Here is a 109,380-nt window from a genome sequence, read left to right on the forward strand (position 1 = left end):
GTGATGCAAAACAACATCATTTGTTATTTTTCTAATTGACCTCGCAGAAGTGATGTAGGAGATAATGAATTCTTGAAGATGGGTGTGTTGCCAGTGAAACTCTGGGTGAAGCAGCTAAACCTCAGCCACATATAACATCAACAGTGGTGAGGTTCCAGACTATCTGGGCTGACAGATAGTCACGGTCCATCCCGGGTTCCTTTCCCTGCAGGGGCAGGACGTTTCTTTGGAGAATTTGCATGTTCATGTTACCTGTGCTTGTCCTCCAGGTGCTCTGGTTTCCCCCACCATCAAAACACGTATTGATTTGGATCTGGATTTTGTCTGCTGCTCACTGCTTTTCTGGGACGGGTTGAGTGCCGTGCTCAACCATGGGGGTAGATGCTGACAGCCAGGTCATGAGCGCATATTGTGCTTTTTCGTCATGCATTTATATCTGATTGCTTTCATGATGTAATCATCGTGACTGAAGTTTCATGCCTGTTTATTCAGCTTAAGAGATCTTTTAATTATTGTTGCTTATTTTAGTATATTCACTGAATGTTATGTGTATGTAAGTGTTCTCACCATGTTATCACTTGGGTTCACAGTCATCTATTTCCATAAACGAAATCAATCAATCATGGGCCGCTGATGATTCATCTGTAATGTGGAGGAATGTGATTTCAAAACTCTCTCTGCAGTTTATGGATTTCTCCCCTTGAGGGATTTTATTTATCTAAAGTTTGGTATAATTGCAGGTTTTTTGCAGCCTGATTTGCGTTTTCATTTAAGTTAATCATTATAAAACTGTATTTCATCATACTTCTGCGATATTAGTTCAGGCTGTGTGAAAGTGGTCTACCTGATGCTCTTTAGCCTGTTGAAGCTGTGAGAGGCGCATACTTCAATTAAAGGTGCATTACATAAGAACTGGCCACCTGTTGGATTCATACTCAAAACAAACAGGGACCAGCTAACTGTCGCTGCAGTTAGGTAGTTAGCTCAGTTAGCCGCCTGGCAAGCGGTTTAGAGTTGGGAGCTCAGGCACCAACGGGATTGTTATCATTTGCAACACCAGCACAAGTGTTTTGGAGTTAGCTGGTTAGCATGCTAACTTAAACAGATATCTCTGCAGGACCATACACGTACATCATAATGTCAACACCAATATTTCCACATATTTCTGTTGATTATTAAAGTTCATTTTTGAACGCTTTCAACTAAAATAATTACATACCGCCTCTTTAAGTGACACCATGTCCTCTCCATGCCTAATACTACAATCACGTTTGCACAGCATTCAGAAAAGGTGTAGGAAAATGCAGCAAGTCCAAGCTCGGACTAAACCATCTGGACCCGCTCACCTAAATTGTCACGTCAGGTGCTGTGTGACGTCAGCTGTCACGTGCCTCTCACCACACCTGCATTTAAAGATAATCACCGTCCAGCAGGTGGGACCGCCTCTTCGCCCTGTTCAGCAGCGCAGCATTAAATATTATTATGTCACATAATTAAGTCATGTGCGAAGACAGTATGACACCGGCAGCACCCGTGCCGTCGGTCCAACGTGCAGCTGCTGCGCCACCAGTGAGTTTCTGCCTCCGTCTCTGCGTTTTGTCGCATTGGATTTAAAGGCGAAGCGGAGTTGGATTTCACTGAGAATTGGATCCAAGTTAAGAGATGGTGGCCGCCCTCTCTACAGCTGTGTGGTGAAAATGAGATGTCGGGAAAGCATGCGTGTCAGTGACTCCAGCTGTGTCCTCTGGTGAATTCGGGACGCGGGAGGCAGAAAAAGCCCCTCCGACGGGAAGGTCGAGACACCCGGAGGAGAAACCCCCACCGGACGGACAGCAGGGGACCGGACCGGCTGGAGGGCGTCCAGCTGGAGGCTGAGCAGGTAGGATGAATGAAGCTGGAGGGTGGTGTGATGATGATGTGTGCAGCGTCGTCGGCTGGATGTGGAATGAATGAAAAAGAAAAAAAAACTGCTTTCCTACATTTTTCACATAATAAAACCACCCGACACGGACTGTTTTCGGTTTTCTGCAAAAACGCGACTCCAAACTTCATTCACCAACTGGGCAATTTAATATAACCTGGCTGCTTGAAGTAGGACTGTGGAGAGCAGCAAATTATCCAGAGACATTTAAAATGTATGGGAAGGACTCGTTAATTCGGCATATAGTTCACTGAGAAATACGTTCATATAAGTTTTGGTTTTGGTGTTAGTTTTCCTGGTAGGCTGATTTTGCATTACTGCCCAAAATGGTCAAAAACATAAAATCATGTGTAAATGTAGCTCTTCAAATGCAACCATGCACGTGCCGAACTTACTTGTAGGTGCCACTAACTTTTGAATAAGGTTAGTTTTTATATTTAATGTATGTGTCTTCTCATAACAAGCATGACAATCTTAAATCGATAGTTTATTAAATGGAGTTTGGTTCATTCAGAGAATGTAACTCCACAGCACTGCAGAGAAGCCTGTGTTTACACTGATTCTAAGACATCTGCAGCTCCTTGTTTTGCAGCCTGTATTCTTTTTGCTGTATGTCAATTGTGTGTGAAAGCTGTATTACTGTCAGCTCATGATAGAAGATCTTGTAAAATCAGACATGGTCAACAAAACCTGCAGGTAGGTGACACACCTGACTCAGTGACTGCTGCACTGCCCAAAAGCTTTGGTATCAGTGTGTTCAATAAGAAATCATCATTTTAGATTACTACTTTGTGATTTTGGGACTGATCAAAGATCGTGTTACATGTTGCACGGATTTTGTCACACAGATCAAGAGTTCACACTCATGAGAGATTTATACTTTTTATTCTCTCCTGTCCAGACAGCAGTCGGCCTCACAAAACAGAGGACGCAGTGAAGGACATCAGAGACATCCACCCCTGCTGCATCATGGGTAACCATACTGGCAAAGACAGCCATGGCACAACAGGTACAAAGACAATCCACAGAAACTATGTTTTTGTTTTTGGGGAAAAAAATCATTTATTAGTTTGCTTTATTTGCTACACTGCACATGGACAATTTTCTCACACACACTTTGTCTGACAGTTCTGGTCATTATACTGTGAGACTATTTTTAGACTGTAATTGTCTGTTTCCAAGACAGAAATTGCCACATGTTCTTTACTTCAATGCCTGTCCCATCCCCAGCTCCCAAGTGAGAACAAGATGATTTGGTTCTCTCAGAACAAAATGTGTCTTGAAGTTTTATATTCTTTGGTGCTGCAGAGGAGGAGGAGGAAGGCACCGTCTTTGTGGCTGTTAATCTTCTGCATTACAAAAGACTAACGAAGCAGAATTTTGTGAACAGAATAATCACAATAAATGAAAACTGCAGAACACTATGCATTACATATTTTTATGTACCCAAAGCATGTAAGAAAGCCAAAACGTGTCTTTTTACAAGACTAGAAGTCACAATGCGGTGCTGCTTTAGAGGCGAGCATCACCTTTCAACTGACTCTATTATATTGAGGACTGTTTTCTGTCCTGTCTGTCTTTTGATATATCCAAAACCCTGATCATATCCATTTGAGGGATGCAAATGTTATGCTATTCCTTTAATTGATAGTCCACTGCCTTTACAATCGATTATCGGTCAATCATCGATAATATATGTGATATGTTTCTTCATTTTCCATTAGAAAACCCAGTTTTACTGACTGGCATAATCTATGTTCAATGCAAAATCCATAATGGAGTCCATTAATGGTTGAATGATTAAATACCACAATTATGTAATATATATATTACAAAATAGTGTAATCTTTAATTAATGAGGTAATCATTTTAACTCAGAAATATACATTTTTTCCATAAATGTTTATTTGGTTTGTTTAGGCATAAAAATAAGTCAGTCAATGAAGGTCTTTCTCTTCTTATTAATGTGAATGTCCTCACCATAACTAACTTTACTTTTAATTTGCATAACATTGTCTTTTTTAACAACTAGCCCAATTATACCAACAAATACCCATATTTTATTTTATATTCTTTATGCCAACTAATCATTGAATGACCAATCATTCAAATCCCTAATCCACATGATAATTTTTAAAAGTAGGTGTGTGTCTGCTTCCTACCAGGAATGTTGGCACACATCTCGTCCCCAGCCTCGCAAACTGTTGGGGTGGGAATGCACAGAGCAGTAAACAAGAAGCTGAAGTTGTACCACAAAGTGCACTGATACTGAAGTTTGTCCAAAAATGCTCCAAAAACCTGAAAAATATCGACAAATGGTTTGAATTGGAAAATGCCACATTCAGAGTAACAATAATGTAATATTCTGAATACAAGTGGAAAACCAGTCACAGTTCTGTTGTCAGCTTCTGTATGATCACAGAACTATCTCTTTGCACGCAGGAAGTGTTGAATCAGAAGTTTGCATTGAACACAAACTGTATCCCAGAGGATTTGATGAAAGTTGGTTTAAGGCAGCGTCATATCTCCGAGCCTCTCTCAGCCTTCAGTATCCTCGAGTTCCAAACCGGCTGCCATTCGGACCGGCTAATGTGTGAAATTGCCCGCTGTCACCTCACACATAGTGTTTTCCTTTCAGTCTAATTCTCTCCTACAGCTGTTTAAAATGCAGCTCCTTGTTTCCCTCCCTCGGCTGTCAGCATGCAGGAAGTAGTCTGAGAATAGCTCCCCCGCTGTAGCCGAGCAGACTACATCATGCTGCTGCCGGAGAAATGATGAGTCTGCAGAATCCGGCGCTACAACACAAGGGCAAGGAGGATGAAAGCATATGAAGAGAAGCAGCCTGAGCTTATAGCCAGTGCAACACATCAGAAGTGCCAGAAATCACACAGCTCTTTACTAAATAATCAGTGAAATGACTCCTAATTTCCTTTTGATGGCAGCATTAATGATGGATGTAATCGCCTCGTGGTTGCAGTGAGAGCAGCTGTTAGATAGCAGATCCGGTTAAAATCGCCTCTCTTCCTGGATCTTGCCACATGGGGGAACAGTGTGAGAGTGTTTGCCTGCCAAGACATTGGCAGGAGAGGATTTTTTTTTTTTTGCTGCATCAGTCGGCCCAGGACAGTAAATAAGGGAGCGGACACCGAGTGCTTACATCTGCATTGAGGACAAGAAGAGGGGGGCTTTGCTTTCAGCGCACTTTTCAACTTATGTCGGATGATTTTAAGGTTCAGGAGAGTTTTCTTTTTTCCCTATTATTTCCATCTCTCAGGCTCTCCTTTAGATTTCTTCCACACGCCTCCTACCACGCCCTCAGAGGAAGAGCTGGCTGCCATGGCCTTATCTTCCGCAGCCCCCCCTAATAAGGCACAGACGCCATCACCAGCCGGCAGCACCACCCCCTCCGCCACCTCTCCAATCGCAGAGTGGGCACAGAAACTGTCTGCTCCCACAGAATGGGCTGTGATAAGCGTAGACGGCGTTAACTGCTCAGAGACGAGCGATGCAGCGGCCAGGCAGGGGAAGGCAGCGAGCAGCCCGGCATCCCTGGCTCCTTCCAGAGGATCGCCCTCAGAGCAGAGCTGGCAGGAGAGGGACAGTGGACTGGAGCCGCAGGCTGCAGAGGAGAGAGCCGGAGAGGAGATGACGCTGGTGTTGCTCAGCCTGATGGAGCACTACAGGGCCTCACTGGGCCTGACCCCCAACACTGATCTTACCACAGGAGCAGTAGGTACGTCCTGTGTCCTCACTTGTTGATTTCTTTCAGACACTTTGAGTAATCTGTTGCTAAGATCAGAGGAAACACTACTCAACTCTTTGACAACTTTCTTAAAACTATAGTTGTTTTGATTTAAATAAATCTGATTGTGATTTAGTTTTGTGACAGGGATGCTCTTCCACTGGATCCAGCCTATGGATACAGTAAATGAACAAGCTGGGAGCAGAAAAGTTAAAGTGGAAATTGACTACTTTACAACTTTTCCCCTTTCCTAGTGTTTGTGCCACTGTGGCAAAGACAGCGTTTGCAGCAAAGTGGTTACTGCTAACAGTCTTGCTACTGATTTTACATCAATTTAGAATCAAGATACTCCTAACTAATACAACTAATAATGACCTTATACAATATAGATATACCAGTGTCAGGTCCCCGGGATGTGGCTTACTGGCTAAATGCAACAAAGCTGCCATTAATGTAATGAGTCCTGTTGTGTTTTTGTTCTGTTAAACATTTTATGAAATGATGAATAAATGAGCCCTTGTGGTTGCAGTTGTCAGACTTGGGAATCTATTTTCACTCAGTCTTGTGTACTTTCTTTGTTTGACATGTTTTTCAGAGCTGCTGAGACGCTTGATAACACAGAAGGACGAGCTGGTTGAGGAGGTGGACACGCTGAGGGAGACACTCAGGGTGGGTTGGAAAAAGAGCTCCTGACCCTGACAAACATAAATTTACTTTGCAACAGAGACTTGATTTTGACAACTCTGAAGACAAAAGACTTTAGAAAATTAGCAATATCTAAATATATTTTAATTTAATTCACCTCTTTTATTTTTGGCATTTTAGTCTTGTAACTTTATAATGTCATGTCACTGTAGCATACATGTACAAATAGTTCAAATCAGGCTGAAAAAGACAGCCAGGGTGGCAGGAGATCCAAGTCACCACTAGTACCCCAGACTCACAAGGACACAAAGATCCATACTGACAGCAAATTAACACTGTGTGTTTCTCCTCCGTGACAGATGGAGAGGTTGGAGTGGCACCAGTTCCAGTGTGACCTGCAGGTGGCGGTGTCTGTGGCCGACCGGCTGCGGGTCGAGTCGGAGCAGGCGCTGGGTTTGCTCCAGGAGAGCCACAGGGCCGTGGAGGAGCAGCTGGCTCAGGCCCTCAGCAGACAGCAGGAGAAGGACCGAGAGCTGGAGAGCCTGAGAGCCGAGCACAGAGAGGTCTGCCTCAAACTAAGTGAAGTCACCCTGCAGCGGCAGCAGGAGCGGGCCGAGCTGGATTCTCTGAGGAGCCAGGTGAAAGACGGGACAGGCTGTGATCAGCAGGCAGAGAGACAACACTCTGAGGAGGAGCTACAGGAAGTCCTGGAGAACAAACCCAAGAAAGCTGAAATTGAGGCTGAGGGTAAAAATGTTGAAGAGCAAAAGGACGAGAATGAAACAAGTCAAGAGGCGGTTGCTCACAATCCTGAGGAGGCGAACGGGTCAGAGAGCTCGCAGCTGACGGGGAAAGGGGTGGCGGAGGGATACCTTCGCAGTTTGGCCGCTCTGGAGAAGAAAAAGGAAAAGCCGAAAGATCCACGGAGGATCGTGATGCTGTCTGAAAGATCATGGTGAGTCCATATAATGACTCTGAACACAGTCAACCTTACTGATAGAGAACAGTATTATCAAACTTGAAAAAAATGTCTTTTAGGAGTCTCTCTCGTCTTCCGCTCCCAGTTGATCCCTCCACTGAGGTTGGGGCCTCAAAAAACACAAGCACAACATTGCCGCTATGCAAGGTATAACTCCTGCTGAACTAATATCAAGATGTTCATTAAACTTTCATGATTATATGGATGAATGTCACTAAACTTTTTCAGAAAGAAGAGCCACCAAAACACAGAAGGATGGACCGCGTGTTACAGCGGCAGGACAGCTGGTCCAGCTTTTACACAGGTGAGCTTAAAGAGGTGATATGTAACGTTTCTACATTAAAGTGTCTGAAAACGACAAAACCTTATCTGTTTTTGAGCCGTGTACTTGCATCATCCCAAATGTTTTCAACAATCCAGACAAATCCATACTTTTAGTCAAGGTAAAGGTGCATTTTTCCAAAGTGAGGAGGGAAACCAGCAAACATGATGAACCATAAAACCTTAAAATATGACTCGTGCTTTTTAGCCAGAGTCTCATAGATTTTCATCAGCATGCCAGTTGTTTAACAATGAAGACAACAACTCCCATGAGCCCGCACTACTTGCATCTTTTGTTTTGTGTTGATTGAGCTGCACAAATTACATACTTTGCATTTAATCCTACGGAACTAACACACATCTATGTTCGTTTAAACATTTTTGTATTAAATATACAGTTGTATTGAATTTGGTACTATTTTTGTCTCACAGGAAAACAGGATGACGACCAGAGCTCAGATTACATCAAGTAAGTAACTGCTGAACCATTTGTCTTTGTTAATGCTGATAGATGCCGAGGTCTAAACAGGCTTCAAAGTCTGTGTGCAAAAGAGACGGAGAGGCTGATTCATGTTTACCCTGAATGAGTCAGAGCAGCATCTTCAAATACACTATGAAGACAAATTTAAATATAGCCCACGATCTCCAACTGAACTCTTCTTGCAGAAAGACACAAACTAGCAGCGCCACCGCTGTATTTTCTTTCAAACATCAGCTTAAAAACACAACTGGTTAAATTGGCTTTAAATCGACAATATTATGCTCCTTTAAAACATTTTTCTGTGTATAACTTAAATCTAGGTAAGGCAAGCATATTTGTATAGCACAGTTCAAACCCAAGGCAACTCAGAGTGCTTTGCAGGGAACTAAAATTACATTAAGATACATTAGAAATTGTATCCAAAACAACTCAAAAACAAGTAGGAAGACATCAAAAAATATAGAATAGAAAACTACTTTTTTTCCAGATGGGTTGCATAATAGCTGAACTTTGCTGTGTAGAATGTCTCTCATTCTAATTATTCTTAAACAGATAAATCAATAACTTTCCTCTTACACTTGTGCAGATTCTTCATGGAAATTGCTTTAGTGTGTGTTTCTCAGATGTAATCAAGCCGTTGTTACACATAGATGACAGTGTACAATGTAAACAGTAATGCCATCCTGTCTAGCTGAGCTCCAGCATAGCATTAACAACTCAGGGATGATATGGTTGGAAGGTAAAGTTCATAATGTAAGAAAACAGGTTCTCAGTGAATCTGGGCATGAAAAGGTGTTTGGATTATCTTGAGTAACAGGGTCAAGATCTAATGATGAAAGCAGACAATGCTGTTGTGTGCTGCAAGCTGTACAAGCTGCACCACAAGAGTGCCTTGTAGTTTCATTGTATTCAAAAGATGTCCCAAAACCTGCTCCTAAATAATCTTTACGGAGATGGATAAATATGTTTTGGGGTGAACTGCCCTTTTTTAAAATTGCCCTGAGACGTTTGCCTGCCTCCCCAGACCTCAGGATGGTTTCAGTGCTCTGCTGAGGCGTCATGGCGGCTCCAGAAGAAACTCCCTGCTGCGCTGGTGCCAGAGTCGTACCCAGGGTTACAAGGTTAGAGAGGACGAATTCTGGGTGGGGAAACAAAAATACCCGTCTACCAGTTACATCCTGTCTTCATCTAGTCTGTTTTGTGGCAGAATATTGAGATAACAAACTTCAGCAGCAGCTGGGAGGACGGCTTGGCGTTCTGCGCCGTTTATCACACGTATCTACCAACTCACATCCAGTACGACAGCCTCAGCCCAGCAGACAAGGTACAACTGATGATTCTCACAACACAAGATTAAACAATGATGCAACACAATGCACAATGGATTATAATATTTTCATTCATTTCATTATTTTTGACACAAGCACAAATATTGATAAGTCATGAAATAAGTTTAGCAATCCAGTCCAATTCAAGATTCTTGTTGTTAACATTAACATTTTGGCCCTCCGACTGAATTTTACCTGATGAATTTCTGAAAACACTGCTGATGAGTACAAGCTATCAACTGTAAGACTGAATCTGATGATGGAAAAGCTACTTCTGACCTGTTTGTTTTTACAGACGGAAAATCTGGACCTTGCTTTTAAGACCGGAGCAAGTGTGGGGATCTCAGCCTCACTGGTGAGATGTTTTACACAACTTTAACTCCACGCTCATTTGGAAAATGTCTTAAAACTTGTATGTTCTTGTAATCTTTACGTTAACTGTGTAACAGACGGTGGAGGAGATGCTGAAGGCTGACGGGCCCGACTGGCAGAAGGTCCTGGGTTACGTCGAAAGTATTTTCCGTCACTTTGAGATGTGAAGTCGTTTCCTCTCGTCTTCTGCCTGGTTGTTTTTCATTCCTGTGACCGGAGCGGAAGGACTGAAACACTTTTCAACACAAGAGGGAGCTCAACTCACAATGAACTGGTCAGCTAGGAAGTATTTAGATTTTATGGTTTTAATCCCCTCACACAGGACATTGTTTGCCGACACACAGGTGGAGTATTATAAATTCTTCTACATCTACATCGGATCTGAGTCGCTGAACCAGGTGATGATGCACAAGACACCGTTATATTTGATCCCACAATAGAAACACTTGCTAAAGCGTTATTTTCACAGTTGTTGCCATTTCCACTGGTTTTGCACAGTTTTTTTTAAAGAGCACTTCATGATTTTGTATTTTAAAAGTGTCTTATTTCAGAATGTGGGGCACTTTAAACTTTTTTTATCATGAACCTCTCCTGCCATGAAACAGTCATCATGTTTGCATGCACCCAAATCTAAAAACTACAAAACAAAGGAGTGAGGCCGCAACACTCCATACTCTGTATAAGGGACGATGCCTTTGAGCTGAATGTAAATATGTAAATATATGTAATCGCTTCAGTATTTTTTAAAAAACATGGTAAACATATGAAGATGTTGTTGCCAAAGCCTTAATGCAATAATAAAGTTATGTATATGGAAGGTTTTTTCTCACATTTTCTCCAGTAAAACCACAGAGATCCACAGAAAACCTTTTTCATTTTAATATATAACAAGAGAATGACATTTGATACATCTGACAGCATATAAAAATCATTTAAAATGATTAAAAAAAAGATGGCATAAAATGAAACATTTAAGGTTCAGTGATATAAGAAAGTGGTCATAGTGAAACAAATAAATACTGAAACATTGAAAAAGCAATAATTTAACATGTTTTTTTTTTTTTGCAAGGATGCTTTAAATGCCGCGTGAACAAAGGTAAGGTAGGAATTTAATCTTTGTTGGAACGTATTAGTGTATTGAGTTTTAAACTATAATCAAATAAAATGATAGACACGATGGAATAACAGGAGGTTCATGTTGACCAAAAGCATTAAATGAAAGTAACCTTGCAGCTGAATGATGACTGTAAACAGTTCCTATGAAGCTGGGATGGCGCCTCCTATAGGTGGTGTTGAGAGTGGTGGCAGGAGGAGAGACTTCAGTTTGACTGACATGGCAGCAATTTCAGGGTCCTGGGTTTCATACATCTTCACCAATCTGGCAAATTTTAGGACACCTGACAGTGAAGCAGAACCAGGATCAGTGTGATAAAATGTGTCAGAGTGCATCAACTTCATTCATATCTGCCAACATTAAGCTGTGAAAACCAGGGAGAATTTCTGGGGTACCAACAAATATGAATACAGGGAAAGGTCTCACACCAAGTTCAGTGAAATAAGGAAGCGTCTTTTGTCTTCTTGGACCTGTTTTGACTATTTTCGGGGACAAACTGTGTGGAGTGGACGACCAGCACCAGAGCAGGGATGAGTGACCTGTCTGGCAGGGTCATTTTCACAAAAGCTGGGTTGCCAGGTATCACAAAATGTATCCCACACAGAACCCGAGACACATTAATCTCATTTGATTTGTATCACAATGACATCGTGAGATAAACAGGAAAAATTACGAATTGGGAGCACAGCAGATGACCAGGTTAGAGTTGGGAGACTGTTGGCAAGTCTGGACTTTTGGTGGGTAAGAACAATATTGTGTGGAGATATAGCTGCAATGATTAGTTGATCAATAGAAAACTGTTTTTAAAGATGCTTTCAGCTTCTCAAATGTGAGGACTTGCTGCTTTTTTTTGATAATTCATGTCAGTAAATAAGAGTCTTTGGGTTTTAGACTGTTGTTTGGACAAAAGAAGCAACTGAAGACTTCAGTTTGGACTCTGGGAAAGTGTGCATTTTCTTTACATTTTATAATTAATTGGTTAATTCTCATGAGATTAAACAATTAACAGTAATAATAATAAAATAACTGTTACTTGCAGCCCACCAATATTTCATACTAAAATAACCAAATCCCAGATATTCAGTCTCAAGTCATGACACTGATGTTATTTTAATATTTTCCACAAAAACTTGATTTTGGAGTCTGAGGAGTTTATAGGTCAATTGTGTGGTTTTCCTTTCTAGCATGGTTCTTTGGCTCAGAATTTATACATTATCTACTTAATTTTTGTTATTTTCTACTGTATGTTGCACACATCTGTATGTAGAAATGCGCTCAAAAGTCCTTTTCTGTATGACACATCAACATCCAGTCAAAGAGCTTCGGGCGGTCCTGAAGTAAGTCTATACTTGATCATAATGCAGCCTCATTCTCACCTTCTCCCTCGTTGTTGAAGCCGTAGGCTTTGATAACCTCCTGTTGAATCTGGGTGGCCACAGGGAGCACGAGCTGCAGCATCTTGCCCATGTCATTGCAGGCACTTTCTCGAGCTTCCTCCATCCTCGCAGCGTTTTCTGGCACTGAGAAGGCCTGGATCACCTCACTCAGCACCACTGAGAGAGAAAGAGACAATACATGAGTAGCTGCTCTGCTTTCTCAGCATGTAATTCAATTCTTTATTTAGCACATACAGGCATGATCTTGGAAATAAAGTGAACTCAATGCACACTTCATTACAGTACATGTGACACAGAAAGATCTCAGTTCCTCGGGCAATTTGACTTGCTCAAAGCATTTTTCCAATATTTACTCAGCAAAAATGACGTGAGACACCTAAAACAAGTTTGACAAACTGGAAAGCGTACACTGCTTCTCACCTCTGGTCTGCTCAACAGTGAGGGTGGGCTGCTGTGCTGGAGCTGAGGCCATGTCTGAAGAGAAAACAGAGAACAACATGGACTCAGTTATTGGCAGTGAACAAAACGAACAGGTAAGGCTGCAAGTAACGGTTTCTGTTCAAGTAAAATGAATAGAAATTTGAAAAATTTAAACTGGGCTCGTAACGTTATGCTGGTGCACATATACATGCATACAGGTTACCCATATGTCATCTGCACATACCTAGACACAAACGCCCACAAAAAAAACCATCTGCAAGTATTTTAATAATTGATCAATATTTTTGGTCATTTTTCAGGCAGAACTGCCAAAACATCACTTCATCAGCTGGACTGTTGATCAGACAAAACAAGCCATTTAAACGGGTCATTTTAACTGTAAAATTCATGACGTTTATTCAGATGTATCCTTAAGTTTGACGATATACCTATAAATGTATATTACCAACAATACATCTATTAAAAAAAGAGGACATGTTGGTCTTGAGGCAGGTTGAAGTGTTAGCTGGACGTTGATTCAATCAGCCATCGACCGTTAACTTTCTCTTTATCCTTAACTAGAAGGTGACGTAAGCTAACATTAGTTTAGGGGAAGGTTGCCAACAGCAACAACGGGTAAAAACATATAGATTCGTGAAAGCATTGATCACTGAATATTAAAATGTAGAGTTTTGAAAACTCACCACTGATGAAAACGACCTGCTAGCTTGCTATGCTTGTAGCAGCCCTATAGAAAAAAATGCCACAAATCGACCCCTTTTACGACAGTTCAAACCCGTTTGCGACATGACTTCCGGCTTTCAGGTAGACGCGGATGTAAACGGTAAACAAATGGCCTGATAAGCTAACAACGAGGAGAACTCTTTCCAAAATGAAGATAATGTTAGACTTATAGTGAATGTCATTTACTATAATAGCATTGAGATATCCTGCGAAGCGTTACTGAAGCAAAACTGCTGTCATGAAGTTTTAAATGAGTTGTACCGGTCGCCGTTTTGCCACGTTGCTACACCTGGTAACTTCATTTTAACGTAACTTGTGTTTATCGATGGAGCAGAAGCTGGCAGAGTTCAGAGCCAGGCGACGTGCTGAGAATATGGCTAAAAAGGATAAATGTGCCGGTCCACCGTGTAGAACAGAGACAGTAGACGACGGGGTTAAAGCTCCTCGGACTGATAGAACAACAACAATAACAGCAACGACACCTGACAGTCAACAGACACAACAGGAGAGAGAAAACAGCAGAGGTTCATCTCAGAGTTCTCCAAGGAAGGTGAGACATGATTCACCGTACTTCATAATACACCTGACCAGACCTCCAAAAGTTTGTCTTGGTTTTAGTAACTTGATATCTAGTTGAAGGCTTACTGTTCCACAGTAAAGCACCAGTATGCAAATGAGGCATCTGGCTCTATTGCTTACACAACTGGCTGTAATATTAAACGATCAAACAGTACTTTAGCAGGTAACGCAATTCTCTACATCCAACTAAAAACACCAAATCACAGGGACATACTATCAGTAGGCAGTACACAGGAGATGTTGAAACATATTAAAGTCACTGAAACTTCTTTTGTTTTCTCTGCAGGACCATAGTGACTGGCTCCTGGACAGCTCTGTGGGAAGATGGCTTGCTTCAAGACAACTTGCCATCACAAACCTCACTCTGCTCAAAGTGCTGCTGTGGCTGGTGCTGCTCGGTCTGTTTGTTGAGCTGGAGTTTGGCCTGCCTTTCTTCGTCATCTCCCTCTTCTACTGGCTCTATGAAGGACTCCGTAGCCCAGCTGCCCGCGAGCCCGGAGAGCTGAGCGCTTACTCCGTCTTCAACCCAGACTGTCAGCCTCTGCTGGGCACTCTCACTGCAGAGCAGCTGGAGGGAGAGATGGGTTACAGACCCCTGGCTAATAGATGAAGTGCCTGTGATCTGCAGATTTATATCAAATACAGACATTTGTGTCCTTTCACTCTGCAGGTGCTTAAAACAACAATCCAATTTACTATTTGTACTGGGCTCCCTTGTGGATTCTGTTTCTGTTTCTACTTTGAAGCAGTTTAAAGGGTCAAAGATACTGACCATCACCGTGGTTTTGGAATTTGCTCCATCAAATCATCACCGTCACCGAATGCAAAAATAAAATCTGTCTTTGATATTGAACTTTATCGCCATTTCCTGTACTAATCAACGTATGGTTTGTGGAAAATGTGGGAATTGTATTTTGGATTGAAATGGGGGGGGGACAAAAGGAACAAGCTGCTTCTAATTTATATGAAAATGTTTACTTGAAATAAATGACTTCCCAAGTTTAATAAATAATTCTGAAGTGTCAAACAGCATTGCGTCTTGTCTTGACGCCTTGATATCACAAATGTGAGTACAGATATTTTTTTGAAATATTACTTCGGTATTGAGTGAAAGTCAAGTATCTGATATTACATGTACTAATAATCAAAAGTAATTTAAAGGAAACAAGTGTAGTTAAGTATTGAAAGTACAAGTTAAAGTAAATGACGCATACATTCACACAGTATCTATATGCTGCATACAATGAGTCAACTGATTACCCTCCTGGCTGATTATCAGATCTTATATTCAATATTTTTCTGATTATTGGAATCAGTGTTTTTGTGTTTTGATCCTAAATCTGATTACCAATAAAATAAATTGACTTTAATAATGTGCTGCTTTGCCTCCAATGAAGTATATAATCTTCAAAGTAACTAGTAACCTACATTACTATATTGATGTAGTCAGTAAAAAAAGTACAATATCTGCTTCTGAAATGAAGATGATTGTATGAACACCTCAGAATGGTTGTTCGTTGATTGAGTAAACGTACTCAGTCACATCACTGTAAATGTGTAATGCGATTTTAGCCCCAGAGGAACGTTTTGTGGTTAGTATGTGAATCGTCACCTTGTTTTCCCCTTCAAATAAAACATGGCGGGCACTAGGACCCATTCAATGCCTTTTCGCACAGAGAACGCCAGAGGGAAGATGCTTCATTCCCATGTTTTTCCGGATTTGTTTAAAAGCCGTTAAACCGCTGCATTTATCGTTTAGTTATTTAGCTAGGACCGGAAATACTGGTATTTCTACTATGACATATTGAAGCCGGTGTAAACGTCCACTTTATGTGTACTCTTTACTAGATAACTCGTCATGCTAGCGTTCTGGTTCAAGGTGCGATAGCTCGCTGTTTGGCATCTACCAGGTGACTATCTTGACAACTCTTTGGGTCAAAGTTCTTGACTCACTTCCTACATCTCCCAAATTCAACTTGACGAGCCTGTAAACACTGTTTGCTGGCTACTTCTCCCTGTTCACATAAGTAAGTATTCACCCAACATCACAACTGTTATATTGACTTGATATTGTTGGAGTAATAGCTCTGATTTAGCTAACCATCAACAGTAGCATTTTAGCTAACTAGCCGGAGTTGTATAGATATGTCTGCTTATTCTGTGTTTACGAGCTGTTTGTAGTTATCAGATGTGTGTATGGGAGCAGACAGTACTGGCTAATGATTACGCTCATTGTGTGAAGTTGATCGGCTGATTCAGTCATCGCCACTTGTCATTCATTTGCTGTCAAATATTCACAGAAGATGACTCAAACCTGGGAAAGGATGTTTAAGTTGTCAGTCAAACTGCAAAAAGGAGCTGCAGATGGATTTTTGGAAGATGCCCTCATTTCAGCTTCGTCATGCTTTAAATTTCAATTAAGGTTGTGGTTTGTTTGTCACCATTTAATAAACATGCTTGTCTCTGTTTAGTAGAGATGTCTGGGAGTCCTGCTGTGGTCATGAGGCTGGTGGCCTCAGCCTACACTGTGGCTGAAAAGGCTGGAGCCATTGTGAGGAAGGTCCTTCACAGTGGAGAGCTTGGCATTGTGGAAAAGGTAAGGTACGTTTATTACTGGCATTTGAATCACAGAACAAGCACAGTTGCTTATAGCTTGTCCCATATGGACACGTTAAACAGCGTATTAACACTGGGACGAATTGTTTGAACCCTGCACAGACTGGAGCTAATGATCTGCAGACACTGGCGGACAGACTGGCACAGCAGAGCATTTGCGCGTCACTGTCCAGACGTTTCCCTAAAATCACCATCATTGGAGAGGAGGTGAGTGGTGAACTGTTAACATGACGCCCGCTGACACTTGCCTATACAGGTGATTCAAGTTTATAGAGGGAGAGTGACAGGCTGCTGTTCATGTGGGTCGACTGTTTGTTAGGATCTTCCAGCTGAGGAAGTAAAGGAAGAGCTCATCGAGAACGGCCACTCAGAGGAGATCCTCCAGAAGACGTGCCCAGCAGAATACAGCGGGCTGAAAGAGGAGGAGGTAAGACCCAGAAATACAACGAATGAATAATTTCAGTCACGCATAGAAAAAGGGTTTAGAGAGCAGCTGTGTCTACATGAACATATTGCAATGTTGGCTGATCCCACACCGTTAACTCTTACTGTGTGCACGTTTCTGAATCTCAGCTGGTCGTGTGGGTCGATCCACTCGATGGCACAAAGGAATATACTGAAGGTAGGTTCATTTGAATGTCCTTCTTCCTCCTGGTTTTCTGCACGTTTGTGTCAATCAAATCAAATCCCTTTCCTTTGAAAGCACTGCGGGCTGAGACATTATCACAAGTTACACAGCTCTTGATCAAGAAACTCCTTGAACAAATACATTTTTCACTAATGTGACTCCACCCGCTTGTATCGAAGGAATTAAAGAACACATTCATCAGCTACACTGCACCTTGAACCCTGCTCAGTAATATTTTATTTCTTAACACAACAGCAGTTCATAGTGTAAATACCTCAAAGTCATGTTAGTCTGTCTAGTGAGTTAGCTTTTATAGTCCTGTGGGGAGTTAGGGTTCTAGATTTGCTCGGGTTTGTCTGTACTGACCTAATTAAGCAGCTATCAGGCAGACATGACGGATCCACATTAAATACAGTTTGCTCAGCAATGTCAAGATAAGAGTCAGTGTTTTTCTACTATCATTCACGTTGGACTGCCCCACTTTTTTATGCCTCTCAGCTCATGGTACCTTATATAAAACGATTGCTGTGAGCTCCACATACTGTGTTACAGGTTGAAAAACGAACATAAGTATTAGCTGATTTCAAGTGTTGTGTGAATTCAAACAAAGTGCTTCAACCTGTCTGCAACTCTGCACTGTGTGTGTAGCTGAGCCCCGCCCTCAGTCAAACAGACAGAGAGAGACAGTGATGTAACCTGGTCACCATGTTTTTATGGAGTCCCGAACTCACAACAGCAAAATACTACAAAGATAAGAAAATACAGGCTGAAGACAGGATTATCTTTCCATAGGTCTACATATTGTTTGCTTTCTTTTCTCAGAAAATCCTGCATTTAACTAAAACCCTCGTTTTTAATTACATCACATCTCCTTACCCTGTTGGCTGTAAAATGCATTCTTCAGACCACCTCTTGGGGTTTGCTTCCTGGCTCTCAGAGCTTCGTTATCACTTTTGCCTTTCTCTTTTCCTTCCTTATGTATGCCTGCTTCTGCTGTCTACCTGTGTCTGTCGCTCTATCTCTGCTGACCCAGCGTCAAGGTTACTCCATCACCCAACAGAAGCCCTGACACCACGCAAGGGGTCGGACGCCTCTCAGCTTCACAGCACAGCTCTCTGTATGGGAAGGCAACTGCAGGAAACTGATTATAAAGGATTACATTCTTAACTGTCCTTTTATTTCTGTCCACTTGCATGTGGCCACATCAGAAATATTTCCTCAGGAGTTGAACTGCAGTAAAACCACTAACTACAGCTAACATCCTGCCGATTTCTCATTGCAGGGCTCCTGGATAATGTGACGGTGCTGATTGGTATCGCATACGCAGGCAAAGCTATCGCAGGTGTCATCAACCAGCCTTTCTACAACTACCAGGTAGGGACCAAAGTGAATAATCCTGTGTCTGAAACATCTGTCACCGTGGGTAAAATCAAACATTCTCTTCATCAGCTTGGCACAGGAGCAGAACTAGGAAGAACGATGTGGGGTATGCCAGGGTTGGGCGCCTTTGGATTTACACTGAAGGAAGCTCCGGGCAATCGACGCATCATCACCACCACACGTTCCCACAGCAACAAGGTGGTGACGGAGTGTGTAGACGCCATGGAGCCGCACGAAGTTATAAAAGTTGGTGGAGCTGGAAACAAGGTGAGATGCATTAAGAGAAGTAGAACACTTTGAGTTTGTTTGTTTCAAATGTGAACTCTAAACTGAACCAGGTGTAGAGGCTAAGCCAATGCTTTAAGCCACTGAGGCTTTTCAACAGGAAATATTCTTGACGCGCTTACGTTTCCACGACTGATGAATAAAGTCCACTTGCTTTTCTTTTGCGATGCACAAAATCCATTTATTTCGTATCTTAAACTTGAAGATCACACTTCTAATCAAGCAAAACATGCATCGAGCACAATAGCTGAATAGCGGTCAAAAACTGTTTTTCCTCTTCCGATTGGAAACACCTGCCTAGACACAAAGGTTCCTAGGTTATATAGGCAAAACCGCCAATTAACATCAGACTCACTACAAAACAGTCGACATCACCATAATCTGCTCTTACACACCGGCCCCTAATTGTCATGGCCGCCAGACATGACAATTCAATACAAAACAATAAGAGCAAGATAAATGTATGAAAATGCAGATTCAGTGACACAATTTTACACTTCTTGTACCAGGCAAAGTTTAGTCACAGGTCTCTCAATAACATTGTTTTTAGTCTGTAGCTTCACAGAACGCACCATGCCTTTTGCATCGGGGAAAATCTCCAACACCTTGCCAAGAAGCCAGGAACCACGGGGAGCTGATGAATCCATGATGACAACTACATCCCCAACAGCCAAACTCTGTTTTCTTTGATTCCACTTCTGTCTTTCTTGCAATAGTGGCAGGTATTCCCGAATCCATCGCTTCCAAAACAAGTCTGAAATGTACTGAACTTGTCTCCAGCGACGCTTCACGTACATGTCAGATGGTTTGAAAAGTCCAGGTGGTAAGGCTGGCTTTCCTTTTAAGAGAAGGAGATGGTTGGGAGTGAGTGCTTCCAAATCATTTGGGTCATCAGACAGCTTAGTAATTGGACGGTCATTAAGAATAGCTTCTACCTCACACATGACAGTGTGGAGTCCATCGTCATCAAGTGTCTGCTGGTGCAAAACTGAGTTCAGAACACGCCTCACTATGCGTATTATACGCTCCCAAACTCCACCATGATGGGACCCAGCTGGAGGATTGAAGCTCCATTCAACTCCAGCCGAAATTAAAGCTCCTTGAATTCGCTCATGATTCAGCTCACCCACAGCTTCACGTAGTTCTCGCTTAGCTCCAATGAAATTTGTTCCGTTATCTGACCTGAGACTGACCACTTGACCTCTCCTGCTGATAAACCGCCGTATAGCATTTATGCAAGCATCTGTTTCCAGTGAATGTGCTACTTCCAGATGAACTGCTCGGCTGGCCATGCAGGTAAATAACACTCCATAACGTTTGCAAGTTGCTCTGCCTCTTTTTATCTCCACAGGCCCAAAATAATCCACTCCAACATTTGTGAATGGGGGCAAATCGGGAACAATTCTCTCCTTAGGTAGATCTGCCATCTTTTGTTCCATGGCCCTGCCATTAAGGCGTCGGCAATAGCTGCACTGAGAAATGATCTTCCTCACAGCCCCATTAGCATTAGTTATCCAATATTTCCTCCGGAGTGTAGATAGTATATGATTTCGCCCACTGTGTCCCAGCCGTTGGTGGATATTCCTGAGAATAAGTCTGGAGATATGCTGCTCCTTGGAAAGGATAAGGGGATGTTTTTCCTCTGACGGCATTGCTCCTTTGCTTAATCTCCCACCTACTCTTAAGAGTCCGTTTTCCAAGATAGGATCAAGCTTGTAAATACAACTTTGTTTGCTTACTATACCCTTCTCAGACAACAGTGAGGAAATTTCAGTTGCAAACCTTTGCTGCTGACAGTAGCCAATGATAGCCAGTTCAGCTTTTTCCAAATCCTTTGGTGTCAAAGAACTGCTCCTCAGTTTTACAGTGGCCTTTTCTCCTCCCACTGGACCAGTTCGTGGTCTAGAGGCCTTTCTCTGATGACAGCGCTCCCTCAGATAATTTTTTAGTCTCAGAAACCACGCCACTGACACCATAAGCTTTCTCCAGTCTGAAAAGTAACTGATGAGGTAATCAGTGGCATTCAGTGACTCATGAACAGTGGCATTCACACAGGCCTCCTTCCTGACCTCTGGATCATCCGACTCTACCTTGACATCGTAATTACTTACTGGCCAATCTGCCTCAGACTTCCTGAGAAAACTGGGTCCCTCAAGCCAGCTTTGATTTTTCAGAAAATCGGATACTTTCATCCCCCTGGATGCAGCGTCAGCAGGATTATCTTTGGATCCAATGTGCCTCCATTGAGAGGGGTTAGAGATTTCTCTTATGGCTGAGATCCTGTTTGCAACGAATGTGTGAAACCGCTTGTCTTCATTACTGATATATCTCAAAACTGACGTACTATCCGTCCAAAACACAGACTTATCCAACTGAATTTGAAGCTCTGCCCTTAGCATAGCATCCACTCTGGCAGCTAGGACGGCAGCAGTCAATTCCAATCTTGGAATTGTTACAGCCTTTAAGGGTGTGACTCTGGCTTTGCCCAAAAGAAATGCAACATGAACATTACCTCTGGAGTTCCTCAATCTAATGTAACTTACTGTCCCATAGCCATCTTTGCTGGCATCTGCAAAGTGATGCAGTTGGCTGCCTAGGGGTTCACCAAAGCCTATCGGTTTTAAACAGCGTTCAGCCTTAAATGATGAGAGCAGCTTCACCTCCTGCAACCACATTTCCCACCGCTGCAAGATGTCTGTTGGTATGGTCTCATCCCAGCCACTTTTTCTCCTGCAGAGCTCTTGTTGCAACATCTTAGCAGACAGCGTTACTGGTGCCAAAAATCCCAGAGGATCATACACCGAGCTGGTTATAGACAACATCCCCCGTCGAGTTAAAGATTGCTGTTTCACTTCCATCTTGAACTTGAATGAGTCTGACTCGACGCACCAGAGCAGACCTAAAGCTCTCTCGATGGGAAGTTTGTCTCTATCCAGATCAAGCTCTTTTATGTCCTTTGCCCACTGATCCTCAGCAATGGTCTGCAGTACTGAACGACTGTTGCTCACCCATTTCTCTAAAACAAATCCACCTCTCTTACAGAGAGCGCTGAGCTCTTGGACTCGTTGCATTGCTGCCTCTTCTGAGCTCAGACTCAGCAAACAGTCGTCCACATAAAAGTTCTGTTTAACAGCTAGAACAGTTTCTGCAGAAAAGTCAGCGCTATTGTCATCAGCAGTTTTCCTTAACGCGTAACTAGCGCAGCTAGGTGAGGACACTGCCCCAAACATGTGCACTGCCATTCTGTATTCTGCTAGTTCTTTGCTGAGGTCTCCATCCGGCCACCAGAGAAAGCGCAGAAAGTCTCGGTCTTGTTCTGCAACCTTCACCTGATAAAACATGGCCTGGATATCACCCATACACGCCACAGGCTCCTGCCTGAAACGAGTGAGGACTCCAAGCAGTGAACTGGTAAGATTTGGCCCTTGCAACAGTTCATTATTCAATGACGTGCCTTGATATGTTGCTCCACCATCGAACACCACTCGAAGGGAGCCTTTTCTGGGATGATAGACACCGTGGTGAGGTATATACCACACCTTTCCTGGTCTGCCTTGTGACTGTTCCAGAGGAACCTTTTCTGCATATCCTTTTTCGATGACATCATTTAGAGAATTTGAATACTCCTTGTGAAACTCCGGGTTGCTCATAAACCTTTTCTTCAATCCAAGTATCCTTTGCTTTGCCACTTTGAAGCTGTTGGGCAGGTGAACATCAGGCCTCTTAAAGGGCAACTTAAGGCAATATCTCTCTTCCTGTAGAGTTGCAGAGGATTCCATAATATCCAAAAACCTCATGTCTTCTCGAGACATCTCTTTGTCCTCTGAGGGCCGTTCATTAAAGTCATTCTTATACTGATTGTTCAGCATGACTTCCAAGTTTGACACCGAAATTCTATTTACTGCCACAGAGGAAGGCTTACTTTTATCAATGCCGCAATTTCCATTTAAAGGCCCATTGATGACCCAGACCAACACTGTTCTTATAGCGTATGGACCAAATCCATGACTGTTCACAACTTCCCATGGTTCCAATAACCTGGGAGCATTGGATCCTATTAATAGATCGACATTGGCCTCTATGGTAGGGACGTGAACCTTGGACAAATAAGGCCACCTTTCCAAATCAGCAGCAGTGACAATGTTGTCTGGAGTGACTGGTATCTCCTTCTGTGTGAGAATTTCAGGCAAGGGGTAAAAACTCTTTCCTGCAAGACCTGCAACCTCCATTCCAGACACAGCAAAGGTGGGAACAACCTTTTTTTGTCCCATTGTTTTCAAGAGAAACTGAGTTCTTTTTCCTGTGATGTTCAGTCGCTGCATAAGGTATTCAGAGCAAAATGTAGCTGTGCTACCAGGATCCAAAAACGCATATGTCTCAATAATTTCATTTCCTCCTGTGGACTTAACCTGCACTGGGACAATGGAGAGAATGCAGCGGTCATTTCCGGCCCCTGTACATCCACATATCTGGGAAGAAGTTGATGAATCTACTTCAGGTGGCTCACTTCTTTGCTGTGATTCAGTATTGGCTTTTGGGATATGAAGTGCAGTGGGATGCTGTTTATCACAAACCTCACAGACCAAGCGCTTATTACAGTCACGGCTGATGTGTCCAACTCTTAAACATCCAAAACATATTCCTTTTTCTTTTAGGAATCTGATCTTTTCTCTGTGTTTTTTACGTAGGAACTGTTGACATTTCTCCAAGAGGTGAGCACATGAACAGCAAGAACAACACACAAGATCCTGTTTAGTTATGTTATTTGTGTGAGCATTTTCTTCACAGGAGTTGCCAGGCATTACTGTAGTTGCAAAACTGCTTCCTCTCCCTTTGAATGTCCTTGTTTGCATTTTTAATTTGTTTAAGGGTTTTAAAGCCGTTACATTCTGATGTACATGTGCTTCAATATTTCCAAAAATTGGATCAGAAAGAATCCTCACTTGCTTCTCCAAAAATGCAACAACATCAACAAAATGAGCCCTTTGATTGTATTTTTCCATTATATCATGCGCAACAGCTCTCCACCTTTCACGAAGTTTGTACGGCAGCTTATAAACAACTTTTCTCATGTTGCTTGCCATGTCCATTTCCTGCATATGAGGACACTCCTCCATCACATTGAGGCATCCACGTAGAAACAAAGCATAGGCTTGCAAAGATTTAACATCCTCTGACTTTATTGCTGGCCAGGCTAAAGCCTTTTCTATATATGCATTGGCGATCTTATAGTCATTGCCAAAATGTTCCTGAAGCAGAGCTTTAGCCACAATAAAGCCACGTTCCGGGTCCATATGTTGACAACTTTGCACTAGTTCCCGTGGTTGCCCTCTGGTGAACTGTTCCAGGTAGTACAAGCAGTCAGCCTTACCTGCTTTATCCTCCACCCCTTGCTCAAATGATTTTATGAAAGCTTGATATTGAAATGGATCTCCCTCAAAGACAGGAATGTCTCGTGGTGGCAAAGATATCAGGCGTTGTTGGTTCACCAAAGAGGCTGTGATTTCGTTTTGTTTGCACATTATACCTACAATATCATCAAGTGAAGTCTGAGCACTTTGTCCATGATTCATGTGTTGCCTCCTGGTTTGTGTTATCCAAGCAGTTGTTTCATCATGCTGCAAACCTTGTGATGTTTCCACAGACTTTGGATTGTGTGGTTTATTATGGTTTGTTTGCATGTCCATTGCGTGTTTATTTTGTTGTATTGAGCAATCCATTTGCTGTTGTGGTTTACCAGCTGTAGGCTTATATTCCTTTGCCATTGGGTTGAGTGTTTGTTGTGCCAGCTTCCTTTTTTCCTTTTCAAAATAAGAGTTCATACCATCTGTTGGTGCCTGAGAGCGCCTTTGTCCATCCATAGCCTCCACAACTGCCAACACCGCATCAGATGCAGCAAGTTCAGTCTCCAACTCGAGCTGTTCCTTTTTCCTTTTTATTTTTTGCTCCTGTTCTTCCAGTGCGTGTCTTTCCTTTAAGGCGGCCATTCGAGCCATCACTGCAGCCTTTTCTGCTGCTGCTTTTATTTTTACAGAGGAAGTGGTGCTTGACCTGTGACTTGTGACACTTTTATTTGAATGTTTACCCACATTAGAAATACTGTCATTTGGATTTATATCATCATTTTTAGCACCCATATCACAATTATTTTCAGTTTCAGACACCTGGTTTTCATTACGTTTCACCCATGTTTCAACATCATCAATGAATTCATTATTGAACATCATTTTAGCCTTGAACCATGTTTCATGCCTTTCTTTTTCTTCCTGTGGCAACAAAATCATTAAAGAATCATGCAAACACCTTATTTCGTCACACAATTCAATAAACCCAAGAAGAGAATTTTGTACCTCAGACATCTTAAAACTTTGCATAGAACCCTGTATCATTTTCTTTAAAGCACTTGCTTTATTTAATTTAGCCTTTCTACCACTTTGCAGCCGGTCGATCTTATCCGCGAGCCCTTTAACAGACAACTTGACCACTCGCTGACTTGTCCGCGTGTCGCTACCGCCGGCCACAGTGTCCGCATTACCAGTAGCATCAGGCACATCAACACCTGACGACGTGTCAACGTTAAGCACTAAATCCTCCATTTAAAGTCCGACCGTCAACAATAGTCAATCAAAACCCAGTCAAGTTGTTCCACTTCAGCAACCAATGCATTGGAATTACGCCCTTATGTGTGCACTTTTTAGATTTAGATGGCCATCTATACTAGTGGTAGCGCTACCATACCTATTTCTGAAGATCTTTATCAAAGCTGCGGCCGGTGAAGTCTTCTCGGCGCCCTCACCAGCGTCTCCTCTCCCGGCGTCTTCTCGCCTGGCTTCCCCTCACCGGCGTCTCCTCTCACCGCTGTCTCCTCGCCTGGCTTCCCCTCACCGGCGTCTCCTCTCACCGCTGTCTCCAATCGACAGGTGAGCATTCAGCTGATGCGCCGATTACCGCACAAAGCCTCCACCATATGGCTCTGTCTTCCTCGTGTCCACCATTTACCGCGACAAAAATCCAGTATATTGTTGTCAACCATTCAGACAGTTTTTGACTTGATTTGTAGAGGCTAAGCCAATGCTTTAAGCCACTGAGGCTTTTCAACAGGAAATATTCTTGACGCGCTTACGTTTCCACGACTGATGAATAAAGTCCACTTGCTTTTCTTTTGCGATGCACAAAATCCATTTATTTCGTATCTTAAACTTGAAGATCACACTTCTAATCAAGCAAAACATGCATCGAGCACAATAGCTGAATAGCGGTCAAAAACTGTTTTTCCTCTTCCGATTGGAAACACCTGCCTAGACACAAAGGTTCCTAGGTTATATAGGCAAAACCGCCAATTAACATCAGACTCACTACAAAACAGTCGACATCACCATAATCTGCTCTTACACCAGGATTCAGCTGAAGTGGGCTGGAATCTGATTTGGACAACTTTTATTAACTTTATTCTAGAACTGGTTCCAAAACAAAAAGCGGTTGAACAGTGCACGCTTGAGTAGTGCAAGAAGGTCACTTCTGTTGATGAATCTTTTGATTGGTCTATAAAATGTCCAAATTGTGAAAAATTTCGATCAGTGTTTCTCAAGACGAAGATTTTTGTGAGCACACCCCAAAGACATTCAGTTTACTATCATGAAGGCTCTCTTAAAAAGTACTTGAACTCATTCATTCTAAAGTTGCAAATTAATTGAATGGCTTGTTTGATCAAATCGTCTCTCTGCAGATAATCCAGCTTGTTGAAGGAAGAGCTTCTGCCTATGTGTTCGCCAGTCTAGGGTGCAAGAAGTGGGACACCTGCGCTCCTGAGGCCATTCTCACTGCTGTTGGAGGTGAAAAATCATTAGTTGTAGCAGCAGATACAAAAAAAAGATGTTTCTCTACTATGAAGAATTAATCAGTAATTTAAAATATAAGCTGTTTACCGATTGTTTACAAAAACATTCTTTGTACTTCATCAGTTTTTCTCTTTCTGCAGGTAAACTGACTGACATGCATGGCAATGCATACCGCTATGATGCTAATGTGAAGCACATGAACTCTGCTGGTGTTCTTGCTACACTACGTAACCATGAGTACTACGTCAGCAGAGTACCGCAGTCGGTGAGGCAAGCCCTAAAAACAGACTGAGGTTCGTCTTCGATGTAGACAAAACACTAATGTCTGTCTGTGGTTCGGACATTAAAATCCATACAGAGGAGAGTTCCTAGACACCAATGCAGAAACCTTCACAGTATAAAGAAAAAGTCATCAAATCTATTTTGTATTTTTTGAAATGTTATGATTTCTATGGTGCGTTCCATTTGAACTGCGAAGTCAGAATTTACTAATTCCCATTCAGCAATTTCTAAGGTCAGATTTTCAACTCTTAAGTTGACAGTCAGACGCACCTCACCAACCCTGATCTCAAAATCCAAGATGGCAGCTCCAATCAAGTCAAACTGCATTGTTGTCCACTGGAATTCCTAGCACTGTCTAATCTGGCTTGTGCTGGCTTTGTGACTTGTACAGAGACTCTGTCCACTCTGATGACATCAGGGAAATGGAACGCACCAATAACCACATATAAAGGTTAATTTGCAAAACCACATATAAATAAATGATTTTGAATACATGTCTGTACCACTGAGTTTTTCAGTCATTTGGCATCACTCAACACTTCATTAACCACAGAGCAGGCTCAACAGCACTTCCATTTATTTCACTTGTTTGAAACAAACTCTTACAAATCTCAAAATGTCTCAACATACTGTTTCCAACTTGAAGACCAACAGATTTACAAGGCAAAAGGCAAGATTTAAATAAATAAAAACACATCGGTTAAATGTTCGTTAGTGAGCTGGTAATGATTTACTTCATTCAAGGACCAGGAAGTGGGAACAACAAACAGAATGCCATCGTCTTGACTTGATGGTTTGACCTTTACAATGTCATGCAATGACTGGAAGTGCAACGATGTTCAGTGTGTAAGAGCTCGACATCTACTGAAAAAAAAAACGAGTCTACTGACAACTACTTCTTAACCCTGTACTGTACGCCACTTTCTTCACCATCTTCTCTTGCACTGGCACATCCGTCTCCACTTTTCTACACACCTACTGTACTCAACAGACTTAAGGACACAAACTCGAAGTGGGTACTCATGTTTTGTTTCCACAGACACAGACTGACATCAAAACTGAAAATGCTATTGCATTACTCAACCGCAAACAGTCCTTCAGTGATATGAGGGTTACAAAATTTCAGAGCTTGGTGTTGCTTATGAAAAAGGCTGGAAACACTGATCTAATGTAGAGCATCTACAATGTATGAATGCCCTGATAAAAGGTACAGCATTAGCTGGCTGTGTCCTTTTTTTAAAGCAGGCTTTACAAATGTTTATACTTGCATATTGCAAGAGTTTTAGCAATATTTATTGCACTTATATCGTCAAAATCTCAGGATTTTTTTGATACCTCCGCTGGGAGAAAAACATTCTTGAGTCGAAGGGAAAGTCATGGCAATGTCGAAGTTATAAAAAGGAAAAATCTGTTTGTGTTGCAAAGATTTCAAGAGTTAGCTGAGAAGATTTTATTATGTTATATCGTGTCCATCCACATACTTGCCAACCCTACTGATTTTCATTGCCCTCTCCAGGTTTCCTCCCACGGTCACAAATCTCTCAACCTGTTTCTACAGTGTGAGGGGGGCCAGAGACATGGAGAGGAGAAAGAATATTTAGAGAAATGTATCCCTGACTCCCTGGGGGAAGAATTTCCCATTTCTTATGTAAAGTTTTAAAGGAAAGCAGCTGTAAAATCTGCCACATGGATTTTTGCTGTCAGTCATGGAGGTCAAGTGATACATTTAACTTTATGCCTCAGATTTGCACAAGAGGGCGATTTATTCTGCATTGGTTTCACAGAATTTAAATTGTTTGACATGAAAATGCTTTTTCATTTTACTTATTATTTGGTTATTTTCATTCTTTACACCATGAACGCCACTATGGTTATGAAATTCTCCCTATTTTTGAGGTCTCAAGGTTGGCAAGTATGTCTGTCCATTGAATATGAAGCTACAGCCAGCTTAGCACCAATTCTGATCATCTAAAGCTCGTCAGTGAACACTTTTCTGTTGTGTTTCCATACAAAGACAGTCAAAAAACTAGTTTTTTTAAGGTTACTTGCCTGACTGTAATAGTGAAACATACTGATTTCTTTTTACACTTCAATTAACATGTATATCGTTTGTTTAAAGAGCTGGTAGGTGGATTTTGCTGCAGTTGCACAGAGCCAGGTGAACTGTTCCCACCGGTTTCCAGTCTGTGCTAAGATAAGTTTAAGATAAATCTATTGCTGGTATTTCTTTCATATTTGACAGACATGGGAGTGGTATTGAACTTCTCTCTTGTCAAGAAAGCAAATAAGACTATTTCACAAAATGTCAAACTATACTTTTAAGCAGTAAAGTAGCTAATAGTATATAAGGGGGTAATGGCAGTAATTAGGCTAATTATTGGAAGTTTAGGCAAATCAGGGTGAGACAGGTCTGGGAGAGTTCATGGATCTTAGGTTGTCGAAGACAAGGAACCCATCTGAGTCTCACGCATACATGCATTCACAAAATCACAATGGAAATCTGAAGGCGCAGAGAAGCATCTTTTCCTAACATCTTGCCAACTCCACAAGAGTCTGGTTTTAATATTGCTGAATGGACTGAGTAGTAGAAGTGAGGGCTGAGTTAATACATACTGATGGCATCGAAATAAATGGAGAAAATACCACTCACATATTCATAAAAATACCCACAGAACAAGCAAAAAACACTCCTGGAGTTTCTGTTTACACATGAACAAGCTGACTGAGAGAGGGCTGGAGTGTTTGAGGCTGCCTGCAGGAACGAGGGCCAGAGACCAGCCGGGGGGGAGGAGTAGGAGAGTCAGGGCCAGCCGCTCACCTCTTCTTCGGTGCCTGAGTGGTGCGTGGCGGGGTGACCGGGCGCCCTGAGTTCACCCCTCCGTACTGGTACTTAGCTTTTTTTTCTGACGGCTTCAGGATCTGAGAGGAAGGAAGATGGGGTGAGGAGTACAATAAAAGAATATACATCAGGATTCGTGCTAGAGTGCAACAAACACTGAGTTCTCTACCTGAAAGGAGCACATAAGGGACTCATCCACACTCATCATGCCGCCCGCGTTGTCAAACTCCCCGCAGTAGTTGGGGGCTGAGAACAGCGTCACCAGCTGTCGTTTGGCAAAGAACTCGTAGCCGTCTTCAACAACCTGGAAGGAGGCAGGATTAGTGCTGATTATTTGGCAGTATATTTGATAGTCTATTAATCATTCTTCACATTTAACTACCATAAATTAACTGCTCCTAGCTGTGCAAATGTGATTTTTTTTTTCATTTGTTTTTGGATTGTTGGTCTTTCAAATTAAGTAATTACAACACGTCTATTGGCCCCTTGGAATCTTTGATGGACTTTTTCCGACATTAAACTGATCAAACAGACAAGAAAATAACGTGTACTTGCAGCCCTAACCAGGACCAAAAATAATCTTTAACATGGCCCTTATTCACACAACAGCTGTTACCTGATGTGCTCGGCAGATGAGGTCCAGGTCGTGACGGTTTAGAAACTTGCTGACGACGTCGGCCCCAAAGGTGAAAGAAACTCCTCGATCGTTCTCTCCCCAGCCCTGAACGTCTTTGTCTGGGTCGGACCACAGCAGGTCACAAAGCAAGCCTGTCACACAAAAGACGAAAGAACAGTCACAAAAACAAACAGTAAAGTGAAACAGAAAAAAATACATAGAAATTAGTCTGAATTACCAGCTGTATCAGTTTCGGTCTAGAGAAATTATTGATTTTGTTTTGGGCCATTATTTCTATAAGCCTCCAAGCTCGGGTCTCTTTTTAGTTCAGTGACACAAACACATACTGTAGGACAACAGACCTGTGTCTGGGACATCAGTGGGTCTCATAATGCGTCGGATCTGTTCCATGGACTGCAGATCAGGTGAGAGCCCTGAGGAGGACACATGATTGTGTAAAAAGAGACAAACAATACAGGAAATCCTATGCGAATGGACATAAAAATAAATACATTTGACTCCACTGGACAGGGCTCTTTGAAGTTGTATCGCAGACATTGTTTAGTTCTGTTCTTAGCCTGGTATCATACCTGGGAGCATTTAAGAAGTGGAGTGTTTTGCTTCCCTGAATTGTTAATTTTGTCATATTTTCTTGAATTCTGTGCTTCTACAACAGGTAAGGTCAGCGTTTCTTTTTTAGCTTATTCTTACGACGAGTGCACAGAGGCTTTTCATTTGGAAAACTGCACTCTATGACGTTTCTGTGTCTGACTTCCTACCTGGAGCAGAGTTGGAGTTTCAGGCACAACTTCACCTACTTCAAAAGGTGATTGGAGAAGGGAAACATCTTAGGGTCAAAAGCTCCAGCAACAATTATAGTATATAGGACAACTTTATTATTAGGGTCATGATGAAGGCCACAAGCCGAAACGCGTTGTGTGAATAAAGTTGTTCTATATACACTGCAGACTTCCTACCCAGCTCAACCTGCTCAATGCAGGCGGATGCCGCATTGGTCAAAAATATCTTAGGCACGTATTTCAAGTGGAGCAAAGCGAGGGTCCACTTCTGATACACTCTGTGGTTCTTCCAGTGAAATCACAAGCACTGACTAGAACTGCTGCTATCAGCTCCAGCGGCCGCATCACAGCCTGTGGAATGATATGTATGTGAGGGACCAAAACATCCTGATTAAAAAGTACATTTTCATTAGTATAATAATGTAAGGAATGACCTCATACACTACATCACATAACATGATGTAGTTACTTTCTTATGTGATAGTAATATAGAAAAATGATAAAAGATGACATTCTAGTTGTTCCATTCATTTACACGAAGATGAATGCATCATCCTCATTATTCAGTGGTAGGTTACTGGCTGCTACATAACAGAGATGCTTAACAAACCTCCATGGCAGCAGAAAATCTTCTCATCAATAATTGCAGCGATAGGCAGACAATTAAAACAGTCGGTGAAGGTCTTCCAGAGCTTTATGTTGAACCTGCGCTTGCCTGAGGAAAAGGAAAAAAAAAGGATAATTTTAAAATTAGACTTTTCACTTCAGAATTGATATTCCTAGGGGAAATTTATTTCCTCTTTGGTGAAGAGGAAGTAGAACAAAATTCCTTTTTTTTGGATTCCCAATGTTATAACTTTGGAGGAATTCATGATTGTTTCTTTGGACAAATACAAAACAAACAATAGGCCATCTCACTTTCAGGATAACTGCAGCCAGTGTACAAGAACTTACACTCATCATAGAAGCCATAGATGCGGTTGATGGAGGCACACTCATGGTTCCCCCTGAGCAAGAAGAAGTTTTCTGGGTATTTGATCTTGTAGGCGAGCAGCAGGCAAATGGTCTCCAGCGACTGCTTCCCTCTATCCACATAATCCCCCAGGAAAAGATAGTTCGCCTCCGGAGGGAAGCCACCATACTCGAATAGCCTCAACAAATCTGTGTACTGACCGTGGATGTCACCTGGAGGGACAACATTATGTGTTTTCTCATCACCTTCTACAGTAAACAACAACTAAGTCACAGGGATTATATATATGGCTGTTAACAGATGCTGTTCTCACCACAGATTTTGAGTGGCGCCTCTAGTTCTAGCAGGATCGGTTGACTGAGGAAAATCTCTCTGGACTTGATGCAGAGCCCCCGCACCTCAGCCTCTGTCATCTGTACGACCTTCCCTGGACGGCATCCTCGCACTGCAAGACAAAAGTACAAAGAGGTCAACAGTTGGCATGGGCTGATCCTTAAACAGCAGTCAGAAAGGGCATCAGAAATGATGACAATTAAGGCATTGAGTTACTTGTCACAGTGATTATGTGATTCAAATTTTATATTATGAGAACAGGCAAGGTAGCTACGCTTTTAAACCATAGGCTATATCACTGCTATTATGACCACTGAAAAAAAATCTAATGATAACCAATGTAATAAAAAATAGCAAAATCTTACGAACATTCAGATTTAGATTTAAAATGTTGGTATTAAAATCTGTAGCAGTTATCTGAGAGTAATAGTGTTTTAATATGTTTTCTTTCAAGGGTGGAGTTGGCTCCGTCGTTGTTTACATTTGCAACACAGTGTGCCGTTAAAGAGAGCTGACTAATGCATATGCTTTGCTTCTGGCCTGGCTAGACATGCCATTTACTCCAGTCAACACTGGTTGTTATGAACTGGCATGTACAGGAATGAACAGCTTGCCGGCTCAGCTGGAAGTGTGAGAGTGAGAGAAGGCAGAGTAGTGCAAGCAAGAAAAACAGTCTAGAGGTCAGCTTCTTGTATACAGAACATGCTTATGTTAGTTATTTTACAGTATTTGTAATCATTATTAATTAATTATTATGTACACTATTTTATAACTGCATTTCTGTAGCCGAAGCAACTTAGTTTTTCTTTGGACACAGCAATGTATCTGGTATGTGTATGAGAAGCAAAAAAGTAACATGGCTTTTTCGGGTATGATTCGATTATCAGAAATAAATGTGACTGAAAACCAGTATTTGTGGCCGATATTCATTTGTGGTAAAAATGTAACTCTTTATTTCAAAACATAGAACAATCAGAGATAAAAAATAACCTAAATACAATTTACTTCAGTAATGTTCTTAAGCACAATTTTGAGGTACTTTACTTGAGTACTTCCTTGTTCTGTTACTTGATACTTCCTCTCCACTGTATTCATCTGATGAATTTAGTTAAGTTCAATGTTTATAGGACTTTATGTGAGAGGATGCTGCATCATGGCCAAAGAAGCACATTTTTAAATTAGTTTATTTTATCAAAAATCTGACAGAAAAATCACTGATATCAATAATCAGAAAATCTGTGACAGTAACAATTATAATTTAATATAATTTATATATCTGGTTTTAAGAGTAATAGGATTTAGCGGTTACTCCACTGCAGTAGACATCTATATAACCCCTTCAAAATAACATATGTAGAGAGCTGAAGTCACGCCTCTTCTGGTGGACCCCATTGGACTTTATTTTGGAAAAAACTTTGTGGTAGTTCAACAAGACTATGTCACAAACGTGACTGTTAGTTCTGTAGTCTTTATAATTACATATTTTTACGGTATAATTTTTCATTCATTTCATGACAAACTGCAACTTTGTAAAGTTGAAACAATTCATTGGCGCAATTCAAGTTAGATCAAAAAATATCTGTCTACATCCACTACCATACATTTTTTTTCTGACGTAGGGGCCCGTGGAGCAAACCGGAAATGGGCGTGACTTCGGCGTTCTATCGGAAAAAAGAAGTTGTAAGCATGATTACTCACTTGTTTAGGAGTTAAAACGAATATTGGGGACAATTATAACTTTGTGGTTTAATAACGTATGCATGAAAGCGTTCAAATTAATCTGATAAACTAAAAATGAATCAGGAGAAACAGCTTAGCTGTGCGGGCTCCTACGTAAAGGGGGTGTGTCCCAGGGAGGTAACGTTAGCCGACTTGCTAACTAGCTTCCTTGCCAACGAGAATAGTTGACGTTACTTAGCAACCGCGGCATTTCGCGGTTCTTTCTCGTTATGGCGTCTTTAATGTGAAAACATGAACCAGTGCGTATTCTGCTCTTCTTCTACATTACCATCATAACATGAAGTTACACCACCAACTTGTTAACACAGTTAGCTCCCTACGTGGCGGCAGCAGGCTGAATTGTTCCGCTTCCCTCCCTTTTTGAGCACACTGACCGTTAACTACAACCTGAAACGTTAACTACAATCCAACATTAGAGGGTAGGTAGCTGCTCCGTGTTTTGACATCATGACAACGTTCACGGAGAGCCTTTATCGCAGCGGCTAGCTTACGGGATGAGCACCACAGATAACGAAGGATGCGGGCTGTTAAAATGATTTAAAACATAGCGTGAAGTTGGCTGATTGAAGCCACGAACGAACGGATATAGTCGTTTCCTTGATAAATGACGCAGAGAGAGAAAATATCACCATGGTACGCTACCTTCCAGTAGTCGAGAGATGATGCTGTCAACGTTTAACTCGCTCTCCGCCATGTTTCAGATACTCGCACAGGCAAGATCTGGGCAACATTGTCCCGGAGTGTAGGCTTGTAGGCTCTTCAGGAGGCTAAGCCTTCCAAGTCATGCACAAGGGCAGCGATCACCCTCACGATTTAAGTCCAATATGGAGGTACTTTTTATTGGAATCAATTTTACATGTATATTTTTAGTCTCCTCAGAAGAGGAATAACTTTATACTCAACTGCATTTATCTGATAGTTACTCAGTGTTCAATTAAGATTTTAGATACAAAACAATTATAATACCATAAATAAAATAAATACATTTAATTTATATAGCGCTTTCAGGGTACTGAAGGACACTTCACAATAACTAAGAGACTCAACAACAACTAAACAAAGAATGAATGGTTAAACAAGGAATGAAATAGGATAAAGAGATTGGGGGTGATGTGTTGCCAGGGCTTGGTGTGGGTGAGGACCCTGGCAGCAGAATTCTGCACGTAGTGGAGCCTGTCCAGGGTCTTGGAAGGGAGCCCGGACAGGACTCCATTACAGTAGTCCAGGCGGTGATGGAGGCATGGATGAGGGTCTCAGCCACAGGTTGGGCGAGGGAGGGCCGGTGTCTGGAGATGTTTTTCAGATGATATAAAGCTGATTTTGTGATGGATTTTATGTGTGATTGAAAGGATAGCGTGGAATCAAGGATGACACCCGTGGATGGGGAGATAGAGCAGCCGTCCACGTCCAGGAGAAGATCTCCAACCTTCTGGAGCAGCGCCTTGGATGCCGCAACCCTGAGCTCTGTTTTATTAGAGTTAAGTAGATAGCACTTACTATAGCACTACTGTAAATAGTTTATTCATTTTGGAGGTGATTTTGAGGTGAGATTTCTCCACATATTTGCAATGAAATGTAACCAAATGTGTATGTGATAGTGTATAGCATCAGAAAGAAAATGGAATGATAACTATGAACTAAAACTTCCCCAAGAGGTGTTCAGAAGCATGGTTCAGGCCGTTTGGAGTCCGCTGGTACCCACTTTTGGTAACACCTTTTCGAAGGTTTTACATAATTGGACTTCAGTCAAAGTCTAACTGAGGGTTAGACCTAAGATAGTTGTGAAAAACAGAAATTCCACCAAAATCCAATACAAACAGGTGTGTCTCATTCATCTAGTAACTAAAGACATTGTGGCATTGATTTTGAGTCAATGAATCAAATGACCGAGAAGCTACTGTAAAGAATAGTAATTCAATCAAAAGTGCACATGTGAATAAATTGTGTATTTAACAATACGATTGTTTCAGTGGCTACAATACTGTTGTTGACAAAGTACATCAGCCACAACTTAAATATTGTACCCATTTCATTTTATTAATAAATAAAAATGAGGATAGAGAAATGTACAGGACATCTGGATTCAACAGAGTCAGTCAAGGACATTTGGAAATCATTTCTGTACAGTATAAAAATCACAAATATTTTACATACATCTAGCAGCATCAAGCATTATTTCTGATACAAATTAATCATATTTGCCCTATAGCCTGAACATGCTACTAGTACTGCCAATCCAACAGTGAATCAACATTCCAGTTCTATGCAGCTTTCAGCGTATTGTTTCAAGAGCCACATGATCATGAATAGTTTCATTTCAATAGCTCCCACAATACAACTTCAGATGAGCTGCATCGAGTGACACAGCAGAGAGCTAAAAAAACAACAACTAGCAAACAAACAAAGTCACATATTTCCCAAAACAAAGCGAGTGTCATGACTTTCTCAGGAATCGTGGACCCAATTGAATAACTGACTCAATGTAAACAGGTGGCAAGAAAAAAAGCTGTAATGTTGCTGCTTGAGTGTTCTTCCTGCCTGCTAGTGTTCAAAATGGCTTTACACAGCTTTAAGGACTTAAATATTATGTTGACAATAAATACAGCTTGAGAAGAACAAACACATTAAAAACCACTTTGTCTCATTTCTACAGCTCTCTCTGCTTCCTTTTTCCGACACTGACAGCAGGAGAGAATCATCCAGGCAAAAGTAACCCCAGCCAGTAAACAGACTATTCCCACAATCACTGGCACCCACACAGGCATGGAGGAGGGACAGGTTGGCACAGGGAGAGTTGTTGCAGTGTTGATGGGAGGACTAGCTGTTGAAGTGGGGATGCTAGTTGTGGTGGGGGTCACTGGAGGACTTGGAAGGCTGTTGATCTTAGTGTAGATGAAGGGATTCACCTGTAGGAAACATGAAATATCTCAGAGCAGAACTGCAAGAAACTGAGAACTTAAAAAAAATGGGAATGAATCAGTGTGCCCTGAAGAAAATTCACATTTCAATTAAAATATTATGGGTTGATGAGTCAAATTATATGGAGAGCAAAAATACTGAACATTGAATAAAACACTATGAAATAAATAACTAATTGAATTGGTGACATAACAATAACTGGAGCTGTGATTTCAGAAATATCCACACATACCTCGGAGGGACAGTGAATCTTGGATCGATCATATGTGAAGTTGTTGTAGGCCTGCTTTCTGCCTACGGGCTCCAACTGTTAAGATAGAAAGAGAAATCCTGTAAAACCAAAAACACTTGGACACATTGTGCTTCAGTTCAGCCTGTTGCTTCTCCGTTCTCACCATGTTATTCCACAGGGCAATGGCCATCTCAGCATGAGCTCGCTCACTTATGTGGAAACAGTCCACAGAGAAGAAACTGGAATCAGCCTCACCGACCTGTGAAACATTTATAATGAGGGTAACTTCTCCTTACTTATGTTTGGATGCTCGTTTTGATGTATTTGTATGTCTCTGTAACTTACGCCAGTGTAAGGGATGAAGGAATTATGTAAAAAGGGTTGAAGGACAACAGCAAAGTCTTCTTTTCCATCATAGCGATCTCCAGAAATAAGTTGCAGGAGCTCAGCCTAGGGGACAAGAAAGAAAATTTGAGAAATGACAGACATAAAACCCTCTTTCGCCAAAAATATTTAAAATGGTTAGAGCTCTTTGCTTCTACCTGATACTCGTGATTGATCCGTTTGATCTCTTCCAGCTCTGGGGAGGTAACATCTGGGTTGATAACACAGGGACAGCTGGTCCTTTAGAATAAAGGAGAAAGGAAATTATTTCAAATTACAGAATGAATTTTTTTTTCATACCAAAATCCTCAAATTCAAAATGATATACTTGACTGATTAAGTGAAAATAGACTGTTGTAAAGGTTTACAGTAGTAGGGAGTTGTGCTTGAGTTAGAGAACATAGCAACCAGTCAAAACAAATGTCACTGACTAATCTAATTGGAAGTGCTTTACTACCGATTTGGAAAGCCTGTCTCTTTTAACCCTTACCTGCTTTAGACAATCTTAATCTTTCTAAGATTTTAATAGTTGGAGTTTTAAAGCTGCATCTACTGTTTTTTTAACCACTTGGGGGCAGCAGAAATCAGCTGTAACAAAGTGCTGATGAAACTAAGTCAGAGATTCACTCTCTGCTCTTTTTTGGTCTTTACCGACTTCTTGATATAAATATCTGTATCTTTAGCCACTAAATATTCCACTGTGTTCACACGCTCGTGCTTAACTCTCTCTGTCAGCTGTTCAGTGCTGAATTGATAGTTTAGTGGGGGTTTAAGAGTTTTTTTTTTTTATTTTATTTTAAAATTAAAACAAAGCCATACGATACCATACGATACGATACAATACACAGAACTGAGGGGAACTGCAGAGTCCTTTCACATTATACATCGTTGTGTCGATAATATCATATATATATATAAAATCTAAAAATAAAATATCTATATAATACAAAAATATTGATCACAGACAATTATGTGACTTCTAATGTTCTACATGATGTATAGATTGTAAAACACAGAAAAAGAGACACTACAAACCTCTGCAGGAGGGAACAACTAATCGTGTTCCTCTTAACTGTCTTTAACAGCTCTATCTGCAAGATCTCCACAACATTAACCAGCACCCTCGGCACCTAAAGATACAGACAAAGAGAGGAGGGTGAAAAGGCAGTAAAGGCACGACCACTTGTTCTCAAAAGTACAGCAGGTATTGATAACTTATAGCTTTTAATATCTCACCTCTCTGTACAGCATGTCCAAGCTGAGCATCAGATTGTGGCTGTAGTTCATCGGTGACAAGTTATTCTGCAGAGTAATGCAAAGTGTGTTTTTTACTGCAGTTCCATCACATGTGGTTCTCCATATGCACTGTGATTTTAAAGAACACTTACTTGGTCTATGCAGTAATGGCAAAGATCATTGCCTCCGACAAATATTGTCAAAAGTTTCCAGTCCGTTTCAAAATTCACTGCCTGTGGAGCATGTATACAAAATATGAGCATGACAGAGGTAGACTATCTGTTTTATAAATTACTTATAGTTTTAGGGGTGTCTGACCTTATTCTCCTTCATGGCCTTGATGAGAGCTTGGACTTGTGCTGGGATTGCTCTGTATAAGAACAAATACAGGCAGCAGACATTAGAGAGATGACAACACTGAGTTCGGTAAAGGTTATACTAAAAAGAAAAGGCACATACGAGGTCTTTGCTCCAGATGCAGCCATGTTGAATCCCTTTTGTAAAGAGCCCACACCTTTGGAGAAGCCTTTTAAGGAGGGGTTGAACATCTTTAAGATGTCTGAGGCGAGAAAGATCAAAAAGGATCAGGTAAAACAAAGTGAGTAAAAAGGGTCTTCTCTTGCCACATTACAGCTCTAAAACTGAAAATCAATAATTCATGCCACTTAAAGGAGAATTCTGTTCTTGTGCCTAAGTAACAAATTGGGACAGTTATTGAAACTGGTCCAGTCCAGAGTGAGATCGCTTGTTTTGGGGCTTTTTAGTTATTAACTTAGAAGTTATATTTGTTTTACTTTGTAAGGTCACTTTTTTGTGTCATGTTTTGCTTTAAGCTTTCTGTCTTTGTCTTTTTCCTTCTTTTTTTCAGTCTGTGTTCTTTTTATTAATTAGTCCCAGTATATCTAAGTCTATGTTTTTCCCATACTCTTCGTTGGTTCGTCTGCATTTCCTGTGTTTGGCCTTTTGGGGTTTTTCTTATGTGCCTGCCTTGGTGTCTTGCAATAGGTTACTGGCCTTGATTATTATTTGGAGTGTCCAACAACATAATGGAAAGGACCCTTACAGAGTCTGGCCATTTTTCAAATTAGAGAATAAGATGATTTTTGTTTAACTAGAAACAGCTTTGCTAATGCCACTGGACTCCATTTGCAGAAACCACATGGTTTGTGTTCTGTTCATCTTTGAAAATAACTGGAAGAGTGAGACGGAGTATGTTGTGGAGTATAGGGGTGCAAATTTGGCTTATTTTAACATCTAGTGCGGTGGATTAAGGGTTTATTTTGACCAAACCAGAGCTAGTGGTTTTGGGATCAGTGACAAGACAAACCAAGATTGTGTTTCTGCCAGCTGGAGTTCCCCTTTGAGAACTGATCCCTGTTTGAGCCTTGCATTAGGCTTATTGTTTAAAAACAGCCCCAATGTAAGGCTGAACATGTGTGATAGATTTCCAATATGGTATTATGAAAAGAATTCTCCTCTGCTGCATTATATTAGATAATAGAGATATTGTTATTCCTGTCTGATATTAACTCAAAGAAACTAAACTCACTTGGTAGTGTTGTGACAGTGTCTAGAGCCTTATCTCCTCCAATGCTGCAAGAAGAAGCAAGAAACATTAGTGCAGCTCATAAATGTGATGTTTAATGTAAACCTCATTAAGACTGCTAGCATGTTGTACCTCCATGAAACCCCTTTGTACTCTTTACTGAGGTCAAACATGTTCTTTGCCTTAGCCCCAGTGCCGGCCTGCGAACAGAGAACAAACGTATCTTACATCAAAGATTGAACATGAGAACATAAAACAGATCATCATTAACAATGCAAGCTATCTGGCTGATAACAAATTGATTAGATAGTTCATAGTTCAAGCTGATAACAACAGGTTGCAACTAAATTGCAAATGAATGTAATGAATGATTAATGTTATGTAAAGAAACATAATAATTCACAATAAGTCATTGTTTATTGCTGCTTGATGTTTGATCTCTTCTCTTGATCTCATCTCTTTCATTTTTCTGAATTTAATAAACTGGATATCTGTGTGTTACAACACTAACCGTTGTAGAGTCTCCCAGTGCTGCTACCACCTTGATGTCTGCTGGTCTCAGCTCATGGACTACAGATGAAACACATAAAGGAGATTCAACCCACTGACATCAAGATAAAGCACAATTATCACCCAAACACAATGTAATATATCAGCCCTTTCCCGTCTGTGTTTCAACTTCAGTGAACTGCCGATAAAAGAGGACATCACATCTCATATCGACCGTCTGCTGATGCTGCAGAGACGACTGTAAGTCTCACCTGAAGTTGGCACAGTGTCAGATGGAGCAAGGTCCACACAGGAGAAGTCACTTCCCCAGTCCTAGAGGACAAGAATCATCAAATGATCAGCAGGAATAGAAAATAGGTGGGAAAATGTATGGACGTGAGGAGTCATTCAAACTATTCTTAGTTGCATTTTTCTGATGGTGAATTAGCTGCATTGATTTATCAACCAACTATTTCAACAGTATTGGAGTTACTGTGAGAGTCTTGAGATCATTTCAGGTCTTTGTTTATTAGACATTGCATATTTTATTTATACTAGAAGTCACTTAAAACAAGCTTACTGTGATAGGTCCAGGTGTTGGAGAGGGACCAGCATATATGTAATCACTATTGTTATAGGTCCGGATGTATGGTGAAGTCTATAAACAAAGCAAAAATCTTCATATTATTATATTACATGATCAGTGAATTTGAACCCTCAAAATATGGAATAATAACAATAATAAAATGATAAATTATTTAAACACAATTTCCTACCTGGGTTGGACATGTCAGGTTCAAGTCTTCGGTAAAGTCCTGTGTGAAGGTCTTATTGCCCAGAGGTTCAAGCTGAGGAAACAAGGGTCAAGGGACAGCTGAGTATCATTCAGAACTTTTGATATGAAATACACTGTAACATTAAACACAATGATGTTATAAAAAACAAACTTTATCAGGCTTTTATTTACTAACATTCTAGTTAGCTGTTAAGTGTTAATTGGACAAAATTTTGTAAAAGCATCTTCTCCTCTGATACTTACCATGTTGTTCCAGAGGGAGCGAGCCATCAGTGTCTGGGCCTTCTGGCTGAGATGGAAGCAGTCAGCGCTGAAGAAGGAGCGATCAAGGCGGCCATCCTGTGCAAAAAGTAGGTAGACGTATGAACCTACAGGACTACTCACCATTTGGTGCAGGCTACAGAAAAAAAAAAAAACAACTGAAAAACTAGATGAATTGAGCCTTGAAGTCCACTTCGCAACCACAGTGCGACTTTTGAAACTTTCACTTATTCTGTTAACATTAATTAATGTTGCCAATTAATGTTAAAGAAATAGTTAGCTTAGCATAAATACTGGAAACAAGAAGAAACAGTTAGCCTGGTGCTTTCCACAGGCAACAAAATCTGTTCACCATCACCTTTAATGCTCGCTAAGAAATGTTTTTTACCTTGTACAGAGCCAGGCTAGCTGTTTCGGCCTATTTCTAGCTTTGTGCTGAGCAAGGCTAAGCTAAGATAACTGGTGGCTGGCTGTAGCAAATAAGTATTGTTCCCAAACTTTATGCCAGACAATTCCTTACTGACTAAATCATGCTAATACTGGCCCACCATAAGGTTCAAGAAGGACCGAGAAGTGAAAAGGTCTAGGCACCCATGATTATGCTTATACATTGGATGCCTGATGGACCAAATGCTAGTAAAGTGTGTGTGTAGTCTACATGTGAAAGACAGAGATTTGTCACTGACCGGCAGTTTAGGGACGACGATTTCTCTGAAGAAAGGCTGGATGACCACAGTGAAGTCTGAGCGAGTGTCATACTGGCCAGACTCCACAAGCTCATGCAGTGATTTCTTAAAGAAAGACAGAAAAAGAAGGTGTCAATGCCTGAAGATAAACTGGACTGTTTAACAATCACAATCACAATCGCATGGTTTATCGTCCTACCTGATAGTGTCTGTTAAGGTCCTCCACCATTTGAAGAGCTTTGGAGTTGGGTTTAGGCAAGATAACACAAGGACACAGAATACTGGAAAAGGAGACATGATAAGGGGCAATATCACTGTTTATGTTTTTATCATGCTTCTCTATAGGTACTCTTTTATTATAGCTGTTTTGTGATAAGTGAATTTAGTTTTGCTGTGATCAATTAGCTGCTAAACAAGCTAGCCATTATGTTAGCTCTCTAGAGTTAATGAACTTCTCATACAACATTCTAGCTAGTTGTCTTGGCTCGGCTGCACCAACAAGGATTAATTTAATCAGTTTAAAATTAGTAAATTCAAAATTAATATTATGCAGAGCTCTACTGCATTATTAAAAAATAACCTCTGTTAAGTAAAGCAGAGTTAATTGATGTAAGCCACAGTTAAATAGACTTTAGTGTGGAGATGCTGAACAAATTATAATGAATATATAACTTTTGGCTGCTGTGAAAACCCAACATTTACGTATTTTGCTGCTTCATAATAAAAGCTTTTAAATGACAAAATGACATAGGGCTTTTATCTTGAAGAATTTATCTAAAATTAAATTTGCGCTTAATTCATTTTACAGTTGTGCTGCTCTGTATTTTACTCTGTATTGTTAGTCTACTCGTGCAGTGGTGGAAGAAGTACTCACAAAGTATATTTTAATCAAGTATTATTTTCTATGTATTGAAAACTGTCAAATATTTTAATCAAGTATTATTTTCTACGTATTGAAAATTGTCAAATAAGAAAAATGATACTCACTTCACCAGCCAGGTTGGACATTTAAGTGAAGGGTCAGTGTGCATGTCTCTCAGTGGGAGAATGTGGAGAGGTTCTACTAAGTTCACCAGAGCCCGAGGCACCTGACAGAGAAAGGCTCGATTAACGCAAGCAAGACCAACATTCACTATACAAAATAGGTTTGTGGAATACTTAGTCTCTGTCTAAGGTATTTTTCGATAAAAATACACTATGCCACATCATTTTGGACCAATATTATTACCCTAGACTAACTGTGTAGAAAAAGCTGGAACAGCAGGAACAGATAATAAATAAACACCCTAAAAACTTGTTCAAGACATCCAATGGGGAGCACAGCCATTTAATCCAGGACATACAATTTGGTAAGTTTTGATGCTCACCACACTGATTTTACATACATTTTACATTGTTCGTCAAAGCATTGCATAGTTATCACTGTTGATTTTACCTCTTTGTGAAGATAATCCAGGGTATCCTGAACATTACGAATATAATTTTCTACAGAGTAAAGCAGCTGTAAAGTAAAAGAAAAACATTTTTAGGTTGTGTCTTTAAAGTGTGCCTTTTGACTTGTGAGTTATCACTTCTCCATCAGTACTCACAGAGTTGTAGCAGTGGTCACACAAGTCATTTCCTCCAATAAAAACGGTGATCAGCTTCCAGTCTGATTCAAAATTTATTCTCTATACCAGAAAGAAGAATGTGAAAGAATATGTAAGTAAGTAGCATATAATGTTGTTAATAGGAACATAGAAGACACATACTATATGTCATGGTTTGGGGGTTTAGTTAATTTATTTCATGTGTCTTGTTTATATTCTTTCTTGTCTTCTTTAGTTAAAGTACATTTGTTCCATGTGTAAATGAACAAAGGCAGGAAGTAAAGACAACCAAGAGAGATGAGGAGGGACTCTTTCAAAATAAAAAAAGGAAATAACTAAATTAAAACCCCAAACCATTATATCCATGTCCCTTTTGATATCCATCTCATTTGGCTTTAAAAAAAAAAAAAAAAGAAAGAAAAAAAGAATGTTTATTTCATTGTTATTGTCCAAACAAAACATAGAAGCTACAAATGCAAGAGAATTTTATAGTAGTGTTGTCAAATATATATTACAAAACAAGGTAGAGAATAAATAACTTATTGCAACTTACAGAGTCGCTCTTCATCCTTGCCACCAGGGCTTGCACCTGTGGTAGAATGTTCCTTAAAACACAAAATGAAATATGAAAATTAACTGGCAACAGTTTACTCGGGGAGTTAAAACTACATTTATTTTTATTCCACCAAATTCTGCTTTCTTATTATTTAGTTGCATTATTATAAGAACTGATTATTGAACAGCAGTTTAATTGCAGAATTTTCTTTCTGGTCTTAAATCAGCTCAACTCTTACAACACAGATATAAACAGGTAGGAGGCTGCTGAAGATGACTCTGAGAGGACTCACTTGCTCTTCGCTCCGGCCACAGCCTGGTTGAGGAAGGCCTGAGGTGTGTCCTGCTTGCCCATGCCAACAGAGTAGCCCGTCAGGTTTTGATTAAAATGCTTTAAAATGTCTGTTATAAGAAAGAAAAAATGACACAAAATGAAATATTTTAGTTTGAACAGCAGCAATAAGCAAACAAAAGCTGACTTCAGCATGTTATTGGAATCATATACAAGTCATTAGAAGACTCACTGGGCAGTGTGGTGACAGTTGTGAGGTTGTCATCTCCACCAATACTGCAGAAAACACATAATATGGTGTCATGATGGGAGAAAATAAGGGTCATAGGGTCATACTTTAACACCAACACTTGAGAATAATTGCAAACAAAGTGTGAGAAAAGTGCTGACATACCTCCAGGATAGACCTCTGTACTGACTCAGGACATCCAGGATGTTATTAGGACTGGAAGCTATACCGTTCCCCGCCTGACAGATGGAAGAGGAAAGAAGGCATAAGTTGTGCTTATTTTAGAGTGTGAACAGTATATCAGGCTCGTCCTTAAGTGTAGCTTTTAAATATTTTCCACCGTACTTTGTTCATCTTTTCATTTCTCTAATATAATTATCTTGATGGTCTTAATGTCCACTGATTCCTTGAGACCTTTGGACCATTCACAGTGGAGGCAAAGATTTCAGCCAACTGTTAAAAAGTTCAATCTGACCATGACACTATTAGAGATTAATTATTATCTTTTCGATTAATAAAATCATGTTCTGTCTCCTGTTACCTTGCACTATTGATTTCCGCTTATTGCAGATATAAATGTAACGTACAGGAACGTAACTTCACTACTTTACTAGGAAATGTTTAGGAAATGTCTAACTCTTTTACACTGCATATTTAGACACCTATGTTTTAGAGTTTAAAATTATGGTCCTACTTTTTACATATTTATCTAACTAACCAACTTAGACGATGAGAAAATGACTCACTGTCAGAGAGTCTCCCACAGCAGCCACCACTTTGATATCACCAGGCCTGAGTTCATGGACTGGGAAAATACAGAGAACACAAAACTTTTACTAAAACAGACAACAAATTACTTAAACAGCACAGAACCTAATCCTTCTAATTAACAAATAGACAATACATTGTCAGTGTGACATGAATCATAAAAGGTAAAACAGACGAAAAACAAGCAAAAGTGATAAAATGCCAAATAAAAGGAAAATCCAGTAAAAGGTCCGATAGCAAATACATTGTTTTGTGTGTTGATATTAGACCTTACTTTTATATTTTCATGTGTCCACGTGAAAATCTTACCTGAGGTGGGTGTGGAGGGTGAAGGGCTGAGGTCCTCACAGGGCATCTCTGTGCCTGTGAACTGAGCGCACACACAGAGCACGTTCACAGTCAGAATCAACCAGGAGGCGTACAACACTGTGACACTCTCCATTTGACAGTACTCACTGGGTGAAGGAGAGGAGAGGCATCCCTGTGGTGATATGAAGGAGAGTTTCCCTCCGTCCTCAGGAAGGGTCGGTCCTTAGGGAGGGCAGATGTGATTATGGAGAAAGAGGCGGGTTGGGAGAGAAGAAAGGAAGAATATAAAAGAGTACATGTAATAATGCACGTTAACATGCTGATCTAGTAACTGCATGCGTGTGAGTCTTCAGCGCAGTTTCTCACCTCGGTTGGACACGGCAACGCGATGATATTTCCATTGTCGTCTGTGTTGCGTTGGACACGTGTGGGCTGCAGCTGCAAGACAGACAACTCATTGTCTTTACGTGTGAGAGGACAATGACTCTGTATGTTTGTCTATATGCATGTGTGTCTGTAGGAGAGAGAAGGAGAGATAGGCCTCACCAGGTTTGTCCACATCTGCACCATCAGGTTGTCAGTTTGCTGTAGGGCCCGTGACTCTGAGAGAGGTTTTCCGCTCTGTTCAAAACACAGAACATCAACATCATCAAACTGTGTGTTGAATACAGAGAGAACAGTTTGTCCTGCAGAGAGATCACCAGGACTCCTTATCTGTTACTCTCACAGACTGACTGATCTTATTTAATCTTTCACTTCATTATCTTTATTTATTTTGAGGAATGAATTGGGTATGTTAAAAGAAACCTGTCCCCCCTTTATAGGCACACACGGAAATGGATAGAGACAGTGTCTTTTTGTAGACACTTTTTCATCTCTTTCAGATGGTTTTGTGTCCCTTTGTAGTTGTTTTATGCCTTTTTGTAGTCTTTGTAGTAGTTTTATGTCTCTTTGTGGTACTTTCATACCTCTTTGTGTTACTTTTGTATCTCTTTGGGGTAATTTCGTCTCTCTTTATAGGATTTTTGTCTCTCTGTAGTTATTTTCAGTCACTTTGTAGTAATTTTGTCTCTCTTTGTAGTAGTTATGTGTCATGTGTTATGTGTCTTTGTGATGATTTTGTCTTTGTTGTGATTTTATGTCTTTTTGTTGTACTTTTGTGTCTCTTTATGGTAGTTTTTTGTCTCTTTGTGGTACTTTTGTGACTGTTCGTGGTAGTTCTGCATCTCTTTGTGGTACTTTTTGTGACTCTTTGTGGTATTTTTGTTTTCTCATCATACTCATATCTCCATGTGATTTTGTTCACCTCAGAAATAGTAGAGAAACTGTAACACTAGGAGTTGAAAGACTCACAGAAATGGATGAAAGGTCTGCGATGAACGGCGATTCCTGCAAAATGACAGTGAAGTCATCCCTGTCGCCATACCAACGTTTCTTTACCATGAGCTCATCCAAGGACTCCTGGGTTGAAAAAAAAAGTTCAACATAAAGATATATATCATTTGCACTACAGCGGACTCGACCACCGCACATCAGCTAGAGCAACCAAAGGACTGACTTGAGCTAACAGATCATTCTGGATGTGAATAATAGACTAACCTGCAGAGCCAGACTCAGCAGGGCTCTCTGAAGTCTGACTTCTCCCTCACTGTATGTCTCCATGCATTGGCAAATCCTGTCATTAAAAAACAGACTCACCCATTAAAACGTTATACTCATATAACTTCACGATTATGCAGACATTCTGCACTCATCAGGACTTCAGAAACTCAGTTTATCACAGTGAGATAAGCTTTATCGTTAAAGCTGGGTGGAAATAGACTCTAAAAGATTTGTGTTTGCCACAAAGTCCCTCTACAGAGATAGATCGTTTTTTTTAAAGCCCCGAATCCTTTTGTCACTCTTGTGTCACTCTTGTGTCACTCTTGCCAAATTCACCAAACTGTATTTACAGACACAGTAATTCTATCAGTGTAAAACAAACTTAATTCAAACAAGTAAAGACTCACAGACTCTGTCTTTGTAAGTCTTAAGGAACAGCTGGTAAAGGTGTAGTTTTACTCATGAACTCACTTGTTGTGATATCCGTTGCGCTCTCCATCCCACAATGCAACACTGACGATGGTTCGCTTCAGCTACAGCACAGTGAAGTGAAACAAAGAATGCGTAAAATGTGTGAATATTGACATTAACTGTGACTGAATGTTACTACTGAATGCTGTATATAGAAGTAATGTTGAAATCTACCTGAGAGTGCAGCAGCTGCAGAGCACCGTCCACCTCTTCAACTGTTGCTTTGATGACAGACTGAACCTGAAAGTACAAGGGATTTGACGTCTTGGCTTTATGTCTGCAAACACACCACACGTGCATGCTTTCATTTCCAGCAGTTGCATCAATTTCAATATATGTTGTTGTTTTTGTACCTGTTGTGGTTCACAGGCACAGAGCTGATCCACCTGCACAAAGAGAAGGAGCAGCTTCCAGTCGCTCTCCACATCAGAGGCCTGCAGGAGAAAAATCAGTGATACCCAGATAATTAAAGAGGTACTTTTGGAGGGCTCCAACTTACTGGAGCTAATGCCTCTATTGGCTAATTATTAAACATTATAGTAGTATTAGCATTTAGTAACAGCCTAATAATGCCGTATGTAATAATATCAGTGACAGCTGAAATCCCTACGTATATTTTGGTGATAGCACTTTTACTTGAATACAATAAGAAATGCAGGACTTTAACCCACAGGGAAGTATTTTCATATTGTTTAGTCTTGTACTATTGCATCTGATGTATTTTGAAATATAGATGTAGATGTAAAAGTGTCCAATATGATAAAATCATACCTGATTGTTTTGGAGGTATCGGGACACTTCCTCCGCCTGCTCCACCAGTGTGCTACAGACCAGACCAAACAAGAAGAAATCAGCTTTAAACCATCTGAAGCAGACATAGTTATCTGTTGAACTTATCTCATGTGTCAGGAAGGGCTGTTTTTACCTGTGTTGAACAAAATGAGGGGCGTAAAGGTTTATCTCATCTGACAGAGGGCTCATCAGTGCAGGATTGAAGAATGTCATCAGCTCTGATGGAGGAAAATTAACACAAGTTTACCAACAAAACCCAGAGCATAAAACATGGATCAAATAGTTGGATTTGGCCATGTCACAAAAGAATTCTGTATAGACTAAACCTCACAAACATGACAGTGTAATACAGAAATGATCTTTATTAAGAGCTTCAGCGACTGATATTTTTTAATGTCTTACCAAATTAAATAAACAAACTCTCTTTGTTTTCATGACTGAATAAACAAAATAAACAAACTGACATTAAAGGACAGAGCAATTTCATACTGTTTTACTTTGTTTATATGTGGCAGACCCTGCCACCTTTCTTGCTTCAAACAGTGTTCTGGTGCCTTATTTTCCTTTTGAGAACAGCTTGTTCAGTCAGTTATGGAAAAAAGATATTTCTGAGTTTGTATTATCACCTTGTTAATATTGTGATTAATAATATTCTGAATTTGAATGTCTTCTTTAAAACTACATAGTATGCCTTTAAAGTGTTTCAAAATAGCTTCAAATCCTGGACTGGCACTTTAATTCAGAGAAATTAACTTAACTGTGGCCTTCCTGCTTTGTGTCAGTCAGTATTTTAACCCTATGAAGTACCGGCTATGCTTTGTATTTCATGAACGGCTTTCAAATAAGATAACAGACCACAGGCCCAGTGTATTTAAAGCGTATTGGGGTTCACTGTTTCAAAGTATCGCGGCAAGCGTAGATATCGGTGTAGTAAAGATAGTGTACAGTAGTGTGGAAGAGGCTCATATCAACCTCTTCAGATTAATTACACCATGTGCTCAGGTTGTAATCAAGTTCTAGTGAAAGTGACCAGAACATACTGAAGCTTTCCAAGCAATCCTGAACATGCAGTACGAGGGATAAGTAAAGCTTGCAAGATTGTAATTAGATTAAGTAAATTATTTCAGAATTATTGTTTGGTTTAGGTTTTAGTGTTTTGTAAAACACCATGAGCAACAAAGTAATACTAACCTCTGAGTCGTGATACCACTGTAGATAGCTCAGTGCTGCTGGAAAAGAAAAAATCGGGGTGTGAGTGTGTCTCTGCATTGTTGAACTGAAGTCCTTATGGCACAATTATCACATCAAGGGGGAAGCTGACTGGTGACCTGTTCTTACCTGTGCATGTGAAGTCCAATGGAGGAGAGCGCCGCCACATCTGAAGGTCTAACACTGTTTACTTAATGGAGAAAAAAAGAGAATTTAATTGTTATATCTGCATTGAGATGCAGGAGAATTTGCTTTGTGTGAAACAGAAATAAAATATTTTTGTAGTCGTTCTATGAGGGTTGATACAAAGGGCAAATCTGAGGGTAAATGTGATATTTACTGTATCAATCAATCAATCAATCAATCAATCAATCAGTGGTAAAAAAGAAAGTATTTAGATCCTTCAGAAAAAGGGAAAGTTTAATCTAGTATCATCATGCATCTAGTGTCATGCATCATATTTCACAAAGCTGAATTATAATGCAGTTAAAATATGAAGTAGCTGAAACAAACCTAAAGTACAAGTAGCTTTTTTAAAAAAAAAAAAAAGAAAAAAGAAATTCATAAATTAATAAATAGATTCATGTTCAACCACTAGTACTTGTTTAGAATAATGAAGGTTGTATAAATCAAATAATGTCCACTCACAGTAGCAGTTAGAGAAATCAATTGAAGTCCACAGTTTAGCCGTTAATATAAGTGGTGCTCTAATAAACTTGGTCTCTGACTGACTTACCATTTGAAGGGGGCGGCTGAGAGGGAAACATCTGAGTGCAGGGCAGTCCGGTTACTGAAACCAGGCATAGATAACAAAGACTATTAAAAACATTTGTGTATTAAATATAGTGAATAAAGTATTAAAACACACTCATGACTATCATATATTTTTTTTCTTATAGCCTGAATGTTACACTTTGTCACAAACATGTAAAACACATCACCTCATGCATCTCCACTAGAATTAGTGTGTTTGTAGAGATCCAATGAACAATTTTCATACAGTTTGTAAAAAAAAAATAAACCTAAGTGGAAATAATGGGAAAACAGTGCAAACTCAGCTCAAACGCTCTTCACTTTAGAGGCATAACAACATATTACACTAGGAAATTAGTGTGCTAAATTAACTTCAATGACTGTGGAGCTGTGCAGGAACTTTGAATGCTAAACTTTGACATTTAAAAATATTGTTTAAAAGGCATAAAGCAGAAAGAATAATTGTTCTGATGTCAAATCAAAAGGGGATTCCAAGAAACAAATTATGAATTTGAATTACAAGGCTGTCTTACAAAATAATCCTTTTTTAAAATAAAACAGTTTTTTTTTCAAGTATTTAGATATACTCTTCTCCACTGATGGGTGTCACTTAAGTTCCAAACCATCCAATCCACCTCCATCCCCCTAAAATAATGCTCCTTTACATTTAAGTTCACAACATAATCTATAATGTAAAAACCCTCTACAGCAGTTTAAGATTGTGAAAACAAGAGTGATGTAAAGGGAGCATAAAACACAGCAAGCAGAGGAACCTGTTGTCCATGTGAGCCCCAGGACTGTGATCAGCAGCAGCTGTGGAAACTTCATCTCTCTCATATTCTGTGATTTGGTCCTCATGGATGTTTTTCCTGCAGCCGTGTTTCCTCTCTGTTCTCTCTGTCAGGTGATCAGCTGTCTGACTAAGTGATAATCAGTTCTACCTGTCCAGTAAACTATACATATCATGAATATGCACAGAGGGGAGGGACTAGCCTGAGTTGTCCAAAGGACACAGCTGTAAGGTTTTATAATGAAACAATAACCCTGATAATGAAACACTTACGTGATGATGACTGAAAGTGAACTTTGGGATGTTATTTGATTCTGTTTCTGATCGGATTGATTTAGTTTCAATAAGTAAGTATTAATATGAGAATCTACAATACAATAAAACATGACTTGTTCACCTGGTCACATTGTTTTTGGTAAGCTAATGGAAAAGGTTCTAACATTTTTCAGATAAAAGAGCAATATATTATCTATTCTGTAGTGTGATAAGAGAAGAGGCTCAAGCCTAAACAAGCTGCATACAACACAGACACATTATCATTTTGCTTTTTAGTTGTGAAAAAAATCTGCAGATCAGCATTTACACTTCAGGATTTGTGTAACACAAGCTTTGGTTTTCTTCTGTAATTACCACGATCATTTAAATCTCCAGGGTTTTAAGTCAACAGACTGTGCTGGATGCTTTTGATATTTTGAGTTTTGAAGCTAAACGTCTCACCACTGATGCAGTCAAACAACGTGACTACTGATTTCTTTAAAACTTAATGCAACTCTCAATCTGAGTATTTCTGTTAGGCTTGATGCACATTTGTAAAGTAAGTATGTCACTGGAGCCAGCAGCTGGTTAAATTAGCTTAGCAAATAGTTTAGAAACAGGGGGGAAACAGTTAGCCTGGCCTGAAAACAAAATCCGCCTACCAGTGTGTTCTGGATACTACCAAACAATAATTACCGTGGCATTCCTAATATCAAATAAACAACCGCTCTTTGTCACTCTGCATGATAGATACTTTTGGTACTTTTAAAGGGGCAATAGGGGGAGAAGAAATTCGACCTCAAAATCTTGATATTAACAATATTAATGAGGTGATAATACAAACTCAGAAATATTTTTTTTTCCATAACTGACTAAACAAGCTGTTCTCAAAAGAATAAATAAATGAATAAACAATAATAATAAATAAGGCACCAGAACACTGTTTGAAGCTAGAAAGGTGTCAGGGTCCGCCACATATAAACAAAGTAAAACTTTATGCAATCGTGTTGTCCTTTAAGGTAAAAAAAAAACAGTCAATGAAGCATTTTTTCTTCTGATTAAAATGTCTTTCTAATGCACATAGAAAGTTTATTTTTTACATTTGACTTTTCACTCCACGACACCAACTGAAATACATTATGTTGTAGTATCAAAGATTAAGGTTAAACTTTATTGATCCCTGACAGGAAATTCTTCTACCCAGCAGATAAGATAGTAGTTAAACTATAGTAGCTTAACAAGCTTTAAATGTATTTTAATGCTAAAACCTTTGTAATTTTAAGTAAAAATTTTAAATGCATGCTTTTACTTTTGTGTTTTTTTTTTATTAGTGTGTTGCTTCTGTTTAAGTGCAAAAAACATGCATGAAGTTGTTAGATGTTGGGATATGAACTATTTCATCCCACTGGTCACCTGTGAACCTCACAGTGACGAGGAGACAACTGGGAGTCACTTCAGTTAAAGCTGCTGATAGCCTGTAAATGAAAAAGAGCATTTCCCTCAAAATATCAGACTATTCCTTAAATATCAAATAAACAAGTCCCTGACATGTTGACTTGACCGGCGACAACACAAGGTCAGGAATCACACCACTTTGCAGGCTGAATTATTAACTGTGTGGACGGCTATTTCAAAACCCCACCAGTGAAAGGAGGAAAGATTATCTTGCTTATTAGCAGAAATAGTTGCCGCTATCTCTTTTTATCTACAGGTTTTATGAGCACAATGAGGAAAAATGAGTTTCCCAACCAACATGCCTCTTTATGTCACATGAGTTACATAAATCTAAAATGAATGGACAAATGTTTCGACACATACTTTGATTTTTGACTCCCTCCTGAACAGTTTCTCCCATAATTTGATATGTTTGTTTTTATGTCTTAATTATTTGGAGACAGTGATTGCATTTCTTTTAAAGCTAACTGCGTGTGATGTGCAGATGTAATATATGTATATTCTCATCATAGCTATGGAAATATGTTAATTTTTACCTAACAATGATTCTTCAGTGTGTTAAGGTTCGAACATCTCGTATCTCCGCCCTGATTAGAGAGGTGATGGTCGGCCAGAGGGGCATAAATGTTAAGAAAACAACAACCGGGTGTTTTATACAACTGTCATGTTATGTCATCAAATACACAGAATACCACCTTGCCTGTCACCTGTCAATCACCTGGACAGCTGCACACACCCCCAGTCTGTATGTATTTAAATGACTCAGCTGTTCAGTCATGACTTCACATTTCTCTCTACTGTGTCCTTCCAGCAGATCCAGAATATAGCACAACTATGATCGCTGATTACCATAATCCAGATATGAGGCCAAACTGCCTTTACAGTCTGTTATCATCCTTCAAGGACATTACCTCTGCATGAACCCCTGTCTGAAGCAAGGCTTTTATCTCCTGATCGGTAATAATCTTTGAGCAGGCTTAGTTGGGCCGAACAGTTTGTCCTGTAGCTTAGTTACACTGCTGCATGTGCGAAGATGCAGTCTTCCTCTGCGTCTGTACAAACAATTAAAAACTGACTGACCTGAACTTGACACGGAATGGAATCACCACGTTCTTAGTTTGTGTTAGGAAAAGATGACAGACAGACAGGATTTTGTAGTTTTTCTCTGACAAAGTTGTACCTCCTGTTACAGAGGACGAGACAAAATGCTATGATATTTATTAAACAGCTTGAAGTAAAATTCTGGACTCTGGAGAAAAATAAAATCCTTTACTTTCATACCTTTTCTGAAATTTAAGATTGAGCTTAAATACGCTCTTAAAGTTAACAGCAAAAACATGAAATAATGAGGGTGTGTATACTTTACATAGGAAGCGTTTTGTTCAATCAACTTCTTACAAACATCTTTCTTAATATTTACATTTTAAGGTTATAGCAACAGGTTAATTCTCTTTTAATGTTACTTGATTGTAGGATCTTTGCCGTTGTTGTTGTTGTTGTTGTTGTTGTTGTTGTCCTTGGGGCATGTGGTAGCCTTGATCAACGCTCAGTTGGTCTGTCATAATTGATAAGCACACAAGCACACCAAGCTGTTAAATCTGGAGGCGCCACCATGTCTATAATGTATGAACCTGTCTGCAGTATAAAAAGGTGAAGTTCACAGAGTGATGAAAATCCAGTCATTATTGACTAACCACCATGCCAGTGGAAATTTGGGACAAGTCTTGCAGTCCATGAAACCTCTGTGGAGCTTTAAAGCAAAATAAGGTAGCAGCATCTAGTCACACCCCCTCAGGTGGACCCCATGGGACCTTAATTTGGAAAAACTTTGCAGGGTAGAGAATAGAGAAAGACAATTATTTAAAATCACAACAAATCTGTCCGTTTTGACAACTGCAGTTATGTGTGTGGAGAGTTTGTTATTTCTGAGATCTGCTGATATACAGGAGCAGCTCTACAATGTTTCAGTTACAGGTTTTGGTGAGCATTAAACGAGACAATGTCACCAGCAGTTGTTGGTTTTTATAATGACGCATTTCACAGTCTTATATTTCATTAGGTTTATGACAAACTGCAACTTTACTGACATGGAAAATTATATTCTGAATTGGCAAAAATTATATGTGTGATTGATGACACAATTGAAAAAGGATCAAAAAAGATTTGTCTGTCTCCAGTCACCACAACTTTTTCTAAAATAAGGTTTTTAAAACATGAACCAAGTATTCAGAAGCTATGAGATCCCAAACTGATTTAAGGACATTATTTACACTCTCCTCATAAGGGGTGCATGCCAATGCTATTAACCTAGCGACCACAGTGAAGATTTTGGCTCTAATATCGTCTTTCAATAAAAATCTGGAATCTCAGGGCTTCTTGACCTTGACAAACTATAGGGAGCCATTTGATGTTTCTTAACAGTTAGTTTTCCTATATTTTCCTAATTATTGGCAACGAATCCCATAAAAAAGCCAAAACCAACAATTTGATTGTCCACTGACATCCCTTATCTGTCTATGGCACTCAAAACTACTGGTTCCAGCAAAGATGTAAATGTTCAAATAATACTCATTACGATATAGTTTTACTGAAAAGAGAGCTAAATAATTTCCTTTAACAGCTGGGGAGTGTAGTCTTTGCTTCCTCTGCTGCCTCCCAGTGGCGATCACTTACAGCTACGTTAAGCTGCCGTCAAAACACGGAAAACACCAAGGCAACTCACCATTCAAAATAAAAGCACAGCGTTTGTAGTTGAAAACACAAGCTGATTCCAGGCATACAAATGATGACTTTGAGTTTCACTGCGAGCTCTGTTACACATTTAAGATGTCAGGCATTCTGACTGCAGTCATTATTGTTAAGACGTTACCATCTTCAAACGTCCCGGTCAAAAGAAATATTTTACTTTGAAAGTTGAATGCGGAAGATCGCGGTCTCGCTGCTGCCAGTTTGGCCGAAACAAACGCCATTGTAAGAGATCGTTTCATCAACTGTTCTCCTCTGTTATTGTTGTTGTCAAACTCAACTCAGAGGAAACCGAAACAGGAACCTACTATTAAATCACTCGAGGGTGAGGAAATACAGGTGGAGAAGACACCTCGACAAGAAAACACCTCTCTTTTCCTCCAACTAGCTAACATTACGAGGTGAGACATCAGGCTGAACCGTTGTTAACGTTAGCTGTTATGTGGATGCTGTTGACATGGTTTCCTCTCTCTGACAGGCTGGAAAACACACTGTAGCGTTGTTCGTTATTTCATAAACTTACAGCTTTTGCTAGTTTATAAGAAAAAACTAAACCACAGGGAAACGTTGTGATTTTTCCCGTGTTTTGCTTAACCTTGTTAGTGACATACTGGCCTAGTGATGCCTTCAAGTGCATCCTAGAAAATCCCACCATTCTGGAGTTAAAGTCGTAAATACTACTGTTTTGTTCACACCGAGTGAGCACCAAATTAATCTTAGATAAGACCAGAAAGTGGTTGTAAACACCTGACAATAGCCAAACAAGGAATGCAAATGAAAAAGTACCTTTTAATAATTATTGTTTACGCCAAGTCATAATAAAACATAATGTATATTTTACAGGACTCGCACCCTCAGTGCAATACTTTTTAGAAATAGGGAGTCATTAATAAAAGAAGTGAGCAATACGGATAAAATAACCTGTTACAGTATATATTGTATTTGAATTCAGTGTCACTATGTATTGGAATGTAAACTTGATGGAAAACTGATTTAATTAGCCTAATGGGGGAAAGAAAAAAAAAAGATCAGTAATGTATTTAGAAAACCCAGCAAATTGTGTTACTGCTAAATACATTATCTCATTGGTCTGCAACAGTCCTGTTAGTTAATATACAACACGGCTCAAAATGGGTATAAACAGAAGGAAAAATCTCTGAAATCTTACAGCATCTATTGTTATATTTCTCACCCTATGAAAAGAAAATACTATTGTCTGTTATTCTCTGTACTTTGATATTATTGCAGTTGCAAAAGAGATGTGTGTTGCATCATCTAACGAGGCTCGTTTCTTTGTTTTTGTTTTAACCTGCTGGAGGTAGACACGATGGGACGGATCTTCTTGGACCACATCGGTGGGACTCGCCTGTTCTCCTGCGCCAACTGTGACACCATTCTGACCAACCGAGCAGAACTCATCTCCACGCGCTTCACTGGAGCCACCGGCCGAGCTTTCCTGTTCAACAAGGTACCAGCACGTCACTTCTTTCACCTGGATCATGCAGGACAATAGAGTTGTAGTTATGGACCATTAAAGATTAAGATTAAGATTAAATGTGTCAGCATACATTTCAGTGTATGTTTCAGATGTTCAAAGATTGCCATGGGTCAGACAGCCATTTCCATTGCAGCTCTATATAGTTACCACGGTGATATACTGAATGTGTAGCTGACTTGATATTGTCCACATCATCAGTTCCTCAATACAGATTGCAAAACCCTTTTCTCATTTGCTAGTAAGCATGAAATTATCCAGGAGGTGGCAGTGTCATGTCAACATAAACAAGCCCCAGCCTGGAGTAGTGGTGGGGCTGTAAGCATTGGTATACAGAAGAAATAGTTTTAAACAAGAAAGAGATAAATGTATCCTAATGTCAATAAAATAACTACCATTCCTAGATGTCTGAAGACATTGTTAGAGCTGATGCAATTAGTTAATTATTCAGTTAAATCAACAAGTAAAACATTTGATGGCTCCAGCCTCTCAAATTTGAAGCTTTACCAGTTTAAAGGAAAAGTTGACCCAAAAATGAAACTCCAGTCATTATCTACTTAGTGTCCCTCCATGTTGAGAGAAACTGGGTGAGGTTATGTCATTCTTGTTTGATTTGGGATGCTATTTACACCCTTTACATGTGGTCAAGCTTGTGCACCAACTATAGACAGGGTGCATGCTAACGTTTTTAGCTTAGCAGCTACAATGAAGATTTCTGCTCTAAAAAGGGTGTTTTTTCAAATCAATTTGGGATTTCAAGGCTTCAGGAAACAGTGGCAGGTATGCCATAGCCTTATGGAGCCATATTGTTTGCTTTTCTGTTGTTGTGTCTGCTTTTTTATGTTTTAAAACAAGTCTCCATCTGCTTCAGCTGTTTAGGAAAATACCGCAACACTGTTTTGCTGTAAGGCTGCAGAAATGTTTTGTAAATCATGCACTTTGATTCAACTTTCCATCTGAGAGGTAGTAGCAGCTGAGTAGTTAATGGCTGATTGTTATTTTTTGGGTGAACTTTTTCCTTTAATACCTCTGCGTATTGAATGTATTTGTGTTCTTCTCTCACTATTGTAGTAAACTATGAGACTATTAGACTTACAGTGACACGTGTCTGACTGCTGCCCTCCAGGTTGTGAACCTGCAGCACAGCGAGGTGCAAGACAGAGTCATGCTGACCGGCAGACACATGGTGCGGGACGTCAGCTGCAAGAACTGCAACAGCAAGCTGGGCTGGATGTACGAGTTCGCCACTGAGGAAAGCCAGCGCTACAAGGAGGGCCGTGTCATCCTGGAGAGGGCGCTGGTGAGGGAGAGCGAAGGGTTCGAGCATGTTCCCTCTGACAACTCCTGAATTCACTCGTGTTGCCGCTACAAAGCTCAACCCGTGCTTACAGCGCATGGACTTGCATGGACAGTGTGCCATTTGTGAGTAGAGCTACGCCAAAATAATATCACAAGCTGGGTGTTTTTGGGAAGTCGAAACAAGACGTGGTGGACATTTTCCCATAACTTTAAACATCAGAATTTCTTCTATGATGGGTATTAAAACCATTGCTTCTCTACCCATTTAGAGCTTCGGTATGTTCCCGACAGGCTGTGATGTTGGTGAAATGTGTTGGAGTGGTGGGAGTTGGGCTGCTGTTAGAGGGAGAGGGTACACTCCCTTCAAAGAGGCTCAGACAGACAGATTGTTATGTAGGAGTTCAAATAGACATGAACAACACTGGTGAGTTCTGACTCTTAACAGAAGATTCAGTCACCAAGCAGTGTGTTTAATACATTCCTTTCCTGACAAGAGTTAATTGTCACACTATGCCAGAAGTTCTTTATTTCATATAATCAGTGAAGTAGTTCTTTAACATTAGCCTTTACCAGAGAATAAGAACATTATAATAGCAAACAGATTTGTGTCCCTTTAATTAAATTCATTATATCCTTGGTGTTATTATTACTAAACCTAAAAAGAGTCCAGATATCCCCACTTTTCTTTATGTTTTCAGACATGATGATAAAGTTGATCAGCACAGGTTTTAAAATGATGGAAAAAAGCCAACATTTGTCTTTTGCATTTCATTACATTCCTGCTCCAAACAAACAAATGAAACTTAGTATGTGTTTGTTGTTTTTTTTTGTCATAAATAAACACATTCAAACAACACATTCATTGAGTCTATTATGTCTTATGTCTGTCAATTTTCAATATTGTACCTTGCCTGAGCTATCACAAAATAGTTTTTGAACATCTACATGTATTATTAGTTGATTTTGCAGTCCAGGACAGTTGCCACCCAGCTCTGCAGTTTTTGTGTTTTCAGCCTAAGTATTTGTTGGTACCACTAGCCTTCATATAGACTCAACCTGTGGATGGAGGTGTAGGGTATAAAAATTGATGGTTTTCAAACCATGTTACTATGTGAATTTGCTTGTAAATAATGTTGAATTCTATCCTATTAGTTTTTGTTTAAAAATAAAAGTTCACATCAGTTTTCGTCTGTCAGGGCATAATATTTTGTGAAATTTGAAACAAAAAAAAATGCAAGTCAAAAGTTTGAGGTAAAAAGTAAATATCAGACACATTTTGACTTTTTATCTTATAATGATGATTTTTTAAAATCTTAATCTCATCTTTTAATTCATTTTATGATTTATAATCTAATAATTTTAAGATGTTCGCCTGTTATTATGACTTGTCATTTTAGAATTTCTAATTCTTTTCTACTTTCTTCTCATTATTTTGACTTTTTTATGTCATAATTTTGACTTTTTATCTTATAACAGAGACTTACCAAGGGAGCGTTGTTTCATAAAAAAGAAGTTTTCTTTGTTTCTTTCGTTTATCTGTGTGAAATGGGCTTCCACAGCGCGATGAAAGTCATGTAACAAACCGACACGCGGTACGCAAAACAAATGCACCCTTCGTAAAGTCATGTCGCGCTGCATTCTGGGAAATGCAGGTAGTCACTCATCACTCTGCCAGACAGGAAAATCTGAAACACACTCATTTGGCAAATGATGTGTTGGTGGGGCAGCGTTCTCCATTTCACACTGACCATATCGACTAGTATTATAGGCATGTAACCTGAGCAGGACTGTTTACACCGCTGCCACTGGGACGGACACAAACCGGAGCAACGATGGCCGTCGGTAAGTTTAACCAGTGAACACAAGATAGCATCACGGGCTAATGTTAGCTAGCATTTGGAGACACCGTTAGAAGACCGTTGGGAACGTTATGTTACCGAGCAGAAGTCATAAAAGAGCGACATTTAAGAGATGTCATTTTCAACTAGCAGAGTGACTTGTTGTGTCTGTTAAATAACTAATAAAGTGTCTCATTTATAGTCGAACGTTGTAGTGAACATGTAGGTCAGGGACCGTTATCTCCATTTCGTTAGTATTGTCACTACATGTTGTCTCCTCAGAAAATGTGAGCGTGGTCTTCAAACTGTACTGCCTGACTGTGATGACCCTGGTGGCGGCTACATACACAGTGGCACTACGGTACACAAGGACCATCTCATCAGGAGACCTGTACTTCTCCACGACTGCAGTGTGCATCACTGAGGTCATTAAGTTAATACTCAGTCTGGGGATGCTCACAAAGTAAGTGTCAATCACTGTTGTATGCTGTTCTTTTTGTTTGTTTTTTACCCTAACCCTGACTTCACATGACAAGTCCAATGATTAAGCGCATTCTCATTACAATTTTTTCCTGACTGTCCCAAAAATACACCCAAAGACATTCATTTTGCTATTGCATAAAACACAGAAAAGCGCCAAATATTATTAGCCTCTCATAGATATGTGCTGATACGAAACCTTATTGTAATACAGGGGGAAAAAAAAAAAAAAAACATACTTGGGGACGTTTATAATGACTAAATTATCAGTGAGTTGTACTGTTTCAGTGCACTGATGTTATTTTGGATAGCGACTTGCCACAAAGGTGATTTTTGAGTATTAGTACAAAAAATGTGTGTGTATTGGCTGACATGTATTCATATTTTTACTTCCTAATATCGGTATCAGCATCTGCCCCAGAACTAAAGTATTGGTACAGCTCAAGTACACTTAAAAGTGCTTAACAGGGCACTAAAGCTAAGAGTAAGGCAGAACATTATTGTAGTGTGATTAAAAACTACAAAAAGTATTATACAATGGCAGTTATATAAAATTTAAATTGACAGAACGATGAAAATGCTAATAATGATAAGATGCATATAAGACAACCAAAAGACAGAAAAGGAAGTTAAATCTTGTCTTCAAAAAACAAGAAACATCCAGTCAAAATCCAGGCCAAAGTGGTAAGTTTAATATACGACCATTTTCAGCTTCTTTACATTATTTGGAGACATTGTGCCCACACGTAGAGAGGAAGGCATATCGGTGTCCTGAGTCATCTAAAATACCTGCTCTTCTTCTTCTGTTGTCTGTATTTATGTCTCCTCTCCCAGAGAAACAGGAAGTCTCTCCAGACTGAAGAATGCCTTAGTGGAACATGTATTCTGTAGCCCGAAAGAGCTGTTGAAGCTGAGCGTGCCCTCGTTGGTGTACGCTGTTCAGAATAACATGGCCTTTCTTGCCTTGAGTAACCTCGATGCAGCGGTCTATCAGGTATAAACACATGATTTTCTTGATTTTCTTGACAGTCAATTGTTTCTAAAGCTAAGGATTATTCCAAGAAGACCCAAAATCCCTTTGCATTCTCCTCATTTGAGGAGTTGGAACCAGAAAACCTTAGGCTTTTTTCCTTGTTATATCACTCCAATAATTGATAAATTATATGTTTTGTTAAGTATTAATTTTCAGTACATGCTAATTTTTGGACACAAACTTGTAGCTCACTTTGGCCTTTGGTTTAGCAGTAGAATGCTTATTATAGCACATGTTCTCCCCTAAGTTTTAAATGGAGGAATGTTGACTCCACACGTGTCCAGTGTTAGTCAACAGTGGTTATTCTCATCAGTTTCCATAATATCTGCAGTGTGTGTGTCAAGCAGAAAGGAACTCTCAGTTCACCTCCTGTCTATAAATAGGTACAACAACAGTCAATAGATATTAGACCTGTCTTGTGTTTTTCTTTCTGTGCAGGTGACCTATCAGCTGAAGATCCCGTGCACAGCCCTGTGCACGGTCCTCATGCTGAACCGCTCTCTCAGCCGGCTGCAGTGGTTTTCCGTCTTTATGCTCTGTGGGGGCGTGACGCTCGTCCAATGGAAGCCTGCAGAGGCCACTAAAGTTCAGGTGGGGGTGGCACAAGTTAAAATGTAAATGATGGCTCAGTGTGTGTTAATCCACCTACTGTGACTCACTCTATCATGGATTCTGCTGTTTATTACCTGTATCTCCTCAAGGTGCAGGTGCTGTTAAACATCTTATCTCGTTATTTCTTTTTTTAGATTGAGCAAAATCCTTTCGTTGGATTCATGGCCATCGCTATTGCAGTTATTTGCTCAGGATTTGCAGGTAAAAAAAACAGGTTGCTTAAGGAAAAGACACAAAGACACAACACAAAATACAAATGCTTTCAGTATCTAAACACTGTGCAAAAGCATTTACCAGCCAATTAAACTAATTGATGTCTTTTCATATCACAAGTTGCTTAAAGGATATTATTGTATTTGTGTTTGTATTCTTGTGGAATCAGATCTGTCATCTTGTTCTATGTCATTTGAAATGACATCCATACAGTATTTACAAGTATTTATTTGCACCTTACCATGCTTGTAATTTTTTTTTTCAGGCTGTTATCTTGAGATCACACGTTTATCCTGTTTACACAAGATAACGTAATAATAATCAATCCGCTATCACGAGAACACAAAAGGTTGTTTCCTCCTATTACTTCAGTGACGTACGTGTAACTGTAGTGTTCAGTCATGACGGTGATCTCAAAGACTAAGATCAGATGTGATCAAATTATCCTTTCATCTCGAGAAAACAAGAAAAGCCCACTTCTTGCGCTGAATTATCTTGTGGATCTGGATAAATCTGCCTTTTGTTTTGTCGAGTTAACAAGCTTTTGTTGCATCAACTTGTGATCGCAGTTGCAAGCATGGCCCTACTTGGCTCCCATTCCTAACATGTTTGTGTCTGCTCTCTGATTAAGGTGTGTACTTTGAGAAGGTTTTGAAGAGTTCAGACACGTCTCTCTGGGTGAGAAACATCCAGATGTACCTTTCCGGTATCGTGGTCACCCTCATCGGGGTTTATGTGAACGATGGCGGCAAGGTTCTGGAGAAGGGCTTTTTCTTCGGTTACACACCCTGGGTGTGCTTTGTAGTATGTAAGTACATCTAAACACAAAATGTAAAATCAACTCTCACTGTATATTAGCTGACTTTCCTCTTTGCGCTCCCAGTCTTGGCCAGTGTGGGCGGTCTGTACACGTCAGTGGTGGTGAAGTACACAGACAACATCATGAAGGGATTCTCCGCCGCAGCCGCCATCGTGCTCTCGACTGTGGCGTCTGTCCTCTTGTTTGGACTGCAGATAAGTATGTTAGCATGTCATACCTTCACTGAATTATGAATGATGTGTGCCTGTGTTTGTCGCATTGGGGTTCATGAATTGTATGTTTACACATTTTTAGAGTAGAGTATATACCTCTGCCAAGGCCCAACAGTCCTCTTCAATCTAGTCAATTATGATCAAATATCAAAGTCGGAGCCCTATTAAAGCTCACCAGATCTGGGATGTGCATCGGATTGTACTCACTCATAAATACCAGCCACCTAAATACATCATATTGAACCTCACAGAACACAGTATGGGACACACTATTCAACAAATGAGGAGGATAGAGTTTAAAGTAATAAAACAGATTGAACTATAACTTAATTGTCCAGCCACGGTCAAAAAAATCACCTTTGGTCTCACTGGATACAATAAAAACATTGCGTCACGTCATACACACTTGTACAACTATTAACACAGCATACGCACAGTGTACAGCACACATTCAACACGCATGTGAGATTTTTTGCATTTGGAACAAAAGATAAGATGTTTTGCTTTTTACTGGCACTCTGCATTGTCTTCTTGAGGGGAGCAACTCAGACTCTGAATAGATGGAATGCTTTGTGTCAAAAGCAAACATACCAAAGATGACAGTTCCCTATTAACGGCTGCACAGTAAAGGTCATCCAGTGACATTTGTTGGCAGACTACTTTATTTCCTGCTGTTTTGACAATCCTGATATTTTGCATATCATTTTGTTTATCCTGGAGAACTTCCAAGGAAATGATGAGGACATTTCCAGACCTGTATAGTAATTTGTTCTCACATACATGTCCTGCTTTTGAATTCAACAAGAAAAATGACCTCCTCCCAGTTGAATGCCTTTGGGCACCAGTAACATAATGGTTATAATTTATTTTTGCTGAATATTATGATGTCGCCTTGAAGTTGACCTTTGATCTATTGGATATGAAATGTCATAACTTACTCATTTTATCCTGTGAAACATTTGTGTATAATTTTGTCAGAATTATCAGATGAATTGTTGAGCAATGGCTTAAAATGTGTTGATGCAGTTGACAGTGACCCTTGATCACCACAATATAATCAGTTTTCACCTTTGTGCCAGATTCGAGGAAATTCCCTCAAAGCTTTCATGAAACATTGCGTTCACAAATTTGGGATGGACAGACAACCCGAAAACGCCTGCATGGAGGCAAAAAAAAAAAGAATGGAGCAATATTTTAATTCTGTAAGTGTCTCATTTTGATCTTCTTTCCCTCTTGTGCAGCGATCTCCTTTGCATCTGGAGCTCTCCTTGTGTGCATTTCCATCTACCTATACGGACTTCCAAAACAGGACACATCCAAGCTGAGCCGGCAGGACACGGACAAGGAGTCCAAACAGAAACTAATCACTGTGTGAGTCGCTGACCTGCAGCAGAGGAGTCTCTCTCTTTCACTGGTGGACCAGGTCACCTTTAACAAGGACCTTAGAGAGCTCCTGAACCAGGGAGATCACGGAGCCAAACGACAGTCTTGTTTCCAGTTTAAAGTAGGTCTGCTCCCTCGATCCAACCCACTTCAGAACACATGGGACTGGTGACAGTACTATGAATTTCCAGATAATCTGAAAAATAGCCTAATGTTGGCAGGTTTGAGCAATCTTTCAGTTGATATTAAAAAAAAAATCACATGTCACCCTTAATGATAGCTGCTTTTTACTTTTGTAAATAATATGAAGCAATCAGTGAAATTTTAATTTCATCTTCAGCCATGCTGGAGAGATGAGCAGTGACAAGACAGTGTTACTTTTATTTTGAAGCCTCCAGGGGATGAATTAATATCACAGCTCCTTATCACGGAGTATTTTCTTTCAATCAGTAATTAGTCTGTTGTACACTGTGCAATGTTAGTGTCTTATGTCCATATCACATAGGTCTGATTCTGAATGTGTTCGACTCGCAGGAGAACATACTTGAAAGCAGAACGACGACAGATTGCATGTACGATCATACGCTTATAAATATCATCTCTTCAGTGTCTTGTAATCTTTTGTATCACCTGTCGCCTTCTGTTTTGAAGCGTTCATTAAAATTAGATGGAAACGTGATAAAAGTGACTGTTGCTATTTCAACTCTGAGCATACGCATTCTTACCAATATCCCCTCAATTTATCGTTGGCTCAGTATGTGGAGTCCTTACACATTTTAAGTTTGTGGGGTGGTTTCTTTTACGTTCAGCCTACAAGGTCCTAGAACATTTCCATGCAGAGCAAAGTTCAACAGCTAATCCACTGACATTCAACACAACCCCATTTCTACCAGTGACACCACTTTTTTTTTTTTTTTTTTAAATTGTATTATCTATGAGCTTATATACAAAATACTGTGTTTTCTTCCCACTGAAAAATACTCACAGTAGCAGAGTAGCAAACGTTCAATTGAGGAAGAGGATTTTATTCTGAAAATATAAATTATAATTTATTTACAGTACAATTTAACAACTGCAATGAAATAACACAGATGAAGTAATGACAAACTTTGGTGAGTTTCACATTCTGTAGACCGGTGTGATGCCCAGGATCCTCATCCCGTTGGCCAGGACTGAGCAAGCTCCGCTGAACAGTCGTAACCTGGCCTGTTGGTAAATGAGAAAACATTTTTAAAACATATATACATATTTTTTAGCATTTTGTAAACAGTTCATGAGCTGGATTTTATTGTGTTCTCTGCATTAAGACTCTGATTTTTATGTGCTATGATGCAGACATTTGGACAGTTAGTTAGTTAGTTAGGACAATAATTCTTCACTTTATATTGATATGAGGATATGAGGTAGTTCAGTTTTCTCATTGCAAGAGTAGTAATTTTAATAATATTAATAAAAATGTCCTAAACGGTTCTTGTATAAATAAGTTTGTTGTAAGCGTACAAACTACTGTGTATTCCTGTATATTTAATGCAAGAGTCTAAACTTTTAAGACAAGAAATAATAATTTCAGGTGTTTTTTTGTTTTTTTTACATTGCACTGCTGAACGGAACCCACAGCATGATGTATTTTAGCCATCTAAGAAAAATGTATCTGTTGCCATATACACTATAATTTGAACTTTTTTGGTGCTTTGCATTGCCATCAAACAGCCCTTTTCTTTTTGCACTACATTCCCTCAACCATTCAGAGTCCACACTCCCAACAAGCGCAAGACAAATATGTAAATATGTCTTGCTTGTGGTGCTGTTTAGCGGTGTGGTGGTGTTCTGCTTCCTGACGGTGCTACATGCTGCATCTCCACACAGGGAGAGCTGATAGTCATCTACTGCAGGTAATATACTGACTAGAGATAAGTACCTCAGATGTACTGTTTCCAAGGCAGTTTAGGAACCACTGTACACAGGAATATTCAAATAAACTATCTTGAGAACAGGTGAAATAACATATTTGTACTTTTTCCCAAAAATGCACTGGATTAATATCAAAGGAAGACCAATATCTTGAGGTTAGAGATCAAGAAACTTTTTAGCCCCTTTTGTGTTATGGTACTAATAAATGTCTTAGGTTGTCTAGTTTTACATGATGGGACTCCGTCTCCGAGGCATTGAAGAAGAAACCACAGATATGTGCTTCAGTGTTTTTCTCTGTACCTGCGCAACATCCCGAGAGCTTCCTTTCACCGGCAGCTCTCTGTGTGCTGAGGCAATCAGGTGGCTGGAAGAGAAAGAACATGAACAGTACACCGTTTTATTTTCCCACGTCAAACAAACTTTATAGCTACAACGATTGTAATAAACTCCGAGCAGCAAAAGTTACCAACCCCTCGGGACTAACATCCTGCTCCTCACCTCAGCTTCAATAAAAAGTTGACCAGGTGTTTGGGTTGCAGATCCTGAGCCGACTGGTACAGCACCTCGTCATAGCTGCGAACAAACACGGAGCAGATAGAGCAAATATTGTACTGGCACCTTCTTTTATTGAGTCATATTTGACAACATGCAGAGGAATTACGGGATTGCAGGTTTAAAGAAAACAGTTTGTTTACCGAAGGAGGTGCTGCAGGATGGAGACACTCGTCTGTTCGAGGACGAGGGATGGATCAAATACAGCTGCTTCTGCACCTTCATTCCTGCGGATTAAACTGCAGAGTCGAGCGTGAGTGTACTGGAGGAAGACTCCCGTGTCTCCCTGAGCCTGCAGCATCCTGTCCCAGTCGAACGTATAGTCTGACAGCAGGGGACCTTTGAAGTCCTGAAACAAAGTCTCTAATCAAATAAAGGAATCAAAACAGGTAGTTGTGTTTGACTGAACATTTGAGCCTACAGGTGAAGATTGAATGTAAAGTTTCACCTGAACTATCAGTGCACTGATTCCCACTTTCTCTGCTGTGTCCTCTGGGTCGTCCATTTCCTTTGTTGCTGTGGAAACCAAGGGATTTGTCGATCAATATCCTGGCTAAAATATCCCAAATTATCTTGACATACGGGCGCACAGGCAAGTTTTTCTGTGAGTTTTGTCCGTTTGAACACAAACTGCGTTTTTAGGTCGGTGCAAACAAACCTTGTGTATGGAAATTTAAATACTGGGACGCATGAAAATATACTTCATGAATAACCATCTGATGTGTGACGGGATTTACTTTTTGACTGGCTCATGTTGTGCAGCATCCTGGCCTGAGCTTCGTCCAGGATGTCCTCCAGAAACACCACCTCACCGCTCCGTGTCTTCATGCCCCGTACCAAGCCGAAGGGCACGTGCTGACACCTGGTGGAAAACACGTTTACTGATGTATCTTTTACCGCAAGAAACGGCAACACCACACAATAAAAATACTCCGTTACAAGCACTGATGGACACTATCTTTCTGCTTTACACTTCTACTCAACAACATGCATTTTTATGCTACCTGTCAGCCCAAGAGTGTCCCATAAGGAGCAGGATCTGGAACAACTGCTGGAAGTGAGCCGCTTGACCTTTATCTGTCTTCAAAACAAACAAACTGATGAATATAAAACAATAAAAGGCGAGAATATAGTGTGTAAAGGAAATGAAGCAGGGTGGGACAAACATATGGATGAACAGACTCTGCATTCACACAGCCGCAGCCTCATCACCACAGATATTCAAATCCATGAGTTTCAAACTTTGGCTAAACAAAACATCCACACATCCATTTAGCATTTTTGTGTTCGGTATCATGATGTTAGTCATGATGTTTTGCATACTTGTTGTAATGACTCGAGTTCATTGAGTAACAGTTGTCCATCTTTGACTCTGCTGAATATTCAGGTGGGTGCAATCATAGTGTTCAATGGATTCAGGAAAAATATGATGAAGTTGATCATTTTGGTCAATTTTATTTGCAATTGATATTTATTATTATTTATTATTTAGATGTGAAGCCTTTATCAAAACATATTGACAATACATAAAAATAATAAAATATTAATAATAAATTATGTTCTCAATCATTTGATATGTTTTTTTGTCTATTAAATGATGAGAAAATGGTGAAAACTGGCCATCACATCTTCATATGTTCAAAGATATTAGGTCACGTAGGTTACATTTTTAATCTGACCTGCTGAATATCAGGCACACTGGTGCAACCAAAAAAATGTTTAGTTGCACTTAACTAATTTTTGGGCCCATGTGTGACCAAAATAGTCGTACCCTGGAGCCCCGAAGTGCAATTGTGGTCACACAGGTTCTCCTGAGAATAGCCTATTAGAAACATTATCTGCACTTTTATCCTTGTTTACAATCATTTACATAATGTGTTGAGAAAATTAATTAAATTTTATTTTTGTGTGCACCAAAATGAAGAAGTTAGTTGTGAGGCAATGTGAAAAGTTAGTCTGGAACTCTAATCTAGTTCACTGCAACATGAGATCATTTAGAACCTGGACACAAATATACAGGACCAGTAATCAGTGGTCAAGCTAATTAGCCTGACTCAATTCTAATACGTGTTCATCAGCTATGACTGCAGTGTTTTCCTGTCTCACTCCTTCAGCTCCTGCTGTAGATAAATGTGTCTCATGTTTGTGAAGTTAACTAGACTGCTCCGTTTTAGGACAGATATGTGTGCACTAGTTTACCTACCACATAAATCATCTCGTCAAACTGGTATTTTTCTGTGCGGTCGATAGCTGCAGCAAGATCTCTGAAATGCAGAAAATTGAAAATAGAGATAGAATTGCCAAAAAACACTTTGTTCGGATAGCTCAGCTTCAGTATTTTCCCGAGGCCGGGACAGTACAAGTGTATAATCCTACATTTGAAGTGGTTTTGTATTTTGAGATTGGATTTTGGATTTTGAGCATTTATAATCGTACTGACCTGGTGATGTAGAGAGTTGTGCCATCATTGCGGAGCACCGTATAGACTTTGCTCATGTCAGCAGCAGGAGAGAGATCAACTACACCTGTTCCTGTCCTGTTAATAAAACCATTTACCTTAAATCAAGCCCATGTAAGTCAAAATCAGAAAGCAGCAGTGACACTGTCCTTTGAATAATCTTTGTATTCTAAAACTCTTTTTCACAATAAAGAAATAATGAATCAAAACATGTTCTGCCAATACTTTCAAGGTCCTAATGCAGGAAATAAACCAGCTGTTAGCAGCTGACCTGCTGGCCTCTAAAGATGCGTTTACTTGTCATGTCTGTCTCACCGGTCGCTGATTAAAGAACATACTCAGAGGTTTTCAACAGGCCTCGGCTCTGCAGCTGCCGCACCACCTCCTGGGCTTGATCCTGGTGAAAGGACTCCCCCGAGTAAATATCAAAGTGGACTCCTAACCGCTGCAAAGATCATACATTGACAATCAACACTCTATGTTTTTCTTTTACTTTATGTTTCAGATTTGACAGCTAGTGAGGCTGTTGCTCAGTCCAGCTGGTCTCACCTTGTAAACACGTTGATACTCGTCCACTGTGATCTCCCTGAACTGTTGCCATAGCGACACAGCCCCGCTCTCACGCTGCTCCAGCTGTTTAAAGAAGTCTCTGGCAGCCTGGTTTATGTCCTCGTTGTGCTCGGCCTCCTTGTTCACTTGAACATAAACCTGCAGGGCAAAAATACCAAACACAGACGAACCGTCATGGTGCTGATTAACACGGGGTGTGTACAGCTATTCAAGAGGGAAATTCAAGCACTTTCAAGGCAGCCACAACAAAAATGCTGAGACTTTTAAATCACATCGTTTGATCATAATTATTTTAATGCTCGCCATTACGACCGGAGCTGATTGGTTCCTGCCCCGAAGCCAGAAGTTTAAAATGGTGTGCTGCTGGTGGTGCTTGGGGAATGGGGAGAGGGGAGTCTCAATTTCATGTTGACGCAGTTTTACACATTTATAACACATTTATTATCAGAACCAATGATTCTTTATCCAAACATCTCACCTCAAACAAATGCTGTAAAGGATTCTGTTTCAGTTTCTCTTGAGATCCAAACTGTCTGAACCCAGCTCCCAGCAAACCTGAAATCCAGGAAGGAAAAAATGGTTTCACTCACAGAGCAACATTTGGGTCTTAATGAGCCTGGAGGACGCTTTTTGAATACGATGCGCATTATTTACTCACCAAACTGCATACCCCAGTCCCCGAGGTAGTTCATTCGTATGACATTGTTTCCCAATGACTGCTTTAGGTTAGCGATGAAGTTACCTGCAGATGGAGATTATGTTTTTAAATCCAGCTGGCTGATTTCACCGTCAGTTAAAATGTCAGTTCACCGTACAACCGACTGGCAAGGGATTTTTTGAGGCTGGTACCAGTTTTGGTAAAAATTTGATGGTGATTCATCTCCTGATATCAATTATATTTCAATAAACCATAACACAAATGAGCTTTGGTGATGTTATTTTTAAACAAATAAGAAAATCTACAGCTTGGCCTTGGAGACAAATTATTTAACACAGAATGTAACAGCGCCATCTATTATTTTATTGTTGACATATTTTATTGTTCTTATGCCTTCCTTTGTTTTATTTCTCTTACACATCTTATTGTCCTTGGTGTATCTGTTCTGCATATTTTGTTTTCTATTTATTGACTTGGTTTTATTGCAAAGTATTTGTATTTATTTTAATTTGCCTGTTTTCATTTTATTTGTATTCTCTTGTTGCTTCACTTAACTGTAAAGGACTTCGAGCTACACCGCCTGTATGTAAGGGGTCAGTAAAAATAAATCATGTTCAATATTAAATTAGTTTATTCAACAATTACAACCAAGAAACCTAGCAGGCTGAACATTTTATATTTGAAAAGTAAACATACTGTAATTGGTCTGGTGGAAAAAATACAGAATGAATTAGTTTTTGTACTTCAGTCGGTCATTTATCAGCTCAAATACATGCAAATAACTAAGCAGTAAGCAAATATAGCCAAGATCCAAGATTATACAACACAGACCACGCAATACAAGACTGTATAACCAGTTGTAGTTCTGTAACACTGCTCACAAAAAAAAGCAAACGGATGTATCACCTGGCAGATGGCTGCAGGGTGAAAAAAATATATTGGCCTCGCTGTAGTTTGAAGTGAAAACTCAAATGTATATGAATAAATAAACACATTTTGTCTTGAATTTAGAATTAGATTTAGATTTATTTTGCACAATTACAAATATATATATACACATGCAAAATAAGTGCAGGAAGAGGCAGAAAACCCAGAGGGCTAATTTGAAAACCTCCAACTAGATAACACAAACTTCCTTGAAAACACAACATTAACATGCAGAAAATAACAAATACATAAAATAGTAGTGAACTAATAATCACAAAATATATGCGGTAACAATAACAGTGATATTATCTGACAAAAAACTGAAAATGTAAGTGTGAGTTACTGAATAAATCAACAACAATAAGTCAACAGCCAAAACTCACCAATAATTGTAGATCTCAAGTGCCCAGCATGGAATTTTTTGGCAATATTTGGAGAGCTGCAACATAAAAAAAACAAAACTCTATTTTAAAAAAGAAAGAAAAAGAAGACAGTTATAGTTAAAGAAGATATATCAACATCAGTTCAAAATACCTATATTCAACTAATGCTGTCCCTCTCTTCAGAGTATTGAAAAGTTCACTATTCAAACCAAATTGCTCATCCTCCTTTCCAAATGGCTCCAAGATTTTCTAAAACGGATATAACAGAGCAGCAGATTATAATCACAGTACAAGCAGTGGAGACTTCATCTCACCACAATGGAACAGAAAACCGACAAACCTGGGCAAGAAGTTTGCGATTAACTTTAAAGTGGATCGTTCCACGTCCAGCTGATATGTCCTCAAGCACACTGTCCTGTTTCAACTAGAAAACACACAGTAGATTTCAAGGAAAGTAAAAGTACAACTCTTTACTACTCTCTGCAGATGTATGGCAGAGCATGATGTGAATGTGATGTAACAAAATGTCAACATATTAGGTCTGTTGTCATCCATCCTCCAAGGTGAATCTTACCTGAGAGGCCAAGTTTTCTGTCTGCTGCTGAACGTCACCACTGGGTGGTAAAATCCCACTGGCTCGTAATGCGTTGATTGACAGTCTAAAGTCAGCAGTCTGCCTGAGGAGAACAAGGTTCGGGGAGCTTTGACAAACTGGGAGGACCAACACAAAAAGAGCATCTGACTCAAACTAACACAAGTAGTAGTTTAAAACAGAAAACACTCAACTGTTTCTTAAAAACTGGAACTGCAAACAGAGCTGGTATGAAGACATCTTCAGGCTGCTGCAGCGTCCTGCCCAGCTACACATTAAAATAAAGACACAAACGGGGACAAGATTTCATTTAAACGATAGTATGAGGAAAGTTCACAGAGCATCCAAGCGAACCGTTATGTCCCTCACAGTCATACTATTTGCTCCCACTTGCTCCAGGGTCAAGGCATGCTGCTAAGTTAGCATTAGCATACAGTGTCATTTTCAAGGCCTCTGGCTTCGTTACCTTTGCTGCGATGCTTCTTCTGAAGAAACAAGCCATGTTTCTCGCTAAACGTGCAAACAGAATAGAATAACAGACCTATTTTTACCAACGAGCTCCATTTAAATGCATGTTTAATCTGTTCTCATTGACAGCTGGTCTACTTCCTCATCGCCGCACCACTTCCTCTCAGCTCGTCCAGTCACAGCCGTCGTTCTCCGACGTCACCAACAACGAAAGGTTTGTTCGATTCTAACACCGTTACCAGTCCGTACTGCACATGGACATAAAAGCATTTTTTTGTTTGCGTTAACATAAAATGTTCATGATTCAATTAGGTTTAAGTTTGAAAAAACATCCTGATTTATTGTTTTAATGAGTAAACAACCCAGGAAAACCGCTTCTTTACGATCGTTAATGCAATTTGATCTAAGATATGGCGTTTCCTTGACAACAGTCATACTCTGCAAGGTTCTGATTGGTGTAAAAAAAAAAAAAAAAGACAAAAAAAAAAAAAAAACACGTACACCGTTTTACATTTTATTACTAGTCAGAGGCCTCCAAACAACAAACTAATATGTTCTCGTAATTATCATGAGGCAGGCTGAGAGAATACCAATAGGATGCAAGCAAAAGGTGGCTATGCTTAAATATAGGCTATAGTAGCTGGTTTCTTAAGTGTTCTTTTATAGATTTAATGTCTTCCGTATTAAAGGTGCAATATGTAAGAAGTGCCACCCCGTTGGGTTAACACTCAAAACAAAACGGGGGAAGCATATCACCAGAAAAAAGTAAATGCTGCTAGCAGTAGTTAATTAGCTCAGTTAGTCATGCAGCCAGCAGTCAAGTATGGGAGCTCAGGGAGTGTTGGCATTTGCACTGCTAGCACAGGAGCTTGGGACCAGGATGGTCCAGGGCTAAAACTGTTATTCTTCACATTTTGTTGATCATTTTGGTTAAATGTTTAATAAATTAAAAATCTTACAGATTGCACATTTAATAAAAGAAAAAAACTTCAAAAATGCAGGTGTGTCCAAACTTCTGTCTGGTAGGGTGTATCATTGAGAGAAAAAAAGTGATATTTTCCATTTGACCAATAGAGTGACTATAATTAGAGTGGCATAATTTGAAATCTTGGTGTAAAAAAAAATGTCCTTGTGAGTCTATGTGGTGTGTTTCACAAGTGATGAAAATCTGTATTTTTCACCACTCGCATGGACATCAAGTCAAAAAGGACACTATAGGGATTACAAAACTATAATACTTGTGTGACCCCCTCTAAAGATGCCGTTAACCATGGAAACTCAAACCCAAACAAACATTTGTGTAAACACTTTATTAATTTTCTTGAATCAAAGCCCCTTTATACGTACAGCAAATAAAACCATGAAATTTTGATACAATGAAAAAAGTCAAGCAGAAAAATAAAAAAATACAGTGTATACAAATGTTATAGCAATAATTGCCACGACACTTTAAAATAATGCTGAGAAAAGCCAAGATGCCCGTCTTTGGACGTGGCCTTGGTTTGTCCTCTCGTCATCCCTTTTTCAAAATGTACACAAAGAGAAGCTGCATGACTAACATCCTCTCCATGAAAAAACAAAATTTGACAAAATAAAATCAAAAGGCAGAGTGTATGGTGGCGGTCAGCCTTTTCACGAAGGCATCAGAACAAAGCCAAATAAATATTGACACGGCAGTTAAGAGGCCACTGGTACAGTCACGGAGAGTCCTTCAACAGGTTGGCAGCAGGAAGCCCTCCTAACTCTGGCAGACACAGCAAACGTGGATGCCACTAACTGATGCCTGAGGCAGTGAGTCCACATAGAGGCGATATGGCACAGCTAGGAGAAAAGTCCAACTAGACCCACTGAGTCCCTGGAATAGTTTGCAGCAAAATGGTATTCCGGTATTCCTGGATATTGGACGCTGACACTCAGGAAACATCTGTGGAGAACAAACACAACAGAAAGAGCATGAGGACACTTTTATTCCAAACACATTTCAGTTATCATCAGTAGATGGCATTAGAGCTCAGAACTCATTTGTACATTGGGTGGCCCTTTCTCAGTCAGGAAAGAAAACCTGACCACATATCTTTCCTCTCTTCTACAGAATCAGAAAGCTCACTTCTTTACCGAGTATCATTCTGAAGGTTCCCAATTTAACATGGAATAGACAGAATCAGTAAAATTGGATCACCTGTTTTATTTGGCCCACAGTGACCATTCGTGTCCCTGTGATTATTACATCCATCCATCCATACACCTTTGCTTTGTGTACATTTATTTCTTTTCCATTTTAACCCCGCCCCTAACCCAAAGTTACCACAGCTTAACTTTGTCCTTTATTGGACATCTTGGTCAGTAAAGAGGGACAAATACTGGTTTTATAACTGATTATAAATTAATTGAAATGCTCACCCTGGAGTAAGATTTTCATCAACATCGACCCAACTCAGAGGCTTGACTTGAGTCGGACATGCTATGAAAAGCCAGTTTTGAGGCATTGTGACAATAACTGGGGACAGTGAAAACTGCATTCTTACAGTTTACTGCCGAGAGAATGTGTCGCATTTGTCAACACTCCTCCTTCATACTACAATACTGCTATTTGTGCAGCTTAACCCCACCCTTATACAGCAAAAGCTATAGTCTACTGTGTTCATACAAAACACACGAATTGATCCATGTGCACCAGGACCAAAATTTCATTTCAGAATAAATGCCACAAATCCCAAGTCCTTCACCAAAGAAGCCAACAGTCCAGCAGCATTGAACAACTTAAATAGATTGTCCACAGGGTTATAAAGACAACCAAGAGATGGAGATGGTCTCATTTCTCAAGTCACATCACATATGGCCAATAAAATATTAATACATGTAAAATGACATAATGTTCCATAGAGCTCATTTAAATGTCTCTTTTGTAAGCAAATACCGTCTCATTTACAATTTGACAACCCACAGAGGCAAGTCTGAAAGGCACCACAAACTACAAGAGTGTGGTGAAAAGAAATATACTTACAGCTCGCAGGCTGCTCGCCGAACCTTCGCATCAGTTGATCGTGTGTGAACTTGACAAAGGCGTCATATTGCTCTGCAGAAAGAACAAACACTCATTATGGATTGCTCACTACAACTTGTTCTCTGTACCACTCAAATGTATTTATTTATTTTTAAATTCACACCTGCCAGCTTTGTGGTCAGTATCTCATCATACTCCTCGCGAATCTTGTCCTCTCGCTCTTTCAGTAGTCTTTCACAAATCATCCCGACCTGCCTGAGGGAGAATAAAGGCTGCTCTTTCCTGGTGGGAGATGAGGCACCTGAGGACGTACCTGTTGGGAGAATAACATCACAATCAATACAGGATATACAATATACTGCCATAATGCCAAGCAGGTACGGCAGCGTATTTATGGACGACAAATGTGTATTGTGCAGTAACGCAATCATCGTTCTTCATCCATCTGATGGACACTCCCTGAAGGACCTGAAGTCCACTTTACTTTTACACAGAGTGAGTTTGTGGTAACATGCCACCATGACAAAAGAAAGGGAAAGGATAAGGGGGCTTTCCAGCTCTACTGTTTCATCTCTGGGAGTTAACCGTTGGGTCTGATGAGATTGTATGCAGTTTAGATTATCCTTTAAATCCTGATCTGGAATGGGTTATGGGATTTATGAAAATGACCCAATATTTTCAGTGAGGAAGTGCCACTGGTACCTGGAAGAGCTGATCCACTGTGAATGTTCTGCAGGTCAACAGGACAGGAGCCGTCTGCCTGCTGGAAAGCACTGTCCAGGTGTCGTCGCTTCTGCAGCCGCTTGTACTCCTGTTTGATGTTGTGTAGAATTTGCTCTGAAACAAAGTACATCGTTGTTTGAGATCACATTTGTATATGTGCACAATTTACATCTTGGCAAACGGTACAAGTAACTGTACTGCTTGCAGCACAACGTCCATCTGTTTGATACACAACAAGAACACAAACCTCAGAGAACTCTTTCCTGTTATTCACACACTTTGCATCCTCAAAACCACTGCTTAACATTTTACATTTTGACATAAAATCTTCCACACGGTCAAGGCCGAATGTACCACTGGGCAATAAAGATTCATACTACATAATATACAATATATGTTAACAGACAAGCCACATAAATAACATTAACACGTATTAAATTTGGCAAACTGCCTGTGGAGTTTTGTCCGATTCACACGACAGACACCGGTATGCTAATGGCGTACATGCTATCACTATCAAGTTCGCAATTAGGCCTGTGTAACGACTCTAACCTTGACCATTACATGGAACTGTGAAATCTGGATTTAGGTTCGTACCTGCTGTGAGTCTGGACGACACTTCCCCGAAAGGTGAAGGCTCCATACGCAAATATTTCTGTGGTGAAGAGACTGGAGACATGATCGGGGCGCACCTCCTTCTTTTAGGAGAAGCCGGGTTCATTAGCGGATCGAAGTCCAGGCTCCTTTTCAGAGTAGCCCCACAAGCCATCACACTGAACTGTGTCTAAAAATCTAAACTAGAAAACCTAAAATCCCCTGTTGTCTTGGTAAATTGCGGACCTGGGCCCCGGTCTGTGCTACCAATGCTAACTCACGTTAGCTAGGTCAAACGGCAGCAGCGGTTCCGGTCTTCAGACAAATACGCACTTCTTTTCTTTCTCGTCGCCTTCTGCTGATAAATCTCTTAGAGTTCAGGTGACCGAGTATATCTCCAATAAGTCTGGATGAAAGAAGTGAGGGCAAATGTTGTATATAATCAGATGATTATAGATTTTCCAGCAGCAGTCGTGAGTATTTCCAACAACGGCTCAGACTAGCTTACTTTATGTTACGATCTACTGGGTCGGTTGCGAGCATGCGCAACAGAGTGGCCTCATGCTGGTACTTGTAGTTTTATTTCAGACCGCTGCCATTGTTTTTAGTAGCTTGGAAAACTACATTTCCCGAATACCTTGAGACGGTGCTTTTTTTCAAATTTGATTTGTTTGTTAACAAAACCCCCTAAACCACGGAAAAGTTTCATTTTCATCTAAAATGTTAACAAAAAGGCAATAAAAAGGGCTTTATAAAAAAGGAAAGGTAATTTCAGATATATGATTATTAAACATTGAGAGAACACTTGAAAGGGAACATTTAAATTGATGTTTTCAAGTTTGAATAAAAAATAAATAAATAAAGTTGACTGGACTCAGGCCAGTTTGTCTAAAATGCAACCACAAAAAAGATTTATCTTCTATTCGAGGCATTTCATTATTTCACCACAGAATCAAATACCAAATATGAATCCATCTTTCATTTTGTGTTGAAAATAATGATAATTAAATCAGTCTGAAAATAAGTGGTCAACTAATTGCCTGTGGTTCATGTTAAGTATTGATCTAAATAAATTACTTAACAGACATGTGTTTGAACTTACAAAAGCCTGTGGTTGTAAAACATCCTATCTGGTTTGCAGTGTTTGACCCATGCCTTGCACACACACACACCCAAAAAAGTCCCTTCCACCACGATACAACTTTCTCAATGATCCCTGTACACACACACACACACACACACACACACACACACACACATTGAACTGTACAAAAGAGGAAGGGGAGTTTTGAGCCACTGGTATTTCAACATTTGTTCTCAGGAGAAATAGCACTATCCATTTTGATACTGAATTACACAAGATTGTAATTTTGTCATCACCCTCCAGCGTCAAGCTGGGAAGTCTTGAAAAGAAAACTCAGTAACATGCTTATGTATGAGTAAACAAGCTGTTGTGAGAGGAAAACAGGGTCCCCCAGAACACTGTTTGGAGCTAGAAAGGCAGCAGGGTCCGCCACATATAAACATATGTTATAATGTGTTTAGGTATGAAATTCAATCAATGAAGATCTTTCTCCTCTGATCAGAATTTCTTCACCAGAACCATATAGTGCATCTTTACGTTATGGTGTCATACTTTTAGGTGTGAGTCCAAAAGGTCATATGCAACTCATCCCACATCTTGGTCCAGCCAGAGCTGCAGCAGGAGATCATTTTCATTATCTGACAAATGTTTTCTTTTGTTTGGCACATACATTCTGTCGTGGCTTCCCAAAGCCCGAGTTCATGTGTTCAAACTGTTTTAGTCTGACCATCAAAAATCCAAAAGTGCTTGGTTTACCATCATGTCAGACAAAGAAAAGAAGTAAACACTCACAATTAAGAACTTTAACTGGGCGATTTTTAGCTTTTGATCTTCTGTCAAAAAACTCTATAATCTCTATTGGCTCTGGACTCAGCAAATGTTTATTTTTCAAATTCAACTCTAAATGTAGTTTTCCACACATGGCTGAATAAACCCGCCTCGTGGCTCGTCGTAGATTGGAGTGTTTGGCAGATAAATCCAGTTGATATCTGTGTGAACAGATGTTGTCATTTTCCTATCCCTTTAAGCCGAGTGATGAAAAGGACAGAGCAGATGTCGCCGTCAGACGATGCTGCGGAGGCCATTTTCTTGCGATTTGTCACTTTCATGGTTGCAAGATGTAACCTGTGCAATACTAACAGAGCTAAAATCAATGCAGACAGCATGTCTTCTTCCTTCAATGTCAGAAGTTCCATGAGGGGGCAGTAAAACCTCACAGACAGCTCTGGGTTTCGATCAGCTCAGGGCTGGGCTTCCTCTCACTTCAATCTGTTGGATGAATTAATCAGAGAATCTGCTGTGACCTCCTGTTTCCCCCGTCATCAAATAATCAATCAAATAACTGCAGGCGACATGACAACCATCTGCGACTTTATTCAAAAGTTGTAATTTTTTTTTTTAAACAGCAATATTAAAAACACTTGACTGATTGTGATTCCTCATTATGCCACCACTGTACAGAAGCCACTTGACAGTTGACATTTTGATCTTCAATACTCAATAATACAAGAGGCAGCAAAAGCATACTGATAAAACAGCTCGTCTGGATAACTTTACACCAAGATAAATGTCTACAGAACAATTGTGCCGTGAGATTTTCTAGATTAAAAAAGGTACTACATCATCTTTTCTCCGGTTTCTTTTTGTAAGGCCAGTCGTCGATTCTCCTCACGGCGCACACGCACAGACTTCCATTCAAGTCACCAGCTAATGAACACACCTTTGTTTTCTTTGCTCGCATAAGTAAAATCAACAGCAGACACATTTTTATTTAGAGTCACGCCAGAAGTACTTCACTAGGCCTGTGCATGGGTTGCTTTATTATTTTTACCGAGATGATGCCCCCGCTGCGACAGTAGCACTAAAACAACTCACTGCAATGATCAAAAAGTCTTGGGGCTGGAAATATATCACCAAGTCACAACGTATCACACACGTACAGTTCAGCAAAATCATACATTTGATGGAAAGCATCTATAAGTCAGGTACCACTTCAGTTTGTTGCAGTAGTGACCAGCACACTGCAGCCAAAATATTTTCTTCAAGCTCTTGCCAAAAAGCTTGTTGTTGTCGTTGTTGTTGTTGCTGTTTTCTTGGCTGTGTCGCTGGATGAGTCGATTTGAACACTTTATTTTGCAAGAAAAAACACTGTACAGTTATTAGGTATACATCTGAACAAAGACACGCTTCTCTAAAGGTCTAACAGCTAGTGAGTAAGGAAATGGACAAGAGGGACGAATCGTCACCCCGCCGCAGAGAATGCCATTTCCGATCAGATGTGAATCTGTTTTAACTCCATCTCGTTGGAGTTTGTTTGCGATGGTGATAAATAAGTTGTGTTTTTTTTCTCTCTCTCTCTCTCTCTCTCGAGCATGAATCACCTCTCATTTCTCCAAACCTCCTCACACATTTGCCACTCACTGAGTGTTGTCAGATGAAGTACAAAAATGAATAAACAATCAGAGTCATTTGAGCTTTTTTCACCATTTCCTCATAGAAATGTTAATATGCAACGTGTACATGAAGCCTGTAGAAAGTCAAGGCGCAACGTTTTTCTTATATTTATGGTGCAAGACACATGTTAAGAGTCTAGATGACACAGTAACACATCTTGAATTAAGAATGTCAGTAGCCCCTTATCCCATAAATGAAGATATATTGTTTTCAAAACCTGAATTCACGGTACAAAAATATAATATGCCTTCGCTAACTGGATATCATGAAGTCTATGGTAAACAGCAGACTTATGACAGTCTTTGATAATCCTTTCAAATTGTGAGTCCCTTACCGTTTGGCACTTTGGCACACCATGTGCTCACACGCTAACATAAATTAATGCAACCACTAAAGCATCTATGTGAGAATGTAATACTTTCAAGAGAGGATTTGATTTTCTTTCTTCTTTTTTTTTTTTTTTTAATCTTAACTTCTGCTTTATTGTGTTGAATGGCATTGTTTGGGGAAGATGACATTTACACAGTTCCCCCAGTGACGGCCAATTAGACGGCCTCCGCAGAAGTTTCAGTTGACACAGACATTGTTACTTTGGCTATTTTCACAGTGGTCTTCACGCAACTCTCCGCAGCCCGGTGGGCAGAAATGTTGGCATTTCTGTTCTGGCAGTCTGACTCGAGGCTATTGTCCAGCTGCTGGGCACTGCCCCTGCAGGCATGGCAGGAGCTGAGGAAGGCATGCCGCAGGTCCTTGCTCCTCAGCGCGTAGATGATTGGGTTGACGGTGGAGTTGAGCAGGCAGAGCATGCTGCAGAAAGCAAACACTGTCTTGATGTCATCATCCATCCTCCAGAAGAGGTCATAGACCATGATGGCGAGCACTGGGCCCCAGCAGATGACCAGCACCACCAGGATGAGCACCAGGGTCTTGGCCAGGCGGATGTCCATGCGTGCCTGTTCGGGGCGTGTCGTCTGCACTTTAGTCCCATCTGCTGAGTAAACAACGAGGCTCTTCTGGGAGGTGCGGCTCAGCATTCGCACAGCGTGGTGGTGTGCTTTCCACAGGATGTATATGTAGGCGTAGATAATGAAAAGAACCAGCACGCTGGTGACACCGATCCAGAACAACAGGTAGTTCTCATCAATCAGAGGGAATATGTCTGAGCAAACAGAGTTGAGACGTTTACAGTTCCAGCCCAGCAGAGGTAGCACTGCGATGATGATAGAGATGCTCCACATCAAACAAAAGGCAATGACGGCCTTGGTCCGTGTCACAATGCGCCTGTAGGCGAGAGGCCGGTGTATGGAGATGTAGCGGTCGATAGCGGTGAGGAAAAGGCTCCCCACAGACGCGGTGAACGACGCCGTGACTCCACCCAGCTTGAAGAGGAAAACGTTGGGGCTGTCCTTCCTGTGGAAAACATGGAAGTCCAGAAAGCTGTACACAAATATGACACTTCCAAGCAGGTCAGCCACAGCCAGGCTGCCGATGAAGTGGTAGGACGGCCGGCAGCGGAGGGTGCGCGACTGAAAGATGACGCAGAGCACCACCAGGTTCTCCAGCACCGTGAAGGTGCCCAGAGTCAGAGACAGCACGGCCACAGCCAGCTGCTGGCTGGGGGTCAGAATCATGAAACACTCCATGTCCATAAAGTTCTCCCCGCATTGTATAGTGTTAGTCTCATCTCTGAACGTGCTCCGGTTGCCAAACAAGTCTGTGGCATTGGTGGGGAAGAAGGGGATGCCTTTGAGGATGAGCTCCTCGTCCGAAGGTACCTTGTCTGGGAAGGAGTTGCTGCGGAAGGCAGATAAGGGCTTCTGCAGAGAGAAACCCGCCTTGAAGTCTACATCATTGAGGGGGTCGTCATAGTTAGCGTCGTTGGAGCCCAGATACTGTAAACCAGATGTGATAGTCCGGAAGGTTGTATCCGCCACACCGTCCAGCACAGATTTCATGGCTGTGTCTGAGGGTAATACGGCAGTCTAAGACACCTGGGTAACCTACAAATTGATGAAAATACATTTTAGACGTGCTTGAAAAACCTAAAAAAAGGAATCCTGTGCACATTGTGAAAGGAAAGGAACATCTGCAGCAGTGCTCACACCTTCAACATGAAAAACACATTATCCACATTATGCAAACACTTCTTATTGCAGACACTTTGAATGTCGCATTTCAATACATTTAAAGAGTTTCTAGCACATCTGTCCCTTGAGATTTGATTTTTTTTTTATGAATACTTCATCCCGTACCCTCCACCATCAACACATAAAATTATTTATTACTCATTCCTTACTTTCCAAAAGCAAAAAAACCTACTCATGAAAACAACATGAGCCTGAACGCCTCTTTTTTTCTATTAGATGCAGACGCAAATCCAATCCACAGCCGACTGTTATAATATGTAAAACGATTAACAGCATATGCACGCTCATATTGCAGTAATCTGATCAACTGCAGCACCAAAGATGTACACAGTATCTGGATAATTGCCATTATATCATTTCAAAACTAGATTTGTGATGTAGATTTATCGTTAACATGGTGCAAAAAGCACAAATGCGTCCAGGAATCCGCCAAAAAAAGAAGGAAACACTGACCCTTTTAAACAACGCAAAGCCTTTAAATGACTTATAAACGCCGGGAAACAATATTGGAAACAGTAATCAAACATTTAAAAGAAGAGAAGTGCTTTTTCTTGTTTTTTACCTTACATAATTTTTCCAAGCGCGCAGAATCGCCCTTTATCGCCGCGCGTTAAATCCAAGTCAGAAGCGCATCATCCAACAAACAGATCTTACATAAAAGCAGAGACAGCCAAGCGTGTACGTGTTAGAAAGAAACCACAACCTGAATCATAATGATAAGCTTTCTTTTTTTTCTTTTTTTCCCCTAATTCTACATGTAACATAAGTTTTTTCTCTTTTTCTAAAATGGCAGTAGAAGTGGTCTTGGAGTGCGCTCCAGCTTGGATACAGGTTGCTGCTGCTGCTGCTGCTGCTGCTGACGGCTCCAGCGGCTCTCCACTCCTTCTCTCCGAGTCTTCATACTTATGAAGCGTCGCTCCTACAAGCCCTGTCACGTGTTTCCATATAGCTTTATCTGCCCAACCCATGAGGCTGTCAAGTGCGCTGCACAGGAACAAGGGAGACGACAGAGGAGGTGGAGGCTTATACAAAAAAAAAAAAAAAAAAAGGATCTGATTTGAATCCCCCCCACCACCCCAAAGCTCCTCTGAGCAGACTCGGACAAAGAAAGCAGCACCACCACAGCACAAAGCCGCCAAAGAGATTGGATTAAGAACAGTTTAGAATAGACGCCTTATCTCCTTAATTCACGAGGTAATTGGGAGCATAATTCTGACTTTCTCTGGGAACCGAAAACCTGCATTTCAACCATGAACATCCCAACTTTCTTGTCTTTCCCACGCATTTAACAGGCAGACCGAAGCTGCAGACTGAACTGTCAGTCAGTGAGTGCGTGTTTATTGTGTGCATAATTAAGTCAAAGAACAAAAAGCTTCATCATGTGGATGTTGGCTGAGCTGGAAGCACTCATCCTCACACCTGTCTCCCCTTTAATGACTGTTTTTTTTTTTTTCTATCTGTACCTTTCAAGGTGTTTACCTCTCAGAGATTTTCTGATCCAAACACAATTATCCTGACTGCTTAAAAAGTGGCACAGCGATTGTATTTGGCTTAAAAAATTGAATAAATAAAACATATCCAAGGGCCAAAAACTTCATTAAGATGCTTAAAAGTAAAATCAAGAGGATAGCCCAGCTCAGCACATCCAATCAGATTACACACGACCAAATTAACAAGTGAGATCCTGCCATGACTCACAACAACAAATATGGCCTTTCGCTGCATGGCCCTAATAAAAACAGATTCAACACGCTGATTACAAATGATCTAATTTCCATTTATTCATTTGGCCATATCCATTCAGACATGCAGTGATGTTTTTGTCCTTCTTCCTCTTCAAACCCTCTTACACAATCGCAGGATCAGCGGTCCTTGACGAGGAGGCAGGAGTTGAGTGGCTGCACTGTCGCAGATAAAACCAGAATAGATAACGGGACATTTTGCTGCCACAGATCATAAAACCTTGAGCCGCTTCAGGACAGAAATGAGGGCCATGGCTCTATAATCAGAGGTGTAATTATGGCTGCTGTCTCTGTCTGAAATCAGCAAAGTGGTCGTGGTCAATGTTCAGACATAGCCTTTATAAAGCATTAACTGTAAGTAAAGATGTGCATCATTCAATTGAAACAGGGTGTGTGACAACAAACTGCCTGTTATGCGGCCAGGTATAAGCTAAATAAAAAAAGATATTAACGTTAGCTTTTTATAGTTCTTCTAGAGTCACATTGTTATTTAGCAAACTGCCAGATGTAACTGTTACGTAGCTAACTGAGCTAGAAGAGCTAAATGACTAAATTCATGATAGCTTGTTACAGTTTTCTTTTTCACAGACGAGCCAAATAACTACAAGGTGTCACTGTTGTGTAGCTAGCTGAAAGAGCTAAATGACACCGTAAACCTCAGCTCATTATAGTTCTTAAAGAGTTTAGTTGTAACTTCATATTTGCGTAAAGCTGAAAGAAATAACTCACAGATTTAAAGTTAGCTCCTTGTAGTTCTCATAGAGGCTAACTGATTTGTAGTACACTGCCAGTTGTAACTGTAGCTAGACGAGCTAAATGACAGAATTAACGTTAGCATTGCTAGAGTTTTTTCACAGACAAAGCAAATGTCTGCAACTTTTTTGTAGCCAGCTGAAACAGCTTACTCACACAACATTAGCATGATATACCTAGTTCTTATAGAGTTGAAGTGTAACATTTTGTATGCAATGCTGACAGAAATTATAGTTCTGATAGAATTTAGTTGTTATTTAGGACACTGCCAGGTGTAACTGTTACATAGTTAACTGAGCTAGATGAGCTAAATGACAGAAATAACATGAAACTGCTAGCTCACATTATCAACATTAACTTGTTAAAGTTCATATTGTTCAGTTGTAACCTTATAATTATGCAATGTAACTGTTGTGTAGCTAGCTGAAAGCGCTAACTCACGGAATTAACAGTGGCATGCTATGGTTCTTATGGAAGTTGATGGTTAATATATAGGCTTAATTAGTAGGCTACACTGCCAGGTGTAACTGTTATGTAGCTAACTTGATGAGCTAATTGATGCGATACTTGTTATGCTGGGTAACTGTAACTAAATAAGCCCATTTTCACCAATTAACAAGCCAGATTGTGAAATGAATCACAATACAAATGCCAGCCTTTTCGCGGCCCTAATAAAAACAGATGAAACTCACTGATTATAAATGATCTAATTTCCATCTGGCCATATCCCTGCAAACATTTAGTGATTTTTTTTGTTCTTCCTCCTCTTTACACTGTCTTACACAATCGCAGAATCAGTGGTCCAGGATGAGGAGGCAGGAGTTGAGTGGCTGCACGGATGAAACCGGAATAGATGCATTAATGGGACATTTTTCTGCCACGGATGAAAACCCTCTGCCACTCAGAATGGAAATGAGGCTATGGCTCTATAATCGCAGGTGTAATTATGAGAATTGCTCAGCCACGGCTAATGTTTTCCGTCTGAAATGAACAAAATGTTACATCCCGACATGAGAAGTCATTTATGGTCAGCAAATGTCCAAAAAACACGGATGTAGAGGGACTCATTTTTTTCTTTGCGTTTATTAATCTCCTTAGGCTTTATTTAATGCTGGCTCTCATGCTCGTCAGTGTACGCAGCTGAGTTTCTTGTCAAATCTCCAAGCTGATTCTCAACAATCGTAAAGCAAACAGAAAGAACACATTATTCACAGTCATGATCTGCTGGACCAGATACAGATCAAAGCTGAGCTCCACGCGCTGACTCAAACCTGCGAGCGGCCCAAAATAAAAACCCTCTTCCTTGTTGATAACTGATCAGCTGTAGCAGAGTACGAGGCGGATAAATACCTCGTGCTAGGAAACATCAAAGGACAGAGAGAGGAGAAACACTGGTTCACTTCCTCTTGCTCTGGGTTTCTCCGATTGCACGCTTGAAGAAGTGATCTTCCAGCCTGCAGCCTGCCTCCTTAAACCTGTGCAGGAAAACATCAACCTCAGATGCACTTTCACTCTTAGAGAGCATCCATGTATGTGATGTCTCAGTGCATTCCTGGAGCAATGTTTTAATCACGTGCTGTAGTTTTCTTTTTCATTGATTGTTCCTTCTTCATTTTAATGACAACGTCTGAGCGCTGCATTTTTGGGAACATCCACGGAGAGCTCATGAAGTTCTTTCAGCTAGTTTTATAGGAAAGGTATTGTCTAGCTAGTGAGCCAAACAGCTGTGGATCTATGAAGCAATCTTTTATGAACAAATCCATATCTCTGCCATCTCTACGATGGTTTTCTCTGTGCATTTTGTTGCTAGTGCCCTTGTAAAATTGTAAGAACAATAAAACATTTTTATAGAGCACTGACATGGGAATGTGCTGTTTATACTGATGATTTAGATCAATGAAAAATTAATGATGTAGATATTCAGCTATATGACATTTGGCTGGTTATTGATGATGAATACCAGTCAAGAGTTTACAGCCATACAAGCAGCTTTCTGAGCCCTCTAGGCATGCAGGGGCTTTGAACTAAATGTCAATGTTCACAGTGAACATGTTGATGTCTACCATGTTCACCATCATAGTTTAGTAAGTAAGCAAGATAAAATGAGCTTTTTAGTTCTAAACACAAGCTGAGGTAAAATGTCAATGTCATGTGACCTTTTCCTGATCTAACAGCAACTTAAAAAAGTTGGACGCTGGAAAATGAAAAACCGAAGGGACACTGGGACATATTTCAAGGTCAAACAACATGTTTGATTAGAAATTAGCTTGTATAAGACTACAGCTAATGTCAGCAGTCATCCACTTCCTAACTAACGATACTATTTGATAGTGTTAAAGTGTCACAATGGGAATTAATTCCAGTCATTTTGAAATATCAACGTGCATCTTCGACAAATTTACATAAACCTGGAAGTGAACCCTGGTTGTAATTTCATGGTAAGGAAATGGTTAAACACTAACTAAGCTAATAGGTCATCATATATGTTGTTTTACATTGAAATGTGGCCCAATGTCCTCAAGATTTTCACTATCCATTATCTTTTCATTTGCTTATTAGTTGAGATGCTGTGAAATGAAACAATTTGTCAGATTGTCAAGAATTGGAAGATTCATCAGCAACAGCAGTTCTTAAAGCAATCATATTTTATTTTAACGCTTTTTATTTTAATGCTTAGAGACGCAGCGCCAATAAAAGAAATATAATTTACATCCAGGCAACCATGTAGCAGCTGAAGGCATGGTGTAGAAAAATATCTTTCTTACTGTAAACATAAAATCCTGATACAGAAAATATAAACTGTTCCAGTAAATGTCCAGTAGGTGTTAAATATAATTAGAATTCCATCGGCTTATAATTTTGATCCCAGCTACTGAGACTTTGTAATATCCACCACATGGAGCAGTTAGACTTTAGGCGGCAGGGTTTCTTGCCAAACCGACTGGTGTACTGTGACAGTTTCCTCTGACTTGGTTGGCATGCTAACCTGTGAGTGAGCAATGAGTGATGGCTCAAGCAAAGCTCACGGCCATCTGCGTTTCAGTTGTGGTACATAACATTTTGTCCTCTGGTGACTCACTTTGAGTCCATATATCAAGACAAAAGAGCCCTGGGGGGAAGAAATGCTGTCAGGAGAAATACTTATGTGATCCAGTTGTAATTTGATGATTAACTGATTGCTATTCAGTGCTAAATGTCAGGCCCCCCCCCCCCCCCCCCCCCCCCCCCCCCACTAAAGGCCTGTTTGTTAAACACTTAAAGCATACTAATATGCATAAATGGAAAATGACTTCCATAATGAAACTGAATTTGTTTCGGAACACAACACTATTGTACAACAGTACAAATCGTATAGCCTGACAGCTATGACAACATTAAGGTGCAGGAGCCATTACACAAGCTAATTCTGAATTCAGACGGCCTTTATAACATGTTATAACAAGTGAGGACTTACACATCAGTACATTAAACATGTTATTCCACACGTAACTACTTCTGGAGGCTAGCTGTACAAAAATCAGACCTGACTTGTCTTACAATAGGTCTTATAGAGTCAAGCTGTAACTTAATATGTACACTAACTGCCAGGTGTAACTGTTGCGTAGCTAGCTGGAGGAGCTAACTGACAGACTTACTGTAATGTTAGCTTGCTAAAGTTCTCATAAAGTTTAGTTGTAACTAAATATTAACACCTGGTAGTAACTAACAGGTGTAACTGTAACGCAGCTAGCTGAGCTATTTAATGAGCCAATTGACAGACTTTACGTTAGTTTGCTATAGTTTTTATATGTATATATATATATATATAGAGAGAGAGTTTAGTTGTTACAACAAATACATATACCCAGTAACTGTCAGGTGAAATTGTTGTGGAGCAAGCTGAATGAGCTAACTGACTGAATAAAGTTAGCCTGCTACAGAGCTCAGTTATTACTAAATAGGCCTTTGTACAAGTGTTTAGTTGTAACTAAAAATTTACATCTAATGCAGGTTGGGCTAGATGGGCTAACTGTAAGAATTAACATTAACTTGATACAGCGTTAGTGCTACTGGTAAGTTGTTAGCCTGCTAAATAAGCCTTTTTGGTGGGCTGCTGTGTAGCTAGACAAATGAGCTAAATTATAGAATTAATATTAGCTTGCTAAAGTCCTTGTACTGGTTAGATGTGTCTAAAAGGGCCAGTCTACACTACGGAACTGCCAGGTTACTGTTATGTAACAAACTGTGCAAGATGAATGATATAAATCATGTTAGCTTGCTGTAGTTCTTACAGACTTTAGTTGTAACTAAATATTTAAACCAAGCAACTGTGTGACTGCGACTTATCAAGCTAACTGACAGATGTAACATTGCTAGACTGACTTGGCAGTTGGTTTAATACATTAAATAATGTTATTTTTTGGAATGTTTGATAAGCTTGATGCTGCAGTAAAAGTCCTGTTTCACTGTTTCTTTCTTTCTACCCAAGAAGTGCTAAGTGCCTCCTTGCCTCACATGGTTCACATTACAGGGATGCTGCATTTGAGGCAGAATATGAGTTTACTCAGGGCTCATAATGCATTTTGCAGCAGCCTAATATCCTGTGTGTCTCCTGCAGGTTATTCACCATTCAAGGGTTTCTCAGGAAGGAGCGCTGACTGACAGAATCCGAGCCAGAATTCCCAAGACCTTACAAATGCACCTGTAACAACCTCATCATATGATAGCCTTACGAAGATTTAATAAACAAAATCTGTCGCCGATTCCTGCATCCATCTAAACTTCACCCTCCACTGGTATTCCCCTGATCTGAATCTTGAAATCGCATCAAAGTTCAACTGCTCATGCTTCAACTAAATAGGCTAAACCAGTGATTATGGCTATCACATCACCTATGCACGAATCAGCTTCAGTTGAAAATAGGCCACACGCACTGTAAGCAGGTACTTTTGTCTTTTTGCAAGTAAGCAGTTCAACTAACCTCGAGCTAATTTGTCACGTGTGGCACTTGCTCAAATGCTGAGAAACTACAGGGACGAATGAGTCGTTGTCTGGTGCTTCCATAAATAGATGCAAACCAGCTACAAACTCTGTGTGATAATGTTTCAGACCTGCAGCTGCATCATGGGTTCATGACAAATTACAGTTCACTTCAGTTCTGCTGCGACCCTGAACCTTTGCATAATTATGCTAAACACTGAATAATCAGCAAGTGTGATGGTTAGATTTGATTAATTTCAAAAGAGTAGTTATGGGTCAACTGCTGATGAAACTCATCTGTATCTATTGTGGCTGGAGAAGAGACTCTGAATGAAATTATTGGTAGATGGATGTTTCCATTGTTAGCCCTTACCCCCCCTGAAAGCCTCTGAAAGTTTAGAAGGACACCCAATATTGAAATGCTGTCAGCCAGATACTGGGCTTGTTTATGCTTTTATTGACTGTATTTTTTTGTATTTGAAAGCACTTTAATATTGTGCAAATCAAACAGCATTGCTTGAGAAAACAAACTTAACAGAAAGATTGACAGGGCAGGTAAGATTAAGGCCTTTAATGCCTCAAATGAAGACTTAAAAGGTTCCTTAAAGAAGCAGTTTGATCAATTGGGATCTAACCTTTGTGCACATTTGTCTAGGTATTGGTAGATATGATAAATTGCTAATGAAAGGTTTTAAAGACTCATGAAACATCTGTACTGATCCCGTATCAACACGGTCTCACAAGTTATAACAGCTTGGTCAGTGGCCTTGACTCTCTACTGCCCCCTCTGGTGTCAGTTTTTTCACCTGAAGTGCTCTGCGGTCATGTAAGATACAATACATAATATGTAATGTCCAAATAAGATTTTCAAGATGAAGCTTTCTGAACACATATTATCACTTCTGGACGGTAATCACTGTCAGAAAGTCACACTCTGGTTTGGTTTGGTCAGTTTTCTACAGATATTCATGGTCCCAACAGGATAACTCTGACTGTGTTGGCGATCTTCTGACTTTTTCTTCAGTGCAACCCGTGGACCAAATTTGTTCACTTATTTTGCAAAGTATCTCAACATTTCCAAGACGAGTTGATACAAATTTCATATGGACTTTCATGTTCATATATGATATATCCTTATTGGCTTTACATTTGTTACAATTTAGCTATTTTCGGCAAGTTACGCTATCTTGGCATGAGAAGAGTAGGTTTTGTTTTATGCAGGTATAACAACAGATACATCGCCTGTTGTGTGATTTTTATGCAATGTGTGTAAACACGTGTAAGCGTAAAGTCATGTTTTCAGTACCTTCAATATGTCAGTACAATATATGTGAACATGCTGTATGTTTTTTCATTTGTCACAAAGTAATAAGTCAAAGTGGATGTTGGAAGAGAGGCATATTGGTTGTGATATAACAAGAGACTAAGTGCATTGCAAGCAGGGGAAAAAGGCAAATCAGCATTTGATTATCTCCCTGTTCCTACAAAATATATGTGAAATGTAATAAAGTTGGGATGTCTCACATGAATGAGCAGCTCTCTGCTGCTGTATGTGGACTAATGATACTGACTCTGCAAGCGTCCTCATACACATTTGATAAATCACGTTAGTCAGAAAGCCGCTGCACTCGGGATCAGGAGAAGCAAAAACACTCCACACTTTATCACGTTCAAGCCTCCGTCGGCGGCATGTTCATCCTATAATCCTAATGAAAGAAGCGTGTGTGCAATCACACTCGACTACAAGGGCACAAAAAGTAATGTATGACATGGATTGTTTTTAATTGCAAGTGTGTAAGAACAACTATCTTTGGAGCTGACTTGTCAGAATTACATATATTCTGAGCTGCCAATTATGTTTTAATGGTTTAAAGGATTTCTTTTCATACATAAACCTAACTGTAATAATGAACAGTTTGAAAGCCAGCCCTAAGGAAGAGCACCAGGCCTTGGAGCAATTTCTCATAGTGGCCGAAGCACTTAATTACATCGTCACATGACGCACTGTGGGCAAAAAATACTTTTCCCCAGAAGCTTACATTGTAACAGAAGCGTCTTCAAAACGATGGGTTTTTTTGAGCGGCAAGACCCCCACAAAGTGACTTGACAGAATTTTTGCTATTCCTTCACGGATCTGATAACATGGGAAAAGCTCGAAGAACCACAACATTAAATTGTTTTACTTTTATCAAACTTTTTGCGGCTTCATGTGCCACTGAGCAGCTTTCAGAGAAATAAACTGGGCTCCGCATCTGACGCTGTATCCAGAGTTCTCTAATTAGGTCCATGGTTTTGTTTACTGAATTGTTATATTAGATATTCCTGATATCCCATTAATGAAAGGTCACTGGATGCATACTGAAGGTTTAACGACATGTACATGTTCTGTCTGCTGTCCTCTCAGCTTCACTGGACCGTAATCCTCAATGTGCACTGAAGCAATTTGCATTTCAGCTTGACAAGAGTTCAAATGAGGATCGCCACCTTGTGAGTCAGAGCTCACAATCCTCCTCCAACAAAGAGGCCTGTCCCATCCAGGTGACGGGGGCAGCAGCCATCTTGCAGTCTAAGTCTTCAGAGGGTTTAGGAAACACAGTGAGACTGACTGTCTGACAGATAAGAGCAGCTGGTGAAGATGCCCACTGGCTGCCTCCTGTTTGAAGGTGCTCCGGGAAAGACTGCCTGGGAGGGAGGAGAGCTCAGGGCTGACCTGGGACACACTGGAGAACTATGGATCCCATCTGGACTGGGAATGCCTGAGGCTTCAACTCATTAAATTGCACAACTCAATAGAATTTTAAAAAAGGACTACATCGCTGTTTAGTCCACGGGAGCAGGACAAAAGTAATTAGTAATGGGTGACACACAAAGTTTATGCCAGGAGGCTTCTGATATTGGTTCATCTTTATTCTTCAAACCACTGCGAGACATCTTGGGATCTTGTTTGTACTGAGAAACAATAATAATCACGACATTTTGTTCCAACAGACACCAATTACTTTCAGTCTTACTAAGTGTGAACTCTGAGTTGTGCATTCACAGGTAATGATTAATCAGCCTGAAGATTATGATTTGATCACAGCAAACTTTTAATGGTGGACAAAAAACAAAACAAAAAATCAAGCATCAAGGAGTACAATAATGACCGTGTATCTGCAGCTCTTCCTCCTAGGGTAACTATCAGCAAGTGATACCAATACTGATAGAGGCAATAACAACAACCTCTGTTAATATGAAATCCTATTGCCCCCAGGAGACTTTTTTCCTGCAACCTTGTATGAGACAAAAGCAAGCATAGAATAATTTAATTGAATTAAATTTGATCTGCATATTCGCAAGATGGTTAAAATCACCAAAAAGGGGCAAACAAAATTGAGAAGTATCCATAAAATCGTGTTTTACGGCTCTGAGATGCTCTAAAAACTCAAAACACTGGCTCCCAATCATTTTGGCTTGCAACACTTTAAGGTGTCTTATCTTCCAGGCTACACAAGAGCTGTGAGCTGTTTGTTCCATTGATCTTTATTTCTATATAAATTCAAGTGAACATCCGAAGACATACCGAATACGCCAGGCTGAACTTTTGTATTGAATGATGCACAGAACAGGCAGAGCATTCCAAATCGATTGACCACGGCCATTAAAGTATGGATTCACAAATTTAAAATATACCCCTCATTGGAAACGTCATATAGCTGCTGTGAAATGGTGGAGAAAGCTCACACATTAAACTGACGCTCGGCGTGGAGTAAGATTTTTTCTAATCTATAACTGATTTCCTTCCACAGCTTTCTGCTAGAAGAGATCAGGTTCTGTAAGAGCATACATTTCTGCCAAAGTTTAAACAATAAAATCAAGCCACCACAGTATATGTCTTCCCAGAATTCGAGCATCACGACCTGAGCATGATGTCAAAGGAAACCATCCCAACCTGAAAAACCCAAAGTGCAAACAGAATATTTTTTAGACAATCAGTGATGGAAAAGACACACTTACAGTTAATTCACTGCAGATTTAGTGAGTTATCTAATCCGGGCATCAGGCCTGTACATTACTCCAGATCATAGATAAGATTTGAACATCATGAAACTGGAACAAAATAACAACCAAACATTTGTGTACCAGCCAAAGCAAAGCTCACACTCACTGACCTACTGTATGCACCTACCTGCCTGTCTGTGAAGTGCAAACATCCCATCTCTCCACTGAACTGGCACAACAGCCTTAGATATGCCGTTGGCATGACAACCAGTGAGGATTGAAATGACTAGTCACATGACACAGCCAAGGTTGAACACAGACAAAGCAAGGGAACATAATCATCTTTTCCACAGGGAAAGACTTCGCAAACAGTGAGCGTTGCACCGAAATAGGGGCCAATAACAAGATGTTCTGTGCCAATTATCCCAGGGACATCCAGTAGGTGCCACGATGCCTCCTCTGCTCAACAGAGCTGAAGTGGGTGTATATTCCCGCCCAGCACATCGTGATCCGACAAGTGTTACCGAGCCGAGCGCAAATGGTGCATTACAGCTCCTTGAGGAGAGGTGAGGAGACAAAGAACAAAAGAAAACACGAGTAGAAAACAGTAAACATCTGTCATCTGAACCAAGGCTGAGCCTGTTTGGATGAGATGTTGGCGCTGCTGCATCATGAGGCTGAATGGCAGGCCTGTGGATAGATACGGTCATGGAGGGCTGATCCCAGCTGGAGTGTGAGCACTGAGGGGCTGCAGTCATTCACAGTCAAATACCAGTCCCCCGAGACTTCAGCAGAGAACTCACAACCTTTACTGAGACAGGACCAGATCCTCGGTCAATAACACATGTTACATTATGCATGACGTTTGTTAGAACATGAATATACAGGTCACATAACTGGAAACCAGATGTTTTTGTTTTTAATGTTGGTGCACATTGTTTTATATTGTCCTTTATGTCATGATCGAAGAAAGAGGTCATTCAGTCAAAAATGAAATGATGCAGATGCAGCGGCTGGTAGCTCTAACAAATTTTGCAACATTTTGGTTGTATTACCAATGACAAGAAATACATGAATCAACACCGGAGAAGAAAGCAGGTTGATGAGCCTTTAATCCAAACAGTTTTGGGTTAAAGTCAGGGAAGTCACGATAAGAGCCATGCTGATCCATCTTGGATTTAAGGCTGCTCTTGGCTAATGTTGATCTTTAAAGAGACTCGTCTCCACCACAGCATCACAGAACATCTTTACAGAAACTTTTCTCCACCAGAATATCACAGAACATCTGACCTTTGTCCACTAAGAAAATCTTTACAGACACCTGTCTCCACCACGACATTAAAGAACATCTCCATAGAAACCTGTCTCCACCACAACATCTTTACAGAGACATGTCTCCACAACAACATCTTTGCAGAGACCTGTCTCCACCCCAACGTCTTTACACAGACCTGTCTCCACCCCAACATCAGATGTCAAACTGTGAATGTGAAGACGATCCTCATTATCATCACAAACTTGGTGTTGCTGTTTAAATTCACCCAAAAGAATGTTAAATTATCTTAAAATATTTTTGGAGTGTTAGATTTTTGGTTGTAGAAATCAAATGCATTAAAGCGGAGGCTTTTCAAACTTCCATTTAAACTGAATTAATTTCTTGCAATATTGATGGAAATGACATTCAGCACTTTTATGCCTCAGTAAACTGGAGTCTGATCAAGGACAAGGACACTGAGTACAGAGTGTAAATGGTGCAGTATACAGTAGTACACATGCAAAGACATGGTGCTTCATTAGCCACCCCGCTTTAGTCGCTAATGAGAAAAAGCAGGTGTATGTGCTACGCAGATAAAGGTGATATTTCACAGTAATATCCCTCTCAGTTGATGATCTTCTCCCTCTGTTTCACTCTCACGAACACAAGCTTTCAGTTTTAACACACAGGTGGACACAAATTTGTTATGAAACCTTCCTCTGGAGGCTTTGCCAGACATGCTTATGAAACCACCAGACATTTTCGCTTCAAAATCTAAACAAGGTAATTTTTTGTACTTTGGCAGCTCCAAAATGGGCAAATTACACAGTTCAGTATCCAAAAAACGCACACAGCCTGCAAATGTTTACCAGGTTTCTGTGGACAGAGCTCTCAGTCACTGCTGTTGGGACACAGATTGTGTTTAAATTTACCAGCTGTTCTAACTCAGCATCAGTATCAGATTTGTGAAAACAGAGCGAATCTTTAATGTGTCAGCCGTTTCGGGGTGACACACTGTTCTCTGTTTCAGTCTCACTTCAGGCTGTGTTTTTTGGTTGCATAGTGTTTTTGGCTGAGGCTATTGTTTAACATTTTGGGAAATAACTTTTTGAGAGCGAGATGAAAAGATTACGACCAGTCTCATGTCTGTATATCAAACAGGGCTCCAGATACACTTTTTACACTGGCTGCAGGTGCACAAGCACATCACTTAGATGCATTTCAACACAACACATCATGACAGTGACTGTGAACAAGAAAAAAGTTGCATATACATGTTTTTCTTCATCTAAACCACAGCACGGACAGCTAGATTTCAGGTGCATCAATGCAACCAATGAAAATGTTTACTCACAGTTGACAGAATTTTGGGTGCATGTTTGACCGAAATAGTCAAACCCCGGGGCCCTGCTAAAGATGTAGCTACCACCAGCAGCTTAGCTCAGGAAAAGGGAAGACCGGGTAAATAGCAAGCCTGGATCTGTTGAACAGTCCTCCAATTTAAATACCTCATTTGCCTACACCAACATGAAAGTTTTCTGATTTGACGTCCCTTGTATCAGGATGATATAATTCAGCTGGACCTTCCACTGTTTATACTTAAATGACTTTTATGATATGATAACTCCATGTTTCGTTACCTTTATCAACAAAAACAACCATGGTGCTACTCACTACTTAGTTAAAGTAAGGCGCTTCATCGCCATTGTTATGATAATAAACATATGGTATTATAATTTATGTTCATAGTCATGCTATAAAATGCTATCCAATGCTATAAAATAATATTCTCCGAGTCAGATCAACCCTCCTTCAAATGCAGACTTTGGGTACATCCTAACCCTCTTATTTGATGATCTGATCCACCATCCTGCAGACCATCCCTGATGGTTCTAGTGATTTACCATGCAAACATGGGAGTGGTATCAGTCCTCAGTGCAAGAAGACAGTGTTAAATCCAACATTTTAGAGCAAGAACAGACAGAAGGGGAGGGACAAGACAAGAAAAAAGAAAGTAAGCTATGTCGCCAAAATGCAACTCTGTGACGACGAAAAGAATCAAGCTTAAATCTGAACGTCAGCGACAAAAAAGGCCGTTATTAGTTTTCCCTTGTCATGCAGACTGTGTCCTGATACGATTTATGAACGCAGATTGCATTTACCATCCACAGCCACATTAAAATCCGATTTCTCTCTGCCGATAAGCAGATGCAGATAAGGTCGGAGGAAGGAACTCTAATCACTATTTGGGTTCAGCTGGGAGGATGCCGCAGCCTCATTGTGATAGGACAAAATAAAGCGAAAATGAGAAGACAGCAAATGGGTTTCTGAACTTCGACAGCAGCAACAACAAATTCTGAGCCCCGGAGTATTTAGTCGAAAAATGAATTCACCGAGGAACAATTATGCACGGCAGCATTTTAAGCAGTGATGAGAAGCTAATGAGAATGAAAATGTATGAGCAAATAGTTGAAAAGTCCTGCACTTAGTTAGGTAGTTCTTTAATTTGCTGTGTTACCCACAAACAAGTGCTCAGCCCACTTATAGGACAAAGACACCACTGCAGCAGTGAAACTTATTTCTCAGACAAAAACACAACTTTATACATAAAACATTACATTGCTAATGAAGATCTTGGTCTCCTGCCCACAAACTCTACAAATAAGATCTGCTTCCACTGTACACATTTACACAGTAATTGCGCTTGTAGGTTGCCTAATAAAAGCATCAACCAAAGGAAACGATACAGCAAAACATGTATTCCCACATGGACACAAACAACAAACAAACCAGAAAAACAGAATGAACAAAACAATAAAAAAACATTCGAAAAAAAAACAACGAAACAAGAACAGATGCTGTTGCCATCACTTATTGTGGTGCTTAACTATGATCTTCTGATCCAATTTTCAAATTTTTAGTACTAAACCCCAACTGAGGACTTCCAACACCTGCAAGAAGACTTTAATTTGCAAAAAATTCTCCCTGGTTCAACTGTGCCTGAACATAAATGGACACAGAGAGATCGTACAGTTTAATTCTGCGCCACATTAGGCTCTACGCCATTTGTTTTTCATAATATGTTTGCAAGATACGGTCGTGCCAAACATTACAGGGCAGCGTTTGGATGTTATATACAACAAATGAGATGAAAATGAAGAAAATATGCAACGAAAAATGACAGCACGTAGCAAAGTGCACCATGTTGAGATTACATTTCCATTTATACCCCGAGGTGTCTCTGTCTGTGCCTGCTACATAAGCAGACAGCTCGGCGAGGGTGTTGACGTCACAGATTTAGATTGTACAAAATGTACAGGTCTGTGTCTGACGATCGCTTTAACACCCTGCCGGGAAGAGCCACACATCGGGAGGTTAGCGTTAATCGATGGAGGTTGTGCTGATAGAAAACCAACCCCTGAGTGTTTAAGGTGAGGTGGAGCGGAATACAAACGCATGCAGAGAGTTTATAATCCGGTCACTCTTTTGGCTCCCAACTGAACCTATAACACTGATCTGTGACGGCGTGTGTGCGTGTGTGTGTGTGTGTGTGCAACCTCAGAGGTTGGGAGGTGTTGTCTAAGATGGAGTTTCAGGTTGAGCATCGCAGGCAGGCTGACGGAGATGGAGGCTGGTGTGGGAAGTGAGGCTGAGGCCAGACGGACAAGCTGGAGGAGGGGAGAGACGGCTGTCATCTCCCCCCCTCTGCTACTTACATCTTCAACAGACTCTGTGCACTCACACACACCGTGTTGTCACAATACAGACACTTTTTTCTTACTTTTCAGAATAGAAGAGGAGGGGGAGGTTTGGCACAATCTGCAGAGCTGTCGCCGAGCTGACAGGGAGCGAGAAGGGTCGCTCATTTGTCAGGACTCTGAAGAGGAAGTCAAGAAGAGGGAAATGTGGGGCTTTGTTAAGGCACATATTTCACATTTTCTCTTTAATTTGATCCATTTGCTGGCTTTGTTATCTTTGAATCCATGGCGTACAGTGGTGAGGGAAATTTGTTTAAACAAGTTTGTGTTTATCTGTAATTTTGAACTGTCATGTGTAGTTTTGCATTACTAGACGTATTAAAAACAACACTGAAGGAACACATTTAGCCAACCTCAGCAGTTGCAAAAATATTTTGTCTTCAAGCTTTAATTGAGCCGACACTTCAGATGTCAGTCGGACTTTGAAGCTAATTTTGTTAAAAATATGTCAAATAAAACAATTAAGTTGCGAGAAGTGAAAAGAAAGAAGAGTTAGAAGGAAAATAATGAAGGGGAAAGCAGCTGCTGACAGCCGAAGGAAGTGTGAGAACACAACCTGTTAGCAGCGTTTCCGACTGCTGTGTGTTTCAAAATGCCCTCTCCTTACGGAGATATCCACAAAAAACTCGAAGCTACAATTATAATAATTACAGTTCAGAAAAAGCTTTGGTCACTACTTGATTAAGTCATTTGTACAGCAGGGGTAACGGATGTGTTAAAAGGGGAACAGGACCCTGATTTTTGTTGCTGCACCACTGCTGCGGATAATTATTAGATTTACACTGCAGTTGTTTGAAAATCTAAAGCTCAAGAATCAATTTGAGCCCTGAAAGAGGTCTTAGGACAGACAAACTGATACCCTGACAGAGCCAGGACTGAGGACACTGTGTGTGTGTCCACACAGGTGGCACCGTACACCAATTACAGATTTGGAGCTGTAAGTTAGACTAGACAGCAGCTCTGAGGCGTTGATCTAAAGCACTGTCTAACTCAGGAGATAACGCATTGTATTGTCAATACCTCATTATTCTTCCAAAATGGATTTTGCAGCCCTTAGCTTAGCTGTTAAAACCACAAAACATCTGCGAAAGATGAATACAAAAGAAAGATTATAAACCCAGTTTGGAATTTAGAGGAAAAAAACCCCCAAAACAAGCCACATGTTTAATTTCCTGTGTATATTTAAACATATCCAACCTGATTTCTCTCCTGTTTGTCTTCTCTCTTTCTTCTCTCTCAGTGCAGAACCTCAGGGGGGGGAAGATGCAGCCATGACACGCCTCATCAACGAAATGCTGCACCCACCCTGAGCGTCAACCCCCGTGGGTCCCCTCGTGTGTGACTCCTTTTTTCCTCACTGTCTGGGAAATGAAAAAAAACAAAAAACAAATCAAAAAGAAAAGATCAGCCAACCTTGACTTTGTTAAGCACTCAGGGCCGGGAGGGGACAACCGTTAAGACCTGGAAGATAACATCAGTTAGTCCAGGCCAGTCTCCACCTTTTCTTTAACAGAACACACACTAAGATCATTTTGTTGAAATTTCTGTTCTTTTAATGCCGGAGACATCTCTCTTGATTTTATTTAAAATAGTTAATTGATTGCATTTCATTCCTCAGAGCTCTGACTGGACTTCCTGTTGATCACCATGACACACTGGTGTCTTACAGGAAAGTGCACATGGCTCTTACACACCTGTTGTTTTCCCACAAAGCATGATCAGATGTACATGACCGTAACTTTTTACACCGGTCGGACTGTTGCAGCATTTCAATTTGGTGCACCAGTGCTTTACTTAGGTTACTTTAACTCCTGAATGCAACATGTACATGACCGTAAACAGGGATGACAGTTCAAATATGTTTTTTTTTTCTGAGTCACAGCAAAGGCAACAAGAAATGACCATGACCTCCGGTTGTTTAAAGGATAAAATGCCAAATGTCAGGCGCCACAGTGCGACCAGTGAAAATGTTTAGTTGCACCCGACAGATGGTTACGGTTCAACAAAGCCAGAACAAAGTGAGCGAGATACGACCACAGGACAAGAGGTCATGCGAGTTGTTGAGAAGTTTGGGAGGAGACGGGACGGCGGCTCGTGAGACCGACTTGACTCCAAGCGTCACGCATGGAAGTATGCTGGTGGTGACGGTTATATCATTTGAGACGGATGTATCTATTTTCATACCTAAAGGGGGATTAAAAATAAACCTTTAATCCAATTTCTCTATCTCAGGGTTCCAGATGCTTTACATAGAAAAGCTCAGGGAAGCGGCGGTGTGTAGTTCTCGTCCTTCCAATGAAAGCCAGGCAAGAAAACACAAGTGGCGTGCAGCACCCTTTTACATTTAGACACTGTTCTATGCAACGTTGATGATATTTGCCGCATGCCTGAGTATGACCTGCACGGTACCACCATGGATATCCAGGACATTACAAGAAGAGAGAATAAAGTCGGAAAAGACACCCATTACTTTCTGTGACTGCTATATGCTCCCATCAAATCAGATAGGATGAAACACTGACTCATCATCAAACAGTATGCAGCTGCTGCCATGTGAAAGTATGACACAGCGCTCCGAGATCTGAGAGCCTCGCTCAGCCGGAAACAGAGCGGACTGTCTGTGTAATATACGCTTCTTGTTCTTAAGGATTTAGTTGTTGACTCGGGGAAGGTGGTAATCCGGAGATGCTCTGATACAAGGAGACATTCATTAATGCTCTCCGCACCGCTGCCGAACAACACAGACGCCCGTTCGGTCTGAGTTGGAGGGCACTCTTTGATGTTGTCAGGGAATCCAGCCGTTTTAAACCCTCACAAATATGATGCCGTAACTCAGATGAGCGGCGCTTTGTGTTGCCTCTGCTCGGAGAGACAAAGAGCCTGTGCAGCGGTTTCACAGAGGATTTATTCCTCTGCTCTCCTCGCTCAAGCTCTCATTTCAAAGCTCTTCCCTTTGCTCCATTGTATCAATTACAAACGCCCCCTCACGCTAAAAATCCTGACTCGATTTTCTGCTGTTGGGTTTCAAAAATGCATAATTACAAATAGCAGCTGGGGTGCAATTTCCTACATCTATTTTCTCTCCAGCCTCACGGCCAAAATAGGCTGCAGGTCTGATTTGAAGCGGAAATGTCTTTTTGATGCATAGACATCTGAAAAGCAATTTGTAATATATTACAACCGTTGTGTGGGTTTCCTTTGTGTGTGAATCACATTTTACAATACTCAGCAGCGCGAGGAAGGAGTCATTATTTCTGTTTTCTCCCTCTGTACAAAGACACTGTTGTGTGTTTTCATTCACCCGTCAGTCTCTCCGTCTGAGACGTGCCAGTCTATAAGCAGCCACACCAGCTACTGTGGTGAACAAAACCGTCGGCTAAATGATGCTCAGAGTTTCCACACTCCAAGCGCCTCGTCCTCGGCTATCAAAAAACCTCGACCAAAAGACAAGTCATGTCATTAGTGCGGCTGGAGGCAGCAGAGAGGCGGAGCTCGCAGAAATCAAATAGATCCCTGCGGTGACAGCTGTGGAGGCTGAGCAGAGCTACACCGACCTGCAACACTTCTGCTGCCGCGCTAAGAGGGTTTTCTTTCTATTAGAGCAGCTGGGAGGGAAGGACTGACCAAAACTGGCCCTGGCTTTGAGTTGTATTGGCCAGTAATTGACTCCAGATATAAAGTTGTACTTTCAAATTAGAGGCGAGCACCAGGGAAGGTCTGTCAGGTTTGTTATTGGCTTTCCTGGCTTAACAGAAGGAAGTCTGGTTATATCGTTTGTTTTTCTTATTGTTAACAAAACTCATAAAATGACCGGAACCGACAATGAATTGAACCCACTTAGTACTGCCTGTGCAGCAAAAACCTGATGTGTGTTATTCCTCTGCACCACCGAGCCCCAGCGTCGTCCAGAAAGTATTAAAAACACATCAAGGAGCCACACTGTGGCCCCAGGGTGACTAATGGTCACTACCATCAACATGGACGCCGTGCTTCACATCCAGTCGCTCCAGCATGCATCTCATCGGCTGCCAAAGTTGCTCCAAACCGCAAGTACTTTACATTTGTACGTTTTATGTGCATCATATCAGCATTTCTAAAACCTACATCACATCACACTACATGCATGAGAGCACACACATGTCAGGAGGAGGAGGGGACAGCAGTGGCCTGACAGCTAGACGAAGGACGACTGGTTATTTTTGAAGAGATGGTAATGGAGCCAGTTAAGCCAAAACACAATCTTTTCCTAACCCCAGTGCAACATGTCAACTCTTGATTGCATATATTTTGGGTGTCATTTCCTTTGTTACACTGTCTTTCATCAAGTTGCAACATTATGTTTCTTTCTGGTACAATGTTCTGTTTTATGTTGTGACGCGCTGCGCTTATGTTCTGGTTTGGTTCGGGCGCACGGACCACTTTGTTAGGGTGTGGAAGAGTTCATGTTTTGTCTTAAAAATACAGTTATGTGACGCCACTAACACGGCCGGTAATTCTCCCGAGGTCCCCTCCAAAATATCCAGCAGTCTAAGAATATGAATGCTGAAACACAGTCTAGAACTTGCGGTCAGTTGTGGAAATGTGAATATGGTAACCTAAAACCGTCAAAATGTTCTTCTGGCTTCATGTGAACCTGTAAAGTGGTAAGTTTAAAATTTCGGGGCAGTGTCTGCGAACAAGCTATTAAAGACGTCCATAAAACCATCTGTTTCCTGTCACCTTGCCCGGCCCCAGAGGACGAGCTAAATGCACCACAGACTGAGTGATGCCCTTTTAGTTTTTGGGTTCGCAACCTTGAATTGATGATCTGATAACACACTTGACATGATATGACGCTCACCCCGACAAATCCTCTTGACTCACATTCAGATTATTTAAGTCCCGAGGCCAGATGTGAGTCATTAGCGTTGAGCGTCTCACTACATTTCGTCGCACGTTCATTTCCTGTGGCTGCAGGCAGATCCACCGGGCACGTGTGGGTGATAGATTAGCACAGTTCGCTGATGAGAGGTTTGTGAGAAAAAAATGAAACGAATGCGATCATAATGGAACTTTCACATAACCAAATGTCAGTTTTGTCTCTGCACAGGGGAAGTGATGACGGACGTTTTGCTTTACGACGGGGAGATGATCCCACTGAGAACTGGATGTCAACTGCCATTAATCACAACGTATATAGGAAGGAGTGTGTTCTTCAGAAAGTGAGAGTGTGGAGCCAGAAGAAGGCCTTGTAGTGCAAGTGACTTTTCACAAGCGACGAGACAAACCACTTAAACCATTTTGAACAGAAAACTGCCAGGGGATGGCGGTTGCATGATACATAATCTGCCGGCACTGATGCGACTTCTGACAGGAATGGGACGGGAAGGTATCTCATTAATGCACAGGATTACCAAGAAAGGTGAGGTTATTCCAACATTAGACAGTAAACCTCGGTGAAAGAGGGGTGGCTGTAGCTCAGCGGGTAGAGCAGGTCGACTAGTGATCGAAAGGTCGCTAGTTCAAATCCTGGCTCAGGGCAAGGCTGAGCTGCATGTCGAAGTGTCTTTGAGCGAGATACTGAACCCCCCATTGCTCATCAGTGAGGGCCCTGCGATGAGCTGGCGACTTGCCCAGGGAGTACCCTGCCCTCGCCCTGAGACAAGGCTGGGATTGGCTCCAGCAGCAACACCCCGCGACCCCATGGAAAGGGATAAGCGGTTACGGATAATGACATGACATGACCTCGGTGAAAGACGCATCATTCTGGGGCAAAGTACATTTCAAAAGTTTCATTATGTTGCAACTTTACGCCTGTTTCGTTCAGTTTTCTACATCTCTCTTGTCACAACGCTGATCTTGCGCTCTAATTCGCTCTGTGCACTAAAAACTACTTGGTAGAAATCAGGTAAACATCATAGCTTGGCTTATAATACCCATGTTGTTCACCACACGAATCAATTTGTGTGAAAAATAGGCGTTTTTGGTCGCCACTAAAATGGTTAGAGATGTCCGCAGACTCGACCTGTGGTCGCACATTTAGCAGCCTTGTGACCTTCCTCCATAAATGAGCGTATAATGTGAACGTGATATGTCAGGTTTGCTACACATGTCAGCCTCGGATAATATGACATAAGCTGAAGAAGTCCTTTTGAATTTTGCAGTTTCCATCAACCTTTTCCAACGCGATACAAAATGTGGATAAATAATACTTTGAAGGTCACGCAGCCATCGTGATGATCCATACCAAAAGTTGTGCAGAAGTGTTATTTGGTGTCTGGGGGACACAAGGGACTTTTCAGTCTTGGATACACTTCGTGTGATAGTAAAAGGAACAATCGAGGGCAGTGACTCACTCCTTTGACTATAAATGTTGAAATTTAATAATAAATCCATTCAATCTCATCATAAATGTCGTTTTTCACTGTAATATTGTTTTTTTATTGGTTGTTTGGTCTCAAGGTTCACCAAAAGATGTTGAGTCACTGCGCAAATAAACTCACATGCCAATTAGCCTTCAGAGCCAGACGTATTTGGGATTTATTAAGACTATTCTGCTTTTTTATTGCGCGTCAGTTTAATGATTCAGACCGATCTGCATCAGCCTGGTTGGTGAATGGGCTGCGGTTTCAAGTGGGGCTGCATCCGCGGCGTTGTTTGTTCATTAAAGGCAACATGAAGGGAGCTTCAGAGACGGGAGATCGAAGGCGAAAATCAGCGTTGAGAGCAGTGGAGACGTATCAATAATGTAAAGATATTTCATCAGCAGCTCCTCTCAGGTCAGAGACAGCTGCTTTACACAGAGCAGTGAAGTCAGAAATGACTTGACAGATTCACCAAAGACAACAAAGCCTTTCTTCTGTGTCAGCTCTGTCATTAAGGCAGCAGTCCTGTTCGGGGAGCCTTTGGCGAGCCCATTTCCTTTACAGCTCCTCATTGGACACACACCAACTCTCCCCACACCTCACTGTCTCTGTTTCCCCCGAACATAATGAGGCATGGCAAGATGAGACTGTACCTTCTGGCGCTTTTTACGACCAAACTTTGTCAAGGAAAAAGTAAAGTTGATGGAAATGTCCGCTGAGCAAGGAGTTGCTCTTTTTCCCCTCCATCATTCGAATGCGCGGCGGCAGCACACCGTCCTGCAGCCAAACCAAATGAAAAATGACTTTTGCTGTGACAAAAGCTGCCCCCTCTCCTTTCCCGGCATCCACCAAATCCAATTTGCTCGTCTCCAAACGCCCCTGCCGCCTCTTTGAGTATGATAATCTGTAGATCTGTGAGACCCCAGTCAAGGAGAGATTCTGGAGATCCTTTTTTTTTTTTCCAAGTACAATTTCAAAGATAATTTGCCGTGATTGCGGAAAATTGCACCAAAAAGAAAAGAGAAAAGCCGTGTTCATGACAAATATACAAATAAGTGGAGTGAACAACAAAACTAGAGGGAAAAGTAAAGTTTCATCTCAAGAAACATATGGGCACATCCACAAAAACAGGAGAATATGTTCATAAGAGGAGGACACACTCAGACACACACACACACACACACACACACACACACACACGATGAAGTACAGCGTCAGTATAATAATGGGCTGGATGACATGGAGCCTCTCAAACCTATTTACTGGATATTAAAGCTGCAAATTGCCTCCTGACATGTTGGTAACTGACTGGATCCCACACTGCAGACTTCATGGCTGCATTCCTGGTGAACCGCAGGTCTCTCCAAATCTACAGTATATCCAAGGCCAGAGAGGCCTCGAGCAGAATATCTGTGTAATCCAGAGACTCTACTCCCGGTTTAGACTTTACAGGATTATCTATAATTCATAGCAGTGTGGCTGTGCAGATGAACGTGAAGGCTGCAGTCCAAATGCACCACAAATCTATTTTTGAAGGCATGTCTACATATTGTGGGTCCAGAAAATGCCGTTGTGTATTGTGAAATGTTGTGTTATATGAATATTTGTGTTTTTCCTAAATGTCGTGGTTTGCTAAAGTGCCGATCTCAATGAAGAGGCGACAACTGCAGGTGTATTTTTTGATCTCACTACTTCCCGGAGACCCAGTGTCGCCTGTGTGTTGTCAGCTTTGCCCGGCCTCCAAAATAACAACACATGAGAGTGAAAAGGGAATGATGTCACCTGAGATTTTTATATTCTAACACTTGCTATTTACTGAGTAACAACTGGTTGCTAAAAAAGAAACGTTACGTACATACTTATTCATTGTCTAATATTAGGCTAGCTTATTTTGGTCATCATGACGCGCACCACCTACTCTCTACTCCAGCCAACCAGCCAT

General features: G+C 40.5%; 11 protein-coding genes across 23 annotated transcripts; 5 read left to right on the plus strand and 6 right to left on the minus strand.

The window, feature by feature from the left end:
* The first annotated feature begins 1,380 nt into the window (after nt 1-1,380).
* On the plus strand, nt 1,381-10,898 carry LOC119012129 (cytospin-A-like). 2 transcript variants are annotated; one of them, XM_037085635.1, is made up of 12 exons: nt 1,381-1,879; nt 2,827-2,930; nt 5,196-5,654; nt 6,259-6,332; nt 6,668-7,263; nt 7,347-7,434; nt 7,516-7,591; nt 8,041-8,077; nt 9,114-9,210; nt 9,297-9,413; nt 9,713-9,772; nt 9,867-10,898. In XM_037085635.1, exons 2-12 carry the CDS (start codon nt 2,891-2,893, stop codon nt 9,954-9,956), a joined length of 1,734 nt encoding a protein of 577 aa, XP_036941530.1. In that variant the 5' UTR covers nt 1,381-1,879; nt 2,827-2,890; the 3' UTR covers nt 9,957-10,898. The 2 variants fall into 2 exon arrangements, with proteins under 2 accessions (XP_036941530.1, XP_036941529.1); XM_037085634.1 differs by having other exon boundaries at nt 1,382-1,879; nt 2,823-2,930.
* Nucleotides 10,647-13,542, minus strand: grcc10 (gene rich cluster, C10 gene). Its single transcript, XM_037085637.1, has 4 exons — nt 13,425-13,542; nt 12,721-12,774; nt 12,280-12,456; nt 10,647-11,186 (listed from the first exon to the last, which is right to left on the minus strand). Exons 2-4 carry the CDS (start codon nt 12,770-12,772, stop codon nt 11,047-11,049), a joined length of 369 nt encoding a protein of 122 aa, XP_036941532.1. The 5' UTR covers nt 12,773-12,774; nt 13,425-13,542; the 3' UTR covers nt 10,647-11,046.
* Nucleotide 13,543: 1 nt separating this feature from the next.
* On the plus strand, nt 13,544-15,290 carry saysd1 (SAYSVFN motif domain containing 1). The gene is made up of 2 exons (XM_037085636.1): nt 13,544-14,014; nt 14,330-15,290. Exons 1-2 carry the CDS (start codon nt 13,790-13,792, stop codon nt 14,651-14,653), a joined length of 549 nt encoding a protein of 182 aa, XP_036941531.1. The 5' UTR covers nt 13,544-13,789; the 3' UTR covers nt 14,654-15,290.
* A 411-nt stretch (nt 15,291-15,701) lies between these two features.
* On the plus strand, nt 15,702-27,566 carry bpnt1 (bisphosphate nucleotidase 1). 2 transcript variants are annotated; one of them, XM_037086097.1, is made up of 9 exons: nt 15,702-16,070; nt 16,515-16,639; nt 16,762-16,866; nt 16,979-17,086; nt 17,233-17,281; nt 18,570-18,661; nt 18,737-18,934; nt 26,679-26,784; nt 26,931-27,566. In XM_037086097.1, exons 2-9 carry the CDS (start codon nt 16,520-16,522, stop codon nt 27,080-27,082), a joined length of 930 nt encoding a protein of 309 aa, XP_036941992.1. In that variant the 5' UTR covers nt 15,702-16,070; nt 16,515-16,519; the 3' UTR covers nt 27,083-27,566. The 2 variants fall into 2 exon arrangements, with proteins under 2 accessions (XP_036941992.1, XP_036941993.1); XM_037086098.1 differs by having other exon boundaries at nt 16,518-16,639.
* A 66-nt stretch (nt 27,567-27,632) lies between these two features.
* LOC119012369 (serine/threonine-protein phosphatase PP1-beta catalytic subunit-like) lies at nt 27,633-35,172 on the minus strand. The gene is made up of 8 exons (XM_037086096.1): nt 35,016-35,172; nt 32,614-32,745; nt 32,282-32,512; nt 31,938-32,042; nt 30,890-30,961; nt 30,528-30,679; nt 30,081-30,215; nt 27,633-29,991 (listed from the first exon to the last, which is right to left on the minus strand). Exons 1-8 carry the CDS (start codon nt 35,065-35,067, stop codon nt 29,887-29,889), a joined length of 984 nt encoding a protein of 327 aa, XP_036941991.1. The 5' UTR covers nt 35,068-35,172; the 3' UTR covers nt 27,633-29,886.
* On the plus strand, nt 34,294-60,390 carry LOC119012373 (protein yippee-like 5). Of its 7 annotated transcripts, none has more exons than XM_037086100.1 (12): nt 34,567-34,792; nt 35,075-35,203; nt 35,723-35,850; nt 37,027-37,151; nt 37,703-37,805; nt 38,994-39,112; nt 41,375-41,557; nt 42,232-42,325; nt 49,107-49,211; nt 54,803-54,948; nt 58,059-58,204; nt 59,358-60,390. In XM_037086100.1, the coding sequence occupies exons 10-12, from the start codon at nt 54,909-54,911 to the stop codon at nt 59,577-59,579; spliced, it is 408 nt and encodes a 135-aa protein (XP_036941995.1). In that variant the 5' UTR covers nt 34,567-34,792; nt 35,075-35,203; nt 35,723-35,850; nt 37,027-37,151; nt 37,703-37,805; nt 38,994-39,112; nt 41,375-41,557; nt 42,232-42,325; nt 49,107-49,211; nt 54,803-54,908; the 3' UTR covers nt 59,580-60,390. The 7 variants fall into 7 exon arrangements, with proteins under 7 accessions (XP_036942000.1, XP_036941995.1, XP_036941998.1 ...); XM_037086103.1 differs by having other exon boundaries at nt 54,806-54,948; XM_037086105.1 differs by lacking the exons at nt 34,567-34,792; nt 35,075-35,203 and adding an exon at nt 34,294-34,313.
* LOC119012366 (phospholipase B1, membrane-associated-like) lies at nt 36,390-61,197 on the minus strand. 2 transcript variants are annotated; one of them, XM_037086091.1, is made up of 42 exons: nt 61,015-61,197; nt 51,475-51,528; nt 50,868-50,928; nt 50,721-50,758; nt 49,663-49,747; nt 49,509-49,560; nt 49,091-49,171; nt 48,912-48,977; nt 48,738-48,799; nt 48,264-48,339; nt 48,018-48,125; nt 47,211-47,285; nt 47,031-47,102; nt 46,812-46,886; nt 46,665-46,725; nt 46,334-46,392; nt 45,753-45,826; nt 45,591-45,634; nt 45,360-45,468; nt 45,065-45,116; nt 44,512-44,592; nt 44,358-44,423; nt 43,910-44,010; nt 43,122-43,203; nt 42,923-43,027; nt 42,219-42,314; nt 41,956-42,027; nt 41,760-41,837; nt 41,452-41,512; nt 41,202-41,260; nt 40,823-40,890; nt 40,694-40,737; nt 39,604-39,703; nt 39,463-39,514; nt 39,297-39,377; nt 39,145-39,210; nt 38,944-39,038; nt 38,067-38,148; nt 37,870-37,974; nt 37,688-37,783; nt 37,525-37,599; nt 36,390-37,279 (listed from the first exon to the last, which is right to left on the minus strand). In XM_037086091.1, exons 1-42 carry the CDS (start codon nt 61,166-61,168, stop codon nt 36,998-37,000), a joined length of 3,405 nt encoding a protein of 1,134 aa, XP_036941986.1. In that variant the 5' UTR covers nt 61,169-61,197; the 3' UTR covers nt 36,390-36,997. The 2 variants fall into 2 exon arrangements, with proteins under 2 accessions (XP_036941986.1, XP_036941987.1); XM_037086092.1 differs by lacking the exon at nt 61,015-61,197 and adding an exon at nt 52,265-53,440 and having other exon boundaries at nt 50,721-50,755.
* A 1-nt stretch (nt 61,198) lies between these two features.
* Nucleotides 61,199-66,805, plus strand: slc35a1 (solute carrier family 35 member A1). The gene is made up of 8 exons (XM_037086095.1): nt 61,199-61,372; nt 61,651-61,831; nt 62,683-62,842; nt 63,320-63,472; nt 63,628-63,694; nt 64,338-64,514; nt 64,590-64,724; nt 65,980-66,805. The coding sequence occupies exons 1-8, from the start codon at nt 61,363-61,365 to the stop codon at nt 66,111-66,113; spliced, it is 1,017 nt and encodes a 338-aa protein (XP_036941990.1). The 5' UTR covers nt 61,199-61,362; the 3' UTR covers nt 66,114-66,805.
* Nucleotides 66,806-67,125: 320 nt separating this feature from the next.
* rars2 (arginyl-tRNA synthetase 2, mitochondrial) lies at nt 67,126-75,042 on the minus strand. 3 transcript variants are annotated; one of them, XM_037086094.1, is made up of 20 exons: nt 74,795-75,042; nt 74,639-74,682; nt 74,367-74,440; nt 74,155-74,257; nt 73,921-74,004; nt 73,732-73,829; nt 73,581-73,636; nt 72,271-72,354; nt 72,091-72,167; nt 71,592-71,750; nt 71,381-71,487; nt 71,025-71,120; nt 70,788-70,848; nt 69,589-69,665; nt 69,322-69,446; nt 69,033-69,100; nt 68,728-68,933; nt 68,531-68,605; nt 68,333-68,396; nt 67,126-67,327 (listed from the first exon to the last, which is right to left on the minus strand). In XM_037086094.1, the coding sequence occupies exons 2-20, from the start codon at nt 74,672-74,674 to the stop codon at nt 67,241-67,243; spliced, it is 1,737 nt and encodes a 578-aa protein (XP_036941989.1). In that variant the 5' UTR covers nt 74,675-74,682; nt 74,795-75,042; the 3' UTR covers nt 67,126-67,240. The 3 variants fall into 3 exon arrangements, 2 of the variants coding, with proteins under 2 accessions (XP_036941989.1, XP_036941988.1); XM_037086093.1 differs by having other exon boundaries at nt 74,779-75,042; XR_005072457.1 differs by lacking the exons at nt 67,126-67,327; nt 68,333-68,396 and having other exon boundaries at nt 68,728-68,947; nt 74,639-75,042.
* Nucleotides 75,043-75,931: 889 nt separating this feature from the next.
* Nucleotides 75,932-79,502, minus strand: akirin2 (akirin 2). The gene is made up of 5 exons (XM_037086099.1): nt 78,965-79,502; nt 78,347-78,481; nt 77,808-77,957; nt 77,645-77,716; nt 75,932-76,564 (listed from the first exon to the last, which is right to left on the minus strand). Exons 1-5 carry the CDS (start codon nt 79,134-79,136, stop codon nt 76,554-76,556), a joined length of 540 nt encoding a protein of 179 aa, XP_036941994.1. The 5' UTR covers nt 79,137-79,502; the 3' UTR covers nt 75,932-76,553.
* A 1,893-nt stretch (nt 79,503-81,395) lies between these two features.
* On the minus strand, nt 81,396-85,514 carry cnr1 (cannabinoid receptor 1). 2 transcript variants are annotated; one of them, XM_037087488.1, is made up of 2 exons: nt 85,214-85,514; nt 81,396-84,499 (listed from the first exon to the last, which is right to left on the minus strand). In XM_037087488.1, exon 2 carries the CDS (start codon nt 84,452-84,454, stop codon nt 83,045-83,047), a length of 1,410 nt encoding a protein of 469 aa, XP_036943383.1. In that variant the 5' UTR covers nt 84,455-84,499; nt 85,214-85,514; the 3' UTR covers nt 81,396-83,044. The 2 variants fall into 2 exon arrangements, with proteins under 2 accessions (XP_036943383.1, XP_036943382.1); XM_037087487.1 differs by having other exon boundaries at nt 85,209-85,513.
* Nucleotides 85,515-109,380: the final 23,866 nt, after the last annotated feature.

The sequence above is a fragment of the Acanthopagrus latus genome, chromosome 22, assembly GCF_904848185.1.
Source record: "Acanthopagrus latus isolate v.2019 chromosome 22, fAcaLat1.1, whole genome shotgun sequence".
Lineage (NCBI taxonomy): Eukaryota > Metazoa > Chordata > Actinopteri > Spariformes > Sparidae > Acanthopagrus > Acanthopagrus latus.

Coding starts and splice junctions, on each gene's coding strand:
- LOC119012129 (XM_037085635.1), top strand. CDS start 2,891: ATGGGTAACCATACTGGCAAAGACAGCCATGGCACAACAG. Junction 7,264..7,346: donor ATGCTGTCTGAAAGATCATG/GTGAGTCCATAT, acceptor AATGTCTTTTAG/GAGTCTCTCTCGTCTTCCGC. Junction 7,435..7,515: donor CAACATTGCCGCTATGCAAG/GTATAACTCCTG, acceptor AAACTTTTTCAG/AAAGAAGAGCCACCAAAACA.
- grcc10 (XM_037085637.1), bottom strand. CDS start 12,772: ATGGCCTCAGCTCCAGCACAGCAGCCCACCCTCACTGTTGAGCAGACC. Junction 12,457..12,720: donor CACTGTTGAGCAGACCAGAG/GTGAGAAGCAGT, acceptor TTTCTCTCTCAG/TGGTGCTGAGTGAGGTGATC. Junction 11,187..12,279: donor CTTCAACAACGAGGGAGAAG/GTGAGAATGAGG, acceptor CTTCACTGTCAG/GTGTCCTAAAATTTGCCAGA.
- saysd1 (XM_037085636.1), top strand. CDS start 13,790: ATGGAGCAGAAGCTGGCAGAGTTCAGAGCCAGGCGACGTGCTGAGAAT. Junction 14,015..14,329: donor CTCAGAGTTCTCCAAGGAAG/GTGAGACATGAT, acceptor TTTTCTCTGCAG/GACCATAGTGACTGGCTCCT.
- bpnt1 (XM_037086097.1), top strand. CDS start 16,520: ATGTCTGGGAGTCCTGCTGTGGTCATGAGGCTGGTGGCCTCAGCCTAC. Junction 16,640..16,761: donor AGCTTGGCATTGTGGAAAAG/GTAAGGTACGTT, acceptor AACCCTGCACAG/ACTGGAGCTAATGATCTGCA. Junction 26,785..26,930: donor CATTCTCACTGCTGTTGGAG/GTGAAAAATCAT, acceptor CTCTTTCTGCAG/GTAAACTGACTGACATGCAT.
- LOC119012369 (XM_037086096.1), bottom strand. CDS start 35,067: ATGGCGGAGAGCGAGTTAAACGTTGACAGCATCATCTCTCGACTACTG. Junction 30,216..30,527: donor TCATCTGCCGAGCACATCAG/GTAACAGCTGTT, acceptor GCCTCCTTCCAG/GTTGTTGAAGACGGCTACGA. Junction 29,992..30,080: donor CCCTTATGTGCTCCTTTCAG/GTAGAGAACTCA, acceptor CCTTCCTCTCAG/ATCCTGAAGCCGTCAGAAAA.
- LOC119012373 (XM_037086105.1), top strand. CDS start 54,909: ATGAACCCCTGTCTGAAGCAAGGCTTTTATCTCCTGATCG. Junction 54,949..58,058: donor AGGCTTTTATCTCCTGATCG/GTAATAATCTTT, acceptor TGCTGGAGGTAG/ACACGATGGGACGGATCTTC. Junction 58,205..59,357: donor GAGCTTTCCTGTTCAACAAG/GTACCAGCACGT, acceptor GCTGCCCTCCAG/GTTGTGAACCTGCAGCACAG.
- LOC119012366 (XM_037086091.1), bottom strand. CDS start 61,168: ATGCAGCGCGACATGACTTTACGAAGGGTGCATTTGTTTTGCGTACCG. Junction 48,800..48,911: donor TGCAGCTGCTGCACTCTCAG/GTAGATTTCAAC, acceptor ACTGTGCTGTAG/CTGAAGCGAACCATCGTCAG. Junction 40,738..40,822: donor TACAAAGGGGTTTCATGGAG/GTACAACATGCT, acceptor TTCTTCTTGCAG/CATTGGAGGAGATAAGGCTC.
- slc35a1 (XM_037086095.1), top strand. Junction 62,843..63,319: donor TCGATGCAGCGGTCTATCAG/GTATAAACACAT, acceptor CTTTCTGTGCAG/GTGACCTATCAGCTGAAGAT. Junction 64,515..64,589: donor CTGGGTGTGCTTTGTAGTAT/GTAAGTACATCT, acceptor TTGCGCTCCCAG/TCTTGGCCAGTGTGGGCGGT.
- rars2 (XM_037086094.1), bottom strand. CDS start 74,674: ATGGCTTGTTTCTTCAGAAGAAGCATCGCAGCAAAG. Junction 72,168..72,270: donor GGACTGGGGTATGCAGTTTG/GTGAGTAAATAA, acceptor CCTGGATTTCAG/GTTTGCTGGGAGCTGGGTTC. Junction 70,849..71,024: donor ACAACTCTCTACATCACCAG/GTCAGTACGATT, acceptor TCTGCATTTCAG/AGATCTTGCTGCAGCTATCG.
- akirin2 (XM_037086099.1), bottom strand. CDS start 79,136: ATGGCTTGTGGGGCTACTCTGAAAAGGAGCCTGGACTTCGATCCGCTA. Junction 78,482..78,964: donor GTCGTCCAGACTCACAGCAG/GTACGAACCTAA, acceptor ACTTTGTTTCAG/AGCAAATTCTACACAACATC. Junction 77,958..78,346: donor CAGTGGATCAGCTCTTCCAG/GTACCAGTGGCA, acceptor TTCTCCCAACAG/GTACGTCCTCAGGTGCCTCA.
- cnr1 (XM_037087488.1), bottom strand. CDS start 84,454: ATGAAATCTGTGCTGGACGGTGTGGCGGATACAACCTTCCGGACTATC.